This window comes from Dermacentor variabilis, chromosome 5, assembly GCF_050947875.1.
Source record: "Dermacentor variabilis isolate Ectoservices chromosome 5, ASM5094787v1, whole genome shotgun sequence".
NCBI lineage: Eukaryota > Metazoa > Arthropoda > Arachnida > Ixodida > Ixodidae > Dermacentor > Dermacentor variabilis.
The window spans coordinates 178,966,023-179,110,201 of NC_134572.1; the positions used below are offsets into that span (position 1 = coordinate 178,966,023).

Consider the following 144,179-nt stretch of genomic DNA (forward strand, 5'->3'; position numbering starts at 1 on the left):
TCTCGTTCAAATGTGTTTTTAATTCCTATTACTTGTTTTCTCTTGTTCCCGTTTTCGGTCGGCTAGACATTTCCACTAGTTCTGCGTGATTTGTCGGACGTTAGAACGAAGGTGGCAAGTCTATTAAGAGATACGTAGGTTCACTGAATGAATTTTTTTAACATGGAATGTCGCGTAGACTTTATATTTCATCGTCAGAGGGATGCAAATCTTCTCACCACACTCCGTCACTTGGTCACTGTCGTGGTAGTTCTCAATCCACGGATATTGCAATGGCCTTGTTATCAGTGAAGTATCATCCGACATATTCGATATCTCTTATGTAATTTTCGTTGAAGAATCCCAAGTCGATGGACGTTCCTCAAATTTTTGATGCCACTTGTTTTGGCGTGGAAAGGTCGAGACCTAGAATGGTTTCGATGTGCCTGAGAAATACTGCATTTCTCTAAGCGTTCAGGTTGGAATCGCCGACCATACCCATTGGGTGGTGGCGCACGTCGGGTAGCATGTTTCGGACGCGGAAGTTGCCTGCTGCTCTTTCTGACAAATTGTGTGCCAAGTAAGTGCAGGCGACAGGGAAACCCGTCGACATACTACACATCGTACGGCACAGATTTTGTCGATCTCGATTTGACCGTTTAGATCCTCGAGTGTTGCTATTACGGTGTACGTAGATGGCTACTCCTGCTGCAGTGTTGTCATGACGTTGTGCTCTGCATGCGTAGCCTCACCCAGCCAGCTCTTTGGGATCTGCTGGTTCTATCGTTTCAGTGAAGCACAGGATGTGTGCTCCCATTAGGTTGACGTCACGCGTACTGTCTTGCCGATGTTTTGGCAGAATTCGTCCGTTGACGCATGCCATTACCGTGGGTGCTTCACTTGCCAGTTCACTACACGCCTTGCTAATGGTCTGTAGAGGATGTTAGATCAACCTTTGGAACTCTTCGTTCAAAGCTCTGTCGCGATTTTCATTGCCATGGTAGTGGTTGAAGCCTCACACCAAAGGTTGTGCACTCTAGGGCCTTAAACAACTTTATCTTAATTACCCGGGCCTTAATTAACTTCGCCTAACTAACACCAAAGGTCTCAGATACGACTCCTATTAAAGGTCATGGGTTAGCGTGTCTTAATAACTATAACTTAATTAACTGTGCCCCAATCGACTCCACCCTACTTAACACCAAATGTAGCGGGTTTGACTCTCGACCTTCACGATGTGAATTGGAATGCAACTTGGAGAGGCCGGTTCGCCCATATCTTCATGTCATAGACATGGATTCGAGTGCCTTAACTAACTGCGCCTTAATTAACACCAAAGATCGTGGCTACGACTCCCACCAGAGGTCGTGCGTTCAACTCTAGACCTTCACAATGTCAAATGGAATCCAACTTGGTGATATCGCCGGTTAGCCCATACCTCCAAGTTGGTTCGACTCCCACCAAATGTCGTGGGTTCAACTCCTTATGAATTTTTGTGCCATGAATTTTGGTGGCATAACACCGGACGGCCTAATGGCGATGATCTGATTTTTTTCGTCACACGAGCCATCTAAGGCTTTCGCCTTAATGATAAAGAAGCAATATATATATTGCATTTGTCGGTGCACCTAGTATCATGCAGTGATGCTGAAGAAAGGAGAACCGAATTGAATATACAAGAAGTTGAACCGCTTTCAATTCCGAAATTTGTATCCAGCCGAAACTGCAAAGTGGCTTATGAGGCATGCCTTAGTGGAGGACGCCGGATTTTTATGGACAGCCTGGGGTTATTAGGTGCGCACCTAACTCCAGGTACAGGACCGTTCCTTTATGTTTGCGTCCGCTGAGACCGGGAATCGTACTCGCGACCTCGTGCAAAGTGTCAAGGCAGCGCGCCTTGCAATGTTCCAGCTGCCACCCGTAGACGCCGACCTGTCCGCTGGTGAGTCACGCGACACTTCGCGAGAGTGATAGTACGCTCAGAAGTTACGGACCGAGAATACCGCTTCAGCTTTACGATACACTAAGCGAGATGCACTGTAGACACTGAGGTAAAACACGGCTAAATCCAACACGCACTACGCATCGCCCTTGGAAACGAATCGCAAGCGCCGCAGGTGCGATCGTTTGCGTCTCGCTGCACCACTTCTGGCCCGCCTCGAAGGCTTCCACTCGAAAAAAAAAATTCCATTCACGGCTCACTTCTTAAAGAGGAAAGAAGGGGGAAGTAACCGGTGGCCGCCCCGAGACAAGCTAGGCTACGCGCTGTCATCGTTACGAGCCGCTGCGGTGTCCAGAAGCAGTATTCGGAGAGCAGAGAGATCAGGCGCGGCGCACCCCGAGTGACGCAGGTCATCCACACGGCGCTGCCGCCGAGTATAGCTAGTCGCCGCACGTGCGCGCAATTTGCATGCGACGTCGGCACCGGCCATCTCGGCGCCCGCGTTGTCCACGCTCCGGAACGCCGGCACGCGCCGAGGGCCACGCGCGTGGGCGGGCCGACGGTTGCCAGACCAAGTCTAGCGGGGGACTCGCGTGGCGCTTCGAGCGCGACGACAGGACCGAGGTTGTCCGGCGCCCTCGCGTAGCTACACAATCGGCACAACGCGCTGTCTGCGCGGAGGCTCGTTGCCATGCCGCGTGTGATGCACAGGTCGATGGCATCGAGACGACGCAAAGACACGCATGCGTACAGACCGAGACAAAACAGACTCCTTCTAAGTGTGCGACGGTCTATGCAAGCCGGGGGGCCTGTGAACATCGGAGAGGAGCGTTTAGTATTTTAAGCGAAACCCTATAATACACCCCTTGCAATCAACTGCCATGAATTGGATGGAGAGAGAGAGAGAAACAACTTTATTGAGCCGAGCTCAACATCTTCTTAGACGCCGTCGATGGAAGTGGTTCCCTGTTCACGGGACCCATATGCTTCCCTAGCCGCCTGGCCCCTGGAGATCAGGACGAGCTGGTCTTCCAGGGCGGTGGTGGTTAGCAAGGTCTCCCATCGCTCGGTAAGGGTGGATGAGGGATGGGGTAGGGTAGCGGGGCAGGTAAGAGGTGGGGGGATCGCCTTGATGAAATCGCATACTCCGATGACGTGTTGGAGCGTGCCTAACTGAGTTTTGCAGAAGTTACAATCCTCCTCGTACCTTTCCGGGTACATCTTGTTTTGAAGGTAAGGGTGCGGGAAGGATCCTGCTTGTATTTGCGTGTAGATCGCTTGCTGTTCTCTGCTAAGCGATTTGTGAGGATCGGGGTAACGGCGCCTCTCCGTCTTAGAATGGTTCGTAATGTCTCTGTAACTAAATATGGACTGTGGCTCACCTTCCTCAACCCGGTGTTGCATCTCTCCACAGCTAACGCGCAAGCATTCGCGTTACAATGTGGCAAGTATCCTGTGATATTATAGCGTGCCCCGAAGAAAAAAAAAAAAAAACTGGCCTAGCTTTGCACCGTTCTGCACTGATCCATTCACTTGCGCTTTTATTCTTAGACCTGACATTAGACGTGCCCTCGAATACACGTGTTATTTGGGACCCACATACTAAGAAAAACATTGATGCTCTAGAAATGATTCAACGTAAATCCATTCGGTTTATCATTTCTCGATACCGCATGACGGACTCCTCAACCTTTATGATGCAACAAAATAATATCCAGGAAGTTAAGCTACGTCGCAAATTTCTAAGATTAAAGTTTCTTTTTCACTTCAAGAACATCTCGCATTACATCTCTATCTCTATCACATCTCTATCTCGCATTAAACCCTGCTCTGTACATCCAACCTCTGATGTCACGACTGACTCGAAATCGTCATGCTGAATCGATGACACCATTTAGAACACGTACTAACACATTCAAGTTTTAATTTTTTCCATGAACGATTACAGAGTGGAACGCTTTGCCGCTATGTATGGTTCAGAACAGTGACTCATTCGACGCATTGACGTCATAATGTGAAGCGCTTTTCTTGTTCTTTTTTTCTTGCAAAGGACTGTTTTTCCTAAAGTTGCAGTGTTCATAATTGTTTTCACGGCCATAAGGTGGTCATTTATGTGTCATCTTTATGTGCATATTATTTTTTTCTCTCTCTTTTCAAGATCTATGATGATTTCTGTTTGATGTTTTTACCAGTGATTGTGTAAACCTTTTGATACCCCTCCTGCATGGGTCCTAGCTTGGGCCTGCAGTATTTTGTAAATTAAGTAAATAAATAAAGTAATACCAACTTAAAAGAAATTGCGTTTAAACTGAGCTCAAATCGCACAGCAAGGTAGCCATTTCCTTTCTCCAGATCATTTAATAAAGCACGTAATTTGCATTTTAATTACACAGTTCTTGAAAAAAAAGTAAAAAAAAACAGGCAGTGGCTTAGCTCGGCCACGCCAGGATATACGTAGCGAAAGCTAAGGCCTTGATTAATCTTGATTGCAAGTCGAGGTTAGTCCGGTTGTCTAGCTATGTTATGGCGTTTAGCCAGTCGTTCGGCGCGCTGTTCGTCTGTTTCCTCGGCGATTCGTTTCCTCTTCATCTCGTTCCGATGTCGATTCCAGGCCTCCTCCTGCTTATCAGAATTGTCGCCGTTCATACTGCCGCCTCATCTGTGGTTGCGGCGCACGCGAGCTCTCCTTTTCTATCCTCCGACATGTTATCAGGCATGCGAAGCAGCTGGCGAAGCGAGCGGAAGGCGAGCGCTACGACGAGGAACGCGGTGTGACGTCATGTGCCTCATCGGAGCACGGCCAAGGCGAAATCGAAGCTCGCGGCCAGTAAAGCTTTCCCTTTAATAAATCAACCGCCATATGCTCAATCAGCCATCCAAGAAGTGAACCTCATGCTGCAGTTGCAGGCATTGCTTTTGCAGCATGTCCACAAAGAAACCTCTAGACGAACGAATGACGCCAGACATATTATTGAACAATGAGGGACGAGACAGACAGACAGACAGACAGACAGACAGACAGACAGACAGACAGACAGACAGACAGACAGACAGACAGACAGACAGACAATGAACTTTATTCGATCCTGAGGAGCTTCAGCGGAGGCTCCTATCGGGGACCCGCGGAAGCCGCTGGCCGCGTCCAAGTCGGGGCCGCGATGTTCCGCCCTTTCTCGGGCCCTCTAGATTGCCTCTAGCTGTGTCTGGAGCGATGGGCTCCGGAGTGCCTCTTCCCAGTCGGCTTCGCTGGATAGAGGGCTGTTAGGTAACGCGGGGCATTGCCAGAGCATGTGCGCTAAGGAACAATAGATCTCATTACAGTCCGGACAGCTGGAAGCGACGTCTGTGTAGATACGGCTGAGAAAGCCCAGCGAGGGGAATGAGCCCGTCTGGAGCATTCTAAGTGAAACTGACTGAGACCTGTCTAACTTCGGGTGAGGAAGAGGATAGGCCCTTCTGCTAAACCGATAGTGAGATGTTATCTCGTGAAAAGTAAGGACCGGATCGTTCTGCTGGATTTCATCCTGTCCCCATAAGGCCTCCATGCCGCCGCGGGGCGTTAGATCTCGCGCATGGTCATGGGCAAGCTCGTTGAGGTTAGGTATGTTCTGATGAACGTCCGCACCCATATGGGCGGGAAACCAAGAGATGAAGGGAGTGCCAGGGTTTGTTCTCTTTTCCAGAATGGAGGCAGCCTCTTGGGCTAGGTTACCCGATTCGAAAGCTTTGATGGCTGCTCGTGAGTCGGTGAAAACGTTGGTGTGCGAGGGGTCGGTCATGGCCAGGGCTATGGCGACCTGTTCCGCGACTCCACTCGAAGCGAACCTAACCGAGGCCGAGGAGCGTAATTCCCCTTTGCCGTCAATGATTGCCAACGCGAACGGGCTAGAGTTGCCGTACTGAGGCGCGTCGACAAAGACAGTCGAATCTTGATTCTCGCTGGCCTTCTGTAAAATCGCCCGTGCTCGGGCTTTTCGCCTCTCTACATTGTATTGCGGGTGCATATTCCGAGGGAATGGGCTGAACACAGAAGTTGCCCGTGCCTCCCTGGATAAGGTGATTTTCCGTTCATTAAGTATTCTTGGAGCCATGCAGGCCTCGTCTAGGATGCGTCTCCCTGCCCTGGTTGACGAGAGCCTGACTACCTGAGCGGTGACCTGCGCTTCGATCACTTCATCAATGTCGTTGTGCATACCGAGTTTGCTTAACCTGTCCGAGCAAGCGGTTACTGGCAACTCCAGTACCTTTTTGATGCTCTTGCGCATGAGAATGTTAAGCTTATTCTTTTCGGTTTTGGTCCTGTTAAGGGCCGAGGCTACATAGTTTATGTGGCTCATTAGGAAAGCGTGATGGATCCTGAGGAGGTTGTCTTCACCTAGTCCCTTCTTTCGTCCGGATACTCTAGCAATAGTCTCAGCATGCTCTCGGTTTTCGCCGTGATGCGCGTGAGCGTTTTGGCGTTACATCCACGCGCGTCAATCAGTAATCCTAGGGTTCTGATAGATTCTACTTGAGGAATGGGCTGCCCGTTTCTTGCAAAGAGGGATATGGGAAGTTGGTTTAGGGGGGTGAGCCCCCTAACACCTTGCCTGGCCGGTCTGTAAAGTAACAATTCGGATTTGTTTGGGGATAGCTGGAGGCCTGTGTCTTCCAGGTAGGACTCCGTTGCGTCTAGGGCTGATTGTAGCGAGTGCTCTACCTCTGCGAGTGATCCTCCGGGGCACCAAATCGTGACATCGTCTGCGTATAGCGAGTGGCTTATTTTTCCAGAAGAGGGTTATAGCGCCGAAAAAACACAACACATATCAAGCGAGACGGGACAGGCGCAACTTCCTTCTGTTTATTCACCGCGTATGCGAATGAATATAAGGACAAAAAAAGATTGGTAGCAAGAACCACACATGCGCACGAGGTTTTTACAAAAAGCGGATAAGGATAGGTGAGGTACACAGGTATCTCACGCACGTGTATCTAAGAAAGCAGTTTCATTCTTATAAATGGAGATAGATGGGGCGCTAACACAATCGCTACAGTTTCTTTCAATATAGAAGGCCTCCAACAGTTCACGGGCTGTCTGGTCCTTACTTCTGTTTAAAACCTTTGCTTCTTTCAGCCTTGCCACACACTTAATCTTCCTTTCTTCTCCGCAGGCTTTACAATGATGCGGCAGATGAGAACCAGTGCCATTTATTAAATCCCGATTATGTTCCGCTAATCGGTCGTTAATACAACGGCCGGTTTGTCCGATGTACTTCTTTCCGCATGTGAGAGGCATCTGATATACAACTCCCACGGCACATTTAACAAGCGGAGCTGCATGTCTCTTTTTCCAGTCAGTTTTGTTTACCTTGTTGGGATCAGTTTTAACGCACAAGCCAGCCAGTTTCTTTGGGGCGGAAAAAATCACATGAACCTTATATTGGAAAGCTGCTTTCAGTGACGAAAATAGCGGAGTGAGTCTTTTTTTTAACCATAACTAAGCCAGTCTTCCTCGTTGACTGCCCGAATTTACAGCACTATTCCAGGCAGAGTTATTGGTTCTAGTTCTGAAAAGTTTCCAAATTTATTCCTTCGGCCGTAATCATAAACGACTATTTTTATTGCGCTTGTTCGGTTTTATAAGCGCCAATGTAGTACAGCATGCTCCGAGAAATAAATTCGTGTGTCCTCCAAGATTCATGACTCGTTCATTGGGCACTAGTGCACATGGAACTAACATTAAAGGAGTCAGCAGCCGGGCTAACGGTGGCATTTCTTAAAGGCTCGCCGGAGCAACAAAACGACTTCTGGAAGGTCCCCTCTTGCCAACTAGGAATGGTCATTAAGCTTCCTGTGATGCTACCTCTGGAAGCGTTAGCAGTAGCATATTGCAGTATTTGACGCAATATTTAAATTTGAAAGTGAAACAAAGAGACTACCATCTGCATTTTGTCAATTTCTTCCTCACGATGAAAGCAAATACTATATTAACTGCAATTTTTAATATACTATAGCTTTAAAAATAATAATAACGATTAGTATTCATTTATTATTTCATTCCTAACTTAGAAAAAAAAATTGATTTAGGTTTTCTTCCATTTTCACCTACTGCCGCCGGATTTATGGCTGATCTCCCGTACAGAATGTTGAGCCGCCGTGAGGCCGGAGCTTGGCCTGCGAAACGCATGCGGTACCGGCGCGTTCGAACGCTGAGAGACGCGTAATGTGGTAAACAAGCTCATCTTTTACAATTCATTCTGGACACGCTGCGCCGTGTGGTGGCGCGGCGAGAAGTCCGCGCTTGGCCTTCGAGACAAGAAGAGTGGCGAGCCGCGGTGCCTGCAAACGATGAGAATGGTTGCCTCACTTGCCGCACACCTAGCGTCCCGTTCCCAGTGGTTCATTGAAGAGGGGGCACATACCCAGCGAATTCATGGCACACCTCGCTAAAGTATTCGCGTGAAAGATGTTCATTGAAAAGCAGCGCACACTCAGTGCATTTGTGGCACAGCCTGCTGAAGCCGCGGGTTGCTGTCGGTGAGCAGCCTGCGTGACGTGGGTTCGCATCCGTGTGCCATTGGAGGGCGTTGAACAATCTTTTTGTCATTGTAATAATAATAATCTTTATTTCAGACAAGAAGGTCTCGGATACGAGGGCAAAAGGCAGATGTACTCTGCCTGACGGGACCCAAGCACCCGAATGCACCCACTCAGAGCATGTAGCAACAGAAAGAACATTATACGCTAGTCACATACACAACACAGTTTTATGCAAACAACCGAACAAGGTACAATCTTCAACAATCTTAAAGGAAAATTCGTACAAATAAGAAACCCTAGGATCATAAAAAATTCTGTATACACAACCTATTGAATATTAGGACAGGAAAGGAGCTTTAACGTTCTTTTTTAAAGAGTTCAGGGACACGCATTTCTGAATAATTTCTATGGCCTGTGTATGTCTGTTGAGAATACAGGGAGTTAAGTATGAAAGCATTTGGGTTCCGTAGTTGGTCCTCACAAGTTGTAGACCGGCACACATCCATTGGCACATACCCAGCGACCTAAGTTGCCGTCAAAGAGGTTCACTGAAGACCAGCACAGGCCTAGTGGCACATATGCACTGCTCCACGGCAGCGCTAAAAAGTTCCATTTATTGATTTATTTTACCCTCAAGCGCACGAAGCTTTGAATAGCAGCACCTAGGCAGCCCCGCACCAACAGTGACCGATGTCGGTGTGAAAGAGTTTCATTAAAGAGCGGCGCATATGTACACATTGCCACACAGTGGCACCTCTCCAGAGACCCAAGTTGGTCTTGTGGTCGGTTTCAAACCATGTTCCCTAATACAGCAGCCCTATACACAACCCATTCGACCATGCACTACCCAGTGACGGAGGTGGCCGCGTAAACGATTGGAGACATACATACATACATACATACATACATACATACATACATACATACATACATACATACATACATACATACATACATACATACATACATACATACATACATACATACATACATACATACATACATACATACATACATACATACATACATACATACATACATATAGAAAGACAGTTAACCCCCGGAAACTGCGTCAAGTATCTCGAGAATGCTAACGCTTTAAATTGTGGAGTTTTATGTGCAAAAAACAATAGTCATGAGGGAGCTAGCGGCGGTATACTGCACCAGGGAGGTCAATTCTCGTTCTGATGTGGGAGTATCCTTGTTAAAAGATTAGTGGGCGTTCCTAATGTGATTGCCCTCAGAGCCCCACTGGCTCTCAGATTTTTTTCCCGGCGTGCTCAGGTGCCGCTCCAACACTGAAAAAGCGTGGCGCACTGGACGAAGATTTAAATTTGCGACCTTAAAATTAGAAGCCCCGTGTTCTACCTCTGTTGCACGCCCCCACTCTCGACAACTCGAGCTCGAGAATAAAGAAGCTCTAGATCAACTTAAGGAGCGCGCAAAGAGTGATGGAACGGAAAAAGTGGCAGTTTCGCCCCAAAGGCGCAGCATCCATTGCGATAGCAGATGAATAAACAGGTAACGAAGTAAGGATAGCAGTTTCATCGGCCGTTAAATTTGCAAACATTCGCTTAAAATCTAAATAAGCAAGCATGGCGTCAGCGTGCATAGGCAAACATGAGCACATCACACTTGATCACCGCGGACACTCGCTGTCAAAACTCTGGCTTATGGACGCATGGCAACAGCAGCGAGCGAAGTGACCTACGTGCTGTGCATCGCCTAAACGCAAACTTAGTGGCGAGAACGAAGCACGCACAAATGTATCAGCCGCCGTCGCACGCAGCCACCGACGCAGATCGCTTTCAAGATAAGGCACGCGCGGCCGCGCATTGTGGGGTTGCTGCCAGAATACAAAGCCCCCCCTCCCTCCTCAACTCTCGTTGCCATGCGCGCTACGGAAGAAGGCGCGCTTCGTCCCCGCTACCTTTCCTCTCTGGAGCGCGCGAGATTGAGGCGCCATTGTCGGCTCCCCTCGCTCGCTTGCACTTGCCACTACAGGACGCGGCATGCGGCGACGGTGCTATCACTCTTGGACTTTATACGGAACATCACGGCGACGACGACAGCAAAAATTTCGAGGACACGTCTTCGCCTTAAAGAGTGGAACGCGATAGCATTCAAATACCGCTGACTGCTATTCCTGCCTCCCAGCAACTGCATCTTTTGTAACCGTACCGTTTACCGGGAAACGCTGGCGGCGAACGCTAAGCACGAAGGCAAGCTTTCTGGTAGAAACGCGGCTTCTTACGTCGGTCGATCTCCTGTTATTGTTTCGCACTTTTAATATTTCGGTCTGAGACGAGCTAACATAATGGACATGCGCAGTCGGTTCTTTTCCCCCATTATATTTGTTTGTGGGCGTCGTTCTCAACATTTCGAGGAATCACATTGTAAAGAATGAAAGACAAGGTATACGAGCAACTTTGGTGGTGGAAGAGGGCTCAGGTATGTGTGGTTTGCAATTTGGTTCGAAATTTTTCTGCCGAAGTGACGTGGGACGCTGACGTCGACAACGAATTTTCTGAAACACGGGGCCCTTAATGCTATCGCGTTAAAATGTGCCCGGAGTGTCCCTATGATTGTTATCGCTATAAAATGATAGACGTCACATTAAGAGAGGAAGAGAGCGACGTGGACCAGAGAGCAAACGGGGATAGTCGATATTCTAGTTGTCATTAGGAAAAAGAAGTGGACATGGGCAGGCCATGCAATTTGTAGGACAGATAACCGGTGGACTATTGGAGTTACAGAAGAGGTGGGGTAGAGAGTTAGGTGGGGCAATGAAATCAAGAAATTTGCAGTACCATCTTGGAATCAGCTAGCGCGAGACAGGGGCAATTGGAGATCGCTGGGAGTGGCCGTGGTCCTTCAGCCGACATAAAAATAAGCTAATGATTAGCCCTAGATGAAAGTAATGTGGCGTTCGCTACAATGGCGTGCCTTATAATAATATGGTAGTTTTGGCAAGCGAGATTTTTGGAGCCTATTTATTTTTGTAACATTGAATAATCGATCCCGTCGGCCCATAGAGCGGGGAAGCGGCTTTCGGGTTTATTAAGGACGACGGGTTTGTGCGACCATGTGTGACTATTAACGCAATTTCTGTAGAACCGCACGCGTCAGCGAACTTGCCGCAATTTCCTTCTTTCCTTCCCTCCTCTCTCTCCCTGTGATCTTTGTTTTCCCCTTTCCCATTCCACCGGCGTAGGGTAGCCAACCGGACGTTACTCTGGTTAACCTCGCTGCCTTCTATTTTTCTCTTTCCTCCTCCTTGAATAATCGATTGTATAATTGCCAGCAGCTGCTTTGTCTTAACACCACTTGTCCTGGACAACCAGAAGGTTTACACATTCGACACACAGTGGATCCTCTGCCCGGCACGTCCCATTTTCTGTTCCCTTTCGTTTTCACCTGCCTCGGCTGTTTCAGTCATGTCGTGCGTTAAACTTGCCTCTTCTTTCTTCCACCTTTTACCAGTGTACACCGGTCACGAGCCGACAAGGGCCGAGTCGCAGCTTCCTCGTTCATATATTTTTGTTCGTACGTGAGATGTCCTTGACGGTCTGACGCAAAACAACTATGCCAACCTAGCAGAAGCAAACGTGTGCGTGCGTGGCAGGTGAGCGCCCTATTTAAATGTACCAACAACGACGACAAAGGCAAAATGAACACGTTCTGAGGATAGAGCGCACCCGTGCACAGTTCTTTTCTTTTTTAGTCTTGGCAAAGGAAGCGACGAGGCAAGTGGGTGTTCCCGATGAATGAAACGAAACACGCTCAGTGGCACACCGAGCCCTGAATTCCCTATTGGCCATGGCATTCTGTTTTTGGCGAGGAGAGGAGCCTAGCTTCCGAACCAGGGTGGTGCGCATGCTACAGAGCTAGCTCTCGTTCAAACTAAATAACAGAAGTGTATTATAATGTGTACCACAAGGTTGACTGGCCTCACCCTTTTGCGAATATTTGCTACTGTATGTTATGATGTTATTCCGGGCAACCTGTCCACGTCACAAGTCACTGCCCTTTGTATTATCGTAATAATTTCCGATTCTGATTTCTAGCGCGCCGTTCTTGTGAGAAAGAAAACGAAAAACAAAACGTGAACCTGATTTTTTATCTTCCACCCATTTAATTTAATTTACACCCTCTGTTCCTCTTAAGCTACACACACACTATATATATATATATATATATATATATATATATATATATATATATATATATATATATATATATATATATATATATATATATATACCAGAAAAAAAGCAGTTCTGGGTCCGGGTAAATATTCGCAGTCAAGTAGACGCGCGTATGAAGCGGTTTATTGACGTTTCGGCCGGAGTTCAGAAGGCCGGACCCCGGCCGAAACGTCAATAAGCCGCTTCATACGCGCGTCTACTTCACTGTATATATATATATATATTCCACTATCCACTTTCAATTCCATTTAGTTATTATTTCTTTAATTCAATTAGCCAGTATAATTTCCCCTGTGTTGTCCTTGGTGACTTTGTTTGTTAGCTTCTTATGATAGGAACAAAAAATATATCGAGCCCCTCGGTTAACCCCCTTTCTTATCATTCATTACATAACGACGGTTTGGAATCAGGCCACACTGATGCCTTCAGGTTGCACATGTGAGTTTATTGACCTGTGGTCTTCGCGCAAAAAGATCACGTACTCGTGACAGCTGCAGCAGAAAGGATGTTCCCTATCCGCAGCCACGGTTTGTGAGTGGTGGTGCTGGCTAACACTACAAGAGTTAGTTCTAGTAGTAACACATATATACCCCAGAAAGTGAGTGGGAGGACGGCGCCGCGGTAGCTCGATTGGGAGAGCATCGCACGCGTAATGCCAAGACGTGGGATCGCTCCCGACCTGCGGCAGGTTGTTCTTTGTCCACTTTCAATTGCATTAATTTTTTAATTTCTTTATTTCAGTTATTCACTGCAAGTAATTTCCCCCATGTTGTGTCGCTGGTGTCTGTGTTGGCTTCTTATTATATGTATACACATTGACACGTGCAGTTGTTCACCTTTATTGGGTGGCTGCCTTTCGCCGTCTAACAAATGTCATCGCTCCGCTCAGGCCGCGCCTGTATGTATCGGAAGTTTCTGGAATTTTATCGATGGGTCTATCCGCTGTCTGTTGTCACCGAACTTTGTGTAATGTGATTGCATGTATGGTCGACGCGAATTGAGCAGTACTTTCTGGAACATACGCGGGCACCAGCGATTTCTCTGGAACCTTCGATGACTCATCTGTAGATGCCGACGCACTTCACCCGCTGATCAGATTTCGTGGATCGTCGACCGTGTTCGCCGCTATTGCGGTGCTTTTAGCGTAACTTGATTTTGTGGGCACAAGTTCGCCCAATAAAAGTTAGTTTCGTGAGGCAAGCCGGAGCCTCGAAGACCAACGTCGCCAAGGGCCAGCTAGCTACACTCTTACACTCTTAGGCAAAGTTACGCCCTTTGGATTGCCACTTCTGCCACACAACGACAATCGTCATCTGCCTTGATGCGTTTCCTTTCTTGAAAACGCCGCGCCCGCTACTTTCCTGTCGGGAATGCCATCCTGCTGATAACGCGCATGCCGTTCGTTACTGGAAAGTACCGGGCTCGCAGCGTTAAAGGAAGGAAACTCATCAAGGCAGATGACGATCATTGTTGTGGGGCAGATGGGGCACTCCAAAGGGAGTAACTTTGCCTAAGAGTGTGGACTCTACAAAATGTTTACACCCTTTGGGGTGTATATTTTCCACACAACCTTAATCGTCACCTGTCCTGCCCGCATTTCCTTTCTTGAAAACGCCGCGCCCGCTACTTTCCTGTCCGGAATACTCCGCCTTCTCATAACGCGTATGCCGTTTGTGACTCGAAAGCACCGGGCTCGCAGCGTTAAAGGAAATGCGGGCAAGACAGATGACGATTATCGGTGTGTGGCAAGTATATACACACAAAGGGGTGCAACTGTTTTTGGAGTGTAAGCAAAATTACACCGGTTGGGTCGTACCTTGTCACACAACTCTAAAAAATGTTTACACCTTTTGGAGTGTATATTTGCCACACAACGATAATCGTCATCTGTCTCGCCCGCATTTCTTTTCTTGAAAACGCTGCTCCCGCTACTTTCCTGTCGGGAATGCTCTGTCTGCTGATAACGCGAATGCCATTCGTGACTTCGAAGTACCGGGCTCGCAGCGTTAAAGGAAGGAAGAAAACAAAGGCGACTGGCCAATAGAAGTCGACGAGAGGGATCGCGAAAAGGCCGCCTTCATCATGCAAGACGGCCATTATGAGTTGAAGGTCATACCAGTCGGACTGTGCTCGGCGTCTGCAACGTGCCAGCGCCTAATGGACATGGTATTAGCATGACTGAAGTGGCAGATCTGTCTTGTTTACTTGGATGACGTCGTCGTCGTCGCGGTAAAATTCGACGATCACCTTAGGCGGCTTGCGACAGTGTTAGAGGCCATCAAGTCATCAGGGCTCACTCTGAAGGCGAAAAAGTGCCGCTTCGCTTACGATAAGCTTCTGTTCCTGGGCCGCGTCATCATCAACTCTGGAGTACGCCTTGATCCGCAGAAGACAGCTGCCATCGCAAAGTTCCAGGAGCCCATCGACAAAAACGCAGTGCGTAGATTCCCTGGCATGTTTGCCTACTACAGACGCTTTGCCAAGGACTTTTCACGCATCGCGGAGCCGCTAACACATCTAATTATGATGTCGAGTTCAAGTGTGAAATACTGCAGGCCGACGCATTTCAAGAACTCAAACGATGCGTGCAGTCGACACCGATACTTGTGCACTTCAAAGAGGACGCCAATACAGAAATCCACATTGACGCCAGTAGCCCAGGCCTCGGTGCCAACCTTGTCCGGAGGAAAGACAGACTTGAACGGGTTATAGATTGAGCTAGCCTGTCGCTATCAAAAGTGGAATGCAATTATTCTACGACCGAAAAGGAATGCCTCGCCATCATTTGGGCTACAGCAAAATTCCGGCCTTACCTATATCGCCGGCCGTTCAAAGTCGTCAGCGACTACCCCGCGTCGTGTAGGCTAGCGAAATTAAAGGACCCTTCAAGACGCCTGGTGCGGTGGAGCCTCAGATTGCAAGGATATGATATAACTGTAATCTGAAAATCCGGACGAAAACGCTCTGATGCCGACTGCCTGTCTCGTGCTCCCGTAGATCCGCCTCCCTAAGACCTAAGATGACCAAGACGAGGAGGCCTTTTTAGGTATACTAAGTGCAGACGACTTTGCCTAGCTTTAGCGAGCCGAACCAGAGGTCAGAAGCCTTGATGAGTACTTGCAAGGAAATACAGACTTTGTACCGAGGGTATTTAGGCGTGGATGTCTTCATTTTTTTTACGAAACGGCGTCCTAGTCAAGAACTTTTCGCCTGCCCGTGCAAACTACCCTTCGGTTGCGCTCACAGCCCTCCAGTCAGAAGTGCTGCACGCCCTCTACGATGATAAAACAGCCGGGCACTTCGGGTTTTCCGGTACGTTCGCAAGAATACAAGAGCAGTACTATTGGCCATGCCTGACCACCTACTTCGCCCGCTACGTAAGATATGCCGTGGCTGCCAGCGACGCAAGACGCCACCCACAAGGCCAGCGGGATTTCTACAGTCGATAAAGCCTCCTTGCCGACCATTTGAGGAGATCGAGATGACTTTGTTGGAAGTATTTCCGACGTCAACATCTGGAAACCAGTGGATAGTAGTGGCCACGGATTACCTTACCCGCTAAACCGAAACAAAAGCCCTGCCGAAAAATAGTGCAGTGGAAGTAGCCAAATTTTCCGTGGAGAACATTATGCTGCAATATGGAGCGCCAGAAATCCTCATTACTGATAGAGGAACAGCTTTTACAGCTTAGCTCACTCAAGCCATTCTGCAGTACAGCCAGAGAAGTCACCAGAGGACTACTGCATATCACCCGAAGACAAATGGCCTAACGGAACGACAGAACGAGACGTTCGTGGACATGGCTGCGACTTACGTCGACCTCGAACACTACACGCGGGATGCCGTGATCACGTGTCACATTTGCTTACGACACGGCCAGTGCGAAAAAACAAGACAAATCGCGCAGTTCAAACTAGTTAACGGAAGGATCCCGAGGACGACACTCGACACCATGCTTTCGCACGACACCGACGAAGAAAATGTCGACGCCGCCGCCTGTCTGCAGTGCGCCGAAGAAGATTAGGTTAGATTATGGGGCTTTACGTGCCAAAACCACTTTCTCATTATGAGGCACGCCGTAGTGGAGGACTCCGGAAATTTCGACCACCTGGGGTTCTTTAACGTGCACCTAAATCTAAGTACACGGGTGTTTTCGCATTTCGCCCCCATCGAAATGCGGCCGCCGTGGCCGGGATTCGATCCCGCGGCCTTGTGCTCAGCAGCCTAACACCATAGCCACTGAGCAACCACGGCGTGTGCGCCGAAGAAGCCCGACAGCTCGCCCGCCTGCGATTCAAGAACCAGCAATGGACCGACAGCGGCACTACTACCTTCGACGACGCTACGTGAGTAGCAGTGTGGCGACCACGTCTGTGTTTGGACCTTGTGGACTCAGTGAGAAACTATTGCGACGCTATTTCGGACTCTAGTAGATCATCTGACGCATTGGCTCACTGGGCTATGAGGTCGTGCCAGACGGCATTTCGCAATCGCAGCAGTGCCGCTCGCCACCTGAGATATTCTATGCTGAGCGCCTTAAGCCGTTCTACCAACCCTAACGAACTTTGCGACTTTGTTTCTTGGTTGCTTTGTTACTTTCTTTTTACCAGCTGTGCTTATGTTTTTCGCTCTCCTGTCATGTTAGCACCATCGGGACGATGCTTCATTTAAGAGGGGGGGGGGGATAGGTATAGACACGTGTACTTGTTCACCTTTACCGAGTGACCGCGTTTCACCGTCTAACAAAAGTTATCGTTCAGCGTAGGACACGCCTGTATGTATCGGAATTTTCTCGAATGTTATCGATGGGTCTATCCGCTGTCTGTTGTCACCGGACTTTGCGTCATATGATTGCGTCTATGCGCGACTCGAATTGTGCAGTACTTTCTGGAACACACGCGTGCACCAGCGGTTTCTCTGGAACCTACTATGACTCATGTATAGAAGCCGACTCGCTTGACCCGGTGATAAGATTTCGACGATCGCTGACCGTGTCTGCCGCTATCGCTGTGCTTTGAGTGTAACTTGCTCTTGTGTGCACGAGTTCCCCCTATAAAAGTTAGTTGATTCATTGACAGATTTGTCGCTGTATTACTCACTCACGCTCGGTATTACGTGACCACACACACACACACACACACACACACACACACACACACACACACACACACACACACACACACACACACACACGCACACGCACACGCACGCACGCACACACACACACACACACACACACACACACACACACACACACACACACACGCACACACACACACACACACATATATATATATTCTGTGGCCCCCACCCCATTCTGACAGGTCGACAGAATGGCGTTATTAATGTAAATGCACAAATATTTTTAAATGTGTCCTTTATATCACTTTCTGCGAACGCTGTATTACGCTACGCGTAAATTCGTTCGCCAAATGATCAGAAATGGTGCTGTGGAGAATGTGGATTTCTACGGCCTTCAGCTCTGTGGAACTTCCACTGTCCACTGGTTGGCCAGAATTATGGTAAGCAAGTTACACATAACCATTGTTCGAGCCATTTCGCATCTTATCATACCAAGAATAAGAAGTAGGGATGTCATCTGGCGTCTAGCATTTTAGAGTACCGTAGGGAAGACTAGGTTGGGGGTCCTGATCTGGGTATAACACTTTCTGGCATCGCCCTTCGGTTTATACGAACAGAGCATGCCTATCTAAGAGATTGCTAAAATATTTATTTATTTATTGACATACCGATGCAGGCCTCTAGAGGCCCTAGCTGGAGGAGAAATTCAACAAAAATATAAGAACACACCTCTGTGTATTCACATATACAACGGGGATATATGGAAAGAAATAGGTGCTTCAATAGTAAACACATTAGGCAGAAACTAAACATAGATATGTGATAAACACAAATATTGCTCCCTATATAAATACAGTAGTACACCTTTAACACTCGCCGACATTGTAACTAAACAGACAACAAGCAACCGCAGAGGCGCAGTGTAACTCAACAAGGTAAATAGTTTCATTGCTTTTTGTTAAGGCTAGTAGCAGGAAGAAAAAGAGTACTTAAATGTGGTAGCTATAGTTTCGTACAGGGGATCGCACGAACAGATGGAGGGAAATGCTATGTACTAAAGAGTGCGGTAAGGCAGACAAAGCATTTCTTGGGAAAAGTTAGGTTCTTTCATTTTTTTCCCTCCTTTCAAGAGCTTCGGTTAGCCGCTTTCACAAACGCCGAAGGAAAGAACGGAAATGGTCGATGTAATAATCAGCATCATAACACGCCCCATTTTTTCTACCTTTGAACGACGGTTACAAGCTGCCGGAAAGTACCTGGAGGAGCTCAAAGTGTGAAGCATTCCGGTGGATGCTCGATAAAAGAAGCAGAAGAGCAGTGAGTGCGGAAGGCATTGTCTCCGCACAAAGTAAAAAAAAAAAAAAAAGAAAGGCAGCGAAAGAAGGTTTTGGCGCAGCTAATTCCAACGGCGCCTTCAGAACTCCGCTGAGAACGCTTACTTCTAAGTACTTCCCCGAATGAGAAGCAAAGAAGAAACGCCCACACCACGAAAAGGAGCCCGAGGCGGGAATCAAACGAGAGATTCATTTACTGGTTTGGGAGCGTGCGCTGGCAGACAGCAGGCGGCATGGGGCGCTCCTATAAACGACTTTCGCCCTCCTCACGACGAGCCAGCCCGGGTCGCCGCATGGCCTTTCCTGTTGACCCTTAACCTACCGCACTTCGCGCGACCCGGTCATCTGTCCGGGCCTCCCGAGTCTATTCCAGCAGCAGTCCTTCTTATTCATGGTGGTCATGGCCGCGCGCAGCAGTGGCAGAGGCGACTCATTCGTTGGCGGAAGCCATTACGGGTCAAGAATCCGAAGGGTAGCGAAGTCTTCTGACCCAGATCCACCTTCGAGTCGTCGCTGCCACCTCCGCAGGAAAGCCCTTCTGTCATAGCAGTTAGCGGTTCCCGCCTCTCGACGGCAGTCTCTAGACGCTGGAGAGCCAAGTCCAGCCAGAAAAGCCTCGTCCTGAGCCTGACACTGCAGCGTTCCGGCTAACAAACGTCAGTCAACTGTTGTGCGCGTATGCACGCATACCCAAGTTTCTGGAGGAGAGTGTGTGCCGGCGTGTGGCGTGCCTTCGGTTCCGGCATTGCCGATGCGGGCCTTATAAGAGCGGTTACTAAATCGAGCGGCCGGATGGGAGCAGACGCGTCGGCGCACTTGACGACGGAAGCCGCGTGCGTCGCTCCCTGTCGCGGCCCACTTCCCGAAGACGTTTGCCCGTCTCAGCGCAGCGGTCGAGAGCGACCCGACTGGTGGAGCAGGAAGGGGTTTGCAAACTCGCCCGCGGACCTCCTCTCCCACTTCGTCCTCTCGGCGTTCGTATGAGTCTTGGTAGGCGTGTCTCTCATTCCTTCCCCTTTCTCACACTCGTTCGCAGCCTTCCTTTCTTATCGCCCGTTCTATTTTCCTTCATTGTGTACTTTTGTCGTATCGCTTGTCCTTCCACTATTTTGGCGATCGTCGCACGTGATTGGGATACGTCGCCGGGTACGCGCCCGCAGCCGCGCGCGATCTGGAACATCTACGGTCGACTCTCCGCAGCCTCCGAACGTGACGGCTATAACGGCTGCTTTAATTTCAGTTTCGATTTCTAAAATCGTGCCCTCTGTGAATTAGAGAGAAAAAGATAATGCAAATAAAGCTCGTATAAGTGCCGGAGCACGTTCGTGGTTCCAGAACAGCTTTATTGAGCGCACGCGGACAGAAAATCAAATGAGCTGATGACTACCTACCGGTCTTTCGCACGTCGCTGCTGTAGTGAGAGGAATTCCTGAACGCCGAAATGAGAGGGAATTTACGAGGAAAGCTAACACAGTTCTTACCTTGTCACTTTGCTGTGACGTACGGCACGTGCTTGGGAACGCGGCCAAGCAGAGTACGCGATGTAAAGAACGTTCTGGTAGAATCTGTGCTTTTAGAGTGAAGCAGGTAGTACAAGAAGAAGCGCTCGAAAACATAGTATGCGTGTTGATCTGATGTCCTGGGTGAACTGAATAATGCAACGTGCTTATATTTAGAGAGCATGGGGGCAATGTCAAGGGTCTTCTAGTGGAAAAAAGTGAACGTGTTGGTTATTTGGGGCTATGTCAAAATTTATAAATACATGTTTTCTGCGCGTTTAAAGGCTTATGTCATAGAGTTTCTAAAGAAATACCCTAGAGGGAAATGTGGCGCTAGTGTCTACGGGGGCTCTCATGAGCGTTGCCTCAACCTACATGGGAATGATGGGAAGTACAGGCTTCGGATTGACTTCGATCTTTAGACTAGTAACGTTTGCTTGCGGCGCAGTAAACGAAGCTAGACTTAAGTATTATCTCATAAAATCTAATTTTATTTTGCAATATGTTATATAATGTACAACACCTTACATAAACTTTGTATTACTTTGAGATGAAAGCACGGTTTACTATGGTTTATCACTAGGACTCAGCAGTGTATGCATTCTTGTGCGATTCTGTTCCCAATTTAACGCCAGAGAATAATAATTTATTTATTTTTGCAACAGCAATAACAACCGTCATGTACTTATATAAACATATTCATCAAGTATTTATGGAAATAAAAATGTATTGTGAGAAAGTGTTGCACCCTTGAGAGTAATGCTACAAGTGTCGTCTGCTACGACGCCTGCTCGCTGCAAACGCGAGACTTTTCTCGCAGACGACAGGCACTTGCGAACTCTCTCACTCTTTCTAAAGGCTGCGTCGGCTGTCACAATTGCTGAACGTCTTCAAGCACTTTTAAGCACATCTGCTGCAGTGCTAGGTAGGACGCTAGTGGCCTCCTACGAGTATGCTTCATCATATCTTATTATGACGTAGCGCTTCCGAAGCGCTACGACGTGGCTTTGCACTTACCCATTTTGTGACACTAGACTGCAGCCAGGAAGTAGCAACGTTTCCTACTACAAGTAAGTTTGTGTTCTCAATGTCCTGAAACACGCATCTCAATGAGCACATAAACGAACAATGCATAATGAAGCCCTCAATAAAAAATGATTGTCAAGCCACTATAAGTACAACTGCCTTGTATCAGTAGTGCCTTGTTTTTCATATCCTGAAGTTTCATAAAGTAGGTAACGCTACAGCGCCAACCTAACACACTTAACAAACTATGGTCCAAACGCTCAAAACATGTTTTTTCAACGTTTACGATGCCGTCGCTTTCTAGTCAAGGCTTCGACACCACACCGCGACACAAACATCGTCCCAGCCGCTGGCCCAGCGCGCTATCGCCACTTCGAGCAACATAACAAAGGTAGAGAGTTTTGCGTTGGACTGTCCCACTGCAGGTTATAGCAATTGCGCTTGGAGCGAAACCAAAATTGTCTAAAATATACTTGTAGGCTAGTTCGCCAATCAACAGAATCCCAATCCGAAGCCTGTACTTCGCATCATTCCCATGATGGTTGAACGATCGCAGCGCCAGATTTCCCTCTAGGTATACTAATATGAAACTCTATGGCTTATGTGAAAGGCGTTGCAAGTTTCTCCGATGTTTTGGCTGAACCAACAGTGGTAGCCGACTTTGGACATTTATTCCCGTTTAGAAGTGTTATGCCAAGCGCCAACATTGTTTTCCCAGTGTCATAAGGGAACCGAACGTGGCGGATTTTGCAATAAATTATTCATGAAAGTGCTTGAAAGCCATACACAGCCTTGCAAGGCGGGGGCACACACTTAACCGGCGACGGGGAGGGTGAGGGGCGGAGGGGAGGCTGGGCAGGGCCGCATACCAACACAAAAATTTCGGGGGGGGGGGGGGAGGTGCTCTGTGTGCCTACGCCCTGGCTACTCTACTGGTGCCACGACGTTGATATTTCAGGTATGTAGTGGACACATTTCTACCTCTTGAGCTAGATAACTCTGCGAGGATGACATGACTTCCACAGGAAATCAAATTGAACATTTGTTTAATTAACTAATTTTCAGGAAATAATATATAAAGTAATTCGATTGCGGCACATGTCATATACGAATTCCAACCAGGAACTTCGTGAACCATATCTTCTTGGAACTAATTCTGAAGATGACACCAGTTTCGACGTATGCGTTCCCGAAGCTTGGAATTGGCACGTGGCACGGCCGAAACGTTAAAACATTAAAAGATGCAATTTTCCTAAGTGTGCTCCTTCGTTTCTTCCAACAAAACGTTTCCTTGACTCATAGGTATACATATACATATGTATACATATATATATAGTCATGTCATAAGAAGCCAACAAACACTGTCACCAAGGACAACAATGGGAAATTTTGCTTAAGAAATGAAATGAGGAACCGTTAAATTAATGGAATGTAAAGTGGATGAAAAAACAACTTGCCGCAGGTGGGAACCGAACCCACAACCTTCGCATTTCGCGTGCGACGCTCTACCAATTGAGCTACCACGGCGCCGTTTTCCCACCCACTTTCTTGGGTATTTATGTTTCCTAGTAGAACTTTGCGAGTGTTAGCCAGCGCCACCACTCACAGACCTTGGCGGCGGACGTGGAACGCCCTTTTCGCCGCAGGCGTCACGGGAACGTGATCTTTTTGGGTGAAGGCAACCGGTCAATAAACCCACACATGCTACTTGAAGGCATCAATGCTGCCGAATTCGAGACCCTCGTTGCGTAATACACGAGTAGAAAGGGGGTTAACTGAGTGGCCCGGTTTTTATTAGTCATATCACAAGAAGCCATGGCGAAGCCATAAGAACCCATATCATTAGAAGCCACATACTTTGGCGGCGGATATGGACGAGCCTTTGTCAAAGTCTGATTTTGACAAAAACTAGTCCACCAGCCGAAACGTCAGTGGAATGTACTGTGCTAATTCAACGCACGTCCGTACTCTGTCTTTCCTTAATTTACTAGCGGGGTCAGCGTGATATATATATATATATATATATATGTATATATATATATATATATATATATATATATATATATATATATATATATATATATATATATATATATAGATATAGTTGTGGCTATATGTATAGTATAACCTAACAAAGAGAAGCAACTGTTAGCGACTCATAACTTCACTACCGGAGAGAGGGCATCATTGGATAATTACAGGCAAGATAAAACGCGCGAACTTAACTAGAAGCAATATAAGAAGTTAATAAGAGACAAGGTCTGCACTAGTGTCAGCGCCCCTGCAGATGCAACGACAACGACCCATTCGAGCTCCGAAGAAACGGGAAATATAGTCAATATTTATTGTAGCACATTATCGAGCGAAGAATACAGTGTCCTGTCACGGGGTTTAAACTTTTGTCCCGCAACTGGCAGATACAATGAATTTCAACTGATTAGTGATTTGCACAATTTTGAAAGAAACAGGAGGTTACGCGAGTACTTCCACGATCGGTGACCCTCTAACAAGACATCTTTATTTTCGACTAAGCACTGGACTCCTCCTTCTCAAAGAGATAAACGCCTCGATCTATACACCAGAGCTGTGCAGCGAGATGTACTTGAAGCATACAAAATGCAATTACCATTGCGTCGGAACCTTAGGCCCAAAGAAAGGGACGCAATTGAAACGTTGGCTAACCGCGACGACATCATCATTAAACCCGCTGATAAAGGTGGCGCAGTCGTCATTATGGACAAAGCCAGTTACATAACAGAGGCTCACAGGCAACTTAATGACCAGTCATTCTACAGGCACCTGAGTTACGACCCGACCGAACAGTTCAAAACCATGGTAAAGGAAACTTTAGACAATCTCGCGAAATAAAACAAGATAGAAAAATCTGTAGTTAAGTCATTAGTCCCCGTAAGCCCGGTAGTTGGTAGATTTTATCTCCTTCCTAAAATCCATAAAGAAAACAACCCAGGGTGACCAATAGTTTCAGGAATAGGTACCGTCACAGAGAATTTGTCCCGCTATGTAGATAACCTTATCAGTTCAATTCTTCCTAAATTTTCTTCTTATATCAAAGATACTAACCACTTCCTGTCTGATATCGCTGACTTGCGTGTTCCAAGCGATGCTCTTTTAGTCACACTAGACGTGGCGTCGCTGTACACGAACATTCCCCGTACAGATGGGATTCAATCTATACTCCATGCATATAACGATTCTGTAGATGACAAACCCATCGACGATTCTACCCTTGGCATAATTCTAACACTAATCCTTGAACTCAACAATCTTGAATTCGACGGCGAACATTACGTTCAAACCAGTGGTAACTCCATGGGCACAAAAATAGGTCCCAATTATGCTAACATTTTCATGGGCATACTAGAAAAGAATTTCCTCGATACTCGTGACCTTAAACCATTCTATTACAAACGCTTCATCGATGACATTTTCTTAATTTGGCACCATGGTGAAGCTGCATTACTTTCCTTCATTACCGACTTTAACAACGCCGCACCGTCAATTTCCTTTTCCCATTCCTATTCATCTCTAAGCATAAACTTTCTTGACGTCTCGGTATCTCTGTGCAATGGTAACTTAATAACGAGAAATCTTTACAGAAAGCCCACTGACCGACAGCGATATCTGCATTTCAAAAGCAGCCATGCCAAGCATTGCAAAACGAGCATTCCCTACAGCCAAGCTGTCCGGTTCGAAATAATTTGTTCGCGCAATAGTGAATTCACTCGCAACTGTAACCAGCTTCGTGACGCACTAACCGTACAGAAATACCCTTCACAAATAATTGACGATGCCCTTAAACGGGCCGACTGTCTCGACCGGAAGGAACTTATCTGCACGGACAAGCGATCGGCGCCGATTTCACGAACTAACCTTATCCTAACACATTCTGCATCTATTCCTAACGTGTCCCACATTCTCAGGAAGCATCATAACTTACTAACACAAAGCGACCGTCTTAAACACATTTTGACGGAATCGCCAAGAGTTGTCTATCGTCGCTCTAGGAATCTGCGTGACCTAGTAACCCCTTCCAAGAGTAAAGCGATTGCTCCTGCTGGTTGTCATCCCTGCAATAAGTCCCGTTGTAAAGTATGTACACACATGACCACATCAAAGACTGCTAGAAGCACAGCATACAATATTTTTGTTAAAATCAACGGCGACTTTACTTGCGACAGCACTAACGTCATCTATCTGCTTGAATGTTCAGTGTGTCATATGCAGTATATCGGTCAGACCGAAACATCTTTTCGTGTCAGATTCAATAACCACAAAGCACACGTTAACAGCTTGCCACACCTTCCATTACCTAAACATGTGCGACTGCCAGGTCATACGTTTGACAATATCAGTGTAACCATAATACAATAAGGTTTGAAATCGCACCATGATAGAGAAGTACGAGAATCCTTTCTCATCCATAAATTCAACACTGTGTCATCCGGTATCAACAAGAGCATAGGAAAAGTGTCGTGCCTTTCTGCCATATCTTGATGTGTATGTTCTTGTACAGTATTGACAAAGCATGCCAAATCAGTTTTGCCATGTCGCAATCGATATTATTTTGTACTTCATGTGCAATCATCGTGACACGTTAATGATATTTCATGCATATCACTTATCGTGCTTAAGTTATATTTGCTGCTGTACATTTTTTTTCTATTATTTGCAAGTGTACACGTGCACGTACTACTGATTATGCCCACGTGCGCATGCCCACAAAAGCGACTGCGCGCTCGTATCTGTGTTTATTCTGACGAAGGCCGTGTCATAATAATAATAATAATATTTGGGGTTTTACGTGCCAAAACCACTTTCTGATTATGAGGCACGCCGTAGTGGAGGACTCCGGAAATTTTGACCACCTGGGGTTCTTTAACGTGCACCTAAATCTAAGCACACGGGTGTTTTCGCATTTCGCCCCCATCGAAATGCGGCCGCCGTGGCCGGGGAGGCCGTGTCACGGCCGAAACGTTAAAAACATTAAAGATGCTGTTTTCGTAAGTGTGCACCTTCGTTTCTAAAACTATATATATACATATATATATATGTTCTCGTGCACTAAACACTCAGTTGTTAGCGATATGTCCCGTAGTTTTCTTTCGTCGTCCATGTGCTTCTGCTCTGCTGTGTAAATTATGTGGGCTAAAGTAATTACTTAAGAGGTTGATCAACGACTTTCAATTTAGGGAAGCCAACTATGCATTATGATTTCCTCTGTAGGTAATGCCTGCCTATTCGGGTAATGTGGCTCAAGAGGCAGAGTTGTGGTATACGCAGCAGACGATTTTCAACAATTTTGTTAACGTTAAAATAAAACAACCGGTAAAAAGATTCTAAAGAAGGAGATAGAAATATGGGATTAAGTGCAGCGCAGTAATTTTCTCTCCGCAGAGGACACCTCAACCGCGCTGCACAGGCGAAAAAGGAGAATTAAACGATGGGTGAGAAAGAAAGAAAAGCGCGGCCGCAGCAGCCGAAGCGGCAAGGGCGGGGCAGGTTTACAGGCGGCTTTGCCGCGTCCTCGGCAAAGGTCAAGAGCGCGCAGAAAAGGCGCTTGTGAAAACACCCGGTGTAGCTGCGTTTAGCAGGGCGAGTTAATCTCACTTTCTCCTTTAGTGTAGAATTAAAAAAATTCACAGTTCCGGCGGAAAGGCGTAGCACCGATTGCGATAGCGAATTTGTTAATATCTGTATGAAGTAAGGATAGTAGTTTTATAAGCCGTGTAAACTTGTATACATTCGCTTACTAACTACATTAACAACAATAGAATGTGTAAGCGTGACTCGACGAGGACGTAGAAAGAAACAAACATAAAGAGACAGCGCTGTCTTTGTACCTGCTTCTTTTTTCATCCTTGTTCTGTCGCGCTTACACATTCTATCATGGATTCAAACCAACTAGCCCGTCAACGTGTATTAACTAATTTAACCAGCACGGTGTCACGGGCGCATAGGTAAACATGAACACATCTCGCTCGATGAGCGCGGAAACTCGCTCTGAAAATTCTGGAGTGAGGAATCGCGGCAGCAGCAAGCGAATTGACCTACATGCATCTCTCGCTTCAGCGTGAACGAAACGTGGAAAGCAGATCGCATACGCTGCTAACGGCTCTAAGCGAACTCTGCAAACATCGTAGATCGCTTTGAAGATGAGGCCCGCCCGGGCGCGCACTTTAGCCGCGTCGCAGACTACTTTCAAGACACACGAGCGCCGGCAACACGTCCCTGCGGCGTCTGCCAAATGCGTCTACTACGGCGTCCGCGATTCGCGTGGTGTTACGTTTCGCCTACGACGCGCGGTTTAGCCGGCGCGATTGCAACAAAGCGGCAGACATTTTGGCCCGTTCGGCGTCGCCGCTACGCTCCCCGCCAGGCGTTTCCAGGCGTTTCCAGGCGTTTCCAGGCATGTTCCGATGCCACGTGTCTTCATGTGCGTGTGTGAGTGTATGTGCCATTGTGCCCGACCGGCGGCGATGCGACAGCAGGGGGTCACCTTCTCCTCCCAGTCATTGTGCCCGACCAGAGGCGCTACGAGAGCCGAAGTTACCTTCTCCTCCCAGTCTTTGTGCCCGACCGGCGGCGCTACGACAGTGTGCGTCACCTTAGCCCATTGTACAATCACGTGCTCGTCTATTGAGGGGTTCCTTCTTGCCCTCAACTGCGAGAGTATAAAAACAGCTGCCCCCGGACGCCAAAAGGAGGGCTCCGATTTCTTCTGTTGAGTAAAGTGCTCTCCCGTCTCTCTACTTCGGTCAACCTGACCGCCAACTCTTTGCGATGTTAAAATAAACAAGTTGTTTTGTTGTTACCAGTCGACTCATGCTTTGCCGGGACCTTCGGATGCTTCCAGTTGTACCCCAGGCCGCCAGGCCAACGCTACCCTTGGGGCTTGCGACCCAGGTGCAACCACGGGCGTCAGCGCCGAGTTCCCAACCGATCGCACCAGCGGTGCGACCACAACAACTCGCGCCATCGGTGCGATCCAAATAGTGGCCAACGCCGTAGTAGATGCAGTGTTTGTTTCCACTCTGTACGTAGCGGCGTGTGAGGAGGACATCGAGGCATGGTAGCAGCGCCGAAGAATGCCCCTCCTCCCTCGCCTCACTCCCCTGCGTCGCGTGCTACAGGAGAGGGCACGCATCCAGGCGGCGTATTTCCTACTGCTTGTAGGTATAGCGGGGAGTGGCACTTGCGGAGACGACGGACGTTTGCGCGCATGCGCGAGTAAGAGCGGGTGCGAGAGAGGAAATTTGCATAAGGAAATATGGGGAGTTTTGCTTCTTGAAAATACGACTCTGCCTAGGGACTACGGAGGAGTTTCTTGGCGCGCGGTGTATGCACTTGTCCCTAGGCGTGCCGGCAGAAGTCGCGGGGCGTGGTAGTGCTGAGCTTAGCATCGTAGGTTGGCGGCTCGACGCAATCATATTTATTCGATCATGTTTTTACTAATGAAAACAACGTGTCATTATTTCGCATTATTGGCGGCGCCTCCAGGACACCAAAGCGGCAATGGCGACATCAAAGCTAGAAGGCGCACTGGCCAGCGGAGTATAAGATTGTCTGTCCGCGACAGCGGACAGCCAATTTTTTATGCGAACATCCCCTGGCACACTTCAGCCTCTGCGGCCCCAACCCACGGGCCGCCCTGCTTCCAACTTTGATCCCCCCGCTACGGCTTGGGTGCCCCGGAGATCCTGCGCCGCCTGCTTTAATATAACCTCAGGTGCTCTCCTGAGGCCTCCGTTTGCCGGTTACATGTGCCCTCCTGGAGCAGTGCTTGCAAAAAATCCGATCTATCGTCGCCACGAAAAAAGCGAACCACGACTTATACAACACCAGTCAGAACATTGTCCCTTCAGACACTGCGATTACCAAGCGGCGTCCGCGCCCACTGCCTCACCGCGCGGGCAGCCAGTGGCGGAGCGTATAAACCAACTCGACCGCACTCCGCAATGCCGGCTTCTCTAGGGGACCAACGAATACAATGCGCTCTAAGAAACCTCCTCCGTAGTGCCTAGGCTGAGTCATATATTCAAGGAGCAAAAGCCCCCAGATTTTCTCTCTCGCGCCCGCTCTTACTCGCGCCTGCGCAGAAACGTCGAGCTCCGTCAAAAGTGCCACGCCCCGCTGTACATACTAGCAATTCTAAAAACGCCTCCGGGCGGCGTGCCTTGCTCGCGCACGCGAGATTGAACCACGTTCACCGGCTCACCCTCACAAGCTTTCACACATACGGAACCTCACGGCGACGCCGATGGCAGAAATGGGCCTGGAGTGTTCATATATTTGCTATCGTAATAAAAATCGGCAGACACACTTAAGACCACTTACGTGTGGGAATGCGGAAGCATTATAGTCGCTTTGGTGAAATCTTTTTTTTTCTGCCAGTTCCTTGTGGGGGCAAGCTTTCGCCTGCATTGCAACTGCGTCTCGGTGAGGCCGAATGAAAACGAGCCAAGCGTCCCAACGCACTAGCTTGCCCGCGAGGAGTTCTCAACTCAAAGGAGCGCTCAGCGGCATTCAATTGGACATTATTGCTTTTTTATTTTGTACACTCATGACGTGGGGCTACGTCCTACCCATTGGCTGCGCCGTCACGTGCCCAACGGCGCACGCACTAGCCAGACGACTGCGACGTGACGTACGCAATGGTGCACACACTAGACACACTTAGCCAATCAGAACCATACAGCCACCGTGGCGTTGGGGAAGCGTGCTCATCTCACACTCCGGAAGCCCGGGTTTGATTCCCACCAAGACAAATATTTACCTAATATTGCTTTCCGAGGCAGTAATTTATTTTGTTCAGCGGAACCTCCCCGAGAAATTTGACGTCAGTTCTAGTACTTTTTGATTTGATTTTACTCCTTGTCGCCGTCCATTTTTTGTGCCATCTTTCGGTCGCGCGGCCGACTACAATGCCGGATTTTCGCGTATAGGGCCATAGAATGCTTTCGCATTAAAAGTGTCGAGGAAAAATGACACGATATGTGAAGCGCAGAGTAAGTGGCGTCCGTCTGCTCCACTGCTGCCCATTGTCACTACAGCTTTGACTATATTTTGCTTCACAGATAGATTTAACCTGAATGTCAGCGATCCTTTCGGCACACATTTCATTTGCGAGAAGCACTGTCGTAGTTTTTACGTTCACTGAAAGGGATATTAAAGATGGTTGTGGAGTTAAGCTACACTAGAATGTTATCTCTAGATCGTCATGACTTCATTATATTTTCGCAGCGCCTTCTCGGTACTGACACATAATGTATCTATGACAAACGACAACATAGCGTTTTAACATAATTAAATACTCTATCTAGGCAGTTTTCAGAACATTTTCATTAGAAAAGTGGCTAAAAGGTGCGGAAACACTTTGACGTCCATGACGTACACTGTCACAATGGTTTCGGCATGAAATTAAACATAAGAAAACCTTGCGCTCTACTCCGCCACTGGAAACCGCTTTCCTGGCAAGTAAATACCGAGTAAGTCTTATAAAAAAAACTTTAATAGACTAAAATTGGTGCAAGATCTTGTGGTACATTCGAGTGGTCTCTAGCGTGCTTTGACTCGGATTGCAACGATGTGGAGCCCGCTGTTGATCGAAGCCTGAGCAATCGAAGGACGTAACAGTAAACCGATGATCGCTGCTTCTTTTGTAAACGAACAAGACGCGCAAGCTCCTTGGCACGACCGTGGTCGACGCGACGCCAACAACGGAAGTTGCAGAAACCACGCGACCGGAGCTCCGCCCGATCTTGCTCGGCTCGCGTTACCAAGTCGAATGCGAGAGCGTATTCGAGCGTTTTGAAAGGACAAGCCGCGTGTCTTCAGAGTGCTCCATTTCGATCAGCCGAATGCACCATTAGTGTACGCCCTTTGAATCTTGTATAACCCTACCCGCACAGAGTTTCGCAACTTATTGGCTTACCAACGCACAGCTCCACTGCCCCGCTTTCCGTATTCAGCATTGAGCTCATGACGCCTTATTAGATCAAAACTGCGAGCATATGACATGGCCGATCTGATTCCGTCATGCGAGTGATTTTCATCACATTTATATTGCTGATAAAAGCGTCAACTGTGTCCGGTGGCTGTCACCGTTTTGGTCAGTTTGTTTTGCCACAAGCTTGGTTTGGAGAGCTCAGTAGTCGGGAGGCTGGTTGTCATCTTCGAGTGGATCGGATTTTGTCGGCTTCTTTCCCTTGAGTTTAATGACCGTGCAGGCCGACAGTCCGAAACATAAAGACATCATCAGGAATATGAGAGCCACTCCTGCAGCAAAGCCCGTCGCCTTGAGGCAGACCAAGCTACCGTTGGAATCTGTAGTGGCAAGAACGGGAACGGGAAAGAAACAACACAGTTCTTTTGAATTACGGATGAACGGTTCTCTGTCACTCATCTTAAGCAAAATTATGTCCCATTCACACAAAAGTAATGCCGCGAATGAGGTACTATTGAAAATAATCACTTTTAAAGCATATCACTGACATTTCTGTATAAGCTTATATTAGGCTTATATACCGATGTACCTACACCTATATTATACCTACATTACTCGGAGAAAAGTAGGTATAAGAAGAGAGTTGCAACAAGCACGTCTAAGCATTTGTTCGCAACGTCATTGCGGAGTCACGAGTTACTTTTACAAGAACGCTTGCATCGCAAACACGGCACAATTAAACAAACAAGACAAGTGCTTTCCTTCTCTTATTCCAGTGTACCTCAGCTCTTGCTATGTTCACTTTCTTGTAGAGGTGGACGAATATAACATTTTTCGAATATGAATTGAATACGAATATTAAGTATCGAGTATCGAGTCGAATAGTGAATAGGCAAACGCATACGCATTTATAGCAGGTAGATCTATTTCGCTTTAATTAGGAAACATGCTTCTACTTATGAGGGAAAAAATATCAATTACCAGAAACAATTAGGACCAGTTTTCAACACAAGAATACTAATTCTCAGTAAAAAAAACTGCGTGAACAGTCTCCGAATACCCTTAGAGCCTGATCGAAAACGAGCTTTCCAAGAATAGATTGTGTCTAGCTTGCCACAAACAATGAATAAATCACCTTTGAAAAAGACCACAGGCTGTGGAAAAAGCAAATAAGGAAGTGGTGAAGGACATTTGTGCCTTAGACACATTTAAGACAGTTCGTTTTAAGATGAACATCACTGGTTGTAACGTAAAAGATAAAACTGCTACTTGAATAGACTGCACGAAACACGAAACTACCTATAAGAGCAACAAATCACAACTTTTCATGTAGGATTGCGCAGTGAAACCGGAAACAATTTTAGCATCACCCATTTCGCTTCTTCACTGCCTCGAAAAAAAAGGTGCTTGGTACACTTGTGATAATTTGCAACAACTTGTTTAGCAGACGCGGAACAGTAACCCAACTTTGACAGTCAGTTGCTGCAAAATATTTGGTTAGTTCCGACATTCGAATATACCTAATACCATTTCAGGACTCGAATAGTTAGCGTGCAATTTTCGATTTTATGCACGGCTTTGAATATTCTCCCACCCCTTCTTTCTTGTACAAAAGTACCAATTTGCCCGGCTAGCGATTCTGCTTTTGTCATGAGTAATTGTTGAGCCTTTAGTCAAGTGACGAGTATATCTTTCTGGGAGCAATTTTTTTTCATCCCAGAAATTTCAAATTACTGAAGTGGCTGGACGTCTTCCGAGTAGAATTGAGTGCTCGTGCATGAAGTTCTTTGGTGTCCACATTTGCCGACGCTACACAGCTTGCAGAAAACTGGAATTCTTAACCTCATACGCTGCCGCACGTACCTAATGACGCTGAACATGCAAATAAAATAAAGTTAGTTGCCTGACAAATCTTTATTTACTGTGGGAGCATTTGGTGTGAGAAGACCCCGGTCTTGGATTATTAATGTGCACGAAAGTAACCACAATATCGCGTCGCAGACGTGGATGAGGCAAGGACACGCCTCCTCTGACGATGCTCGTAACCTCGCGCGTCTGTGTGGTTGAGTTATGAATCGGCATTACGCTCCCTTCTCGTCTACCTTGTGCGACATACGTGACTGACACCGCATGAAATTGCCCCCGCAAGAATATAGGAGTTGTACAGGCTATTTTTACTCCCCTGTAACATGGTGCTTATTCGCGCATAATCACTGCTTTATCAGCTTCGAGCGTTTTGATCGCAAACCCAAATCGGACTCCACAGTGTCGATAATTTTGGGGCAGGGAGTGTGTGATACGCTATCAAAATGCGATATTATTTATCGCAGAGAAAGGAAGAATCAAGCGTGTATCTCGAAGGCTTCGGGAGAATATCGTTGGATAACTTTTTATATTCTCTCTGGTGGAACAAGTTCTGTCAAAATCGTGTTCGAACATAACATCCTTCGAGTTGCGTTGGTGAAGCGAGGTTGTCCAAGTCACTAACGGGCAAATTTGCCGCAGCATTCGTAGCCGACTCAGTGTGTGGTGACTGGATCAACAGTCTTTCTCGTGTCAAGTCAGCATTTTTTGGAGTCTGTAAGGAGACGGAAGGCGTAGACCGGAAGAGCGGCCGGCGTGACGACAAATGCAAAGCGCCACGCCCAACTCTGCACGAAAGGATTGACGATGGGTGCGGTATTCGGCACGAAAGAAGGGGGGGGGGTGGAGTTGAGCGGAACACAATGGGCTGAATAGCTCTAGCTACGAAGCAATTATTTCGCCGCCTTTTTCTCCCTGCCTCTAGACCCTCTCAGAACCACAGGCAGCGGAGCAACAAGAGGGGTGGGAGGGCGGTGGACACAAACCGGAGTAGGACAGGCTCTGCTGGGCGTCCGCGTCAGTGTGGAGAACTTCCAGGGCCTGGAACAAGTTGAGCGTCTCGAACGGCGTCGCCGAGTCGTTGCCTTCCAGCGTGGGCGCAGCTGATCGCTTCCGGCGCTGGCGCCATGAGCACTGCTGCGTCTGCCGCGAAACAAATGCGCGTGGGTCAGAACACGGTCGGAAAGCACGCGCCTTATTACAACGCTTGCCGCGCACTCGCGAGCACATTACGCTCGGTGGTCGGGCGTAAACGCGACAAACTCGGTGGCGACTGAGATGGGGGCGCGAGATAATTCGCAACGCGTGAGCGTACGCCGGACACGACAATTCACTGATTTCTGATAAACACATGGGTGTGTTTGTCCGAAAGAGATAAGAGGACGTTTTCTTCAGCTTCACGAGGCAACAGATTGACGAGCGAGAGACATACGATGAACGAAACAGAGAAAGCACTGTAGACGAAACGGACAATGCATGACCACGTCACAACCTGTTTTGATTTTTGTTTTCTGCTTTCGGCTAGAGCGCTGTGTTGCGCAGTTTACGTTCCATTCTACGAGATGATCGTACACTCCGTGTGGCGGAAGTCTTTAACTCCTTCTAGCATTATCCCAATAAGCGCTGACTTTAAAAAGCTACGTGCTGACGCATGTAAATACCAGCTCGTTTTCGGTCACAACACTTGGTCAGACGATCACTGACCGTATTGGTGACTGCATAACACACACTCTGAAGCAAAATTACACCCTTTTGCCACACAACGATAATCATCATCTGTCTCGTCCGCATTTCCTCTCTTTAACGCGGCGAACCCGGTACTTTCCAGTAACAAACGGCACGCGCGTTATCAGCATGGCATTGCATTCCCGACAGGAAAGTAGCGAGCGCGGCGTTTTCAAGAAAAGAAACGCTACACTCTTAAAACGGTTGCACCCTTTGGGGTGTATATTTGTCCCACAACGATAATCGTCATCTGCCTTGCTCGCGTTTGCTTTCCTGAAAACTCGGCGCTCGCTACTTTCCTGTCGAGAATGCTGCGTCACACGCGACGCCGTTCGTGACTGGGAAGTACCGGGCTCGCCGCGTTAGAGAAAGGAAACGCGGGCAAGACGGATGACGATTATCGTTGTGGGACAAGATAAACCCCAAAGGGTGTACATTTTTCTAAGAGTGTAGCAAGGAAGACGACGACTATTGTTGTGTGGCAGAGATACAGCCCAAAAGGTGTAACTTTGCCTACACTCTCAGAAACATTTACACCCTTTGGGGCTTATCTTGTCCCACAACGATAATCGCCATCTGTGTTGCCCGCGTTTCCTTTCTTTAAAGCTGCGAGCCCGGCACTACCCAGTCACGAACGCCATGCGCGTTATCAGTGTGACGCAGCATTCTCGACAGGAAAGTAGCGAGCGCCGAGTTTTCAAGAAAGGAAACGCAAGCAAGGCAGATGAATATTTTTGTGGGACAAATATACACTCCAAAGGGTGCAACCGTTTTAAGAGTGTAATAGTGCAGTGGTCTCATTTTGTGAGCATGACAAAAAAACATCCAGGAGTCACTACGCAAAGTTCCTCGCGCATACTTTGCTCACCTTCGTGCCGCCAACATCACGTGACACTTTTTTCTCTTCCCCGTGACAAATCAGTTCTGCGGAAGCCCTCAAGTGTGAAGAAAGGTGAAATTTTCATTCACCCGACAGAGCGAAGGAAAATTATTCGACAACTCGAAGTAAATGTGGCAAATCAGTTATGCGTGAACTCGCAAGGTGGAGGAAGGATAATGAGAGGAAAGAAAAATTATCGTCCACCTGACCGTAGCATGAGGCTACAAAGGAACTAAATACGGGCTTCTCAGAAATATTCGCAGTTGAAGAAAAATTCATCTTGGGGATCGAAGCCGAGACCACTGCTGGCGGTGGCTCTAGCCTCCGAGCTAACTAGGAAGCTAGCAGACGTAGGGCGAATATTTCAACAACTGAAAAAAAGCACGTGGACACGGAATATGGAAAGTTGGTTCTCTGGATATTCACAAAATTTTCAGAACCTAAGTGGGGTTTCCTTAGCAGCTTCGTGCTACAGTACGGTGGATGATAGTCCTCCCTCTCACATTTTCTCGCTTTGAAAAGCGTCATCAGACGCCATTTGGTAGTTCATGAACACAAATAGAAAAAAAGAACACCAATGAACAAAGTGCGTGTGCGCATACCGGGCACGAACTGTGGCACATGTGGACGTCGCACTCGATGTACAGCGCTCGGCTGCCTGTGAAGCGGAAGGCCTTGAGGAAGGCAAACAGCGCCACCTCTTGACCCCCTTCCGCACGAGTGGAATGCGAGCCTCGGAAGGCACTCAGGAGGCGCTCCTGCAGGGTGCACCTGCGCGGGCGAGCAGCCACGAAAGGAATCATGCATACTGGGCGTTTTGCGTAACTTGAACCAAGGATTAGAAAAAAAGTGGTTAACCGCAACTGAATGAAACTAACGACATATGCTTTGCCGTCATGTGGCGCTCCTTAGGGTGTCTTTTTATATGGCGCCTGACTGGTCAATTAACTAAGATCAAATATGATTTTTTTTCTAAAAAAATTCACCTTAGGGCCAAGTGCATTTCGTTACATTGCGGAGGGGGTTCAGAAACGACCGCTCCAATTTCTTGTGCCAACGTACATGCTGCGTGGCGATTTTTTCCGGCGTTTAAAGAAAGCCCATGAAATATGAAATGAAACCACGTGACTGCGCCCATGCGCTACCGCATTGCAGCGCTCTCCACCGCTCTTCGTGGGAAAGAACCGTGCCCGCGGACCGTGGCGAAGTGAGCGGCCGCGGCTCGAGGCATCGACTTCGCAGTGGCGGCGGCACACGGAAAGGGAGCGTAGCAAGCGATAGGCTCGACGCACGGTTGAGCGCGCTGCAATGCGATAGCGCATTCGTCGCTGCCGGGATCATAATGCATGACAGCTCTTTAGAATCGCACCGCGAGCTTGGAGCACGGACCAGTGATGGTATTGCATTGCGAGCAAAGACGGCGCTCTTAGTCCTTCTCGAAAACAATGGTCTCGAGGAGACGCTTTAGTCGCTTGTTACTGCGTGTGGTTCTGTATGTTGAACGCGTTTGTATTGTATATATGAACGCGTAATTTCAGGCACCCAATTTGTCATGTCTGGCGTAACACTCTATAGGCGTACGGTAGGGCGAAACTGTCTATATCTTCCAAACACGCGAAGAAATGATATATATATATATATATATATATATATATATATATATATATATATATATATATATATATATATATAGCTCTTAAATGGAGCAAATAAAGTATGCATGCATTTTGCGTTGCAATGATGTTGCAGTGCCGAAGTTTTACAGTGGAAAGCACATTTTAGAAAACAAGTTCGATAAACCTTTCTCTAGGTTTTTCGGTTTTAGAATAACATGCAGAACCCGATCCAATATGAAGTACTAGCAGAACCAAGGCGAAACAGCGCTGGATTGTCCAAATAAAGTCTGTTGTAGCAACGCACAGAAAAGCGAGCTAACCAGATAACGGCATTGACTGAAGTTGACATAGAGAACTGGGGTCCTGTAGCATAAGGCTATTCCAATATGTTTTTATTCCCATCTCCTGACACCCGCCGTGATTGCTCAGTAGCTATGGTGTCAGGCTGCTGAGCACGAGGTCGCGGGATCGAATCCCGGTCACGGCGGCCGCATTTCGATGGGGGCGAAATGCGAAAACACCCGCGTACTTAGATTTAGGTGCACGTTAAAGAACCCCCAGGTGGTCAAAATTTCCGTAGTCCTCCACTACGGCATGCCTTATAACCAGAAAGTGGTTTTGGCACGTAAAACCTCATAATTTTTCTTTATCCCCTGACGGCATAATTTACGTAACCACCGATACAAGCATCGGGCTGTGACCTGTAGCATTGTTTAAAACCCCCAATCAAATACTCTGCTCATTTATAGGAGGTTCCCTTTTGTTTCCACAGCTGACAGAATTGCCCGACAAGTTTTTCTTATCTAATTGGCTGGCAAGAAGTGAGGAGTACGCAGAAGCGGAGAGGGTTTCGATGGGGTGCTGAGCCAGCGCAGTGAAAGTAGATAACGGGATGTGGAGGGTTGTGCCAGCGTCCGTGATTGGTGCACTTTCCCTTGCTGAGCTTGCGGTACGCGGCTGGTGGAAAATTGCAGCGGCGTGCACGGGAAGGTTATAAATGCCGCTAAGACGGATCCTCAGCGAACAAGAGTTGGCAGAGCGATGTCGTATGCGTGCCAAAAGGGCTGGACCAACTTAATACCACCACGAAAAAAATTTAATATGCACAATGAAATTCGTTTCCCGCAGAGCTCCAAGTAGCTAGTGCCAGATAAATCGGCAGGCAGACGTCTTCTATCCCTTTCGGAAAGGGGTTGACTCAGACTATTGCGAAGAAAGCTCAATTTTCTTCGGCATATCAATGCATTCGTAATGCATCACATTCGCGTGATCAGCTTTCGCGGTTTTGTGACGTCACATGACAAGCACGAAATGGGCGATGCCCGAAAACATTTTAAGCAATCGCGGAGACCTGATTGAAAAAATGAAATTAGAAACAGTTAGGGATAACTTTACGTTATGTGCCCCGGCGGTGAATCTAAGAAATGTTGCGATTTTCAAGTCTGCCTTCAAAAGTCTCTTGCAATCACCTGCGTGTAACATCACAAGGAAGGTTGCACATTTTCCCTCCACCTACGGAAACGAGAACGCTACATAATGACCTCAAATTTCTTTAGGGTCATGTTTCACAACGCCCTCGCCAGAGTCCGCTGTAAGCTTACACCCCACACGTGCACTTCAGCGCTCACCCGTGGACATCGACAAGTTGCAGTTTCTGGTCGGCTCCGTTGTGGGCCACGCAATTGCTCACGAGGATGTCAACGTCACCTGCGAGTGTAGAGGAGAAACACAATGCACAGTGCGCGGTCATCGTTGTATTCTGACATGGTCACATCTTTAAAAGACGGCTTGAGGCCGCATTCATTGTAATGCAGTGACAATTGATTATCTACAGCTTGTTTTTGAACCTTGTTTGAGCGTTCGCGCATATGGTCATTGATGCACCGCACCGTTTGACCGATATAGAAACGCTTGCATGAAAGAGGATTATTATAAACTAGACAGTCACAACAATCAACAAAACCTGTGCTGCTTTTTAGAGGGAGAGAGTGAACTTTAATGAGCACCAGCAGTTCAGTCGGCTGGGCCTAGGCCTTCCACGATGGGACGTCGAGGTCTTGCCTCTTGGCCGCTTCGTAGGCCTGCTGGGTCGCCCAGAGTTGGTCGTCGAGATGGGAGCTGAGCAGGGCGGCGTGCTATCTCGACGAGAGGGTCACGGGATTAAGGTCTGGGTATTGATGTTTGCACTCCCATAGCATGTGGGGGAGTGTTGCTGATTCAGTTTTACAGACCTTGCACGTCTGGCTCGGGTAGATGTCGAGGTATATAGTGTGATAGCGTGGGAGGGAGGGGTATGTATTCGTCTGTAGCAGGCGAATGGTGGTTGCCCGTGCCCTGTTTAACTTGCGGTGAGGGGTGGGGAAGGTTCTTGTTGCGAGGTAAAATGACTTCACAAGGCCGTTGTATCTTGTAAGGCGGTCGCGTCCTGCGGGTGCACCTGCACCGTCTCCGGCACGGTTTACTAATCCTCGTGCTACGGAGTGTGTAACCTCGCTGAGGTTGGTGAGGTGCGGGTGGACAACTCCGGCGTGTGCTGGGATCCAGACGAGGGTGATTTGATTTTCAGGTGAATGCGGGGCTTATCGTAAGATACGGAGTGATTGCTGAAAAATACGACCTTTGATGTAGTTGTTGATTGCTGCACGAGAATCGCTCAGTATGGTGTGACAGGCTGGGTCAAGAGTGGCCAGGGCGATGGCCACTTCCTCGGCCATCTCGGCATTTTGGTAACGATGCTGGCAGCATGTCGGAGCAAGCCTCCTGCCGTGGTAACCACCGCAAAGCGCCGCCAATCTTGGTACTCAGCTGCGTCGACGAAGGTGACGCCCGCGGTGTTGGCGTAAGCTTTGATGAGGGAGGTAGCTCGTGCCTTCCTGCATTCTTTGTTGTAGTCTGGGTGCATGTTTTTCGGAATAGGATCGGCGTGTATCCATTGCTGAATGTCGCGTGGTATTGGGTGTTTGTCTCCATGTTGGCGGTGGTAGGTGATATTAAGCTTGTTTAGAATGCTGCGGCCCGTTTCCGTTAGGGTAAGCCGCTCTAGTTGGAATGGACTTTGGGCGTCGATTAACTCGTATAGCGTGTTGTGGATACCTAATTGTAGTAGAAGTTCCGTGCAGGCGTGGTTGGGTAGTCCTAAGGCCTGCTTATAGGCTCCTCTGATGATGATGTCCAGTTTAGTCTTTTCAGCTTTGTGCCAGTTGAGAAAGGGCGCAACGGAAGTAATGTGACAGACGATAAAAGATTGGACAAGGCGGATGAGGCTTTTTTCCTTCATACCCCCTCGCCGGTTGGTCACTCGTTTCAGCAGTCTGGATGTATTAGCGGTCTGTCGAAGGATCTTGGAGATAGCCGTAGAGTTAGCTCCGTTGGCTTCCATGGTCATACCAAGAACGCGGATGCTAGGGACCACGGGTATAGGTCTGCCATCCTTCAGGTTGAGCTCTATTTCCTCGTATTGGCGTTTATTCGTGGAGCCCCGCGGGGGGCGTCCACGGAGTGTGGGGCGGTATAGGAGGAGCTCCGACTTTTCAGGGGAACAGCGGAGTCTTGTGCCTTGAAGATAATTTTCTACGACGTCAATGGCGTCTTGTAGGGCAGTTTCGATTTGGCCGTCACTGCCCTTTGCAGCCCAGATTGTAATGTCGTCAGCGTATAAGGTGTGTTCAATGCCGTCGAATTTTTGTAGTTCTTGTGCTAATCCGAGCATAACCAAATTAAACAGTATTGGGGAAATGAAAGAGCCTTGCGGTGTGCCCGTGCTGCCGAGGGAGAGTTCCTCCGATCGAATGTCTCCGACCAACAGGAAGGCCTTCCGATTGGATAGAAAGTCTCTTACGCAGCTGTAAGTGCGTTCTACAAGGTTGAGCAAGGAGATGCGTTCGAGGATGGTGGAGTGCCTTATGTTATCGAAGGCGCGCTCGAGGTCGAGTCCCAAGATCGCCTTCGTGTGACGGGATTTGCCATGTAGGATTTGATGCTGAAGTTGGAGCATAGCGTCTTGGGTGGAAAGATGCTGTCTAAAGCCAATTATCGAGGGGGGGTAAGCACATGTGTCTTCGAGGTGAGTGTTTACACGGGTTAGGAGTGCGTGCTCCATGACCTCGCCTACACATGAAGTTAGCGATATGGACCGGAGATTGGCGAGGCTAGATGGCTTACCGGGTTTGGGGATTAGAATTACTTTGGCCGTTTTATATGTCGGGGAAATGGATCCCTGGCGCCAGCAGTTGTTGATGTATTCGGTGAGTTGTTGCACCGAGGGGTCATCTAGTTTTATTCGTAACGCCATCTGGGCCTGGCGCCGAACGGCTGTTCAGCTTAAGCAGGGCAGCGTGAATCTCTGCCAAGCTGAAATCTTCATCAAGGGCAGGATTGGAGGTCCCTGTGTATGGCCCGTGAGGTTGAGTGGGCCCAGATGGGATGTACTTTTGACATAAGCTATTCTTAACGTGGTTCTGGCCATGCGTCTTGCTTTCTGTGAATAAAAGCTTGGTGAGGCGATCTTGTTGATATGAGCGGGTGGTGCTATCAATCAAATGTTTGAGGATTTTCCACGAGCGGGGGTGGTGGAGTTGCCCGTCTAGAGAGTGACAGAGCTCTGTCCATTGCTGTTGACTTAGAACGCGGCAGTGTGCTTCAATTTCCTTGTTGAGAAGTGCGACTTTCCGTCTGAGTCTTCTATTGAGCCGTTGTCCCTTCCATCTAGAGAGGATGGATGATTTGGCCTCGATAAGGTGGGCGAGTCTACTGTCCATGCGCTCAGTCGGGGCATCTGTTGTGATAATGCGGGTGGCCAATTTGGTATCAGACAGTAATCGCATGACCATGACTCTATGTTGGTAATGGGAGTGTCGCCGTTGCTGTTACACGGCGTTTACGGAACGCATCCCAGTCCGTCCATGTAAAGTCCCTTGTTCTTCTCATAACGGCTGTTAGGTGTGGGAGAGTAATTTCGATGATAGAGTGATCACTCTCGAGGTCATGTTGGGTGTGGCGCCAATGGGCGTTTATGCGTTTTTGGGGAAAGTGAGGTCTGCTGTCGTGTCTCGTTCAGTAGAAGTGCCGAGGCGAGTGCGGAAGGCTGGGTCAGTAATGAGTGTAAGCCCGAGATCATGGGAGTCTTGCCATAAGTTACGACCTGCAGCAGAGCTGTGTCTGTAACCTCATCGTGTGTGCGGGAGATTGAAGTCACCTCCGATGATAAGGGGGCTGCTGCCTGCGATGTTAAGGGCCTTTTTGAAGAGGGCTAGAAATCGGCTATGGCGTTGAGATGGAGTATGGTAGATATTGAGGATAAATATTCCTTCGTTTCGTTTTCTGTGCGGGATGAGCTCAATGAAGAGGTGTTCGATGCTCTGATTGTTGAGATCGTGTTCGATTGCGGCAATTCTTTTTCGAACGACTGTGGAGACTCCGTGGGGAGCGTTGTTCGCAGTGAAAGGTTGATATCCTGGAAGGTTGACCGGAGTATCGTGCGTTTCCTGGAGTAAGATTACGTCGGGTTGACATGAAGTAGTACGCAGGTGTTGACGGAGAACGGGTTGTTTATGGAGGTAGCCTCGGCTGTTCCACTGCCACAATGTTGTGTCAGTGTTAGTGTGGGCCATGATGAAGGATAGGGGATGCCACAGGTGGCAGGTTGGCGGCGACGGTTCCTGTGGTGTCCATGGCTGCGACTTGAGCGGTGGAAGCGGTTTGTGTGAAAAAGGTTTGAATATTAGCTTTCACGGCGGTGACTCTGTGCATAAGGGCGATTAGAGAATTGTGTAAAGTTTCCACCATGCTTTTGAGTGTTACAAGCATATCCTTGACTTCGGAGAGTACTTGGCCCTGAGCTCCTTCTTGGAGGGCTCGCTTTCTTGGGGCTGGCCTTGAGAGCTCTTCGGGCTGGCTGTTGGTAGCGGGTTCTGTGGTGTTGGGTGTGGGTTGGGTTCTGGGTTGTTTGAGGCTGGGAACTTCCTGGGTAAGCTTTTGGATTAAATCACGCATAACTGCGTTTTCTTTCTTAAGGTGTTCGATATCTGTGTTGTGTGCGTTGGGTTTAGGCAGTGGGGGGGATCCTACGTGACCCTCTCGCGAGACGCCCGTCAGGGCCTCTGCGAAGCCCACCTTTTCAGAGGTATATCTGGCTCCTGGAGTCGACGTGGATCTTGATCTGGAACGACCTCGGTCCGACCTCGGTCTGGAGAGGGAGCGGGACCGGGCCCGGTGCTTGGTCTCCATGGACGGGAAATCTTCTGATAGAAGGGCTAAATGCTGTGCTACTCGGCGTTCTCCGAGGCGTCTTCGTATAACGTACGGTGTTTTGTACCTGGCAGTACAAGCTTTGTCCGCTCTGGGGTGGGGTCCACCACAGAACGTGCACTTGGGCGTACACTGATGATCTTGACGTGGGTTGCGAGCTCCGCAGCCCCGGCAGATTTGTTATTGGGGAAAGGGCAAACGTCCATGCGGTGCCGGAGATGGCCGCAGTGGTAACAGATATCGATCTGTTGCGGCACAGGGAGCATGGGATTAGTGTTGCGCCATACCGAACCATGTATGGTACGTCAGGTCCGTCGAAGGCAATGACGATGGACGTGGTGGAACCGATTCGCTTTGCGGCCAGGGCTAGAGGATTACGATCATTTATGATGTTAGCATAGACTTGCCTGGCGTTATCGGTGAGAGGAATGCCTCTGATGACTCCTTTGGTAGTATTATCTGGGGCGGCTTCGTACGCGCTGACCTCGTGGGTTACCCCGTTGACTTGGATGGACTTGATTCTTACGTACCGGTCCGCATTTTGTGGGCTGGGCGTGCTGATCACCATGATGTTTTGCTGGTTGTTCGAGCATATTGTGTCATTTTGACTGTCTTCTGAGCTAAGTTGCGTTGCTTGAAGAATAGCTGCAGTCACTGTAGGGCTGCCGACCTTGGAAATATTGAGTGCTCCTTTGGGTCTGACGATGATCCTGATCTCATTTGCTGGTAGTGGAAGCATGCGACCGGCCTTGAGAACCTGAGTTCTAACTTGCTGCTTGGGTCTATAGCGAGAGCGAGAGTCTTGCGTACTAGGTTGTTGTTCTTGGGATAGTTTTCGGCCTCGCTGCTCGTCTGGGCGACGGGCGGTACACCGACGGGAACGGGTGATACACCAGCCCATCTCGGTGGTTAACTCTTCTGGGGAAATATCTTTGCCACATACTTGGACTTCCATGCTTCGCAGATTTGGCCAGGGGCTCGGGCGTCGTAGCAGAGCTCGCACGGACACGCGCGGGAACGTGCCAGGTAGCCTGGTAGGCCGAGCACCTGGCGCACGCGCTTAGCCTTAGCGCGGCGACGGCGTGCTCGTAACACAAAAGTGGTCGCAGTCCCGGAAAAATAAATGTCCCACCTGATAACTTGGTATATACAGAGTCCTGGTGGTCTCACGGTTCGAATGGTGCAAAATTAGGGCTGGTATCCACAGAAAATCGCGGCGAAAACATTTCAAGAACATGGAGCCGATGTGAACACAAGCTATGGACGCTGCACTTCTTCTTCCCCTGCTGCTCTTTAGAACTTTTAACGCGATAGCGTTAAGGAGCTCGTGTCGCAGAAAAGCCGGTGTCGTCGGCGTCGGTGTCGGTGTCGGCGTCGGCGTCCGCGGCGTTGGCCGTGAGCGATAAATCACGGCCGGCACTTCATAAATAAAAAGCAACTTCCAAGATGGGCTGGGTGGGAATCGAACCAGGGTCTCCGGAGTGTGAGACGGAGGCGTTACCACTGAGCCACGAGTTCGATGCTTCAAAACGGTACAAAAGCGCCTCTAGTGAACGCGGTGTTGCCTTAGAAACGAGCTGTTTCTAACGCTCACGCATGCGTCGCTTGCTCAGGTGCACATTTAGTTGTCGCGCCGAACGCTGCGTTGCTCAACGCTCACCGCGTCCGATGCGGGGCGCGTAGTCGCTGCGCCGTAGCCCATTGTCTTACACTCCTTGGCGGGTCGACGGGAACGCTGTCGCGTTCCACTCTTGAAGGCGAAGCTTAAGCGTCCTCCAATTTTTTTCTTTGCTCTCGGTCACCCGACTGACTTGTTGGTACAGGCTACCTAAGTCATTTCGGGCAGTGAAGACAACCTAACGCCTGGCCGGCTGACTACGTTTTTGAGATTATGCGCAACCTGGTGCACGTACGGGATAACCGCAACCACTTGCCCTGAGGTATTCTCAGATTTAGCGGCTGCCCATTGCCTGCTTCTAAGGCCTGCTGCGAGGCTTTTAGCGATGCTAGTGAAACACGGTAGTTGGGAAACCTGCGAGCTCCAGCCTAGCTACTTGCGATTCGAAACTTGCATCTACTTTGTGGTCACAAGACCTGATGAGGGCCGCCTTTATGCAAGATCTTGCAATACTGCGCTTAACTATCTTTGAGTGCGGCGGAGCAAAAGGGGAGAAGGCTCTTATGAGAGCGAAGAGCATAACCCCAACATACATGGTTGTTTATGAACGAGAGCTCCAAGTCTCCATTTGTTCTGTTGGCACTTAAAGTCGTCCGGGGTCGGCAGAGACCAGACTCATTGTATACTGTTTGTTGCTGCTGTTGGCATGTCGGATTTGAGTCGTTCACTGTAGCTTTCTCACCTTCACGCTGAGCTTCTCCGTAAGCACCTGAGTACTTTCGGAGCAGAGGTGCACAAAATTAAAGGCTCTATAGACCTTAACTACAATTTTACGGTAATTATTTGTTACACCATTGCTCAGGTTAGGGCTTTGTCGTAAGGGCAAACCTGTGGAAGATCAGTGCTTGCTGTTGAAAAAAAGAATAGTGGTTTTCAGTTATTGTCCCCATGCGGATAAACTTGCACCCTAAGTGGTTTTGCAGTCTCCTGTTAAACCTGCCGTTCTCGAAACAAATAAATGGAAAATGAGAGAGACGGCCACTCTGATCTTTACCCTGGTTCAGCTCTCCGTTGTCGCTGTACTTCTCCTTTTCTACTTTGTACGCGGAATCCTTAGTCCTACTTACTTCTCTGGAAGTGCGGTTGGCTCATTTCGGCAGTGTGCACAGTGCAAGAAATATGGACATGAGCGCATGACACGTGCTAAGGTATTTAGATTGTCACTCTCGACTTCGTGTGAAGACGATTTCATAATATCTGCATGAATATGCACTGACACAGGATGCATGTTCACGCATTCGGCCACGAGCTATTCTTGCAGTACTATAATTCTTTAGCTGTACACTTATCCGTACACTTGCAGTGCTGTTATTATTTTTTAAAGCGTAACCGCATTAGTGGTGGCTCACCCTGGAAATCTGTCGGTCCAGCCATAATGATTAACAGGATGCGCTCCATCAAAAGAATAATTCGAACATCCATGAAACAAAGAAAGAAAAACTTTGGCGCTGGTAAGTTTCGATCCTACAACCCCACACTCCGAAGCCGAGTGTCTTACCAACTTGGCTAAACACACTTTCTTTTCTTGATTGTAGGCTTTGACATTATACGCAAACAATACACAAAAGTTAAAACATGTCAACAAGAATTTTGCTGGCACGAAATATTGAAATTTTTTTCAATGCTGCCAATTTATCTAGCCTGTCAATCCACGTTGGCTGTTCAGGCAGTGCCCGATGGACATCCCTTAACCGTACTACAGGTTCAATGAAGTGATCGCGTGTAGGTAGCGAATTGACATCAGCATTGTTAAACTGCCTTCTAGCTTTCAACAAACTGTGGAGGCCCAGGAGCATTATAACGTCATACGGAAAACCCTCTGTTTCTACCCGTAAGAATCTTATTCCATGTGGACCTAAAGGTAACTCTTTCTTTAACGTTCTTTGTAGCACATCCCAGAAAAAGATGGGATCCCAGAAATATAGAAACGCATGCTCTATGGTTTCAGGTTTCTTGCATACGAAGCAGATAATGGACCACGGAACAAAAATACCTTCGTTATGCATCCATGTTTTAACTGATGATGTATTAGTGTGTAGTTTAAGAAAAATGTTTTTACCGAAGGGTCTACTGGCATTCTTTTAATGGGTTAAACACACACGCTTGTGAAAGGCGAATGTATCTGAACCATATGAAAGTGTTGTACCGTGTTGAATACGTTGTCGCGCAACGCAGACAGATAAACAGTCAATGAGTTGATAAGGATGGTAAGGAGTGATGCGGGGTTACGTGGGTCTGATCGCTGTTGATAATGGTTTGGCGAGGATGGATGAGGCCTTAAAGAGCGGTAAGGTTTAATAATGGTTTATAGTAGTCGGATTAAGAGCGAAAACAGATTGCAAGGCCAATAAAGCATACATTTAATGTACCGTTTACTGCTTCTTCAATCGTGGTAGGCAACATAGGTCACGTCGTACGCGTGGAGATGAGCAAGAGGCATAATGCTTACGCATACTTAGACAATTCTAGCGGAGGTTCTGCCTAATTTTTTTCTGCCTGAATTTCTTTTTGCATAGTACGTCACAGGCGATGAGAGCGGGGCGCATACTCCGCCAAGCCATTTACTTTTGAGTTAATGTGTGCACTCCAAACATCTGTTGGTGTTAAATAAACGAATAACATTATACAGTCCTCCTTGTGTCTGTCGCTCTTCTCAGCACACACTGTGCCGAAAGAGTCAAAAAGGCCGACACTTCATTTGCCGCAGAGAATGTACCGCGTTACACTCACGCAACACGCTGGTCATGCTGATGACGAGAGTGAGTGGGTCGCCCACCGTGACTGGTCCCTGGGCCCGGGGTCCGGAGAGGCCGTAGCCCAGGCGCACTTCCATGCTGCACTGCGGTGGTGGCAGCGTGAACACCACCGCCGTCCCCGTGTTCACCCTGCGCGAGGGAAGGGGGGGCAGAAAGAATCTATTGGAGTACATCCGGTCACTGCGCGTGCTTGTCCGGTACATTTTCCTACATTGTATCTCGGTTATTTTGTAACACCTGTAAAGTTCGCAGAAAATTCCGAACTTTCTTTGGTACTGCCTGATTTTTCTTTTGATTTCGAGAAGGGCAGCTTAAGGCAGAGTAAAAAAAAATGATTGATTATGCTTATTCGTAAGCACCCTTTTAGTATTGTAATAACTCCTATGTAGAGCGCAGATAAACCCACAACAAATATTTAGACGCGATGCAGGTGCGTGTACGTGGTTGCTTTTCTTTTTCCTGGAATATAAAAAGACACTGTGGCCTTCGAGACTAAGGCCAGGCGAAGCACGTAGCCACTCCGGAGCCACTCCGCCAAGTTCCGGAGCCACTCCACGAGAGGCGAGGTCTGTAGAGAGGGCCTGCTACGAAGCTCCTTAAGCATGGCCAATGCTCCGAAGATGAGAAGAGTAGACAGTGCTTTTCTCCATCATCCGCACCGTATAAACTGCTCCGTGGAAGTCGCCAGGGGTCTCATGAGAAATATTATTCTAAATCCTCAATCGGAAAAATACTGTGAAGTACGCGATTTTGGTGACGCTGACGATTGTTTATTTCGAACAGAGAGCAAACTATGGTGGATATGCCCATAATCGAGTGAATCTTCATTTCCTTCATGTTAACACTGGAGTGCTGCTCTCATGTTCTTGAAACGTGCCATCAAGAAGTGAAAGGTAGCTGGTCTCTGAGGGCCTGTCGCCACTTCTTAGGGTCGACCAGGTAAAAGAGCCCACATGTATTGGAGGTAGCTTGCTAATGCTCTCTCATGTACTGGACGCTCCTAAGACCGGAAGCTTCCTTTCTTTATCTAACGTAAGGAAGACATCGTCCAAAATTAGTTTCGACACAGGTGGCGCAGGACTTTGACCTTCGCCGGTCGACCCCACTACACTGGTAATTGAAGGAAAAAACCAGTCAGAAAAGACAAAAGACAACAAGAGGGGTTCACACCACGACGACTGGACTATGAACTGAGCTTTATTAGAAACGGCCTAATCCCAGCAAGGCGAGCAGAGCATGCGCAACAACATCACCGCTATTTACAGAGCATGAAAAGACAAGATATCACATCTATCGCGACAGACTTCAAAAGGAATATTCTTTAGTAAGTGTACCGAGGTTGTACTAGTGCAGTCGTCACCTAATAAACTGATGTAGTACGCTTTCAGGATTCCTCGCTTTTCTTTGCTCTTGCCCCTACCACGAATCGTTACATTTCTGAACAATGGATAACAGCCACATTCATTGCAATGGCGCGGCAAGTTTGCGCCGTTATCGGACCCCAGGGAGGAGTGGTGCTCACGCAGATGATACCGTACCCAAAGCAGCCACGAAGCATTCATTCGAAGTAGTGATCAACAGGATACAGAGGCTTCTTCTATAACTAGCGATGAAGTTAAATGGGGCATTGCACAACATTTCCCGTGGAAACACCGTAGGAGACGATGGTATAACAATCGATTTATAAAAATATGGAGGATATACTATGCTTGAAAAACTTGCTTCCCTCTATACGCAATGGCTCAAGACTTCAACAGCACCAGAGTGCTGGAAGAATGGCAACATTATAGTTATTCATAAAAAGGGAGAATGAGAGAATTGAGCAATTACAGCCCGAATTGCTTACTTTCAGAATTGTAAAAAAATATTCACCAAGATAACTTCTGATATAATCAGGGCAACATTTAACTTTACTCTGCCAACAGAACAGGGTGGCTTTAGGAATGGATAATCTACGATGGATAACGTCCGTGTGATCAGTCAAGTAACTGAGAAATCTGCGGAGTACAGTCAGCCTCTCTAAATGGCTTTCAGAGATTATGAAACGCCATTTGATTCGGTAGAGCTACCAACAGTCATGGAGGCATTGTATAATCAAGGAGTACAAGAGGAATAGGTATTATGGCAAATATCTGCAAAGATTCCACAGCTACTGTGCTTCGCCGTAATAATAGCAGAAAATCACCTATCAAGGCAGGGTGCAGGAACGGATATGCAATATCTCGAATGCTATTCACTGCATGCTTAGAGGTATTGAAGCTTTCAGACTAGGAAGGCTTTAGAATGACGTTTGACGGTGAATATTTCAACAACCTTCGGTTTGCAGAGGACACTGTCCTGTTCAGCAACGCTAGGGATGAAATGCAAGAAATGATACAGGACTTTAACTGAGAAAGTGCATGGGTAAGACTGAAGACTATTACAGGTAAGTAGAAAACAAATGTATTGTTCATTAACTTGGCAAGGAAACAAGAATTTATGATCGCCAGTCAGCCTCTAGAGTTTGTGCGGGAGTATGCTTATCTAGGCCAAATACCCTGAGCACGAGAAGGAAATTTCGAGAATAAAAATGGATTGGAGTGCATACTGCTGGCATTACCAAATTATCACTGGCAGCCTACCACTGTTGTCGAAAAGAAATATGTACAATCATTGCATTCTATCCGTGCTAACCTATCGGGAGGAAACGTGGAGGTTAACAAAGGAGCTTGAGAATAAGTTACGGCCGCGCAAAAAGCAATTGAACGAAACATGTTAGGAGCGACGTTAAGAGAAAGTAAGAGAGCCGTGTACACCGGATCAGAGAGCTAAATGTTTAGTTGGCATTAAGATAAATAAATGGAGCTGGGCAGGCCATTTAGTGCGTAGGGTAGATGGCCAGCGGACCATTAGAGTTACAGAATGGGTGCCAAGGGAAGGGAAGCGCAGTAGAGGACGGCAGAAGACTAGGTGGGGTGATGACCTTACGAAATTCGCAGGTGCAAGTGGGAATCTGCTAGCCCAAGACACGGGTAATTGGGGATCGCGGGGAAAGGTCCTCGTTATCCGCCACGGTAGCTTAACGGCTATGGTGTTGCGCTTCTAAGCACGAGGTCGCGGCATCAAATCGCGGCCGCGGTAGCCACATTTGGACAGGGACGAAATGCAAAATCGCCCCTGTCCCGTGCATTGGGGGCACCGTTAAGGTTCCTGCTGCTGTCAAAATTAATCTGGAGTTCCATACTACGGCGTGCCTCATAATCAAATCGTGGATTTGGCACGTAAAACCCCCGAATTCAAAGGCATTCGTTGTGCTGTGGACATAAATATATTGACACGTGCACTTATCTTCATCTGATGACCGCTTTTTACCGGCTAACAAATGTCAAACGTTATCGCTCTGTACGAGACGCGCCTGCACGATTTCGAATTTACTGGGATGTTATAGGTGTTTCTATCTGTTGTGCATGGTCCCGCCGAACCGTGTGTTATGTGGTCGCATGGGCAACACGAAGTGTCTACTACTCTCTGGAAGGCATGTAGGCGCCATCGATTGCGCTGGAACTTTGGACGGCTGATATGCAAAAGCCGACACGCACATCAGATTCTGACAATCGCCGAAGGTGTTCGCTGCTATCGTTGTGATTTCAGTGCAAGCTGCTTTTACGGGCAAAGGTTTGCCCAATAGAACGTCCGTTAAGTTATTCACAGTTTTTGCTGGTGTGTTATTCCCCGTTTAGACTACGTGACAATATGCTGCTACTGCTTAAGATGACGATGATTGGTATGAAAATTAGAGAACTACCACACTTGCAGCTTCGCTGAGATTTAGTACTCATTTATAAAAAATAGGGCTAAAGTGAACTTTTATAGCAGTAGGCCCATCAGGGAAAGCCTTAACAGCCGGTCGCACTAGGCCGACAGGACGCCGATGCCAATAAGAAGCGGACAGGGGGCCAACGCCAATCATCAGCCGGCCAGACGGCAGACCGCGTCGCTTAGAGACGCTTTGTCATACTACAGGACGATGACGACGCCGACGCAGCCGCTAACGTCGAGAACTCCTCACGACGGCGTGAAAGAGCTGAATAGAGCTGCCGCTGCAAAACCTCCTTTCTCAGTGTCATTGTACCACGAAACGTTCACGATATAAGAGAGAAAAAAAAGAAACATACAATGAACAAACATATTTCAGCTCGCCCAGTTCTTTTTCCTGCCATAAAATTAGCTAAATACGTAGAGTGAGGTAGGCAGCTCAGGTTTAAAATGAAGTCACGTCTGCACGCCTCGAGCATTTCTCTTTAGAATTCGTTACGAAAAGGCTATAGCGCGAGCAATACGGAGCTTTCCTTTTCCCGCGCTGTTACCCACCAGGACAAAACTGTTTAAGAAGGAAGCGGGCGACCGTCGACGCGTCATGTAATGATTCCCGGAAGAAGACGACGACACGAGGAAGAGATCTTGGAGAGGAAAAAGGGGAAGAAGAAAGCGCAAACAGAAAGAGCGAGCTCGCTGTTGCGAAGTCAGTTTCCCGGAGTCGGAGCCGTGAAGGACGTAAAAGGAAAAAAAAAAGCGACGCAGACAGTGCCGTGGGAAATGTTCTCTGCACGAATTCTTAAGAAGCACGAATAGCGCACGCACCCAGTGTCTGCCTATTGCGCAAGAGCGTGTGCGTGGAGACAGTCGTTGAGTAAGAGTTCCGTTAACCTCTGCTCGGTGTGTCGGGGCGCTTCGCAGGACGGGGAAGCCCGCCCGAAACGAGGATTCCGGCAAAGTGAGCGAGTCCTTCTTGTATCATACACGCGATTTGTGTCGCCGAGGAGAGTGGTACTTCAATGGGGAACGGGGTGGTTTCCGGAGGCAAAGAGAACTTGCGTAATGATTCTTGCGAGAGGCACTCGCTAGCAGCACGTGGTGGGCGAAGCCGCCAGAAAGCGACGCACGCGCTCCAATTTGTGGCAAGTGAAGTAAACACGAGGGGAATGATTTAAAATCAACTAAGTTGGGGCACATGGCCTATACCGAAACACTAAAGTGGGTCATAACGGAAAGCGGAAGAGCAAGGAAGGGCGAAATAAATTTGCCCTTTCGCATCTCGGGTGTAAATTGAAGTTTTGCGAGTCAGGTTGCACATGCACGTCCCGTGAAAACGAAGGACAAACGCGATCTGCAAGTTGACGATCGGAGATAACGTGATCCGTGTGATAAAACAACAAAATTAAATTATGGGGTTCTTTACGTGCCAAAACCACGCTATGATTAGCGGGCACGCCGTTGTGGAGGACTCCGGAATAATTTGTACCGCCTGTGGTTCCTTAACGTGCGCCTTAATCTAAGTACACGGGTATTTTCGCATTTCGCTCCTATCGAAATGCGGCCACAGATGCCGTGATTCGATCCCGCGAACTCGTACTTAGCAGGTTCCTTGTGCGCTGTTGTCTGCCGTTCGCCGCGGCAAACATCCAATTTTCGCACGATAGGGTGTTGCACGTGTTCTCACCCGCGTTCCGCACAGGTTTTGTGCTGCAGGGGGGGGGGGGAGGCATTGTAAGAGCCCACCTAGTGGACTGTCCATTTCAACCGCCGCTGATTGGCTGGGGCCACTCCTCTCCTCCTCGCTCGCACAACTACATCCAATCAGCAGCGGCCGAAATAGACAGTCCACTAGGTGGACTCTTACAGAATACCCTCCCAGGCATTGGTAAGTATTGCGGACTTAGCTATTTACAGGCAACCAGGATTTAGGCACAGCGCAATAGCATGGACAACCCTTCAAAGGCGCGGTTAGACGCTCTATATATGTAGCGCGGCGACCCTACGCCAGAGCCGTAAACGAAGGAACGTACGGTAATTAAATGTCAGATGGAAATACGGAAAAGGAACGCACATCCCTATTGTAAAACACAGTGTCCAGTGCCATGCAGTATTATGGGCCCAGTATAGCGAGCAGGATGCTGGGGCGCTGAGCTGGCGCGGCGTACGGGAATGCGCTGGGCACTGGTGGCGGAGCCAGCTCTAGAGCGAGAAATACATAGTGCCTGGCTACCGTATATACGTTTTTAAATAAAGAGAGGAACAGAGAGCGTTTTAGACCGATAAAAGAAACTAGCAAGCAGCAATAAATAGGCCACCACCAGGACTCGCTCATCTGACCAACAGATCCGAAGCGCGGGACTTAACTAGTAGGTCACGCCAGCTCTTCTTTTTCGTTTATTGCATTGAAATTATGAGGTCTTTCATGCGAATATTAGTTCCCGTTAGATACATATGAAAAACAAATGCACACATGCTACGCAGTCCAGCACATAGAAAGTTGTGAATAATTACCCCATATCAAGACCCAGGTGCAGTTTCAATTTCGCACAGAGAGGGTCGAAATGCTATCGCCCCGACTAAAGCTTACGCCTGTACCAGTACGAAAATGTTGTCCGTATTCGATAGTATGCTTGGAAGTGCCACAACACTGATTTTCTTTTGCGATTGCATTTTAAATTTGAAAGAGGTCCTAAATGAACCGCCGACCTCGAACGCTGTATGGGCTGTTACTGCTGGTTTTGATAGCCGTTTCTTATTCTTCCCACAAGGTATATGCAACACTTTCTTAGCTCAACGATATATTTCAATCGACACGTCTGTGCAGCCACATGTCTCCGCTAGGGAAGCGTATGCGCTAGTGCGGCTGGCAGCCTTCTGTGAAAGCACGTATACGTGTGTTTAGAACGCAACACATAGCCGCTCATTTTGTGCTGACACTGTAGACACGAAAAAAATGGTTTATTTAAGAACACCGATGCGAAAGCTGAAATACAGAGCGACTTAACTTTCTATAGATTTGTTTATTCCTAAGCCCAGATGGGCCGATAGCCTGTAGACGCACTCGGCGGTTACGCTAGGCATAAGCTTCAGTGGAAAATAATGATCTCGACTCGGGTATCTAGAGAATGGTAAAACGTGTGTATTTGAGCATCAGAATGTTTTATTCATAATTTCTTCAGTACATTAAGAAAAGTGGAAGAGTACGAATCGCCTCAGATTTGTTATCGGCGCGATAATATCAATCTGCGGAAGGCTTCAGAGGGCCGGTTGGAACGCGCCTGAACGACTTCTGGGTTTCCTGTCGACTCTACAACGTGCCACAACGTGCTACAAGGGCGACAACTCGCAGTCATCGGTTGCGTACAAACTACCAAAAAGCGAGGCGTTATCTGGGTTTGCGTAATTTCATTCAAGAATATAGCTATGCGCCCAGTCATACGAGAAATGCAAAAGCGATTTCAGTGTCACATATGCATACATAAACGGGGCACCTCACGTACATTTATTCCAAGGTGTAGAGATTTATGAGCCCAATATTTAGGACAAGAAACTAGTATTTATCAATGAAATTGTATCAGGCAATCATTATCCCACAGCGCCTATTCTCTTTGCGTACGGGAACCAGTGTGGCGCAAACGCAACCAGCGAAGTTTCCAGCAAGAGCCAGCGAACTGCAGTAGGAACCAGAGCGTCTGGAGCACAAACCAGCGCGCCCCAGCGTCATGGCAGTGAAACCAGCGTCTCGTCTAGTGTGACCCAACTCTTATCCAGCGTTCTCACTAGTGTACCAGTGACTCCCAGCGAGTGCCAGCGTCCCCAGTGCGATATCCAGAGTAAAAAAACGCGCGGGTTAAAAAACACACTGGAAGACGCTGGTTTTTCGCCGTGGAGATGGGGCTTAACAGAGCGCTGCGTGGTGAAGCGCGAGAACAGAGCGAGCGGGCTTTGTCCTTCTCTGCGCCCTTGGTGAACTGCTGTGAAGATGGGTGGCACGCTGTGCATCACCCACGTATAACCACTTTCCATTTTTTCGCCTATAGTGAAACCTGCTTTGGTGAACTTTTCTGAGTTGTCTAAACTCTTCAGTCAATAAATGACATTAATAAATGTTTCATCTGCACGCTCTTGGTAAAGTGTCAGTGCGCTTTTTTTCATTTCAGAGCGAAGCTGTATATGGGGGGGGGGGGGGCTGGCTAGGATCCCGGGATTTTTTCGCGGCCGTCGGCAGAAAATTGTCATCATCAGTGGCTCATACCCCCGTAAGCACTAAGCACTCATGCCCCCGTAAGTAAGCAAAAAATGCAATGGCTCATAGCCCCGTAAGGCAGAGGCTACAAGCCCTCAGCAAAGTGAAGCGAACAGTGCTTATATTCTTTGGAATCGCGCATACAACATACAGAACAGCGTGTCAAAAACTGTCATCATCAATGGCTCATACCTTAGTAAGCAAGCAAACAAATGCAACCCCTTATACCTACGTAAGGCAGATCCTACAAGCACTCAGCAAAGTGAGGCGAACAGTGCATACATAATTTGTAATTACGCATACAACATACAGAACAGCATACGTTTTAATAAAGAACAAGCTCAAGACAAGCATCCGAACCATATAATCGATGTTAACGCGCTCGTGATAGCAGTGAGAAGCACTTTCCACTTCCCGTATGCGCTTCCCGGTAAAGATCGTTGCTGCACAGACTGCTGGGGTGACGCCAGCTTTCGACGTGGGGTGTAACGTCGCTAGCTATTCGTATATAAAATTAAGGACCAAGCTACTAAATTCAATGTTGCTGCAGCATTGCTATGGGCGGCGGCATGCTGTCAAAGTTACCGTTACTCTCATTTCTACCGTTACTCTAAATTAAAAGGGAAAAAATGGCTGTGGCTTAGCTAAGGTTAAGCCCAGGATGCGAAGCATACTAGCCTTTATTTTAGTTGTTGAACCACTGTTTAGCCTGGTGAACTGCTGTTGCTTGGCTATATTTGGTTCGGCTAGACGAAGAAACAAATCATGCGTTACTCTGCCTCGCCTTCAAGAGTGGAACGCGATAGCGTTCCCGTCGACCCGCCAAGGGGTGTAAGACAAGGCTACGGCGCAGCGACTACGCGCCCCGCATTGGACGCGGTGAGCAACGGAGCGTTCGGCGCGGCAACGAAATGTGCGCCTGAGCAAGCGACGCACGCCTGAGCCTTAAAGCTCAACCAGACGTACGCGTTCCAATGCGTCCGCACACGCCGCGCTGACTCGACGTCGCGTGGCGCCCGACGGAGGAAGAGGGCGCGCACCCAAACGATGCACGAGTTGCCGCGCGTAGCCGCGCGTCTCGTCGCGGCGGCGCAGTGTTGCTAGCTTGCCATGTTCAAGGCAGTCGAGCCTTCGCATAACGGCCTCGTTAAGCAATGTGTTACATATTAGACAGTTTTAGTTTAGCGTCAGCAACTACAGCGTACGCTATACGCTGTAATATAGCGTGCGCTAAGCAGCGCACGTTTTCTACAATTTTAGTTGACCGGCGATATCTTCGAATCTCAGAGGCCATATGCCGTTGTTGCGGCTATTTCGCGCCATTAGCGACAGGTGGCGTTGACATCTCGAACGTTTCTTTCGTTAGGCTTCGACTCGTTCGAAACGAGAAGCGATCTCGAAAACACCACGAGGTTATCCATAATACTCTGTCGTCGAAGCGGCCTGAGACTAAGCGAAAGCCGTTTACACAGTCATTTGCTACGAACGAAGTGCATTTTACAAAAGCAACGCCAAATTCAATTCGAAGCGGGCAGCCGGGACCGCCGCCATGTTTCCCGCAAGCTTGCCTGAACGTCGCGCGAAGAGTCGTTCCGGAAGTGACGTTGGCTTGCCGTGGTCATGTGAGGTGTGTCATGCTACTGACGCGAGCGGCAGCTTCCGGCGCGGGCGCAAAAATTCTAGCGGTTGTAGGTCTCCACGCCGCCGCGCGCCGACACGCGAAACAGCCTCCGCGCCTGACGCCGTACGCGCCCAGGCGTGGTGCGGCGCGTGCGGGCGCATTGGAACGCGTACGTCTGGTTGAGCCTTTAGAAACAGCTCGTTTCTAAGGCAACACCGCATTCACTAGAGGCGCTTTTGTACCGCTTTGAAGCATCGTACTCGTGGCTCAGTGGTAGCGTCTCCGTCTCACACTCCGGAGACCCTGGTTCGCTTCCCACCCAGCCCATCTTGCAAGAGTTGAGCAAAAGGCATTGGTTGAGCCAAAGCCACCCAGAAACAAGCGGCGGCTGCTTATATACCGCCGCGACGCCGCGAGCGACGGCGCGAGTTGGAGCCCCGTTTCTCCCCTGTCTTGACGTCATGGTGTCACGTGGTCAGCCTTGAAGGCGACGCCGCGAGCGACGGCGCGAGTTGGAGCCCCGTTTCTCCTCTGTCGTGACGTCACGGTGTCACGTGGTATTGAAGGCGACACCGCCGCGCCTGAGGAGCTGGGTTGAGCTCTAGTAATATGCTTCGCATAAAATTGCGTTTACCGGAATCGCAGCACGAAGCTACAAAGGAAACCCATACAAGTTTCTCAGAAAGAAAGCCTCGCAGTTGAAGAAAAATTTGTCCCGGTCCGGGGCCCGAATCCGGGACCAACGCCTTCCCTGGGTGGTCGCTCTACCGTCTGAGCTAACCAACATGCTACAGCCGACCGTAGAGCGAGGGCGAATTAATCGACAACTCGAGGCACTGGGGTTCTGAATATGGCAGATCAGTCCTGCAGAAGCCCGCTAGTTGGAGGAACTTTCATGTGCTTTTTTTGTACCTCCTGTAATAAAGGCATAAAGCATTGCATGCCCTTCCTCAGCACTTGTAGTGGTTGTTTTCAACAGCTTCGCTGGACGTCCATTTTCGCAAAGCCGGAATAGCAAGTTTTTTCTTTTTGTTTCCAGTGTGAATCAAAATACAAATTTCGTGATCATCTCGGCGTTTTATCAGACGTTTTCTTTGTGTTTTTCTTTGCTTGGGAAATATTTAGACCAATATGTGTGCTGCAACAACCTGTAAGAAGTTTTTGATTATTTTCGTGAAATTATTTTTTTAGCGAATAAATTCCTTAAAACTCCGAAGAATCTCTAAGTGTGTTGAATGTAAAGGGGCATTGGGTCTTCACATAAAACTCTAACAGAAATAGCAGCCTTCACGTAAGCTGAACAGGCGTTCGCATTCCGAAACAATTATTCATACGGGAGCAAGAATTTGCCCAGGCACGGTAATTTATATGAAAGTGATGAAGTGAAAAAAAACAAGGCGTAAAGGGAACATGTTGCAGTAAACGAACAGACACGGGAGAACGAGAGGGAGAACGTCTTCTGGGCCGGCCACGGTTGTAGATACGTATTTTATTTTATTCGCTGTTGTTTTGTCTATCGTCGAAAAAAGGAAGTCTAGCTTGTTACTGGCGTTGCCACAAGTCCCTTGCTTCTCATAAAGCAGCGAAAAGCACTGGCAGAACATCGCGGAACTTGGGTGAAAGCAGCAGCTATGCGTGTAGCTACGTTGTCGAGCGAGCGCTTCCGTTTTGCCCTCCCCTAGACAAGATGGCGGATGACGCTCTGCTGCAAGTAGGCAGACGGAGATGGCATTTTGCATATACCCCCACTGTGCTGCTATGGGCCGATTTACGCTCAAACCGCCCATGGCAGCACGCCGCACCGCAAGCGAGCGGTTCGCCAGTAATGGCTGACGTGACGTCACGAGAAGCGGTCGTGAACTTTCGCCTCCGTGCGGCGACCGCAGAAACATGGCACTGGTTCGAAGCGAAGCGGAGCGCGCGACTTAGACCGCTAGGCTGCAGCGGCAGTTTGTTTTTTGCGCGGTTTATTGTGATCATTGCAAGAGCTATTCAGCGCCTGCAAAGCTATTTGTCTAACGCAACAAGCAGCTGTACTCTTCCTGACCTCTTCAGTCCATGCGATCGCCAAAGCAAACAGACAGTTGTGTGTTGTGTTTACGCGAGGGTCGGAAGGAATGAAGCCCCCGATTTCGTGTGTTTTGCAGTTTTATTTGCATGTGCATTACAAACGCGAAGGCCATCGCATACACCTGAATTCTAAGCATGACACTACTTCGGTGCACGGCAAAATGAAAAGATTGCGATCGCCCTCCTCAGCATATCGTGTTCGTAGATGTTTTGTGTGCGCGCTTCATCGATACCAAGATTGCAAGTTTGTGCAGTACTGGTTTGTGTTTCAGAAGTGATGGCACTATGTGTAGCGATGAGCTTCGTTATCGCCTCATCACAGTCATTCGTAATGTGCTGTTTGTGTCTTGCTTCGTGTGAGCTGTTTTGCGGGCTGCGATGCGCATTGGTGACCGCGAACACGTACAGAACGTGCGAGCGCTAGGGTTCTTACTTTTACGAAGCGTAAGTGTACTGTGATGTGTACGTGCAATGCGTCGCAGTGGTGCTAGGTGTATAAGTGTTCATTTCATGCAATATGCATATGTTCTGAAGTAAACCGTGCATAAGCGTTGCGGGCGAGTTTTGGTTCTGGCCCTTTCTGCCTCGTTCACGTATCTTGTGTGTTTTTCAGAAGTTATTTCTGTGCTATGAAGGTGTTTGTAATCAATGAGGGCACACCTGATATGATGATAAGGAACAGCTTAAAAGTAACATGAGTACATGCGCGCTGTCGTGAAATGTGGGCGCGCTAATATGCACTGTTCTCATGAACGCAAATTTCGGGCACTCTTCATTTTTGTCATGCGGACATTGGTTTGAACAGCAGAAATCCTGAGGCGTATTTCTAGATTAAACAAAGTATACAGTGTTATACTGAATGATGTGAGCGCCTTGCATGTGCAAGAAATTCAGCTGCTTGTTTCTTATTAGCATCTGAGTACACACTGCTAGTGCCAAAACCAGTGGCCCGGCATGACAAGCATATAATGTGTGAAAATTAGATACTTCCTTTTGATTCTTGACAATTTGCATTTTTTAATAAAAAGCCATATGCTTGTAACGAAGCATGAATATGAAAACACAACTGGTATGGTCAATATATGATTCGAGGATTGTAGCAGCAGAACTTAAGGAACACGGACACAGAATGGACGACTAGACGAGGATGCAGCTGCACTGTCAACTGATTTCTTAATTGAAATTACCACTCTTATTTATTTTGTCACCATAGCTCTTATCTGTCTGAGGCTGTCTCAAAACGGTGACTTCCTTTCTTGTCAAGGCGACTGACGGTGTGCTTACACATTGCGCTCCTGTTTTACTTATCTGAAAATCCTCAAGGATCTCCCGAGTTAGCCTATTGTTCCTTTTCAGGACTTGCACTTCATGAAATTTGATGGTGCACGTGCTTACTTGGCTATCTTGTCCCTGCTTGTTCATTTCGCAACGTTTGCCGTGCAAGGCCAGATCGCCGCCAGAGGTCCCTGAAAGTGAAGATATGCGCTCTCTTGTTTGATCATTAAGGCATCTTCCTGTTTGCCCTATGTATTGTTTTCCACAGGACAGGAGGATGGCGTACACTACTCTTTTGGCACAATCCCAGTATCTGCTCTGGTGCGTGATCTGGCATTGTGGTTCCTTTTTTTCCTGGTTCACTCGTGCGCACATACTTTTTCCCTTGTTTGGTTCAGAGCAGACTACTCAGATACCGTGTCTTTTAACAATCTTGATGAGAATGTGGGTCAGTCCATGCACATATGTTATTTTTGCAGAACTGTGTTTGGCATCCACAACTTCAGGTCCGCTTTACTTTCTTGTTTTCTTTTAATCTTCTCTACGAGGCCTTCAGCTATGCTGCATAGCATTGACACGGCATGTTTGTCGCTGCATTTCTCAGCCTACTTAACTGCCGCTGAAAACTTTGTTCATTTTGATGCTGGCATGATTTCTTTAGTGCTGAACTAAACGCTGCACTCGCTATTGCCCTTCTTACAGTCTTGAAATGGCTTGACGTGAAGGGAAGAAATTGTTTCTGTACTCTGGGGTCGTACCCCCAGTGTAGATGTCCTGGTTGGAATTCAAGTGAAATGTCGAGGAACTGCAGGCGACTGTGGTTCGGACGCTCATAAGGGAAGTTCAGCCCTGGGCACGTTGATCGAAAGGACTCTGCTACGGTATCCTTAAGTTATCCTGCTACGGTATCCTTAAAGACAGGACAAGGCACTTGCAACTGTTTATTGAAGTCAAAGTTGGGCTGATTGTTTAGCCATGGGGAGAGGGGGGCAAAAAAAGAGGAACACTGATTATGTGAATGCACACGTGCGAGAACACTGAAGATACATATGAAGGGAATCTCGTTTAATCTAAATCTAAAACTTATCTATGAACATGCTTTCATTTGTGTAAATATTCAGAGATAGGGTGCTGACACAGGCGTCCCCTCTTTTCTTAATCTGGTTGGCCTTCAACAATTCTTGCGCCACAGAATCTTTACTTTTAAACATGATTCTTGTATCATGAAGCGTTGCTCCACATACTTGTTTCTTCTCATTCCCGCAGGCCTTGCAATGAAGCGGCAAGTTTGAACCTTATCCATTTTTCAATGAAAGCTTATGTTCCCGCAGGCATTCAATAATACATCGGCCAGTTTGGCCGATATACTCTTCCCCACACTTCAGTGGTATACGACACCTTTTTCACACTTAACAAAAGGGATCGCATGTTTAATAGAACACCCGACATTATTAGAGTCATCCGAACCAATCAGGCGGCACAAAGTAGCAAGTTTTCGGGGCGCAGAAAAAAACCACAGGAATTTTGTATGTCACAGTGATGTGTTTAAGATTACGCGCCACTTTATGAGATTATGGTATCACCACTGGTTTAGCTTTCTTTTCGAATGTTTGACCTTCACTTCTTTTTCTTTCTTTTTTCACCTTTTTCAATAACGCCTCCGAAACTGCACATTAAAGCCAGCCTTCCTCAACTTCAAAATCTGTTCGTCAAAGCTTGCTTGTGCCTTATGACAGTACGATTTTTTCAGGGCGGATTCGAGGCACATACTGGCAATCGCACGTTTAACAATCTTGGAGTGTGTAGACTCACACGGCAACAATTCCTTGCGGGCACGGGGTCGGTACATCCAGCAGGAACCTTCGTCGGTAAGGGTTATGTCAAGATCTAAAAACTGCAAGCTGTTATCCTTGGCTAGTTCAAAAGCAAAATCTAAGCCTTTACCTTGCTGTTTAAAAACAGATAAAATGCCCTGCACAGTATGCGAGTAATTCACAGGAGATCATTCCATCAGTAAAATTAAATATCGTCAACATACCTAAAAACATTGAGCACTTTGCCTCCATCAAACACCTTGGATAGCGCTCTGTCGATGCCCGCAAGGAAAATGTTGCAAAGTACGGGAGCCACGCACGAGCCAATACAAATTTCTTTCTTTTGCACAAAGAACTGGCCTTGAAAACAAACAGCTGTAGAGCACAAATAAAACTCAACGAAACATACGAACCCTTTTGTTAAGTGTGAAGAAGGGGTCGTATACCACTAAAGTGTAGGGAAGAGTATATCGGCCAAACTGGCCGATGTATTAATGAATGCCTGCGGGAACATAGGCTTTCATTAAAAAATGTGTAAGGTTCAAACTGGCCGCTTCATTGCAAGGCCTGCGGGAATGAGAAGAAACAAGTATGTGAAGCAAGGCTTCATGATAAAACAATCATGTTTAAAAGCAAAGATTCTGTGGCGCATGAATTGTTGGAGGCCAACCAGATTAAGAAAAGAGGGGACGCCTGCATCAGCACCCCGTCTCTGAATATTTACACAAATGAAAGCATGTTCACAGATAAGTTATAGATTTAGATTAAACGCGATTTCCTTCATATATATCTTCAGTGTTCTCGCACGTGCGCATTCACACAATCAGTGTTCCTCTTTTTTCGCCCCCCTTTTCCCGTGGCTATATAATAAGCCACCTTTGACTTCAATAAACAGTTGCAAGTAGCGCCTTGTCCTGTCTTTGTTCCTTCCTAGTGTGCCATGACTATTGGCGCTTCATCTATTGAAAGCGATGTACCAACTAGACAGCATCAGCTGGGCTATAAGGGCGACAAAAATGATTTGTGCAATTCACCAAACATACAAACAGGATGTAATATGACTACATGCCATGTGCTAGTTAGTATTTCAAGTGATTAAGAGAATGATATAAGGGCTGTTGGGTTAATCAGGCTTATTTGTCGTGTTAAAACACAGGCTGTGAAGTTTACTTCAACATGTCTAAGTTGTCAACATGTCTAAGTATTTACGAAATTCGGGAGGTGGCAGTGAGATTCCCTCGGGAAGCAATAGGTCAGTTGTCCTAATGGTATGGCTTGACTATATAATTTCATCGTGCTTGTTTAGAAATATGACGGTGGGTTAGAACCTATGAAATGCCACAAAAGCAAGGCTCAACATCCATCCTTTCTTCTCAGAGGCTTAAAGAATGATAAACAGTTATGCTTCAGAGAATATTTTGGTAAATATATGCCATGTTCGTCATGCCATTGGAAAGAGGTGATTGAGCACAGCCATGCTATTGTAGCATGCATGAAGGAATACAGGAGAGTCTGGGGGCTAATATATATTTATAGAGTGAACAAGTAGCGGTGACTCGCAAGATTATTTTACTCCACAGTGGACGCTGCAATAAGGTTTGTGCAACTGTAAGCAATACGAGAATAAGTTAAAGATTACTTGTAATCTATGGATTTGTATGACACATGAGAATGTGCACCCACTTTGCCACTATGCATTTTTTTCTATTTTGCGCTCAGCACAGAGTGCAAGTCGCTATGGATTCTTAACTACAAATTTCTGCATTCCGTTTCACAGTGCTTATGGGGCTTTGTGCATTCATTTGACTACTTATGAAGTGATTGGATAATAGAATATGCCCACATGCCAGATTTAGACAGAACATATGAATTCATCAGAAAGCTCCACCCAAGAAACTGTCTGTTGGCTATGAAAATAGGAAATGACAATTAACATTCCCTTACTTTCTTGTGCTTGCATGCACACGGTGGTAATGAACTGATGTCTACAATGCAGACATTCTGTGCTTTCATTAGAGGTAGGTGCAAGTTGCACTGACACAATGAACATGCATTCATTTCCTACAAGCTACTGCATGTTGGAGTTGGTGTTACAGCAGGCATGGCAAATGTTCTCCCCTACTTGTGTCTTGTGCACCATATGAGCCAGCTTTTCATTGTCGTATACCTGTTTAAGCTGTTACGGATTAAGAAAGGGAAATATAAAACGACTTACTACGTCAACCATTTCACATACAAGATCACTGCACTCATTGCAAAGCTTATTAGAGAGTTTTAGACAAGGGGAATGCAATAGTTGAGGCCCCAAGTACTACGGGGCCTCAATGTTTGCGCCCCTTAATCTAGATCTCTATAGTTGCTTGATAACCTTGGTTTGCTTTGAGATAAAGTACAGTTACTGTGCACCTGTTTGTTAGCCTATGCACTTCTCTTTTTAATGTGGCTGTGCATTAGCTAGCTAGGTTGTCACTACAGGAATGGGACATTTGGGCCATACTCAACGCAGTCAAATAACATTACTTTGCTATAGCTTACTGTCTGTGCAAGCTTCTTTGTTATCTAGGGGAAAAGAATAAAAAGAGAATGCATGCATAGATGATGTTGACAGCAGCAAACAGTCTCAAGGCAATCATCCTTGATTGTCACCATTGCTGAGAGAGCAAGCATGCCTGTATTCCCTTTGACCACAGGCTGTACATTGTTTAAATGCTGTTAGAGGTATGGAGAAATAGTGAAGGGGTAGCAGATTGGCCACCCAGGCCTTTTTGCATGGGTATTGCTGCCTTGTGCGCCCCCGTAGACCTCTGTCATCTCTAAAGGCATGAATGACATAACACTACTTCTATTTACAGGAACATTTTTAGCACTAACAAGAAACGGAAACATGTGAATTCATGCCTATATGGGGTGTATTTTTAGCAATATGAATTAATATTTATTTTCATGCAAACATTCTTCTCTTGAAAACATATTTGACAAGCATCTCTGCCTGAAGAAGTAACTATATGTACATATCACCTTTAGGTCTGTCATAATTGTAATCAATTGCTTAAGATTTACTGGTGGGCTCTTTGGTTAGTCATGACTTAATATGGCAGTTCACTTTGAAACAATGACATAACATAGAATGGACAAATACTAGCTCTGTGTGTGTCGCACAGCGCTCCTGTACGTTCATTCGGTGTTACATCATTGTTCTGAAGTACCGATTCCATATTACATCATGTAATCAATTGTACGCTCACTATTGACAGCTGCTAAAAAGACCTCAGCAGCAAAATGCACCTGAATAAACACGCCATTGTTGATGATTCACATGCGTGCTCGGTGATAAAGTGACTTGTCAATCAACACAGCTGTATTCCGTGATAACAGAACCATTTGTATAGGAGTATGTTAATTGATAAGGCTGCGGCGCTTCAGCGTGCTACGCTGTTGCTGCGACAGATCCCTTGCTCATCGGCTTAGATACACCCGTGTGTTCGTGTATGCGCGTTCATGCAAGCTGTTACGTACAGGGTCTGGCTTCATTCGTGAAAGGAATGAGGCCAGACCAGGCCTCATTCCAGGCCAGGCCAGAAAACAGACGGAGTTTATTTTCTACAAGAGACGCAGACCAGAGGCGCATGTGTTCGAGGAGGCAAACTCTCGGTCCCTGTCCAGTGGCCGACACGCTGGGGGTGATGGAGAATTCTTGGAACTCGACTCGGGGTGGGGTCGCTTCCTGTTTCGTCCGCACTGGTGCTTTGTCCAGCCAAAGGGCGGTGGTGCGCCGCTTGTACACAACACCTTCCTCCCTTAGATGGAGTCGCCGTAGTGATCCGGAGGGCGTCGTTCCCGCTGCGAGTATGACCATGCAGTCGTGTTTGGCACGGTCTCAGGGGCAGTGCCAATCTCTGGTTTGGCCACAGATGATTGCGAAGGCTCCAGCGTTCCTGAGAGAGTGGCCTCTGACGACGTGGAGTTATCTGCTTTTATCCCAAACATAAATGGGAGCGGGACACTGCTCGGGGGGACTGTACAGCCCTTATCATGTATCGCCGAATCTTCTGTGGGGTGTCTCAAAGCACCAGGCTTGACGTGGTCACGTTGTCATCGCACTAACCTGTTAGGGCTTTTAATGAGCCACGATCTGTGGCCTAGCTTTTTCAAAACCATTCTCTCCGTCCAGATCAGATTCCCTCCGAAGTTTCGAAAGAAAACTGCTTGTCCGACAGCGAGTACTCTTAACTTTGTGTTCCTGTTGCAGTTGGTATGGATTTTGTTAGCTTTCGCTTGGGGCTCAATGCACGTGAGAGCTGTATCCAGCTCAAGACCAAACACAAGTGCAGCTGGCATTTTGCCCATTGATGTGCAGATAGATGGTGGTGTGTTGCTTTAGAAAAAACTGGGCCAGCCTACACGCGAATGTTCCGTCCTTGTTTTTGGCTAATGCTCGTTTTGTTTCGAAAACCATCCTTTCTGCTTGGCCATTCGTTGTAGGATGATATGGTGCACTTGTTACGTGGGTCACCCCATTCTTCTTTAGGAAGCTCTCAACTTATACTGAAACGAAGGATGGTCCGTTATCAGTCACAAGCTTTTTGGGAAGCCTGAAAGCTGCGAAAAGGTTCCAGAGTTCCTCAATCAATGTGGCAGACTGTATTGCGCATGGAGCACACTTCCAACCATTTGCTGTATGCGTCCACAATAATTAGCCAGCATTCTGCCTTCTACGGGACCAACGAAGTCTGCGTGAACTGTGTCCCAAGGCGTTCTTGTGCGTTCCCATTTGGGCACTGGTGTCCTTTGGTGTTGACAACAAGTTGCACAGTTTCTAGCGAGCCGTTCGATATCTGCGTCAATGCCTGGCCACCAAAAGTGCCTTCGTGCGCATGCCTTCATGGCCACAATTATGTGGTAGTTTGCAGGTGCGAGTTTAAGAAGGTAATTTTTCTCCTTTGTTGGAGTTACCACCCGGGAGCCTCTAAAAAGTTCAGCCTCCAGTTTCCTGAATGATGAAAACTGTTCTTTTGGCAGTTTATGAACTTCACAGTTTGAGACAGCCTCCAGCACTTGCGACAGAACTGACTCCTCTCGAGTCATTCGTGCTAGTTGACGCGGTGAAAGCTCGAAGCTGGGCATGGTACCCAACATGAGCACGTCTCCCGGGGGATAGGGCTCATAAACTTGTGCCGGTAGTGGAAGTCAGCTTAGAATGTCCACATTTTGGTGCAGTAGGCCAGGCCAGTACATTAACTTGTAATCATACGTTGCTAGTTTAAGGCTCCACCGCGTCATCCTTGATGAAAAGACTCGGGGTACTTGCTCTGTTTCATTCACGATTCCAATCAATGCCTGGCGATCTGTTATTATGGTCACATGCCGGCCAGCTATGCACTTATGAAAAACACTGATGCCGTAGATTACAGCTACACTTTCTTTGTTGAGCTAGAAGTAGCTCTTTTCGGCACTTCCCAGTGTTCATGAACCGAATGCAATGGACGCCTCTCGGCAAATAGCATCTTCCCGAGCGAGGACGGCATCAACGCCGTACGGCGATGCGTCCACGCACAAAAGAAGGGCTTCGTCTCGTCGTAGTGAGCGAGCACTGTAGATGCACGGATCATCTCCTTAAGTGCCTCGAAATTGGCTTGATGCTTGATCTTCCACTTCCAGGACGTGTTTTTCTTTAGGAGCCTATACAATTCCATCACAACCATCGCTCCGTTCTTCAAAAAGCAGTCGTCAAATGAAATAAACCCCAGAAAGCCCTTAGGGATGTCTTGTCAGATGGTTTGGGTGCTTGAAGTATAGCCTCAACCATTGTCTCGGTGTTACGAACACTATTTCTTTCAATTCGATGTCCCAGAAACTCAACTGACATAATTCCGAATCTGCATTTTTCTTCCTTGGGGCGTCAGCCTTTCTCAGTTAGCCTCGAATAGAACCTGATTCAGACACTGTGCGTGCTCATTTGCACTATTCCCGTTGACAATGATGTCATCAAGGTGAACTCCCTCACGCACTTGGCACAGCGGAGGCAGCACGGACAATTGACGTAATCGCTGCACCTGCTATCTTTGCAGCTGCCTTGGAATCTTCCCTGGCGAGGCGACTGTATCGTCAAAGCGGCGGCGGCTGCTGTTGCTGCAGGAAAGGAACGTCGGTGACAGCGCAAGCGAGTTACCGGCATCACATCCGCCAGGGGAAGCAAGCTTAAAAGCCGGTGGCGCTCCAGGACTACGGTCACTTGGCACAGCGGAGGCAGCACGGACAATCGACGTAATCGCTGCACCTGCTATCTTTGCAGGTTGGCATGTTTCGTACAGTATTTCTTTCAACGCAAAATATTTCTGTTACGCTGCCTTGACTGCTGCCAAGTTCCTAGCATTTTTTTTCTTTTCTCTTAACCATTTACCTGTGTTGTACCATGACTGATGCTGCTCGGTTCCAGGAAAAGCTAAGAAAGGAAATGAATGACTTTAAGGCGAGGTTGGAGCGTGAATTACGCAAAGAAATCCGCGAACTTAAGTCAAGTTTCGAATTCTTCAACTTGGAACTTGAGAAAGTAAAGAAGGAACGTGACGAGCTTGTGCAAGAAAACAGATCTCTCAAAAAAACAAAAAACAAATGAAAAGCTTGTTTTGGACTACGAGGCCCTTGAAGGGCGGGCGTTTCAGCTTGAGCAACGCATGGCTGCCTCCGAGCAGTACTCCAGAAAATGTAACCTCGAGGTGAAGGGTTTGCCTTTCACTCAGGGTGAAAGCATTCCTGACACCCTGAGTCAGATTGGTAGACTTGTTGGTGAGCCCATTTCGGAGTCAGATATTGACGTCTGCCACCGTGTTCAAGTGAAAAACTCGAATGTTGCCCCTAACATTGTTGTCCAGTTTAAATGTCGATCCAAGCGTGACACTGTGCTCGAGAAGGCAAGAAAGCTGAAACTTTCGACGCGTGACTTTGGCCATAAGTCTAGCGAACCTGTGTTCATCAACGAGCACCTTTGCCCTATGAAACAGTAGCTCGGAATGGCAATCGCGCAAAAAAAGGCGAAAAACTGGCGCTTTGCTTGGAGACGTGGTGGCAAGGTCTATGCTCGAAAAGAGGAAAAATCTCCTGTCTTGCACATCCGTAGCGCGCATGACGTAGAAAAGATTGTGTAAACTGCTCCGGTTTTCGCGAGCCTGAGCAGTCTATCTTGAATGATGAACGAGACACCGCGAGATGTCAGCAACACAATTCAAATCAACTCCGATGTATGCTTTTATTGCCTACATCTTAACATTCGTTCAGCTAGACACAAAGAAGATGAGTTATCAGTATTTCTAGACGAGTTTAGTTTCCAGTTCGACGCTATCATGTTGACTGAAACATGGTATACATGTGGCGAAGAAATTTACAAGCCGGAGGGATATCAGAGCTTTGCAAATCGATCTCGTAGGATGGGGGGTGGGCTTGCTATCTTGGTTAAAAATAAGTTCGACTGTGAAGTTCTTTCGGAATTTTCATTTATATGCAACGAAGCTGAATGTTTAACTTTGTTATCACAAAATTATATTTATTCCGTAGCGTACCGACCAGCTAATGCTGACATAAGTACCTTTATTGAATTTCTAGACCGCCTCTTCAGATACGTAAGCGACAACAAGTTCAATTTAATTCTTGGGGGCGATTTTAACATTGATCTCCTGAAACGATCTCCTGCGCAGGAAGCTATTTTACTAACTGTAGAATCGAGTGTTAATTGCATACTGACTCAGACGGCTACACACGTTACGATGCAGACAGCCACACTTATTGATGTATTTATCTCTAACCTAAATACTAGTAGCTTACTTTCAGGTGTATTACACAGTTCTATCAGCGACCATTATCCCATTTATGTGCTCCTGAAATGTGCCGCAAATAAACAACACAACCTATCAGCGCAGAATACTGTGCAAAATATTACTCCGGACACCCTCGCGTCCTTTTTTTCTATTCTTTCAAATCAAAACTGGGATGACGTCTTTTCTTCTGAGACTGTAGATGCGGCGTATGAGGCATTCATCACCTGTTTTAAACGCGTATACCATGATCATTTCCCTGACAAAACTGTAAAAAAGTCCACTAGAAGTCGTAAGCCATGGATAAATCGAGATTGCCTTAGAATGATTAAAAAGAAAGACCAGTTATACAAGAAATTTATGAGGACCAAGTCCCTTGCTGATCTAGTCAAGTTTAAACAATACCGCAATAAAGTAACGTCTTTTCTCAGAAACGAGAAAGAAACTTTCTGTACAATGAGTTTGAGAGGGAGTTCTGTGATGGTATCGCACAAGTTTGGAAAAAAAATAATAAATTATTAAACGGAGCACAGTCTACGTCAGAAGTTACAGAGCTTTGGTTCGGAGGTGAACGTATTGAGGGTGTGGCACTCGCAGAGAAATTTAATACGTTTTTCAAAGATATTATAAATACCGGTCTGAGTTCAGATTTCGCTTGCAACACTATACAACGGAATAGCAATAGTATATTTTTGGAACCTACGGATGACACTGAAGTGTGCAGTATTTTTACTTCCTTTAAGAACAACAGGTCTTGTGATATAGATGGCATTCAAATCTCACCTGTAAAATTTGCCCTCACTCTAATAGCACCAGTATTATCTTATATCTATAACCTTGCCTTATCAAGCGCGTCCTTTCCAAAGCAGATGCAGAAATCTAAGGTAATAGTATTATATAAAAGCGTTGATAAAAATAGCATGCCAAGTTACCGACCGATTTCCATTTTACCGCTTTTTTCGAAAGGGTTGGAGAAAATTATTGAAAAACGGTTAATGAAATTTTGCAATAGGTTTAAATTGTTATCAACAGCACAACATGGCTTTTTGCGAGGTAAATCTACCGAATCAGCTTTATTGTCTCAAAAATCTTAACGCTTTTGAAAATAAAGAATTGTGCATCGGCATCTTCATAGATTTCTCAAAGGCTTTCGATCGCCTTAATCATAATACCTTACTTAAAAAATTAGACCTTTATGGCATACGTGGCACTCCACTTGAACTATTGAAATCGTACCTACGTCATCGTGTACAATGCGTTAAAATAGGGCTACATATATCTCCATTTAAAATTATTACTGCCCGTGTCCCACAGGGTAGTATTTTAGGACCTCTACTTTTCATTTTATATATAAATGACCTTGTTTTGACTGTTAGCCAGCCGAAATTTGTAATTTATGCTGACGATGCAAGTTTATTTTTCACAGGTAGTTCCGCACAATCTCTGGTTTCTGTTACTAACAATGCTCTTGATAAACTTAAGGAATGGTCTGAAGCAAACTCTTTACTCATAAACACACACAAAAAAACTAAAGCGGTTCATTTCAGTACAAGACAGTTTCCCACTCAACGCGATATACATATACACATAGGCAATTCACGTGTCTAGATTGTAGACACTGTCAAGATTTTAGGAGCAATATTTAGCAAGACCACGAGCTGGGACACTGAAGTTTACTTCATTATGAGTAAACTGGCAAAGTGCTCCGGAATTCTCGCAAAATTTCGGCATTTTCTGCCCGAACACATAAAATTAATTATTTACAATGCGCTGCTTGTATCCCACCTAAATTATTGTTTCTTGGTTTGCGGTACTACAACTAAAACAAATATTAATAAAATATACATGCTTCAAAAGAAAGCTGTACGCTACATTGCAAACGTAGACTACCTTGCTCACACTCAGGAACTGTTTGCTCGTTACCAAATTTTTCCGATTAATACCGTGTACGAATATTACTTAGCATTAAAATATAAGCGTTGTATCCAAAATAACCAGCTTAGTTTTCTTGAATTATCCTGCCTCAGTCAAAATCTTTCAGAATACTCCTTTCGCAAGAAAGAAATTTGGCACATTCCCTTCTCCCGTGCAATGTACGGGCAACAGATGCTCCGGCATAGCCTGCCCACTGTTCTAAATAAATTATTGTCAAGGGGTATAATTCCTGAAACATGTTCACTAGTTGACATGAGAAGTGCATTAATTCACTAATATCTTATTTTTGAAAGCCGTGTTCATGTATTTTTTTTCTCGTATCTTGCTGCGATGTATCCTGTATAATATTATCTTGCTGCGATGCATTTCTGTGTTTTCTTTTTACTATTATGCTGTGTTTTTTCTGTTCTTATGCTTTGTTCACAAACTAATGCATATACGAGATATTTTTGCCCTTGTTAAATAGCCAGAGCGTTACTATGACTTTTACACTTTGCGTTTTCGCTGTATGCCTTGTACAGGGGGGCTCGGGCGTCCCTCAAGTGACTGTGTTCACTTTTTGCGCGGGCCTACCCGCATGGTTGATTTTTTGGCGATGTAAATAAACTTCAACTTCAACTTCAACTTCAACACTCCACCCCTGGAATTCCAGGTATCTTTGTCTCCCTCACGCACTGGAAGATAGCTGGTGCAGCGGAAATTCAGAACGGGAGGCATTCCACCCTGAATAGTCGTTTTGTGGTGTTCACTGTGAGCAGTGCTGCAGTGACCTGTATAGCTTCCAATGTCTTCCTTGAAGACATCTGGGTGTCATCCCAGAACCTCTGTAATTTCTAGTGCTGGCTCCCCAACGTAGTTGATCTGCTTCCCCTGAATGTGATGTGCCAAAAACCAATCTCTTCCTAGGAGGTTGCACCTGGTGCCCTTCATAAACAACAATGGAAGCAGATAGTCCTTTCAATTCTACCTCACACGAACTTGTGCGGAGCCGAGGACGTGTAATTCTTTATCTGACCGTGTGCGCAAATCGAGCGGCTTGCATGAAAGTCACGCAGTGTTTTTCTTCCACATTCTGTAGTCCGTGTCCTCGCTTATCAGGGAGCATGCCGCACCTGTGTGCACCTCAAACTGGACTGGCTTTCCCTCCACTCTCAAGTCCACGCGGAACTTGGGGCAGTGTGTACGTACACTCACTGTGTGCAGCTTGCAGCAGGATTTGCTGACAGGTGGTGGGTTGGCACTGTGTGCGCGTAGCTGCTAGTTGTCGGAGCGTGGTTCCGGGTTTTCCTTTTTCTTCGAGATTCAGGCACGCTCGATGTGACCTTCCTTGGAGCAGAAATGGCACTCGGCTGTGTTGAATTGGCTAGTTTCAGGGTCATGCAAGCCGTCGCATCGATAGCAATGTCGTGCTGACGTACGCTTGCCTTCTGGCTTGATTTGCGACGTCCTGTTAATTTCCGAGTTTGCCACTCCCTTGATATCTCGCTGATGCCTTGACGCACTTTCAGCTGACAGGGCTAAGTCCACAGCGCGTTGAAATATCAGGCTTTTTCTGCGAACAGTCTCTGTGGAAGATGTTCGTCCCAGACGACGCGGACAAACCTCTCCCGGAGTATCACATCTTGGGGCGGCATAGTTGGGTTCGCTGCTGAAGCGGTCGTTTGGGTGTCAGGTGACGTCGTTGGTATTGTAGCCGAAGGCAGCGCTCCGAAGTTGCAGTCGGCTGTCAACGTTGCGAGGGCCGCCGCGTAGCTGCTGATCGACTCGTTTGGCCGTTGGTCGGGTCTTTGAAACACGTACCGGCTGTAAAGCTCGGATGTCCTTGTGTGGAAGTGCCGCCCGAGAATTGTCACTAAATCATTGAAGTTGACTTCTCTCGGGATCTTCGGCGCTATCAGCGCGCGCGCACAGTGTTCGAAAGTGTCAGCTCCAAAAAGCGTGAGAAGTGCCCGCTTCTTCGCTTCGTCGCTGACGTCACTCGCCACGAAGTAAAATCGAGGCGTTGGATCCACGATTTCCATGATTTGCCCGAGAAAGGCTCGACAGCGCCGTGCATTCGTCTTGTAGCCACGGCCTTCGAAAACTTATCCGCTTCGCAACTCCTGCCTCATCGCCAGTGTTACGTACGGGGTGTGGCCCCATCCGTGAAAGGAGTGCGCATCGGTTGGTGGCAGAAAGCAGACTACGTTTATTTTCTACAAAAGACGCAGGTGAGAGCTGCATGTGTTCGAGGGGTCAAACTCTCGGTCCCTGTCCGGTATCCCAGACGCTGAGGGCGACGACGAAGGATTCTCAGGACTCGACTCGGGATGGGGTCGCTTCCCGTTTCTTCCGCGCTGGTGCTTTGTCCAGCCGAGCAGCGGTGGTGCGTCGCTTGTATACAACACAAGCTTTCGCTAGCACAGCTACAAAAAGTGCGCCATCGCGCCATACACAACCGAGAACATAGTGACGCATGTTGTCGCAACATTATGCTGTAGCAATAAACAAATAAAAAAGCGGCCCAGGTAAGACGACTGCACAGTGTTCCAAAGGTGGATCACCACGTCAACGACACACATGCAGCACAGAATGTGACAGTGCAAGAGTCGCGTTTTAATCATGACGCGGAAGCTTCAACCTACATCGACAAAAATATTCCAGTGTCGTCTGCTGTTGGCGATAGTTGCCGACTTCGAACAGTGTTGCTCTGCGCACTGCCGAATGTTTGCTGGCTTTCAACAGACGTCGCGTCCCCAAACCGAAGTGCGGATGCCGGCGCATGCGAACCGCTCGAGCTAACTCATAAAAAATAATTAATAAGAGAGCAAACGTAATAACAAAATCCTGGCACGGCGCGAAATTTCGCTGGTCGCCAGCATACGAGACTTGTCAATTCGCTGATACATGTTGCCAGTAGCTGGTTACCTATTTGGACAACCAGAGGGCGCATGCGAACCGCACCGCATCATGCGGTTGCAGCGTAAATGAAATTTTGTGACCGATCGCGGCGACCGCCCGTTTTTCACGAACAGCCTGCATGCGGTGCGGCGTGCGGCGATGGGCGATTTGAGCGTAAATCGGCCCTATAGGGTAGAATCAACGAAGACGGACGTACTGTAGGCGCTGCGCTCTCTCCCGCCCTTCTGGTTATGCGTGCAGAGAACGCACTTACTCGACGTTGAGCAGCGGGAAGGAGACCGTCTTCCAGTAGTCGAAGGCGTACTCGCAGGTTACGCGGAACCTCTCGTCGGCCGAGTCCTCGATCTGGCGGTCGTACTGCACCGTCAGGGAGTTCCACAGCTGGTGGCCACGAACCTGCACGCGAAGGACAGCCGAGAGCACGGTGAACACATGATTCGGTCGATGCGTTCTGTTGGTTGCATTTATAAAACAGGCAGAGTCAACGCCAGTTCATTCAACGTAAAGCGAAGCATTCTTGGTTTGAATGGCTCATGAACAATGTGTGTTTTTGAGGTATAAATATCAGTACTAATGAGCGGCATGGTATACGAAGAAATTATTTTATCTATAGTAAATTATGAACAAACTGGATGTTATATACGCGTATTTGTGTGCAGTACGTTGTACATCTATTATTTAAATTTTCAATGGTGATCCATAATGTCGTGGGGCACTGGTGGTGTTTGTTATGCGTCAGTTTCTTCTTGTGGAACTGCGGATCGAAACATGCGAAGCGTTTCAACGCGCTGGCTATAGGTGTTCTATGGGTGGCTATAGGTGGCTATAGGTGGCTATGGGTGGCTATAGGTGGCTATAGAATAGGTGTTCTATGCCGCTGTCGGCGCATGCGTCCATGGTGTAATGGTTCTTGCATCAGGCTTGGGTGCTAGAGGTTCTGAGTTCGAACACTGCCATCGGACAATTTTAATAATGCTTAAATATTTATAACGCGTACTTTGTTCGAAACGACTACTTTGCAAAGTCATCAAGCCATATAAATCCAAAAGGACGAAGTTTAAGTGAATTCATGTACAAGCCATCCTTCCCACGCTTGATGGATCACCTTGCTTGCAGCTCCCTTAGACGCCTGTGCCACAATTCCTTCTAGTATTTATTATATGAAATTGTGTGCTTGCAATAGTACACTACTTCTTCGCCGAACCATTCCTAGATGGCGCTACCGTCCCGTCAAACGCTTTCGGCGTTAGAGGTCAGATATGTAAGAAAATGTGCCTCGAACTCGACCAGAAAGCTTCGCTTTAAAAATCCCTCGGAAGCAACCAAACTTCTGATTTTTCGGGGAAGGTTGATGATCAATTGCATGGCGCAGAGGAGGACAGGGGGAACGCGATTGCAATGTTCCATTTCCCCAGGTGCGTATTCTCTGTAAGTCGACTTCGTAGTCTATGCCTTGCGGATTGAGCGAGTAATGAATTGATGGATCGGCTGATGAGATTTTGCATTTCGAAGAAACGCGAAGGCGATAACAGGTACCATAGTGCAGGACAGCAGGTTAATTCAGACCACCTAGAGATCCCACCACTGAAGAGTGAAGGCACAATAACATTTTTTTTTGTGTCGGAATGCTGCCGCCGTGCCCGGTGACTGAACACCCGACATCTTGCCGAAGAGCAGAACCCCGCAGTTGCCGAGTCACCACTCCGGTTGAGTAGGTTCCTCGCGTAGAGTTCAATCCCGCTTGCGGAAGAAGGTATTCATTATCCGCATATTATTCTGTTTCGCAATCTCTACTAATAACTCTCCCCTGCTATTCCTGGTGCCTATGCCATATTCCCCCACTGCTTTGTCTCCAGCCTGCTTCTTGCCTACCTTGGCAATGAAGTCACCCATCAGTATAGTGTCTTTTGTTTTGACTTTACCGATCGCCGATTCCACGTCTTCATAGAACCTTTCGACTTCCTGGTCATCATGACTGGATGACCAGGGTGTGGTCAGTTGCTTCGCAGCTGCTGGGGACTGAGGGCCGGGGTTTGATTGTTATATTCATATAGGAGGTTGTGGCCAAGTACTGCACCAGGGTGCCGAATCCAGCTCTGGTGAGGGAGTGCGTTACCGGTTCTGGTCACCGGGATCAGGCCACACTCCAGGCCTGTTTATGCAATTTTAGGACCAGACGGATTTTTTAAAAATTCGGCAGAAAATTGCGCGGCACCAGGATTCGAACCACGGACCTCTTGCACGCAAGGCGGGTGTTCTACGTCTACGCCACCGCTGCACTGCATATAGCGGCTCCACTGCCACCGTAGTCCTCCATAAAGAAAGCAACAAAATCCCAATAAAGAAAGGTGTCAGGCAGGGAGATACGATCTCTCCAATGCTATGCACTGTGTGTTTACAGGAGGTATTCAGAGACCTGGATTGGGAAGAATTGGGGATAAGTGTTAATGGAGAATACCTTAGTAACTTGCGATTCGCTGATGATATTGTCTTGCTTAGTAACTCAGGGGATCAACTGCAATGCATGCTCACTGACCTGGAGAGGCAAAGCCGAAGGGTGGGTCTAAAAATTAATCTACAGAAAACTAAAGTAATGTTTAACAGTCTCCGAAGAGAACAGCAGTTTACGATAGGTAGTGAGGCATTGGAAGTGGTAAGGGAATACATCTACTTAGGACAGGTAGTGACTGCGGATCCGGATCATGAGACGGAAATAACCAGAAGAATAAGAATGGGCTGGGGTGCGTTTGGCAGGCATTCTCAGATCATGAACAGCAGGTTGCTATTTTCACTCAAGAGAAAAGTTTATAACAACTGTGTCTTGCCAGTACTCACGTACAGGGCGGAAGCCTGGAGGCTTACGAAAAGGGTTCTACTTAAATTGAGGACGACGCACCGTGCTATGGAAAGAAGAATGATAGGTGTAACGTTAAGGTATAAGAAAAGAGCAGATTGGGTAAGGGAACAAACGCGAGTTAATGATATCTTAGTTGAAATCAAGAAAAAGAAATGGGGGGGGGCATGGGCAGGACACGTAATGAGGAGGGAAGATAACTGATGGTCATTAAGAGTTACGGAATGGATTCTTAGGGAAGGGAAGCGTAGCAGAGGGCGGCAGAGAGTTAGGTGGGCGGATGAGATTAAGCAGTTTGCAGGGACAACATGGCCACAATTAGTACATGACCGGGGTAGTTGGAGAAGTATGGGAGACGCCTTTGCCCTGCAGTGGGCTTAACCAGGCTGATGATGATAAGCATTATGCAGTGGTTATAGTTCTCGAAGGTTGGAATTTCCGAATGGGCCGCGGTATTCTAGTGCTCAAATTAGCTCTGCATGTGCTGGCTTTAATTGCGGCGAACGAGAGCTGCTGGGGCATTTCGCTAAGCCAGTTGCTTCCCAGTGTGAGCAGTTGTACTAGAAAGCCGAACGTCAAACCTTGAAGTGCGATAAATTGTGTGATTGCTTGGCAGATTAGGCAACCGTTATTAACGGCAGTAAATAATGTGTAGCAAATAATGACTGACCTGCTATTAGTTAATATCTATGAGAAACCCGGGCTCATTTGTAAACAGGCGCTTTAAACGAAGGACAAGTAAAAGGAGGAAGACAAGACACATGCTCTGTTCTCTGTCTCCCTTGTTCTTGTCCTTCGTTTTGGGCGCCTGTTTAAAAATGAATCCGTACCAACGTGCCTAGCTTGCCACCAACATAAGGTTGGACTGTAGCCGTGGATATATAGCAGTGTATTGAGACACGCGCATGGTTTGTCTTATTCCGCTTATATTTTTCACAGTCTAACCACTGTAACAAGGTTATCGCTCTGTGCAAGAGGCACCAAAAGGCATAAAAGCTTTCACGAATGTTGTGGCCCATTCTTTGGTGAAAGAGCAGGGACCTTGTTTGGGCGTCCGCAACAGCTCCGCGTGCGCAGGAAACCCGCGAAGGCGACAGTGCGCAGGAGCACGCGTGGTTTCTTGCGTGCGCCCGTAGCTCTTCTAGCGCTGCGTAGCATCGGCTGCGGACTCTCCGGGCTTTGCGGGCCGTTCTCGCGTGTTCTCGCGTGCCCACAGAGCGCCTTCTTCGATGTGGGTCTTGCCGAAGGTATGACACCGGCTTCTGGTTTGACTTCGTGACGGCTAATATTGGCTACGCAGTTTCACGACCTGGCATATGGCGGCGCTAAGTAGCACACTACCGGCTCCTGCTAGCACACACTACCGGCTACCGACATCAGTTCGATGTTCTACACCAATTCCTGAACCGCCCTTTTCTTTACCAGTCATTTTTTTTAACATACGCAGTTTTCTTCCTAAACGTAATATCATATCGAACCTACTGTCATCACCTGAAAGCAATGTTCTCGTACTCACCGAAACGTGGTTTTTGATGACGTTTCTGACGCAGGAATCCCCACCGACTTTCCTAATTTTGCTGTGTTCCGCAAAGATAGGCAGGGGTCTAGAGAGGGAGGTGTTCTTAGTGCTGTGAATAAGCAGCTATCCTGCTCCGTGATAGACGTACCATCTGAATTAGAAATACTATGGCTAAAATTCAATGTTAATCCAGAGCTCCTACTTCTCGGTGTATGTTATCGCCTGAACAGTCCTGCTGGTTTTCCTCTCAAAGTTAATAATATCCTGGTCAACTTAGCGAAAAAGTACTCGAATGCATGTATCTTGCTCTTGGGAGATTTCAACTATCCAAACACTGACTGGTCTTCTGCGCAACTATGTTCAAACCAAGCAGCTGCTAAGGACTTCCTTGACGTTTGCCTTAACTTTAAGTTAACGCAATTAGTAACTAAACCAACAGGCGTAACACAGGCTTCTGAGAACATTTTAGATCGTATACTAACAACTCATCCAGAAAATCTGTCAACGGTTAACTACCTCTGCGAAATTAGTGATAATAAAGTAATCCATGCCACCTTCATCTTTATACCCAGCTTACGCCATCCATACAAAAGGTCATCTGCCTCTATGCCAAAGGCAACTACGCTGCAATAAATAAAGAACTACGCGACTTTAATGAAAATTTATAATAATGTTTTCTTTTGGGCTCTTTGGAAAACAACTGGTCTCTCTTTCACAATGAACTTCACGTCTTAGCAGAGAAGTACATTCTAACTATAACTGTACGCGCTAACCAACATCATCCATGGTTTAACAAAACACTTAAAACTCTCGAGAAGAAAAAGAAACGTCTTTTTCGATCCGCAAGAATGAAATCAAGCCCCGGCGCCTGAGAAAGATACTACGAGTCTGAGCGTCTATACTTGGACGCTATCCGCCGACAAACACTGGTTTTATCATAACGACCTTGACCGCATCATAACTGATAACCAGAAAAATTTGTTGTACATCATTAATGCCCACACACCCCGTACTATCAGTATCTCAAACGAAATGGGTGATCTTTTATGAGACGCTGACTGCGCTAACATTTTTAACCCAACATTTTCTTCAGTTTTCACCATGGAGTCCGACACGCCCATTCAAAGCATTTCTGCTCCTGCCATGTCAGAAATGCTTGCCATCATTTTTTCATTAAACGGTATCTGAAGCATAATAGAATATCTCAAGATGGGGGGGGGGGGGGGGGTCATCGTCTGCTGGCCCTGACAAAAGTACTTCAAATCTCCTAAAGAGACTAAAATCATTTCTGCTTCTTTTTAATCTTGCTGTTTTCTCAATCATTAACCACAGGTAACCTACCGATCAAATGGAAAGTGAATAAGGTCGTTGCGGTCTATAAATCAGGTAATAGGAACTCACCATTATACTACTCCCGAATTCCATAACACGCGTCCCTTGCGAAATTATGCAACATGTCATTTTCTCACAAATAATGAACTTTCTCGACTCAAACGATTTTTTTTAATTTGTCACAGCATGGTTTATGCAAGGGATTTTCTTGTGAAACCCAGTTGGTAATCTTTCTTAATGATCTGCATTCAAACCTCGATACTAATACACAGACTAATGCAATTTTCCTCGATTTCGCAAAAGCCTTTGACAAAGTAGCTCATCAATGCATGCTTCTAAACCTTTCACAGTTGAATATTCACCCTAACGTTCTAAAATAGATAAAAAGATTTCCAACTAGTCGCTCGCAGTTTCTGCAACTCAATAATAGTGTTCCTAACCGGCTTCCTGTAACATAGGTGTTCCACAAGGCTCTGTGCTAGGACCCCTCTTGTTCTCAATATATATTAATGATCTACCACTTAATGTCGCATCCGCGTATATGCTGACGATTGTGTTGTCTACCGTACCATAACTAACATCAGTCACCAAGTGTTGCTTCAGAGTGACCTAGACATTATTCAAAATTCATGGTAAGGGTTGTAACAGCGCACCCAAGACAAGGACAACAGAAGGAATAAAACGACGACACGGCGCTCTGTCGTCATTTTATTCCTTCTGTTGTCCTTGTCTTGGGTGCGCTGTTACAACCCTAATGAATCGCAGCCAACTGGCCCAACTTGTCGTTCTGATGCAATATTCAAAATTGGTGTGATGACTGGCTGATGCTACTAAGTGCTTCTAAATGCAAAGAAATGTCAGTAACCCGCTGTCGAAATTCTCTCTTATCCTCCTATGTAATAGAAAACAAGCCTATTGAACCAGTTTAATCTTTCCAATACTTAGGCATCGCTATTTGTCACGACCTTGACTGGTGTTCGCATGTGAATAGCGTTATAACATCTGCTAACAAAAAGCTCGGTTTTTTTAAAACGCCACTTACGAAAAGCTTCTCCCCACGTAAAACGACTACCATACAAATCGTACATCAGACCTAAACTTGAATACGCCTCTGCTATCTGGTGCCTGCATAAAATTTACCTTATTAACGCCCTTGAAGCCGTACGGAATCGTGCTGCTAGGTTCATTCACTCAGAATATTCTTACGACATCAGCGCATCATCCTTAAACGCAGACTGCAGTTTACCAACTCTTTCGCATGGCCGTGGCATGGCCAGCTTATAATTACTTCAAAAATTTTTTTACAGACCGCTCGCCATCGCACCATTCATTTCATTCCTGGCACGAACATCACCTCGTACGGGTCATTCATTAAGTGTAGCTCACTCCAAAACGCGCGCTTTCACTTTTTCGTCCTCGTTTTTCCCTCCTGTAGTTGTAGACTTGAACGGACTCCTATACAACATCGCTGCCATCACCAGTTCATCGGCATTCACGGAAGAAGTCTCATCGATTCTCTCACCTTAACTAATATTGTTTTACCTATTCTTTGTAATCCCACCCGTTATGTAATACCCCCGTGTGGGGTCTTTAAGGAAATAAAGAAAGAAAGTAAGAGAGAAAGAAAGAAAGAGAGAAAGAAAGGAGAAAACAAAAGAGCGCGAAACATAAAAAAAAACGAAATAGATACGCGCTCGTGCGCCGCTACTCAAGCGCTCCCAAGCGAATAGCCACGGATACACGACTTTACCAGCGGGCTGCAGCTCGACACATGGCTTCACGCAATGTGACGGTCGCGGCATCATGAGAACGCGCCGCTGACGCATTGATAAGCGCAGCGGAGCCATAGAGGGGGGGGGGGGGATTTAGAAGCCGGGAAACCATGGCGGCGCACTTGGGGCTGTAATTTTCTACACTCATCTTGTTCTGTAGATAGGCGTGCCTGGGAAGTATGTTCTTTTGTTCCCTTTGGCAACAGAAACAAACCGTTCGTAGGTTATATCCATCTAATGCATTTTGGCGGATCAGTACGGCCACCGTATGCTGTTGTCAATGAGGTAAATCATTCTTGCTTGATTTGTCAGTGCGTGGATAATAACTGGAAATCTTAATGGTACCACACCCGTGACCTGCTCTTCAAGAAGAATGATCAGAAGGCTAAAATGATCCTGGTTCTGGGGGCGGCTCCAGGCGACAAGACGGAGACGGCCAAGCTATTGAGGTGGCATTGTGGAGGACGCCCTAGTCCATCAACAATACTTAGAACGTACGAAGTCCTTTGTCAAACGGGCAACTTCACAAGAAAGCGACACAGGACTGCGACGGTAGTTCAAGAAGCGGAAACGGATGTTTTCGCATCCTTTGCTGCTAACGATAATGTGCACGACGCCAGTGTGGAGGCCACAACCTGAGGATTTAAAAGAAAGATCATATGCACCCGTACCATGTATATTTTCCTCAAAAACTTGAAGACTGAGATTATGAAAACAGACTTGACTATACCAATTGGACTTTCACGAAATGTGAAGATCCGGATTTTCTCACTCGTGTGATTTGGACGGATGATGCTAATTTCTCCAGAAACACACAAGCTAACCTTCACAACGCGCGCTACTGGAGTGATAGGAGTCGCCACTGGCTGGCACAAACACGACACCAATACCAGTGATCGTTCAGTGTGTGGTGCGGTATTTGTGATGGCAACATCATCGAGCCATCTTTTTTGGCAACACATTAACGACGCAACGCTACGTCAACGACATCCTCGAGGGCCCTGTGAAGGAAGTCTGTTGCAACGTTCCACTTGCGCACATTCGGAACAACTGGTTTCAACACGATATTGCTCCTGCGCATAGTAGTAGTCACTCTCGAGCATGGCTCGCCAAACTTTTTCCTGGACAGTGGATTGGCCGGCACGGACCTGTACCCTGGCCTGCAACTTCACCTGACGTAACACCGCTGAGCTTACTATATTGGGGCTACGTGAACGATCGCATGCCTAGCAGCCAAACTATCACACTGGACGCCCTAAAGACAAAATAAGCACAGTCTGCCGCGAGATTTCAACGTCGTTGGTCAAAGCTGCAACATCAAAAGTGGTGGAAAGAAGCAAGTACTGTATTGCTTCAGGCGGTGACCTGTTTGAGCACGTGCTATAAGTGGCATGGGAAAATAACTGATCAAAATTTGTGTAAAACGTGACTGTTTAACGCACCTTCATGATGCCACTCTATGCTTACATAAGAAAAGCTTGCTACAAAGATAGAAATAGACAAAATACTGCTTTGTTTTGCCTCTATTCCGGAGTTCAAGAGACAGAAAGGGTAAATAGCTAAACCAGTTGTACTTTTGGATGTTTCTTTCTGAGCGGCTGAGACGTCCTACGTGCTTTTGATTTATGTTTTATTGAAATAAACGCGTACTGCTCCTGACAAGTTGGGAAGGTTGTAGAATAAAGTCAACGATAGCCGGCAAACGCCTGGACTGTATATTACGCGACATACCGCTAAGCCCCTAGATTCCAATACTAATGTTGTTTATTCCACTGGATGACGGACGCTGCTTTGACTTCTTTTCGGAAGGATGGGGTAAGGGTAGCTATCTTTCTAGTTGAGAGGTTCAAGCACTCGGCTTAAGACGTCGAGCACTTTAAGTGCGCTTCGAGCAGACGGCGTCCCCATGTCCAATAAATCGCTCGGATGGCCTCCATGAGGGAACGTAGCACCGAGATCACTTGACGATCGGTTTTAGGTGAATCATCCATGGCTGGAGAAGGCTCCGGTGGGGCCGCGACCTTCTGAGGTTCCTTACCACGGGAGCGGCTCGGTAGCGTAGGCCATTCCTGGGACCACATCAAAAGAATATCCAGGATTCTACGTTCGGAGCTGGGCCGTCAGATCCGGCTTTTCAACGATCTTCTCAGATGCATGTGCTACACCAACTTCCCTGCGTGCGTTGCTACAAGTAAACTAAGAGACTACCGGAACGTGGTGAGTACTGCCATAGAAACCACATGGAACAGTTTGCTGTCTTGTCTACTGAAGAGTGTGAACGCGGCCACCACAAAGAAGAGGCGGACAGAGAGACTGATGTTTATAGTTGAAACCAATATTCCAAACGATATAGTCAACCTTCTCAACAAGGGGCCGAAATACGGACTTGAGCCCCAGGTTCCAGCACAATCGCTTCTTGCATTGCATCGGCAAGTCGCAAGAAAAGCGCCCCAGGAACAGCGCGAGCGTTGCCTGCTAGATGGTGTAGACAGCCTACAGAGAGCTGCCCCCAAGGCTGGAACTGGTCGACAGGGGCGAATGTTGCAACGTGTGGTGTCTTTTTTCAAAGACAATCAACTCTGTCTAATGCAGTCCGATCAGGAAGGCGCTTTTGTAGCTCTTCCTAGGCAAGCCTTTAACGAAAAAGCATTAGAGGCAATCAAAAAGGATTTTAAGCCTGTAAAAGTCAGCTTATCAAAAATTAGGAAAGCCATCACTTCGTTCGGTGAAGAAATTGGCTGTCAAAGGTTAGCTAAACAGATCAGAAAGAGTAAAAAAGATTCTCTTAGAGCTTTCTTCATTGCCAAGACCCAAAGGTTGATGTGCCGTTTCGAACGATTATTAGTGAACGGGACACGTGGTAATATCAAGCCAGTAGTTTTTTTGCTAAAATCTCTGCAGCTTCTTCAACTCAATGACCCTTTCTTGACTAGAAACTCGGATGAGGTTTTTGAATATTTCCGTGGCCGGCAAAAAATAGGCTATGTGTTCTCCGTTGATGTAAATGACATTTTTTACTCGGTTCCACATCCTGAGCTTCTAAAAGCCGTTAAACAGTGCATTGATGAAAGTGGTGAAGCGAATCTTGTGTCTAAAATGTAGATGTCGGCTTCGAATTTTGTTTTCCTTTTGGAAGCTTATCTCAACCGCACCTTTGTAACTTTTGAACATGCCATATTTTTGCAGAAAGAGGGCAACTGCATTGGTTCACGTGTAGCACCAATTTTATGTGACATCTCTTTATCCTACTTTGACCACGCACTACAATGTGTTTTTACTTCATCTCATCCTAACGTTCTTAAAGTTTTTAGATACGTTGACGATTTTTTAGTTGTTATTGACAATTGATGCCCCTTGCCATGCCATGAAATGGTTGATCAGCTTTTAGATGTTCTTAGAGCAAACGCAAAAGGACTTACTTTGACTAACGAGCTTCCGAAGGACAGTTCGTCGCAGATTTTAGACCTTAACCTAACACTTAAGAGCGTTCAGGTTTGCTGTGCGTACCTCCCTCGAGGTAAAAAAGAATTGCTACAATATGACTCAGCGCTCTCTAAGACTGTGAAGCGTGGAATCGCCTTACTTTGCCAGGAATCGGCTCTGCGCAAGTCATGTGTGCATGTGATGCAGGTGAGTTTTTGCCATCAACTTGAGAGACTTCTAAAAGCAGGCTGCCCTCAGTCTGTCTTAAATGCCGTGGTCGGGTCCCTCCTACAGAAGCTGAAAACTACCACTGCGAGTGAGAAAACGCACTCGAAGGAAAGGGAGCGAGTAAAACCAGAAGTAGTACCTTATGTGCACCGTGTGAGCCATAACATCAAGAAGGTAGCTACCAGATATGGCATTCCGGTTGTCTTTTCGGCTCCCAACAAGTTAGCTCAATTGTGCCCCCGGATCACACGCGAGGGGCCGCTGGGCTGCCAGAAGCAGCACGCCAAACATTTCAGGGACTGTGTTGAAGGGTTGGTCTACGAGATACCCCTAGATTGCGGCAAGTAATACGTCGGAAAAACGGGACGTTGTATTAAAGACAGACTGAGGGAGCACGCTAATAGTATCGGTAAGTGTGACAAGACGCATCTTCCTGCGCACAGTAAAGCCTGTCGTTGTACGCCATGCTTTGAACAAGTATTTATTCTTGGCAGAAGTAGGGATCAAACTGCAAGGCAGTTGTTGGAAGCGTTTTATATTAAAAAGAAAGAGTCTTATTGTGTCAGCGATACATCTATCGTATTATATTCCGCAGAAATGTGCTTTATCCAAAGTGTGTTATCATGAGCATGTTGTTCTGTCACACCTTGGCTCCCTGTGCATGAGCGGAAGTTGTCTTTTCTTCTATGCGTCTGCTCAGGCTGTCATTAAACAGTTCGTAGTTTGGCGCTTCCCTGTCTTCCTTTCTTCTGTCCCTTTTCAAGAAATGTATTTTGCGCCCCAAAGTATACCTAGGAAATCTAAGCACTAACTTGCCCAACAAGTCCTTTTGGAACATCATATAAGATGCATTCTGATAATGTGATAAGACACTGTAGAAGGTCATTAATGTATAGTAGAAAGAAGAGCAGGCCTAGAGTTTATGTATGCCGAACGCCGATGTTAATTATTTCTTTAGTGGAAAATATGCCGGAGATCGATATTAATTGCTCACGATCAGATAAGTAATTACGGAAAAGGTTAAGAGAATTGCCACGAATACCATAAGATGGCAGTTTAGAAAAAAGAATGTCATGATTAAGTGTGTCAAAAGCTTTAGTAAAATCTCAGAAAACCAAACCAACGAAGCTACCCTTGTCAATTTCTAGTTTACATTTTTCGGTAAAGTAAACGAGGGCTAGGTTAGTCGAATATCCTTGTCTAAATCTAAACTGGTTCGGATGAAATAGGTTAAATTTTGTTAGGTAGTTAGACAGGCGAAGATGGATTAGCTTTTCTAATTACTTTGATAAAAAAGGGGGAGAATGGATATCGGCCTATAATTAGAAATTAAACATTTGTCACCTTTTTTGAAATACCGGAATAACCCTACTCATATTTAACTCTCGGGGAAATACACGAGTTTCGAAAATTATATTGCGTATGTAAGTGAGCAAAACCTCAATTTCATCAGCAATCATTTTCATATGGTTAGCAGAAATAGTATCGATACCTGCGCTAGAGGATTTTATACTAGTAATTTTTCTTGTTACTTCCTCTGGCGTAGCAGGAAGAAGAAAAAATGAGTGAACACAATGGTCAAGTTCGTCATGCGTAGTGGATGGAAGAGGTATTAGAGAGGAGTAGTCACTAAATGCGTTAGCCATATCTAATGGGTTACATATTACTGATCCTTCATAATGAATGTAAGCTATAGGCGGAATAACGGTTTTATTCAGAAATGCATTGATCAAACTGCCATTCTTTCCTTATGTCTGAGCCAGCAAAATTAATTTCGTTTCGATAATAGCGCTTCTGGCGTCTTTCATTAGAGCATTCAGCGTGTGACCATACTGCTTGTAACGATCAAGTAGATGTACCTTAAATGGTTGTGCTATTGTTTTTTACATAAGTTATCTGTCTTACGCAGGCTATTAAGTAATCCCCCTGTCAACCATGGATTTCTAGGGGAAGAATAACGTACATGGCACTGTACACTTGTTGTCGATGAAGACACGCAATTGGATATGATGGAGAAGAAAGCGGTGTATGCTGATTCATCATTATTCATTGAAGTGACACAAGACCACTCAAATTTAGGTATACCATTTCTTCAATTTTGTCGCGATCAAACTTATTCTTAACAAAGTTCACGCTATTAATGCGAAGACTGTTCTCAGAACAAAGGGCAACTGGGAAATGACCTGTAATATTCCTTTGAAGAATGAATTAGGAGGGAGTATGAAGAAGGTTCGAAAGCGCATGGTCAATAAGTGTTCCCAAACCATTATTAGCGCAGCGGTTGGGAAGGGAGATTAGAGATTCAAGACTCTGACCTTGGAAACAGCTGACATACTGACATAGATAAGAGGAGGAAGCACGAAGTAAATTAATGTTAATGTCACCCAAAATGGCAACGGACTTTTTTCCTTTGAATTAATGGCAAGGGTAATGTGAAGTGCTTCACAAAATGCAGGAAATGGTGAATGTGTTGACGATAAATGGTACCAAAAACAATCTGTTTATCAATGCCTATTACAGAGCGGTAAACCTCAATCCACACCGACTCGCAATCACAGTAATTTAAGTGAAGATCAAGCCTACGCTTGTAACTGATGTCGGACCGAATAAACATGGCTGAGCCACCATGTTGTGATGAAATGCGATTGCAATATTTTGAATTTTATGATGGAAAACCACAAAATTTCTTATCTAAATTACTGAGCGATGTGTCATAAACACACAAAATTGAGAAGGAATGAAGACAAGAAGATAGTAGTATCTGATAATCGTGAAAATGCTTTCGAAGACTACGGAAATTGAAATGAATCGCCGAATGATAGTTTTTGCGAAAAGTAGGATGGGATATCATTAACGCAAATGTACGACATCAGGTCAGATCAGAATACGATGAACCGAAAAACAAGAAAGAAAAAAAAACCTATTCGCTTTAAGCGAAAATCGCCAGGTCCGAATCATTCCTCATGCGGAAAACTTTGCTATCAGTACATTTCTTCGTCTTTATGACGCAGTCATCAGTCCACAAAAAAGGCCACTTTCTTTCTTCTTGAGTTGCAAGGCCTTAGTGAATAATTGCTTATTGTGTGGAGTGAGGTGGTCATTCACGAAAAGAGGTTTGCTTTCGTGCGTTGCTGAATCCAATGTCATTAGTGTTAAGGCGTGCCTTTCGGGCTTTGCCTATGAACTCGGTTTACAAGGCTCGAGAGTGAAATCGGACAAGCAAGTGCTTTGTGTCAGATGCAGAGGGAACACGATGAATGACATCGATATCATTAGCAGAAATGGGACATTCTATTTTAGATGCAATAGTTTGAAGAATATTCATGCAGTCTCCACCCTGAGTAGACGGACCGCCTTTGATTTCCAGGTTTTTTCATGATACTGTTCGACATCACCAATTAGTCTTTCCAAGGATTCGTTATACGCAATCAGGGATTTGTCCATCGCATTAGTTTTTCCTTTTCAGATCTGAGGGATTAAACAGTCTTGTTCAGAAAATCAAAACTGCTTCTTAGTCCTTCTATCTCGTCCTTTAGACCTTTAATGAATAAAGAAGGCTGGGAATCTAACTCTACGGTCGAATTCGTTTATGCAGCCCCTCTACGTCTTCTAGGTGACTATTTGACCACAGAAAAGATAGCTTCTAAATGTCAACCCTATCTTCAAAGCCTCCAGGACTGCTACCGCGACCTCCAGCCTGTCCAGTCAAGGTCAGCCAAGCAGCACATATTCGATCACCCAGACCTCGGAACCGCCACACATGTTTTTCTTAGGCGAGACGGTGTCCGGACGCCCATTACGCCGGCATATAACGGGCCCTTTCCGGTTCTGCGCTGTTCTACCAATACTTTTGTCATTGCGCATCACGGACGTGCCTCTAAGACCGGCTATTACGCCGGCCTACGTGGAGACACCAATCACTGATGTGCATCTTCAGAGCATGAATTTCCCAGAGCGTTACTTTCCCTTACAACCTGAAGAACGTCCGCATCGCCTACATTTCAGACTAGTGGTCTAGCCGGGGGGCCCTGTAGCACCCGCCTCTGCTACAATGCCAGGTGGCGCCCACAGCCAGAACGACGAAGGAAATAAATGTAGTGGGGGTTGGCTTCGGTAATCAACTCTTCAGCTTACGTGTCGGTCGTTCTTTCTTTCCCGCTCCAACGCTGTACCTTAATTAAGTGTACCTTAATTACCATCAAAGGTCGTGGGTCCGACTTTCATCAAAGGTCGTGGTTTCAAGTGCCTTTATTAACTATACCCTAATTAACAGGGTCATAATGAACTTCGCCTTAATCAACACAAAAGGTTGTGGGTATGAGTGTTTTAATTAACGATATCTTAATTATTTGTACATTAACTAACTTCGCCTTAATTACTACCAAAGATTGTGGGTTCGACGTCCATCAATTTTGGTGCCATTGAATTTTGGTGCCTTAACACCGGACAGTAAATTCTTGGACCCATCCATCATTTTGGACCCAGCCATTTAAGGCTTCCACAGGAATAATTTTGCAGATTCCACCAACTGTGGACATCAATGTTATGCGAAGCATATTGTAGATAACTGGCGATCCAGCACTGTTTTGGGTTCCGCGTGACGCGAGAAGGGCGACGATGGCGTTGAGGACAAAAAATCGCGTGACGGTGACACCACGTATTCTACTCCCATTGTTGAGCGCGAGTTTACAGCATGTGGATTGTAGGGCTCTGTTTGCTACTGGAAGGCGTAAGGCGAGTGAATCACAGATTGTGATGACATCTGCCGTGCAACTGTACAATTAAATTGTACATGCAAAAAACATCCTACGTACTTATGTCTATGTCATATGGTGTAGGTTAAAAGGACAATGGCACTTTTAATGCAGCAATGAAAGGTTCTAACATATTTGACCTGGGCCCGTCATTAAGGTGGTACAATGTCGCAAAACTCAGCGTTAGCTGTAAAAGGAAATAACTAGGGAATGTGGGCCGATACCGAAGACGGTGCAGTCTCCAAGGGGTAGGGAATGAACGTGTTCCACGTCAGCTCTCTGAATTTTTCTCATGGCGCCGATTATTCAATTCGGATCTTCATGAAAGTGCATCTATCGGATGTATGAACCTACGTGGACCACCGGGATACCCAATTCCGAGGTAGGCGTCCATTTATCCGGTAATTAGAGCCGATTTTGTGACCCACGAAGAGCGCCCACCGGCCTCGGCTTCGGCCGAGGGAAGCGGTAGGCCTACTCTCAGGCCGCATCGAGCCGCAGCCAATTACCGACCAATCGCTAATTTGGCAAGCGGACAGTGACCCAATATGTCGACCGCTATGAGAATTGAGGTCGATGGCGAAGAAATTTCGCCGGATCAGCTCACGAGAGCCGAGGGGTGGAAAACCGCCGGCGAGAAGTTGAAGCAAAGGAGCCACGCAAGCCAAGATGGCGCCGAAGCCGCAGTTGACGTCAGCAACAGACGTGGCGATGACATCTATGGCACCACCGACAAGAGCCTTAGTCACAGGATAAAGCGAGTAAACAAGGGCAAGCTGCTCAAGGGCGCGAGGATGCCGGACCTCCCGCGCGAAGAAGTGAAGATCATAATGCGGCCACGCGGCGGGCTTCAAGTGAGCAATGTGGCCTGGGTCGAAATCAGCCGAGCCATTACTGGGGCGGCCCAAGTCGATGCAATTGCAGCAAGAGAAGATATTATTTGTCCAAACCATCAACAGAACATAATCGTCGTGAGTACTTCGAAGAGGGAGCACGCCGACAAGTACGCCATGGTGAAAAGCATCGACATTCGAGGAACGGCCCACGAGGTGAGCACTTACGAATCGGCGCCCCACGGAACAGTTAAAGGAGTGATACGAGGAATCCCGCTAGAGGACACCGCCCAAGAAATTCAAGACCTAGTGGTGCACAAGCACAACCTGACGGCGTTGCAGGCGAAACGAATTGGCAAGACCAGATCCGTGGTGATCGCCTTCGAGGGACCCAAGGTTCCCAATTACGTGCGTTACGGGAACCTGCTCGTTGAATGTTCACTGCGCCGCAAGCGGATCGACGTCTGCTACCAGTGCGGCCGCGTCGGACACCGAATGGACGTGTGCCCCAATCTCCAAAATCGCATCTGCCGGGGGTGCGGCATCGCCAACCCGGACAAAGAGCACGCGTGCGTGCCCAAGTGCGGCCTGTGCGGCGGCAAGCATCTCACCGCCGACCCGGCCTGTAAGGCAAAATTCAAGACGCCGTACGTGGTGCGGCGCCGGCGCTGGGAGCGGCGCCGGGCAATCGACGACAGTAGGAAAGAAGATAGAGGTCCTGCAGGCCGTGCCCAACGCAGCACCTCTTCGCGGAGCCGTTCGAGAACTCCGGCCCGCAAGGGCAGCCACCAAAGCCGCCAACGATCGAGATCCCGTTCCCGGGATGGCCCAAACAGGGCCGACCAGGCGCCATCGGCTGGCTCCAAGGATGGCCGCCGCTGGGAGACGATGGGAAAAGGAGGCAGTCGTAGCTCGAGCGGAAGACGCCGGGGATCCCGTTTGAGGTCCCGGACCAGGTCAAGAACCCGGGTCGAGTCCAACCAATGAGGGATACTCGCCGAGAAATAGGTGGGCTGGACCAAAAGGTCTTCCGTCGCTCTAGGGAACGACAGAGAGTTCCCACCCCTCAACCCTACCCCACCTCCCCCCTCTAGCCAAAACGCCGCAACACGCCAAGAGTGCGGCGAATGTACAGAACTTAAAAGACTAATCGAAAGGCAAAACTCCCAGATTCAGGAACAGAATGTGCAGATAAGAGCACTCATGAGTAAAATAGATGCGCTAGCTAGCGGCAGCTCAGCGACTAAAATAACCAAAACAAGCACGGCGCGCGAGGACGCCAACGAGAAACGCAAGGTGCCACGGAGGGAACCCCTCTCGCCCCGCCAAGAGCGGAGAGGAGAGGCGCAGCCCATGCAACAAGCATTGAATGTTCAAGAAGCGATGGACGCTGAAACCACAGCTGACTGCAAGACGGCAGCGGCACCGCAGACGTCGCATCAACAACAGCAACCGCCGCAAGAGGGCAAACTGGCAGCGATACTCGCAGCCATCAATCAAATTAACGAGAACCTCGACAATATGAATGCCAGGTTAGAGGTCTTCGAGGGTCAAATAAAGATCCTGTCAGTCAAGCACGAACGACTGGCGGCGAAGACCGCGACGATAACCGTGAAGAACAAGTTCGCAGCGCTAAGAAAAGAACGCGCAAATAAAGTCAAGGAATCGATAGCGTACAGGCGCGGTCGCATCAAAACGTCAAAGGAAGATGGCGCAGACGCCGAACAGTAAAAGGCAAATCCGCGGGGGGGGGGGAAACGACGATCATTTACCAATGGAATTGCAGGGGCATCCGCACCAAGGAAGCCGAGTTACAACTTCACATGGATGGGCTCGACCAGAAACCGGATATGATCGCGTTACAAGAGACACACGGCAGACCCAGACTCCCGGGTTACGTGACCTACACGGATCCGACGGAAGGCGGGACGGCGTTACTGGTACGCACCAACACAGCAGCCACCCAGCATCTCACGGTGCAAAAGGGCTGCGAACACACGCTGATCGAGGTTCACACAAGGACTATTGGCAGTGCCGGAAACCTGTTTGTGATGAGCGCATACTGCAGGCCGTCACAAAGGCTGTACGACTTTGAAACAACAGTGAGCCAGGCGAAGAGGTTGGAGGGGAACAGGCCGCTCCTGGTCCTAGGCGACTTCAACGCCCCTAACAGTACATGGGGTTACAAATACCAATCTAAACGAGGCAAGGCTCTAGTAAAGGCAATGGAGGACCAAGAAATGGCGCTCCTTAATGAACCGGGCGTCGTCACCCGAAAGAGAAACAGCGTCAACAGGGACACCACCCCGGACCTGTCGTGCATGGCGGGCTCCCTAGAAGTGGCCTGGCGGAACGAAGACATAAACCTGGGCTCCGACCACAGCATCATAAGTGTAACGATCAAGGGACCAAGGTACCGGGTAGCCCTCAGCAAAGCCCGGATCACCGACTGGGACCGAATGCGCAAGCACACGGACGAAGAAAACGAGACCTCCCGAGAAAACGTGGAGGATGGCAGACATCAAACGTACGCAGAATGGGCGCGAGAACAAAAGATCGCGCTCGACAGATTTACTCAAGTTGTGACAACGATGCAGACGCCCTTCGTCGACGCCAAACTAGCCCACATGTGGGAGGCGCGGCACTCGCTCACGCGAAGATGGAAGCGTCAACGACGAAACAAGAAGCTCGTCAAACGCATCGCGCTCCTCAACAAACAGATCGCTGAATACGCAACCAAGCTGTGCCGAGAGAACTGGATGAGTACGTGCGACGGGCTGCAGGGAAAGCTGTCGGCGCGCAAGACCTGGTGCCTGCTCAGACACCTGATCGACCCGTTGAGCAGCAAGACCGCAACCAACCGCAACCTCACCAAAGTTCTGAACGCGTACGATGGCAACGGCCAAAGGCTAATTGAAGACCTCAAGACGGAGAGAGGGCGATTTCCGATGCCGGAGGAGTACGGGGGACCGGAAAATCCGGCATTGGATGAACCGTTCACCATCACGGAATTATTAACAGCCATAGACGAGAGTAATAAGACGAGCGCACCCGGAACGGACGCCATTACATACAAGCTGCTCAATAACATGAATGATGCGGCGGCACGCGGGATCCTGGGTCACATCAACAGAATCTGGGAAAGCTCGAAGTTGCCCGCAGAATGGAAAGAGGCCGAGGTACGGTTCATACCTAAACCCGGCAAAACTCTGACCATCGAGAACATGCGCCCCATCTCGCTCACGTCCTGTGTGGGCAAGGTCATGGAACGCATGGTTCTCAGAAGACTTCAAGCACACCTGGACGAGACAAGTCAGATGCCGGCGACCACGTATAGATTCCGCCAGCACCTGAGCACCCAAGACGTCCTGATCCAATTACACGAACTAGTGATTAAAAGAGCAACAAGGCACGCGCCCCGGGGTATACTGGCTTTGGACCTCAAAGGGGCCTTCGACAACGTGTCCCACGGCAGCGTGCTCGAGAACCTGCGCAAGACGGGGTGTGGCCGCAAGACCTACGGCTATATTAAATATTTCCTAACCAATAGAACAGAAACTATCCGTATAGGAAGTGAATGGTCAGAGCCTGTGGAGCTCGGAGACAGGGGTACCCCACAGGGGTCTGTCCTATCGCCTCTGCTTTTCAACCTAGCACTCCTGCCCCTGCCCGAACTACTCAATCAGATCGAGGGCGTGGACCACGCGTTCTATGCCGACGATATAACGGTGTGGACGAACCGCGCGGGGTCCGATGCCTGGGCGGAGGAAGCCCTGCAGAGAGCGGCAACGACCGTCCACGAGTATGCCAGGACCTGCGGCCTGAGCTGTGCTCCACAGAAATCGGAGCTGCTCATGGTACAGCCCGGAAGACCAAAGAAAGAGCCGCCGCCGAACATAATCATCACCATCGACGGCACAGAGATCAAACCAACGCAGCAGATCCGGGTACTGGGCCTGCTGTTGCGCAGCGACGGCAAGGCGCACGCAGCCGTCAACAAAATCAAGACCACATCCGAGCAAGTCCTGAGCATGATCCGGAGAGTCACCAACCGGAACAGAGGAATCAAAGAAGAAGACGCACTGCGCCTGATGCGGGCATTCGTCGTGTTACGCGTAACGTACTCCGCCCCGTACCTCCAACTTGCGAAGGTGCACCGCGAGACGCTGAACACGACGATAAGGAAAGCAGTCAAACTCGCTATGGGCATCCCAGTCTACTCGTCAACGCAGAAGCTGCTGGAAATGGGTGCCCATAAGACGGTGGAAGAGCTGGTGGAAGCACACCTATCCCAGCAGAGAGTAAGGCTGAGCCGGACAGAGCACGGTCGGGCCGTCCTACGCAAGATAGGATGGCAAATTGAACAGCTACCGACAACGGAACCGCTCCCCACAACGTGGAGAGACATTATTAAAACCAAGCCCCTCCCCCGGAACATGCAGCCGGGGAGGAACATCGAGAGACGCTCTGCGCGGGCCAAGGCATTGGCTCGACAGCTGGAAGAGGACCCCGAGGTCCTCTACGCGGACGCCTCGCTTCCCAAGCACGGAACCACAGCAACGGCGGTCGTCACCACCATTGATAAACTGGTCACAGGCGCGTCGATACGGACGACGAATATAGCCGAAGCAGAAGAAGTGGCCGTGGCCCTCGCACTCGCACAACCGGGAGTGAGGACCATGGTCACAGACTCCCAGACGGCCTACGCAAGCTACCGCAAGGGGAACATCTCTTCCGCGGCACTAGCGATCCTCACCAAATGCAAATCACCGGGACGGGCCGTTGAGCTCGAGTGGGTCCCGCTCACTCGCAAGTGGAAGGCAACGCACTCGCCGACCACTATGCCCGAGAACTTTCAATCCGGGCCGAGGACGAGCCATAGCTACCGCACCCCGTGACACGCTACAAAGAAATCAAGCAAATGTACAGAAGCGGCAGATGTAGGCTTCTCCGTCCGCATCCGCAACTCAACCGAATGCAGCAAACGATCGTGCGACGCACGCAAGCGGGGTCGCTAGCGCATCCCGTGCTCTTGCACAAGATGTTCCCAACAGAGCATGACACTTCATGCCCTTTTTGCAGACGGTCAAAAGGCACTCTAGCACACATCCTTGCAGAGTGCACTAAGCTCAAGAACCCCCCACCATCCCTACCCCCCACCCTCCCCAGCCCCAACCCCCCCGAGCGATGGGAGACCTTGTTGTCCAGCCCCGACCTACCGACCCAGCTCGCGCTGGCGGCTAGGGGCCAGGAACTGCTGGACGCATATGGGACCTGAGAAGAAGGTTCCACCCCATCTGGTGCCAGCGCGCACCAACCGTCACTAAGGGCTCAGCACAAAAGTTGATTCTCTCTCTCTCTCCAAGGGGTAGCTGCCACTAGGGAAGAATGCGAAGAATTGGCACGCGACGCACTGGCCAGACATACTAAAGAGCTTGCGTTATTGGCACGATTGGGGGCATGATGGTTAGAGCATGTCAGTCGTTCAGTCCAACAGGTGGTCACACATTTATATTTTTTAAGGAGGCGCGAAACGAGGTGAGAGCGGAACCTGACTACCAATACCAAGCACAATGTGGCAGGAATGCGTCAAACAATGCTCCGCATTAAAATTAATAAGTCTCCGATGTTTAAGTTCCATTACCAGGTCCTTACGTGCTAAACTATATGTACACAGACTGAACGATACACTTCCATCGCACTGTAGTGTCACAAGGATCCACAGACCCATCCCGTACACTTGGGGTAATAGAAATCGTAATCAAGCGATACGCCGGTGTTTATTTCTATCTTGTTTACTCGCGTCTCTAATATAAGCTATGATCGGTAACAACCTAAGAATAACAAGGTTATATGTACGCTGTCCAACTCAAACACATTTTTCATAAGTGCACCAGCCAATTAGGTGACTTCTATGACGTCAAGCGGTATTGCGTGTTTATACGACTGTTTGCTCCGTACAGATCTTTCCTTCAGTCACGAAACCTGAACGTTCTGGAAAATTTTATGGGTCATCCTGATATCATCACTGAGCGAAAGGAAGTATTTTAGCTTGAAGGAAGCAGCTTTCGTTTTTCGATAAGCCTAGCTTTTACATTAGCAGAGCAATGCCATTAAACTGTGAACGAATACTTGGCTCTCTTTCACAATTAAGCATGGGTGACTGCTTAATTTTCACCTTGACACCTACTTCGTTCACCGCTGCTGTACCAGGTACTTGGAATTTTTGCAAAAATATCTATTAAAAACCGTCATTACTGCGGAAAGTAACGAAGCGGCTTCTATAAGAATTTTTATTGCTTGTCAAAATAATCTCTATGTTTAACGCAACCGGCAGAATATTTTTTTTCGAGTGCACCTTTTATTCCTATGACAAAATGTCAGAAAAGCAAGACAGGCTTAAATGTAATGCAATAATAGATTCAATCCCTGGGTTTTCTTGAGTATGGCTGGCATACCATTGCCGGTGGTAGCAACGGGGTATCCGCCTATCCTTAATTAGCCAAGACACCTGGGCCAGTTAGTGCTTATTACAGACTTGAGACATCATTAACTAGCGCGAAAAAGACATCGGACGACATTCGGTCCTGTGTGCTTCTCGCTGTCGTGCGATGTCTTTTTCGCGCTACTTAATGATGTCCTAAGTCTATAATAACTGCCTAGCTTTAATTTGTTCCCATGTTTCTTTGTTTCACTCGCTTTAGCGAAGATGTACCAACAAGCACACGTCGCTACCCCTGTCCGTCAAACAGCTTTTATCTAAACCTCTCTAAATAGAACCAGTGAGAAGGACTCACCTTCTCTCCGGCTGACGAAGGCGCCGCCGACTGGACTAGCAGGTCGCTGCGGCCCAGTGTGCCGCAGCGGTTGGCACGCACGTCGAGCGTGTAGGTGGCGCCCCCTGAGCCGTTCACGTACACGCAGTCCGGGTCATGCGAGTAGTCCGTGCTGTATACCAGGCCCAGGAAAGAGCCATTGAAGCGCAGCTCAATGCGCATCAGCCCCTCGTGGCACTCGGCCGATATCACTGCGAGAAAAAAAAGTAAGGATCACGGTGGATTTGACCCTTCTTCTTTCGAGCAGCTTTTGCGTAGATGTGAGGCCCTCCTCGTGTAGAAAGACTAGCTGTGGGCCTAGCGAGCGAGCTCATTGTTCTTGAGCTAATGACTAGAAGTGTTCGTCTAAGCTGTCCACAGCCTGGCGAGCACCTATAATCCTATCTCGAATAACTCTGGTTCCTGGGCAGAGCCACCACACGTGGTGAATCTCTGCTGCAGATGCCGGGGCAGCAGAGTTTGGATACTTCAGGGGATCTTCGGCTGTCGGACCAGGTGACGCAACGTGTAGGGCCACCTCTGCTTGTAGTGTCTAAAAAGTGTCCTTTAGAAGGGCTTCAGCGGTGGCGTCGGTATGGCTTGAATATATGGGTTATGGCGCTGCAAGAGTGGTACACATAGGAACACTCAGGCCCGCGTCCATCTCGTTTTTTTGTGTTAATGTGCCTGCGTGTTCCGCGTTTGCAGTGCCATACACCACACAGGCGAAGGGTGACTCCCCAATCTGAAAACTATTACGGGGAAGTGAGTAGACAGACGGGGTGGGAGGGAGGGCGGAGGGGCGAGAGGGGAGGCTTTAAGGCACGTGTTTACAGAACACGGAGTAGTACCAACGAAAAATTTATTTTTGGGCTAAAACGTAAAGGGAGGAGGGGATCGTGAACCGAGATTATTAGATTGTATATCTGCTGTGGTATCATGGTGCGAATTTCTGTCCGCGTTATCGTCGTACTCCTGATCATGTCCCTGTACCTAGGCACATTCACGATCAATAGGGGAGGCTTGTGAATAATATGTTTATCTTTGTAAATTTGTGGCGTCTTGCAAACTCTATTGAGCTGATGCACAGTGCCGAGGGTGTCATCGTAGAGGTTGACCACACACATGTTCTTCAGCGTATCGGTGGCTTTGCGTCGCTCCCGGCTTGCATCTTAAGTAGTAAAGCGTCTGGATTTTCTGTTCCGTAGCTTCGAGTGTACCTTGTATTTGAGGAAGCGTTGGAGCGATAAAGGAGACTCAAACTTCTTGGGAGGCAGCAACTACGTCTGTGCACACGACGCAGTATTCAAGAGGGACAGCCGTCTCCGATACTCTGGCATGTTTGTCACGTCGCCGAAGCTTTCCGTCACCCGTCTTAGATCCTGCTGCAGCGTGCTCATGATTCATCTAGGCTCGATGCATACAGCCGTCCAACACCCCGCCAACCCCTTCACGCATTTGGAGTCCTTAATGAGACAGAGTTTTCTCGCCTGTTTATCCTGAAAAATGGCATGCCGGTGACGTTGGCCAATGCTCCTTACGCCTCCAGCGTTACATTTTTAAGGGGAAACCTGTGAAGAAACGCGGTTTCATGAACAACGCCGGTTCCGTGAATTGGAAGGGACGGGGTGTTCGAAGGCGGTGTGAATCAGGCCTTATGTTTAACACTTCCCAGTGACAAGAGACAGGGCACGAGCTAAGTCTCAACTCTGATCCTCCTGTGCCAGAAAGATGTTTAGTAAGAGCACTAGGTGCTGTCCAATAAAGGGAGGCCATGAAGTTACCGGCCGCTTCAGGCGCACGCTGACCCGTATCAAGGAACGGATAGAGCTGATAGCTATGCGCGGTTTGGAGTTTGCTATTATCCCACACACACCTTTTACAGTATGGATTCCATAGAACGACGTTGGCATTTTCGTGCATTTCAGCGGCGGGTGTAGCTTTACTGAGGACGAATGCCGATACCGCAATGCACGAGAAGCACGGAAGTAGTCACCGCAGCATTGCAACGGCAAAACACCGAAAACTCGAATGCAATGCCAAAATTTATGCGCACTTCTAATTTCGATGCGCAGTTTAAGAAGCTGCGAATCACTAAATAAAAACAAAGGCTTGCATTTGCTGAAGAGAGAGAAGGAGAGAGAGAGAAAGCAAGGACAGGAAAGGCATGGAGGTCAACCGGAAGAGCAGCCGGTTTGCCACCCTACACTGCGGGGGGGGGGGGGGGGGAGGAAGGGGAACAAAGTAATGTTGCATAAAATGTACGACATGGTATACAATTATGTTTACTAAAATACGGGACCACGCATCGCAGACAGTTCAGCATGCTACAATTTAGCACACTACCTGAAAGTGCATAACATAACCCATCGTGATAGCCCAGGGGCTATTGCGTCGCTCCACTGAGCTGTTAAAGCACCAACCGTATTGTCTTCAACAAACTAGAATTGTCCTTTCTAAACAGTCAGCCATCGTGAGTGCCCGCAAGTGTCCATGATTTACAGGCTGGCGCTGGCTTCCCTTGAGCATGCGCAGATAAGTGTTGTGCCGCCCTTCATTTTCCCGACACTGCGACCTTTAAGTTGATAGTCGGCATTTGTGTTGTCCTGTTCGTCACTTCTTGTGTCCGTGCTTGCACACATGCCTTTCTGTAACACGAATGCCAACCAACTTGCTCACACTTTTAGTCGTTTTAGGTTTTGATGACTCTGCGGAAGCGATTGCTTGGGGTGCACGGTCTCGACGCCATCTGTCTTTGGTCCAAGTGGCTGGAATATTTAATACCATCTTTCAGCACCCTTAGACATTTCGCTTGTATGTCTATCAAGTCCTGCTACCAATAATTCGCCGCATTTCGGGATGCCTTCGACCGAAGTGGTCGAGTACACAAGCTTATTGTTTGGTTGAATCGTGACAAAGGGCATGATGATGGTGACAAAAGCTTCATTGAAGAATATCCTACGCTGATGTGGTTAAACCAACTCCGATAAGTTGTCGTGTGAATGCTGTGTGCTTGTTGATTTTTATTTCTTTGTTTTGTATATTTAAAAATTTTTCTTACACCCTTTATGCGTCAAAAAAAAATGCGAGTAACAGTCACCACAGGACCACCGTGCCCTATGACATCGTTATTCGGTTTATTTTCCTCTGTTTCAAAGCAAATAAAGTGGCGTGAGCAGAAATCTTATTTGCGGAGAAGTTGCGCGTGAGTGTTAAACACGCAACCACAATAGCAGACCTCGGCTACCGACAGAATGACAAGATCGAGTAGCTGGCCCCGGTTCCTTACACGTTTCTTTAGACCTCCCCCCGGTAGAACAAAGTCAAGTTGCTCGAGGTATCTTTATTCTTGCTACGTGAGTGGCTTATGCTGTCCATCTGATAGCATTTTTTATGCAATGGAAAACTAAAGTGTTAATAAAGGACCTGGGTTCTAAGTTTTCAAGCTGCGTAATTGCTTATTTTGACGCCGCCATTTTCAAAAGCGGTGTGTCACCGGTTTTTGCCTTTTCCATAGCACGCTTCCGGCCTAGAGCATTCTAAAAAGCTCTATGTATAGGCATTTTCGTTTAGATTGCATCTACTACACGTACCTTTGACGCGAACGGGCACCTCTCCTGAATCCTTGATGAAGGGTGCGTAACCGGGCTCGTCGATGTGGCCATGACCATGATCGTAGAGCGGTTTTCTTCGCGGGGATCCCGTAGGTCGCTTCTTTACCCTCTTGATGGCCGGAAGCCGTTCCACTAAGCCTGGTAGTGTAAAAAAAAAGTAATGCATAAACAACTCAGATAGACAGGGTATCCATTTCATTCCTTGAAATTGAGTAGTCCGGTACGGAATTCGAAGTAAAGATACAAAAAGATACGGATATAAAGATGCAGAACTCTTGTCATCTTGCTTGACCTTTGGGCCCACATCATGCTGACATCATGTGCGCACATCAGGCTCGGACGTGTGTAGGAAAAATAATATCCCATAATCAAGAAGGCAGTCGGGCTGGCTGTAAGGATAAGGTACTTCATAGCTGGCGTGGGATGCTTGGGCTGTTTTTTAAAAGGAGGTCCTGACAAAAGAGCGCCCTTAGAAACTGGCTAGTGTTAGATAGTCCCTTCTTGCTTCTCTAAACATATAGTGTTGCTAAGCAACAGCGAAACATTAAATCAGTTATGCGAAACGCAAAAAAACCTTTTCAGAGGCTTTCATGTTTGCGGGTCTAGTCGTGATCAACCTAACTGCGGTTTTAGCAACGACACAGGAAAGCAGGTATTAATGGCGAAAGGTTGACAGGGTTTCGACCCGAATAAGGTCCAGGGGGTGCTCGTGTGGCGCCGTAAAGGGCCTATAACTTACGCACAATATCGGTACATTGCTTGTAGATACCAGCTAAGAAACATCCGAAGGGAATATCCATACTTATAAATCCAAAACTGTATTGCGATATCGCCATTCAGATAAGAAAATAGAAGTTCCGTTCCGTCGAAGTGTCCTCCAGTCAAGGCATGGAAACGCGTTTCGTTCTGCGAATGTTGAGAGGGATATGTTATGGAAGACAATTGTAATGGTTCATTTGGGCAATGCAGATAACTCATTTATAAAGTACTTATATAAATGTGTTTGGCAGCTTCAAGAATAGACGCTCCGATTGCATGCGCTGGCATGGGTAGGTAAAGCCATATTATGTGACGATTCTATCTATGCGGTCCCATTTGTGGCTTATCATTTGTCGTCACGCCAAGTGGCGCATTTCGTGGATGGCGACAGTACAGCATCGTATGATGCAACGATTAGTAAGAAATGAAAAACGAAACAAACCAACAAACAACGAAAAGAATCGTTACAAAGTCCATCCCTGAATTTCTTTACCTCGTTTCAGATCTCCGAACACGTATTATGTTTGGTTGCGTAGAAACTGAGTCACACAATAGAACTTGTGGATATGTGCAAGATGTTCGGCTGGTAAAGCTTAGTTGATAAGAAAATGCGCGCGCGATGCGCAAGATGAGAGTTCGGTGCGCCCCTGCGGCAAGTTGTCTTTTTGGTCACTTAACCTTATTTTCCTTAAACCTTACTATTCCCACACTTCAATTCAACAGCAATGAACTTATACTTTCTCTCACTTCGTTGTCTGTTTCATTGTATGTGGCGACTAGCGAAAATTTCCGCAGATCCCATCTCGCGATGAATTTCCCCAGGAACTCTGTTAGCCCTGAAGCAATGTACCGACACACCATTATGCCGAGGCGGGCATGACCTTTATGTGCACTCTTTATGTATGAGGCGGGCATGCAACAGGGTTCTCTCTCGTGCTTCCGACGCAACACGCTGCGTCATATAGTGGTGCCGCCGCGAAGTGGACGTGTCGCGCACGTGTGAATGCACGTTCAAACAAGAGTGTCTGGGAATATGAGACGCGGTTTCAATTTGACCCAGCACCGTATAGTTTTTTATATATATTTTTTTTCCAATGAAGAGTGCCACATACCCAGTGACACATACTCACTGACCCAAATTAGCGTCGACGTGGTTAATTGAAAAGCAGCACATACGATGATGATAATGATGCCTTATTTAATGGCACAAGCCCACTGGGGGGGGGGGGAGGGAGAGGATATGCTATGAACCGGGTGACAATACCTAGCGAGCCAAGTTGACGGCAAATAGGTTCATCACACCCAATAATCCAAGTTAGCGTGAAGATTGTTCATGGAAGGGCGCTACATACGCAGTTACATATACGCAGTTACGTATGTCCACCGCTGCATAATTAGTTCATTCTGCCCAAAGTGCGCGCTAATTATGGCAAAGAGATAGTTCCTTTTGCAGCCGTATCATGGAATACATTACAATTTGCCATAAAACTGCAGAAAGCCCGTTCATTTTGTGATGAAGCGAAAATGTTTTGTTATGTGGTATGTATGTGAAACTATGTACTCTATAACCTAATTTTGGTTTTAGCCTTGACAATCTTATTTACTCCAACATGTCACTTAATTTTTAAAAATCTTTAAAATTCTTTTTCCTCCTCTTCTATGTTAGTTTTATTTAGTTTCACAATATTGCTTACTGTCGATATATTAGTGTCCATTAATATCTTCAGTTACTTATATCTGTATTTCATTAGTTATCATTTCTATTTTTGTACCGATTAAGCTACTATTTCATGCCAATGGAACTTTTATGTTAACCATGAACAGGAGGTCCCAATTCAGTTTTGACTATGGAACCTCCTTATGTATACCTTTATCTGTAAAGTATAGTAATGCAATAATAAAGATTGATTGATTGATTGATTGATCAAAATTGGTCAGGTGGTTGGTATTGGACAGTGCTCCCACAGCACAGAAACCAGCACAGAAACCTATTACACCAAGAGCTATCCACTGATCCAAGTTGGAGGGAAGACTGTTGCTAGACAGCGAGTTCCCTTGGAGTGCCTGAAGTTCCATAGTAAGCTTGTCGCTTTAAAATTAGGAGAAAACTCATCTACGTTTCTACGAACTATGAACATCAACGAGCTATCCAAGTTTGAGAATACATGTAGAGCGCGTTGACGGACGCGTCATTGGTGACGTTCTTGCTAAGTGCACTGAGGAACGGAGGCAGAGTGTCCATCGCAGTTTTCTTCTGTGCCGTTGCTCGTGCGTCTGTTTGTTTCACATTTTTGGAGTGAAATAAGCAGCACTCGTCGCATGCGTCTGGTGGCCGAAGCTTCAAGGCCTGCCGAAACACCACTGCTGCGTGATGGGGTGCTGAAATAGGTACAAGAACTCGCCGCCGGCACCGTTCTACATCACTATCCGCGAGGCCTAATGTGCGGGAGCGACGACAGCCATGCATCGCCGCTTTCTTTTTAACATGCTTTCTTTTGGTCGTCTCGGTATTTGTTGCACTTATTACGTTTACACGGATAAGCGATTTGGTTGTGCTCGGCGTACCATGTTTTTCTTCGGTTTGTGCATCATTGCAGCATGCGGCCAACGGCATTTTGCTTAGGTTCCGAAAGCCGCTTGCCGCTTCTACCGTTTGTTGCTTTTGTATCGCGTTGCTCTAGCTGGGGTTCACGACTGCGCGACGGCACGAGTGCATCATGTTGTGTGTGAAAGTTGCTGAGGCTTGCAAACACTGATTCTTTTGGTTTTATGCGGCCGGGTAAATCGTCGCACTAGCTCTCACGCAGTTAATGTTTTTGGCTCTATTTTATAAGGGGCTTTAGTTACGTTGAATTGTTGCTGGTTGCTTCACACAGAATTGTCGTTGTCTTTCTTCAAGCGCGAGGCTTTCGCCTTCCTTCGTTAACGGGATTCTGTTTTATTGGAATCATCATCATCAGCCTATTTTGTGTCCACTGAAGGACGTAGACCTCTCCCTGCGAACCCCAATCAACCGTGTCCTGCGCCAACCGATTACAAGTAGCTCCCGCGGATTACTTGATTTCAACACCTCACCTCGTCTTCTGCCGTCCTCGACAGCGTTTCCCTTCTCTTGGCACCCGTTCTGTAACCCTAACGGAGCGCCGGTTATCTAACGTACGGATTGCATGATCTGCCCAGCTCCATTTCTGTCTCTTAATTTCCATTAGAATATCGGCTACCCCCTTTGCTCTCTGATCCCCGCCGCTCACTTCCTGTCTCTTAACGTTAGGCCTCACATTTTTCGTTCCATCGCTCTTTGCGCTGACCTTAACTTGTCCGCGAGCTTCTTTGTCAGTCTCCAAGTTTCTGCCCCATATGCTAGAACCGGTAAAGTGCACTGATTGTATACCTTTCTTTTTAGTGATAATGGTAAGCTTCCAGTCAGGATCTGACAATGTTTGCCGTATGCGCTCCCCCAGACCATTCTTATTTTTCTGTAAATTTACTTCTCATGATGAGTCCCCTGTGAAGAATTGACCTAGATAAGCATACTCATTCACAGACTCTAGAGGCTGACCGGTGATCCTGAACTATTGTTCCCTTGCCTCGCTATTGATAATTATCTTTGTCTTCTGTATATTAATCTTAAACCCCACTCTTAAACTCTCTCGGTTAAGGTCTTCAATCATTTGTTGTAACTCGTCCGCAGTGTTGCTGAACAGGGCCATGCCATCTGCAAACCGAAGGCTGCTGAGATATTCGCCGTTGATCCTCACTCTTAAGCCTTCCCAGTTTAACAGCTTGAATACTTCTTTCAAGCCTGCAGTGAATAGAATGAGAGAGATGTGTCTCCTTGTCTGACCCCTTTCTTTATAGCTATCGTTCTACTTTTCTTGTGTAGAATTAAGGTAGCTGTGGAATCTCTGTAGATATTTTGCAAGATATGTACGTAAGCCTCCTGCACTTCTTGATTACGTAATGCTTGCATGACTGCTGGAATTGCTACTGAATCAAATGCTTGTTCGCAATCTATGAAAGCTATGCAGACAGGCTGATTGTACCCTGCAGATTTTTCGATTACCTGACTGATGACATGGACGTGATCCATTGTAGAATATCCCTTCCTGATGCCAGCCTATTCTCTTCATTGTCTGAATTCCAGTGTTGCCCTTGTTCTATCGGATATTATCTTGGTGAATATTTTATACAATTCTCGAAGTAAGCTAATGGACCCATAATTGTTTATTTCTTTAACGTCTCCATTTTTGTGGATTAGTAGAATGTTGACATTCTTCTATTTCTCTGGGACCCTTGAAGTTCTGAGACAGTTCGTATAAAGCGCCACCAGCTTCTCAAGCGTGATGTCTCCTTCATCTTTGATTAAATCGATTGGTATCACATCTTGTCCTGCCGATTTTCTCCGTTTGATATCTTGCAAGGCCCTTCTAACTTCATCGCTAGTTATAGAAGGAGCCTCTGCAACGTATTCATTACTAGGTACATGGTAAGAAAGAATGGACCGCAGCCGGCATTTACCTAGTGACACGAACCCCCGTAAACAGCCAACATTGTTGGACTGCACTGGCTTGAGGATCAGCCTATATTTTTGGTGCGATAGCTAAGTAGCTAAATAACCACAAGGAAAAGCGGTCTGAGTGTGGCAAGAATGCTGTTCTCATTAAAGAAATCGGTGTATATTGGTCCTCTTATTCTTCTCGCCCAAGTATTAAGCGTTATTTTGTGTAGCGCTGAAACTCAGTACTGATGGACCATAAGTAAGAACTCCCGCAGCAAAAGTCAAAATGAAGCGCAGTTTTACCTTCACCGGTTGGACCTCTCGAAACCGCATCGTCGCGCTGCAAAAAGTCAACGATTACACTTTTGTTGCTTTTTTCTTGGCTCCCCCTGCTGGTCTTGAACAACGATGTGGCTTCTGCGGTGAGCTCGCCTTCCAAGGACGAGTTCGTTGACGATGTCGTCTCCTCTAGCGAGATTGAAGAAAAATTTGCGAATGTCGAATTGGACGTTAACAAAAGTGACACTGTGTTGTTTGACAAGGTAGAATTCATGGACCCCACGGTGGTGTCTTGAGAAGATACCTGCAAAAAATAATGATGAAATGGTTGCTGCATGCCTCTGTAGGGAAAACAAGTAAATTTTATTGCCTTTTTCGCTATAGTATAAACTTGTTACTGCAATATTTTCGTAATGCTCAATCGTCTGACAGGCCTATATGGGCGTGAAAAGTCCACCTCCAATAAAAAGAAAATTACGCTATACTTTCTGAAGCGTTTTGGTGTTTTCCGAGTAAAAGAAACGTGAAATAGCAGATAACAATCTCGCAGCTCAAGCAGGATTCCTTGTTTAGGAAGGAACACCACATTTCTGAACGCAACAAGGCTTACGGAACATTTTAACATCTTGGCCTGGTCGGTCTGTGGAAACTTCTGATAATGATCAAAGGCAGTAAGCATGTTAACAACAAAATTTTCATCTGAGAGAATGAACTCACACCATAATCGGATATAGCTTTCATTTGTTATTGCAGGGTGACGTAGTTAAAACTGGTTCAAGTGTTCCTATCGTAATTTTGAAGACCGGAAGAAATACTTCTTAGCATACGCAGAGCAACACAATATCATCTAAAAGCTTTCGGTAAAAAGGGGTTGTTTTCATCTAGACAATGTTCGTCCGAACTAGGCTTGCCCTCTTCGTCGAAAAATTCAACAACAACAATAACAAATATTGCTGGCTCTCCTGTAATCGAGAGTATATGTGAGCATGAAATGGTATCCGGAAAAGCAGATTGGTTGGAGATGATACTAGCAACAATATTAAAATGGGTGTCATGGATGTTCTCAACGGCCCACCCCACCACACCGTATCTCGCCATACTACGCATTGGTCCATATGGACGCTGCCCAGCTAGAAGAAGAAAAGCGGCTGAAGGAGGCGCCACAAAACCCGCGTCGTGGAACAGACGGACCGCTGGCATTTAGAAGCACACAAAAAAGCGCCAAAGGGCGACAATGAAGTGTGTGGTGCCCTGTATCTGCCTTTTGAGCGCCGCTATAGTGGAAATGACAAATAAAACTCGTAAAACTTCAGCGTACTAGAAGTTAGCCTGAGTGATATTGTGAACAAACATTAGAAAGAACTCAGAAGCAATATTTTTGTAACTTGTTTGGGCAGTACGTAGCGTATGTAATGGGACGTTGTAATGTATTGCAGCCTTGGATTGGGGGTCAGAGACCACATTTTCTTAAGTGTTGATTGCTTGTCCGGATGATCTCGCTTCTCGCAACTTGCCCAGATGTTCTCGTTTGAGTTCCCGGATAACGGCTCTAGCTTTTGGCTCAAGGTCACTTGAAGGTCGCCGACAACGGGAGCTAAAAGCATTTAATGAAAAGAAAAAAAAACTTCACTGCAGGCCGGGAAACGTCTCAACTTTTCTTTGCGACGAGTGTCCTATACGAAAACACAAACAAAATGAATATGAGTAATGAAGTGCCGGAGGCATTTCGTGTACAAATGCAGTGTTGAAATTTATTGCAATGCTTTACATAACGTTTTAGCTCATTTTAAATTAAAGAGAAAAGAAACGGGCAATGCAAACAGCTTTCTGAGCTTCCTGCGTGTAGCCAAGGAATATGTGGTTGCAGGAGAGCGAACAGTGTGCGCCTATTTGGCTCATGTGGTCCGCAGTGGTCGTGCTGCGTGACTCGATCAGCGCCATCAGCGGCCGACCAGCGAGAAGACATATCGGATAGAAGCAGGAGCTGCGCTAGGACTGATAAGATAAAGTTTAGAAGAAAAAGAAATTGAAAGGGTGCAGTGCTTTGTCGCACAGCATCGAAAAACACAGCTGTTTCACGGCGGTGAACAGTTATAAATAATTTGCAACAAGTTCTCTGGCGACAAGTAAGCTGTTCGCTGTGCATGATCTAACGACAGAGTGTTTGTAATGCGTGTGTCAATTTATGGTGGATTGGACAATTGGCAAGGGGCGTACTGGCCCGGGAAAAAAAAAAACTGGCCAAGTGGCAACCCTATTCCCAACGAGAATAGTTCTCCAAAGTCACTGTGGCTGTACTTTGATACTATAAGATGCTATGTATGACCAGCGGAATGCCTGGTAAATATTATTTTCATGGTTTTATCATTGATGGTACGCCGCTTGTTACTTACCTTGCGATGGGCGCATTCTACTGCAAGGATAAACATCAGCACAATCTTCGGAGATTTCAACGCACGCGTCCAGGAATAACTGGTGCTCTTGGTCATCTCTGCATGCTGGGCATCAGTCATTTCTTGTGGGAATACGAGCACCTGCGGAGGTGGTGTTGGTTACCTTCGTGAAAGTGTGATTTCAACTGAAAGATTTAGATATTTATGCATTAGTCTCGCGCAAATCATATGCTTCGGAACTCACTTATACCGCGATACACTAGTGCGCAGAACGCCCAACTTTTTCGTTACGCATCTACGAATGGCCTCTAAAGACAAAGTAAAAAAAAAACTTTGTCGGAACTTAGCAGCGCTCACCCTACGTATACTTATCCAGAATATGATGATATTGCGACGACTCGACAACTGCGCGCGCATGCATCACGGGTGACATAGTACACTCAGTTATCAAGGTGACGTTTCTGTACCTCGTATCTCTCACAAACGTACGATTTTGTGCCCATTGCGACGCACTCGTTTGCGCTCAACACAGGTCGAGTATTCTGCTAGATACATTCAAAGGGGGTGAAGTTCGCTTATAACACTCTGAAGACATGCGTGACCGATGGTGGAATCGAACATCTGTCTTCTTCGCACAGCAGCACAATGATCTGACCATTATGCCATGATGGCATGCATGCTTTTCTGGTGCCGAACTCGCTCTTTCAAACATGTGGCGCATGAGTCACGTGCCAGTTTTTCGCGGTCTTTTGTCGTAAAGGCCAGCGCTTTCACACGCTGTGTCAGACTACACTGCCTTTCCGATTGGCCCACGCTTTGCGGCCAGGAAATTTTTTTTCAAAATAACCTTTCATTAAACCTTTCTAATGGCATTTCCCGTTTCATGTATGTACCTGCGAAGGGTGTGAAGGGCGCGGATAATTCTCTGACAATAATTAAATATTACACTGGTCGGTAAATGAGATGAATATATAATCAGGTATTTCGCATGATAATATTCAACCTAAATTTCTGCCCACTGGCGGAGGAAGGCCTCTCCCAGCATCTCGAATTGCCCCTGTGTTGGGCTAGCAGATTCCAAGTTTGCACGTGCAAATTTCCGAAGTTCACCAAACCACGCAATTCACTGCCGTGCTCGACTGCGATTCCCTTCTCTTGGTGCTCATTCTGTGACTAAAAATGCAGCAGAACTGATCTCACGATGAATGTTGATGTTACTAAAATTAGCAGTGAAGCAACGTGTTGACACACAGCACACAACGTGTTGACACGCATGGCGCGTGTGTGCATATATACGATTGTCTAAACATTTATGACACGGGTTGAACACCGCGCACTAGAGAAATATAAATGCCTTTTTTGTTATTGAATATCATTGTACAATCGGTGTGGCACACGCCCAGTGACCCAAGTTGTCATCGAAGGGATTCACCGCATAGTGGCCCGTACCCAGTCACACATACCCAGTGACCGAGGTTGGCATGAACCAGGTTCACTCAAAAGCGGCTATACCCAATGTCACATACCGAGCGGCACATGCCCAATGATCCAAGTTGGTGCTAAAGCGGTTCATTGAAAAGCGGCAGGCACCCAGTAAGGAGCACATGCCCAGTGACCCATACTCAGTGACACATGCGCAGTGACACATTCACAGCGACCCAACTTGGCATCAAACAAGTCCACTGAAGAGGGGTACATACGCAGTGACACATACCTAGTGAGCCAAGTTGGAATGAACCCGGTTTATTGAAAAGCAGCAATGTCCAGTGTCACATAACCAGTGGCACATACCCAATGACCCAAGTTTGCGGTAAAGAGCTTTATTGAATAGCGGTGCATACCCAGCTGAACATACCCTGTGAGCCAAATCGACGTAGCTAGTTTCACATACCCTGTGAAGCTGATACCCAAGGAACGATTTGGAGCGGCACATACCACTACATAATTTATTTATTTATTTACTTACAATACCTTACAGGGCCCAGAGGCTATTGAGTAAGGGGGACGAACAAGGGTAATATAAGAAATGCAAAATATGCTGGTCGAAAAAAAAGGGAAAGGGAAAACATTGTACAAGGCTAGTACTAAAAAGCAGCAACAAACATGAGCAAAGTATACAAAATAATTGAAGTGTACAAATACAGCAGAAATGTCTGACACATGACGCAAGAAAAAAAATAAGGGATGTGTTTACAAAAACACAGTAGCCAAAAAGTGCGATATTTTATACAGGAGAAGTTTTAACGTCACGATGTCACTTGAAATTATTCGCGCAGCTGATCATGGAATGATTGATGGTTGCATATGGATGCAATATTATCGGGAAGATCATTCAAAATAACGATGGCACGTGGAAGGGCTGATGAATTGAAGGCTTGTGTTCTTCCGTATATGCGTTTGATGCTGTACTGATTATGTAAACGGCTCGAAATGCGTGACGGCGCTTCTAGAGGTAACGCAGATTGCCTGGTGCAGTGGCGATATTTATGAAATAAGCATGAAAGAGCGATTGAACGACGAATATGCAAAGGCTGAAGACAGATATCAAGTTTTATCTTTGTTACGCTCGAAAGGGGACTGTAGTTACGTGTAATGAAGCGAGCGGCTCTATTTTGTATGAATTCTAGCAAGTTTATTAAGTAGTTTTGATATGGGGACCATATGGATGCTGCATATTTTAGCTGTGGCCGCACAAGTGTTAGATAGGCCAGTTTTCGAACATTGTCAGGAGAATTCCGCAGGTTCCGGCGCAGATACCCCAGTGTCCTTGAAGGTTTCGCACAAATGGTGTTGACATGCGTGGCCCAAGTACTCATACGCATGAACAAAAAAAAAGAGAAAAAAAAGTATATTTAGAGGCGCCAAGAGTACTAGCACGTGCATTGGGTTATCTAAACCTTAACGAAAACAATCACGAACGTAAACTTGCGCGAGAAAAGGCAGAACATAAAAAAAAAAAACATCCGATTGAATTGCCTTCAAGTTCGTCCTCACTTTCTACCCTTCTTCTTTCGCAATTATGCATTCACGCTTCTTTTCCACGCGTAGTATATATATATATATATATATATATATATATATATATATATATGGCTTGAGGAAATCATGCTGGCCCCGGTAGTAAAATGAAGAAAGAAGAGTACAACGTACGTTGAATAACCACAGTATATTGCACTGACGTTTTGGGTGGTGGACCAGCCTTTGTCAAAGTCAAAGTTTATAAATGTATCGCCAAGCCGGGTAGAGTTGGTCGCTATGGCCTTGATCAGTTGAGAGGCTATCGAGATTCCCCTAGCCAGCCGCACGTCGTCTTCCCCCTCTGCGTCCGTGTTAGATGCCCCACATCCTGTTGAGGCGCAAACCCACTATGCACGTAAGAGTGACATTTCCCTCCGCACAGACGAAGCCCGCCGGGCAACTAAAACAGGCTGTCGAAAAATAAAGGGCTTTAAACCGCCGACGTGCGAAAGTTCCCTCTTTGCTGACCGTCGGCCATTTGATGTGAGGCGTGCTACGCGGCAGTTTAATTCACTTATACGATCAGTACTAACATGGGGTCCAACATGATGGGCCATCAGTTTTTCCCGTAATCCACGTTTTGTTGTTGGTTTCCACAGCCACACAAAGTCACCAGGGTCGTATATCGCGTTGGCGTCGGCGGTCCTAACGTGCCTGCGAGCGGTCTTGCGAAACAAGAGTGCGCAGAGAAGCTAGTCATCGGGCCTCTTAAACAAGACAGACAGTCTGGGATATAGGAATATTATCGTGGCTTGAAAACGGAAAGATAGTGTTCAGTGTATAACGAGGCGGACGAGCGTAAAGAAGCAAGAATGGACGGTTATCCGTAGTTATTTATTTATTTATTTATTTAAATATACCTTACAAGCCCCTAGAGGCATTGTGTGAGGGGGAGAGTACACTAAAAATTATAAAAATTACACAATAATTAGAATACATATATGAATACATATACAAAAAATACAGTGTAAGAAATGCGCTAACATGCAGTAATGCGGTGTTAAAAAATGGACTAAAGGCAAACCGAATGCTTTTGAACGCGAGAAGTCAGTGAACAAGAAATTTTCACAAAGTAAAATATAACCAATCTAATTACAGAGCGAGCGGGACAATATTTCGCTATAATAAAACAGTATTTAAGGGGTAGTAGAACAAAAATAACGGGAAATCCAAGAAAGAATAACACATTAGGTTATGTAAAGGTTGAAAAATGCGTTGCTAGAAGATGCCGGAATTTTTCCTCATAAGTGATGGCGCTAGGAAGATTGTTCCAAAGGCGAATGGCTCTTGGAAGAGCGGAGTAGTTAAATGAATCAGTTTTTCCGTCGATGGGCATGAAATTGAACTGATTGTACAGTCGGTGTGGCCTGCAATGAGGAGTTTCAAGAGACAGGACTGATGGTACTGTATTATGGACATATTTATGAAATAATGATAGCAGGGCTATATCACGGCGATCATGTAAGGGCTGTATTGAGAGGTCGAGTTTAATTTGTGTTATGCTTTTGTTATAGTCATAAGAACGTGAAATAAAACGCGCAGCCATATTCTGGATTGATTCGGGTTTTTCGATCAAGTATTTCTGATGAAGAGACCAGATGGATGCGGCGTATTTAAGCTGAGGTCAAACAAGCGTTATATAAGCTAGTTTACGAATGTCTTTAGTAGAATTATGCAACTTGCGTCTTATGTGCCCTAATGAGCTTGAAGCATTGGCGCATATATATGCAATGTGCGTCGACCACGAAGGCGTCGAAGTTAGGTTAACACCAAGACATTTATTTTGAGTATCATGCAAAGTAGTGATGTTATTTATGTGATAATCAAACGTAGATTTAGCATGCTTGCGGCTAAAAGAGATAATTTTACATTTAGAAACGTTAAGCTTCATTAGCCAAGTCTTACACCAAAGAGAAATAAGTTCGGATCTTTTTGGAGGATTGCATGATCATCGGCACATTTGATGGGACATAAAGAATGCAGTCGTCTGAAAAAATGCGCACGTGTGAGAAAATGTTATTGGGTAAGTCATTATTATATATTACAAATAGCAATGGCCCATGACCGCTGCCTTGTGGTACACCTGAAGTAACGTGAGAGAGAGGACAGGAAAAATTATTAATTGCTATGAATTGCTGACGATTAGAAAGGAAATTGCGGATCCATGTTAATGTAAGAGAATCTAATTTAAGAGCACATAATTTCAAAATGAAACTGCAATGTGCTACGAGGTCAAGCGATTTTGAGAAGTCTAGAAAAGCACAATCATTTTGGAGATCCTCTTCCATGTTAGCATGCAAATCAGTTGTTAACTCTACTAATTGCGTTTCACAAGAGAAGTCACTCCGAAATCCGTGTTGGTTACAAAAAAATTGTTGGCTACCAGGTGAGTGACTCTAGACATTTGATGCAGTTACATGTTCTAGTATTCTACAGCATATAGATGTTAATGATATTCGACGGTAGTTTTCCGGAGTTTGTTTATTATCTGACATAAATATGGGTGTGACCTTTGCTATCTTCCAATCTGAAGGCAGCAGTCCAGTTTCTAAAGATTGGCTGAAGATGTGAGACACAATTTTACTAGATGATATGATGGTGTTTTCTAGATTTTTAGAAGTGCTGTCGTCAACGCCATAGGATGTGGCTAGGTTGAGGTTATTTATCAGGCATGCGACACCTTCAACTGTTATATCAATTTGTGACATGTATTGGTAGTTCAGCACCGATGCATCTGGCAGATCAGCCTGATCTTGGCTCTCGCTATGGTTATGCAATGAACTATCGCTTTTTTTGTCGACTTTCTGAAAGATTACTTGTCGCGGACAGTAGAAGAAAACTGCTTACTACTTAAAAACGCACTCACTAATCTGATAGATAAATACATCCCGGTCATTTCCATAAAATCCGATAACACTGCTCCTTGGTTTTCACAGAACCTTCGTCGCCTAAATAATAAAAAAAATTATTATTCAGGCAAGCTGACAGAAACAAATCATCTCAATCCTGGCGTCGGTACAACGCATGTGACAAAGAATACCATAGTTTACTCAAAGCCACGCGCAGTCAATTCTGTCAACGGGACCTGTTATTGATGTTAACAACTAACCCTCGGCGCTTTCGGCGTGGCATTAATTCCAAGCATAATCCTGACATCGTCCTTACCGATCATGACGGCACAGCGATAACTGAGACTGATTGTTCCCAACTACTGAATGAAACATTTTCATCGGTATTCACGCGTGAATGTTTGGAACCGTTAGCCACCATGACTCGCACTGATTTGTTTATGCTGGATATAATAATTACCGATTCTGGAATTTATTATCTCCTTACTAATCTTAAGAGTTCATCTTCTGCTGACAAAACTGGCTTAAATAAAACAATTGTAAAAAATATAGCCACAGGAATCTTCCTAATACTGTCCGCCCTATTTTCACAATCACTATCAACAGGCGTTATCCCTCACGATTGGAAGGTGGCTAAGGTTTTGCCATTCTTCAAGTCTGGGGATCATTCTTCACCGCTTAACTATCGACCAATTTCTTTAACAAGTAACATTTGTAAATTAGTCGAACATATTATACACTCCGAGGACATTAACTACCTTGAAGAACATAACCTTATATTTAAGCAACACCACGGCTTTCGTAGAGGCTATTCATGTGACACTCAGCTCGCTGGCATTATTCACGACATACATTCATCAATAGACACCGCAATTCAAGTAGACGCCGTATTCCTAGGTTACTCAAAAGCATTCGATCGTGTCCCTCAATGTCGACTTATTCACAAGCTTACACAGCTGAACATCGATTATACTGTTGTCACATGGATAAAAGACTTTCTTTCTAACAGGATGCAATTTACTTCGGTTAACAGTCACAATTAATATCTAGTCCCCGTAACAACTGGTGTGCCACAGGGAAGTGTGCTTGGGCCCCTACTTTTTCTAACTTATATTAACGATCTACCATATGGCATCCAATCCGACATCAGACTATTTGCTGATGACTGCCATATATATGGTAATTTTTACTCTAGAGCTGTGATCATGCCATTCTTCGATCTGACCTAAGCGCAATAAACGTATGGTGTTCAACCTGGCTAATGCCTCTAAATCTTGCTAAAACTAAATTCATGTCTTTTACTAATCAGGCAGCCCGAACTTCAACATCTTACATCTTAAACGACAACCTCGTTGAACAAGTTTCCGGCTACAAATATCTTGGCATACACCTAAACCCTAACTTGACGTGGAATAACCACATTAGCCATGTCCTCGCATCTGCAAGCCGATCGCTTGGTTTCCTTAAACATAACCTCAAACACGCTTCCGTACATTTAGGCAAATTGGCATACACAACACTAATACTTCCTAAAATAGAGTACGTGTCAGCCATGTGGGATCCGCATCGGACATACCTAATAACTGACTTAGAAGCCCCACAGAAACGTGCTGTACGTTTCATCTTTATAGATTATTCACGAGAAACCAGTGTAACAACATTAAAAAATCTCGCCGAGCTTGAATCATTGTCCCTTCGTCGTAACATATCTCGTTTAACACTATTCCATAAGCTTTACTATCACGTATCTCTTCATAACGAGTTCATGTGTGAGCCCCCAGCTATTTTTCCGCGTCGGGATCATTCTTGCAAAGTCGAATGCATCAGGTGTCGTTCCCTCGCATTTGGTCAGTCATTTATACCTCGCACCACGATAGAGTGGAATAATCTGCCATCGCACATTGTCACGGAAACAAATGCCTCGAAATTTACAGACGATCTACGCAGTACCATGCATACCTAATATATAACGTTTCACTCTCTAATTTGTAAACTGATTTTCTTTTCATGCGCCGATAACCAAAGCCTCCACGACGTTGTCAAGTTCGCGCAAATCATTTAAAGTTGCTGTACTGGTAACTATTTTTATTTTTCCTTTTTTTGGATTTTTCTGTTTATTCGTTGATGCACTGTAATTAATATTGTCCCAGTTCTGCTTTTTATTGTACTTAAATTTACGCACTGTTCTTTGCCTCAACATGTAACCTTTACCCTATGTAATACCCTCCCTAGAGGGCCTTTAGGGTTATTGTGAAATAACATAAAATAAATAAATCTTCTGTGGTGAATATAGAAAAAAACAAGTATTTAAAGTAGAATCACACTGATTATTTGGAATGGGAGTGTTATTGTTGGTGTAAGAAAATGTTAGTGTGGTCCTGATGAGGGCTTATAATGTGCCAGAACGTTCTGGGATTAGATTTGAAAAGAGGTGGTAGGTCATGAGTGGAGTATTTATCTTTAGCTGAAGATGGCAGAACAGTAAATTTTCAACCTTTCCTTGTGCGTGTCCCAAGCTGCTTGCGTGCGCAAGCGCTTAGCACTTCCGTGATGGCGCTTCTTCCTGTTTCTCAGTAAGCTTAGCGATCTGGTGAAACATGGTTTAGATTTATCATTGGTTATCTTAATGAGAGGGACGTACTGGTTAACCAAGGCAGAAATCTTATTCCTGAAGAGTATCCAATTCTCCTCCAACGATCGACTGTGAAATAAAGGTAACAGCATGTGGGAATACAATATATCCAATTCCGAAATAATAACGTTGTAATTGCCTTTGTTATAATCACGTATTTTTTAGTAGCGAAACCTGTAAAAGATGAGGGCACGTTGAGAGTTTCTTACAGTAAGGAATGATCGCTAAAACCATTGATCGACACAATGTGACGAACTGTCTCAGGTGCGGTTGTGAGGATAAAATCTAAGATATTATTACCCCGCGTAGGCTGTGTAACAACCTGAAACAGGTTAAATTCTAAGGCTAAGTTGATGGATTCAGTCGAAGTATTACAGGATGAAGATAAATTAACCCAGTCGATCAGAGGAAAATTGAAGTCGCCTAGCAGATAGATGGCATCAAACGGGTGAAGCTTCGTCACTGATTCTATGTAGCTGCGCAAGTCATAAACAAATGAATTAGTAGAATTTGAAGGTCGGTAACATACACCTATAAGTACTCGCGAGGATGAGAACATGCATGGAGCCCAGATAATTTCGAGGTTAGAGTATGAGTTAATTACACAAGATGGAAGTGTTTTTCTTATTCCTAGAAGGACGCCGCCGCCTCTTTTATTTTTTCGGTCATATTTGTGAATGTTGTAGTCGGGAACACATTCAAATATTTCATTATCCGAGATATCCGGATACAACCGAATTTCAGGTAATGCTAGGGGGAAACTTCGAAGCAGGGAAGCCGTGACGGTGCACTTGGGATTGTAATTTTGCGCACTCATCTTTTTCTGTAGATAGGCGTGCCCGTAACGTATTTTCCGTTTATTCGCTTTAGCAATAGAAACAAACCTTGCGCAGGCTATGGGCTCTGTCCATCTAATGTGTTTTCGCGGATCTGTACATCCAGCATATGTTGTTGTCGATAACGTAAATCATTTTTGCTTGATGTGTCAGTGCGCCGATAATAACGGGAGATCTCGACAGTACCACGCCAGTGACCTGTTCTTCAAGGAGACATTCATGCCCTTCACGAGTGATCAGAAGGCTAAAATGATCCTGGCTCTCGGGGCGGCGCACGGCGACAAGAGGAAGGAAGCCAAGCTATTCCGAATGGGGCATTGTGGACGATGCCCTGGTCTATCAACAATACTTAAAATATATGAAGTTCTTTGCGAGATGGGCAGCTTCACAAGAAAGCGACATAGGACTGCGACGGCGTTTCATAAAGCAAAAATGGGTGCTTTGGCATTCTTTGCTGCTAATCCTCATGGTAGTGTGCGCGACGCCAGTGCGGAGGTCGGAACCTCAAGGTCATCAGTGTGGAGGAACAAAAAAGGGCATATGCACCCGTACCATGTATATCTTCATCAAAACTTGGAAACCGAGATTTTGAAAACAGACTTGGCTTTGCCAATTGTTCCACGCGAAGCGTTTCGTAACGTACGATTTAGCGTTTATTGCATGTGTATTCATTATGGCTTGATCATGACAGGTTAGGCTTGAAGATGAGGCCAAGGTACCTATGTTGAGATACCAGTTCAAGGGAAGAGCCCATAAAACGAATAGTTAAACAAAGAAACAGAAGGGCGGTTACTAAAAGATTAAGTGACTGTTTTTACAAAGTTTATATATATTTTCGATTTCTCGCACCACCTGCAAAATTGCGTAAAAGAATTGTTAAGTGAAGAGTGGTCCAAAATCTTGTTAATTACGTTATACAGCACACAGTCGTCAGCATACAGGCGGATTTACGCGGACAGATAATTTGGTAACTCATTTATATACACTAAGAACGAAAGTGGTCCCAGCACTGACCTCTAGAGAACTCCGGACGTCAGATTTAATACAGACGAGTTTGAGAAATTAAACGAGACATACTGGGGAACAGTCATGCAAAAAGCTAGCGATCCAGTCAACTAAGGAATAGTTATTAAGTATAGCACGAAGCTTGTGCACAAGTTATGAGTGTGTAACAGCATCGAATGCCATGGAAAAATCTACGAAAATGGCATCTATTTGATTTGCAGTGTCGAGAGCGTGTGAAATGTCATGTGATAATTCTACGAGCTGAGTTATAGTACTAAAACGGCGACGAAAATCATACTGGGCATCACTCAAAATGGTATTATTTCCGAGAGACTCCATAGTGTGCTTAAAGATTATATATTCAAGAAGTTTACATGATTGAGACGTTAGTGAAATCGGATGATAGTTCAATGGTGGCTGCTTCTTTCGGTATTTATACAAGAGAAGAATGTTTGCCAATTTCGAAATTAAAGGAACTGTCGAAGTAGATAAAGACTTTTGAAAAATTAGAGCCATGCATCGACTACTCCAAGCACAATATCTAACAAGAAGAGCGTTGGTAATGCCGTCAGGGCCAAAAGATTTCTTTAAATTTCTAAGTGCAAAATTAGATTCAGAACACCTTCCAGAGACAAGGTAATATCGTGAATTGAGTAATATGAGTCATGAATGAAGGTAGGTAAGTCGAAATTGTCAGTTGTGAATTCCGACTGAAAGTATTTGTTGAACGCGGGGGCCATAGTTAATGGATTATGGGAAGGGACATTATTTGTAACAACTGTATTTGTGGAGGCTGAGCTGGATATGATTGAAGCTCAAAATTTTCTAGGGTTACTTTTCATTAGACCTTGTAATTGAACCTTGAAGTAGAAGTCCCTTGATGAATTAATCTTGAGGCAAAGTTCCGCCTTGGTTACGTTAAGTTCGGCTATTTTAACGCCACCGTTTCATTTTAAACACGTTAACGTAGTAACGCAAAGCGACAGGTGAAATATCTCACGCGAAATCCAGGGAAGATTAACCATTTTTCTTTTTTGTTTTCAGAGGGACGAAGCGTTGAGTGCAGCTTGCCGCAATCTTTTCAAAAGAAGCCACGAATAGGTTCATATCATTGGATTGCCTGAGACGTTCGAAAACATCAAAAAAATCACATAAAAGATCAATAATAGATGCATGGTCATTGTGTGAAAAATCACGGAAAGTAGAATAAACGAAAGGATTGTTACTAACCGGAACGGAAAGGGATAAGAGAATGGCCTTGTGATCTGAAATACCAACTGTAACTTCATATTTGAAACCACTACTTAAAAGGCGGGGACTAGCAAAAACTAAATCTAAATCTTCAGCGCCTCTCTCGTTCGATTCAACAATGTGCTTTAAACCAAAATATGGTGAAAAATCGAACATTGCTTTGCTTATTTCCACGCCATAGCCGGTGAGTGATAAAGTTGGCCATGAAATACCGGGGGCGTTAAAATCAACAATACAGATAAATCTTGAAGAGAAGATACACTCGTGTATGAAGGTAGTTAAAGCGAGCAGCTGAGCTTTGTTCGATGATGGCAGGCGGTAGATAACACCAAATACTATAGAAATGCTTCCGAAATAGACCTTACACCAAACTGACTCGTTAGCAGGTGGGCTGGGGACTATTGAAAATTTAAGGTCAGGCCACAAAAATAATGCAACGCCACCTCCTCTTCCATGACGTCTATCAGTTCTAACAACTGTAAAACCTGGAGGTGTTATTTCGCAGTCGTATATGTTATCATGCAACCATGTTTCTCTTACACCAGCAATGTCTGGCGAATGGGCGGATATCAGTGAAAGGAAATTTGTAAACTTGTTAATTAAACTTCTTGCATCAACATTTAAGACGCACGGGGGTTCTTGTGTTGGTTACTGAGGCGTCAGGGTGTAAAAGTGGAGACGCTGGAAAGAACTTTTGTTGGGCGAGAAAGAGCCTTAGTCAGGGTGTTAGTATCATCGTCCCAATTGTGCCTAACTTAATAAAAAAAATGCGTGGTCTAAGGTTTAGCGAACGATGGAGCCACAATCCCGAAAGGGCTTACATGCTTCCCATATCTTTTTTCAATGGTCGTATGCGCATTGAAAAATCCTCAGAAATACTGAAGTCAGAACCTTTAAGTATGTGACAGTTATTAAGGACATTTATCTTTTCGTGATAGTCGAGCAGTTTCATGATAATGGTGCGTGGGTGATCGGTATGCCTTTGATCAATCATGTGGCACCTTTGAAAACTCAGGCAATCGATTTGAAATTTTTATTTGAACCACGCGAAAATTTTATACAACAAAGATCATAGGTTTCATCAGGTTTCTTTTTTCGTCCTTTTTTTCGCACTGTTTTTTTTAAATATTGGTTGAATTTCTTTTGTACCTTTGTTTTATGATACGCGAAGGTTAAAGCTATCCCTAGTGCCTCATGATCACGCACAACATTCTTTCGTCCCCAGATGCTGAGTCTTATCTCCCCACCCCGGTTAGGTCGCGAAGCCTCTCGAGCCATCCTACATGACGAAGCCTTACACGATGCAGCAATAAATGAACGCAGCCGTTGCTTTGAGGCGCGTGAGTAGCGGGGTGCGAGTGCGCACCTATTTCATATTCCGCGTATTTCACGGGCTTTAGTTCTTTTTCTTCGAAAAGAAAAAAAAAACAGGCACACTTCAGCACGAAGCAAATGCTGCATTCTGAGGTTATTTAAAGTGCCTCACAACTTTGTAATTGACATGTTAGCGATTCAAGGAATAATTAAAGAGCTCGTTCATTAAAAGCAATTAATTAATATTTCGAGATGAGAAAGATACTGGCTGTAAGTACACACGACTGCTGCTACTATCCAGTTGGTACGATTTATCTAGAGTTCTTGGGTTTTTAAAGAACCCTTAGTCCAAGTTAACTGGGACACCCCGTATATATATGGCTGGCGTTCGCAGAGCTAGTCAAGCCCCCCCCCCCCCCCGGTTGAATGAAAACTTTCCCCCTATGACAATGATGCAAAAACCACAACGCCATCACAACCACGAGCACATAGGCACATAGTGGTCCAAGCTTTTAGGCAACTTTGGCCATTGCGTTGGCATAAGATTATAGATAGATAGATAGATAGATAGATAGATAGATAGATAGATAGATAGATAGATAGATAGATAGATAGATAGATAGATAGATTAAAATGTTTTGAAATAAGCAAGGAATGCTAATCGAATGAAACAGGCTCCCCCATTATGCACCGACAGTTGCTTTCGGCAGGGTGTTCATGTCTTTGTGAAGTCGTGGTATACCCACGCCGGTCTAGACGAGAAAATGCGTTGATGGAGCAAGTTGTTTCCCATTTCCGTGAATATGGCTTGTGAATTCCTGTAGCATTCAAGGAAGGCGGATTTGTTACTCTTGCCAACTCTAAGTTTAAAGAGAAAGCACAACAATCAATTTGCAAGAACTTATATATTTATAGTTTATAATTTATATTTTATAAATATGTTTAATAATGAACAGCTACCAACTAGCCCAACTGGTGTTTTTAAATTTAAGAGAAGTCAATGCAAAGGAAACGAGGGTTAAGAAGGACTTTGGGCACTTATGTGACGAATTTGGCTTTACTCAATCGCCAAGCAGTATAAACAAATCTTCCATAAACGCGCTGCAAGTACTTTAAGCTAACTTCAAAAATAGAACGTTCCCTTCTATTCTATTCTGAGCGAGATTTCGTGGCAGCACTGCGCTAGTCCGTTTGGGTTAAAACATTTAAAGCAGCAGATTGTTGCAGAGCTATTTATTATAAACAAGATTGTATAAGTTAGTTCAGTTTTTACACAAAAAACTGGATTTTGGGATATTCCAAAGCTCAGTCGAGGCAATATCGAAACTGAGCCCTTTACACTTTTAGGTCAGACAGCCACACGCCGTGAGATTCTGTTACGAAGTTTGAATGATGGCATGTCGCTTCAAATCTGTTCACGGCACACATTGGCGCATGCCTGCCAGGCAAAGCCGCCGCTACTAGGCGACATGTTTCGTTACAAACGTTGACACGCTTTTCGTCACGGGCCGCTTCCGTCTGATATAATTATCAGCGCTCCAAGCTTGCGGGGCTGGCTTTTCTGCGAGCCGATGTTGCCTGATCTAACGTTTAAATTTGATAATGAATATCCGGAATTAGATGCGCGTTTCAACACTAACACAATCAGTGTGCACTAAGGAGCGACTGCCTCCACATTTGCCATTTAATCAACTACTGCCAAGACGCTAATCAAGAAGGTAAGCATTGAATTTGTGATAATTCATTTTTGTGAAGCGCACTTTATCTGCAGCAAAATGTACTCGTATATGTATGCGAGGCCTAGGAACTACTCTACAATAGCGCCAGGCTCGTTGCACTTACAGCTTTCTTAAAACAAAAAGTCTATGTGGTTGAAAAGAAAAAGAAAAGGCAACTCTGCACCTGTGTATATTTTTCATGACGACGTTGTGTAATAAACAGCTGAGAGCAACGCTTGCGCCGCGTTCTCCCCCCCCCCCCCATTTTTGTTTCATGTCTTGTCTTTTTTATTGCGCTCACTAACCAGGCCATGTGAAGTACTAAGTGTGCGAGCCTTTGCAGTAAATTACGTATTGAAGTGCTTTGGAGCGTGACATGTATGTTTTACGAACGGCACTGAAATGAGCCCGCTGCACAAAGAGCCAGCATCCAATTTAGTGAAATTGGGGGGGGGGGGGGGGGAGGGGTGATGTTATGGGCAATGATCATCCGAAGATAATGTGCCTTGTGAAAATTTCTTCAAAGCTATTGAAAGCGATGGGCGGTTATTCACTGTTTTCCAGGATAATTGCGCATGGCACCAAGTTCACATTCAGCGTAATTTGGTGTGATGCGTGAAAAAAAGTGTAGCGTTTCAGATAAAATTACAAACAATGCAAATAATTAGCACATTCTAATTTTCAGCCTATTTTCAAGCGTTCCACGAGGTAGGATTGGATTACTCGATGACCTCGTGTAACTGAACGAGAAAATGTGTTTGTATTTGCTGAAAACAAGGGGAAATTATGCGTAAGCGAAATTCAGGATGTGTGGGTCAATTGTGACGTATTCCATAAGTTACGTATGCAAGCACTCCGAATGTTTTACGAATGGCGCAGAATGTAGCCCGCCATCCCAGTAGAACTGTAACTGCCATAAAGCCGAAATATTCAGGAAACAAGAGGGTGTGAGGGAGGCACTGTAGCTAATGCGCATGCGAAGTGAAGTGTTTGTGCATAAATTACAGCCTTTTTAAAATATCCCTATTGAAGCGCTCGAATGCGCTAGAGAAGTTTTATCAGGTGTATTGCTTATTGTGCCGAAAGGGCGCACTTTACTTCAAAACATGCTTGCATTTGGAGAAAATTGGGAACATGTTATGTTCAATGTGTGGAGAAATGTTAACGTTCTTAATTTTTAATGAGGTTTTAAATAAGAAGTAAATCATTATTATCTCCCTATTTTGATGCGTTATGCAAGACGCCTGTGGGACCACGATGATTAAACGAGTCGCCTTGTTTATATTCAGTGTACATGGGGGAGGATCGTGGGTGATTTATAGGCAAAGTTCATCATGCGTCGTTCAATTGCACTAGACACTCTTGCCCCCCATCCTTCAAAAACTGAGTCGTCGAGATGAAATTCCGGGGATGAAGTCCGATATGCATGCGAAGTTAAAAGCGCGTCGGAGAAGTCAACCTTTCGCTGAAAATTTATCCAGCAAAAGAAAGAAAAGTTGGACGAGTTGGTGTAGTAATATGATGAAACAGATCCAAATGCGAATGCAAAAAGAATACACAAATAGTAATTGACTATTCGAAGGCGTTATAGTCAGCAAGGAACCGTGGTAATGCGTGAGTCATTCTCGGGCAACGTTTTAAAATGTGTGGTTTAAGTGCAAGCAACTACAACTACAAGCAACTGGAACTTGTAATGTGACTGTTCGAAATAAACAGTTTCGTTTATTTCAGGTTTATTCGTTTTTTCGTTTATTTCAGTTCCCAGGTGGTCAAACTGCTCCGCCTGCAGTTTGACCACCTGGGATATTTTAACCTGCACCGAAATTTGATCCAGACGAACGTTTGCTTGTTGTTTTACCCTTCCGATGCAAGATAAGCTGCGCCACTTTTTTCTTGTTTTACCGAGGAGCGTGCAACTCCGGCTCTTAATTCCCATACAGCCCCCTACCAATATGCTTGAGGAGAAGAGCTTACGATCACAGGGTTCGACTAGTAACAGCCTTTATGGAGCCTACTCTTGGAAGGAAACGAACAAAGATATCCTTACAGAGCGAAGGGTTAGACTGAGAAAAACGTGCGAAGAGCTGGTCTTACACCATGATACCCAACAAAGGTTGCTTATGATCCTGCCTCCATTATCGAGGCAACACGCCGTCATTAAACAGCACAGGAAAATGTACGTTAATTCAACACATCTTGAGAAGCGTGCATTTTTTGACGCTCATCAGTGAATGTGAACAAATGAAATTGAGAACGCTTTGACCAATGAATTGTCCTTCGGATAACTGTAACTGCACATAAAGACTGCGATGAGGAATCGTATGGCGAAATGTATACGAAATTGTGTCAAGTAGCCTGTTTTACATTAAAACGCGTATCGGTGCTGTCGCAACATTTATCTATTGAGGAACAACATCTGGTCATAGAAATTTTGCTGGAGAGAATGCGAAAGCCATCATACCTCCGAGTGCCAACGTTTAACATCAACTTTCAAGCGATCGCTATAGGATAAACACCGCTGAAAATCGAAAAAAAGTTTGTGGACGAAGGCTCTGCGTTTGGAAATAGTGCATCCGCCACACTTGAAGAACAGAAGCATCTGAGCAAGGAAGGAGTGCGTGCAAGTTTTGGATTTTAATCCCTGTCTTACGCGAGACGTGCACAGGATGCGAATCTGTCAAGGGTCTCTCACCTGTCCAGCGTAGCGGCGATCCGCGGCGCGGTGTGGTCATAGGGGATGCCTGCCCCGATCGCTGCTTGCTTAGTCCGCACCCGCGGGGAAAGTGGTTCTCGGGGCTACCGTGACGGCGTCCAGCTGACAGTGCCCAATTAGCGGCCGCAAGAGCGCTGACCCTAATGAACGACGTAACCCCCGGACGCACTCCCCTCCCGTACGAACGCGTCACCCCTCCCACCTTACGCCACAGGGTCCGTGGCCAGCCAGCCGTGGAGGGATTCCTCGGCGCTCCCCCCCCCCCCCCCTCCCGCCGCGATACCGTGCGTGCACGTGTTTGTGACGGACGAGCCCATTCGAGAGACCGCACGGGGTTGCGTCACTCCCCATTGAGACGGCTACCACCCTGGCCGTGATGTAACGGCGCCGTTCGCACGAGCACGCGAACGTCTTACCTCCAGATGGCTGCCAGGAAGACGCAGGGCGACGCTGGGTCACCTAAGCGGCGAAGTTTGGCAAAAAATTACAGAGCGCTGGCTACCGCACACTTAGCTCGTGTCACCCGCCACGTCATTCGCAAGGTCGTTTTTATTTTTTATTTCCAGCCAGAACGCCAAAAGAAAGCGCTATCTAACAGAATATTACGCCTGAACTCTATGCTGAAACGCTTGTCTTGAAACATTTGATCCATCCCGTCCGCGGCGGCCGCATTTCGATGGAGGCGAAATGCGAAAACGCCCGTGTACTTAGATTCAGGTGCATCTTAAGGAACCCCAGGTGGTCCAAATTTCCGGAGTCCCCCACTACGACGTGTCTCGCAATCAGAAAGTGGTTTTGGCACGTCACCCCCCCTCCCCCCCCCCCCAAAAAAAAAGTAGAACACTTGATCGCATCGACCAGCGTCTCCCACTATCGCGGAACAACAAATAGTGATAGCAAACCAAACCCAAACAGAACGAGCGCTCAACATCAACTAAATTTCATTGATGGAATACACTTGGTTGAATAAAAACACAAAGCGTAGTAATGTGGTTATTACACGCTATGAAGACAGCTGAATTTAGGCAAAAAAATATAAGTGAGTATAAAAGAAGCACACGTTGTGCATTTTAGTACGTACTCGTGAAAACAATGCGAAACCACAGAGGACGAAGAGAGCACTAGACGGACTAAGCGCTGAGTAACCACGCTGCTCAGTCAGCGCTGCGCCCGCGTAGTCCTCTTTTCGTGCTCTGCTGTTTAGCACTGTGTTAACAAATACCTGTGTGCCTGGCAGTATGATTGCTTGGTGAACCATAGCGCTACGTGTCAAGGCACAGTTCCGTCTTGATGTCCTTTATTTTCAAGGCGTGCGATAGCGAAGCTGTAGTGTTTCTTGTTTCATTTCATATATTTACTCTCATGCTCAGAAACGTCACAGAGAAGAATGGCTAACATCCTATAATTGCTATAAGTAAGCGGATATGGCAGTCTTAAAATTGTCATCATTTAAGAGGCGCTGTTGTCGTGAAGGTGGTTCCGGTTTATATTTGTGGTTGGTACAAAGGAATCAAAATACATATTTGTTGGACGACTAGGCAAGTCAATATTGAACGAGTAGTTGTTGCGTGACGAAATATAAGAAGGTTCTGCGAAAATCGAGTTACGTAGAACGGGGTTGAAGAAATACATTTTATAAAAAAAGCCTTCTGTGAATATATGCGTGGACGTGAAAGATCAGGGAAACTAAGAAAACAACTTCATTTGCCACAATTGCCTTGCGTCAATCGTTAAACGATATGAAACGCACCGAAGCTTTTCGAATGGTTTCTATGTAGAGAGGTAAGCAATGATTGGGAAGGTTCCAGATGGAGGATGCATATTCGATTTTCGAATAAACTAGTTTCCTATCAACAAGAGCTTTAATTTAGCAGGAGGAAGGGGGAAGCGGCTTCTCATATAACTAAAGGAAGGATAAGCATTACTGATTACCTGTTCAATATATTTTCCTTAAAGGTTCTCGTTGGTGTAAACGCCAGTGTGTATGTAAGTGCTAAAGTCAGTGTTGTAGGAGGACGGCACTTAGATGCTTTGTGCTCGGCGTGTGGGGCCGAAGAGCGCGAGTGCACGCGGGGTTGGTACGCGTGCCGCGAGAGAGCGGCTGCAGCGACGGGGCGAACGTGAAGAAATACAAGAAGGGTCTGCGAAAATCGAGTTACGTAGAACGGGGTTGAGTAAATGCATCTTTATAGAAATGTCATTTTGGGAGAACTTCAGAACGGCTTCAGAACGGCTTCAGAATAGGTAGGCGTTTGGATGATAACTTATTTGTTCTTGCTCAGTGTATTGGAATATCAGGAGTAGAAACAGACCGTTATATGTAGCCTTTTTAGACATTACAGGAGTGTATGACAACGTAGACCGCAACATTTTGTGGGATATTCTAGGAGGGGAATGCTTAGACGACGATCGACTACAGCTTTTGAGAGAGGTTACCTAGAAAACAGCGTTTGCGTTGAATGGGAAGAGTTGAGGAGCGAGGAGAAAGTTCATATCAACAAGAGACTGAGGCAAGGGTGCCCTTTATCGCCACTGCTGTTTATTATGTAAACAGTGAGGATGGAGAGGGCGCTAGAAGGAAGTAATATCTGGTTTAATCTCTCATACAAACAGGCGGGTACAGGGGTAGAGCAGCAGCTCCCAGGTTTGTTTTATGCGAACGACATTGTGTTGCTAGCTAACAACAGAGTGATATGCAACATCTGGCTAAAATCTGTGGACAGGAAAGTGATAAGTTAGGTCTGAAATTTAGCAATAAAAAATCAGGTGTTGTGGTATTCAATGAAAACAGCAGACAGTGACAGTGATGTAGACAGTGACACAACACAGGGCGAGGGAATACCTTTGCGTAAAAGTATATAAATACATTGGTCTATGGATAAACGAAAGGGATATATATATATATATATATATATATATATATATATATATATGTATATACATATGGAAAAACAGGAATAAACAATCACAGTAAAGAGGAAGAAAAATGCAGCCATAGGGATACAATAGGTACCAGGTGCTCAGGGGTATGTCAAAAGGTGTAATGGTTCCAGGAAATGCGATTGTTTGCTTGCAATCAAGGGTACAATCAGGACACGACGGCAACCAAAGGTCAGTGAGACGCCTCGCATTGGGCGCTCACGGGAAGACTACAAATGAGAGAGAGAGATAGCAAAGAGAGGAAAGGCAGGGAGGTCAACCAGACGACCGTCCGGTTTGCTACCCTACACTGGGGGAAGGGAAAGGGGGAACAAAAAGAGGAAAGCGGGATAGAGGGAACACTGTCTGTGCACGTAGCAAAGTGCTTGGAAATCAGTCAAGTCAAAGCAAGTGCGCCGTCGATACGTTCATAGCTGGTGATGCACGTTGAAGGTACCAGTGAAGACCAAGGATCCGGTGGGCGTCAGCAGTACGTTGCAGTGCGTGGCAGTATATTTTTAAGCCAAACCTCAGCCGTTCTGACTTCAGTGCGAATATAATGATGAAAAAGCTCACAGTAAAATTGATTATGAAGAACGACTGAGGAATATAGAAGAAAGTAAATGGGCTGGCTGGTAAGGTGTTGAGGTATTTGTACAGAAAGAAACATTGACTCACAGTGGAGGAAAAGAACTAGGAAGCTTACCAGCAAGTAGTGGCCTGTAGCAACACAGAAACAGAGAACGTCAAGCGGAAAGTCAGGGAGGCTGAAATAATTTGATGGGTGGTGGCAATGGAAAAGAAACCTGCCATGAGTAAATACTGACGAGGAAAAAACGAAATCAGAAAAGAAACAATTGATGATAACTCAAAAGGAAGCTGATTACTTTTCGAAGCGAGATCAGGATGCCTTAGAACACGCACCTGTAAAGTGGGATATAAGAATCAAGAAGAAGCTTGGCTTGCTGCGGTAAAGCTAAGGAAACGATGGAGCATGTTTTATTAGAATGGGAAGATATCTGCCCAGCAGTCGACTTAGGCACCAATGGACTCCGTGAAGCCCTTGAATTCAGCGAAAGCAGGGGGAAAGTAAACATGTCTGCAATAGAAATTAGTAAGAGGTGACTGGAAGATTGGTGGAAGAAAAGTATGAAAACGACAAAAAAAACGGAGACGTACAACAACAAAGTTCACAATAGGGAGTCAAAAAATTTGGGTATGAGAATTCATAGTGGGCTAATCTCTTTTTCTTTTTTTTAACCTAGCTAGGACATTAGGCAGTATAAGTATAATCGCAAGAGATTGGTGGCACAGCCCATTGCTCCATTCCAAAGGGGACGCTCATAACATCCATCTATCCATGCATCCGGACGAGAGCATGGAACGACGCAGCACGGCGAGCTTTAGACTGGCGCGGATTGAACGCGGAACCATGTCTCGACGTCCCGGTTGTGTGCTATCAACCGGGCCTCGCCCCGGCTTCTGCCGTCGTCGTGGCCTCCGCTGAGCTGGACGTCGTCCCGGGTCTCACCACCACTGCTGTGCTGTCAAGCTCGGCTCACGTCCCAGAGCTAACGCTCCAGAACCTGGACTATGTCCTGGCGCCGCGTGCTGTGAACGTGAGCCTGGCCGCTGCTGTCCAGCTTGAACACCAGGTTCCACACCGGAGCTGTGCTCCTGAGCCCGGGCCAGGTCCTGGCTATTGGTGCCTCTTAAACCGACAACGCTACGGCGTTCATCCCTGTCGGAAGCCAAGCCCGTCGAGCCATCGCGACGACGGCTTATGTCCGAAGCCGAACTGTCAGTGTCTCAGTGCGACTGTCGCTGGGAAGAACCCTATTTTTATTCTTGAGTATCTTCCGTGTTAATCCCATGTGCCATGTTGTTAGCATAAAAATCTCTTTGTGTCTCCGGGTGCTTCTCTCGTGCGTCTGGCTGACCTGTGCTACATTTTAGCACCACAGTAAGAACGGGGAAAGTTAATAAAGGGATAGTTACAGGGTACAAGATGAGTCATACGGTGGATAATTCTCATGCCCTTACATTTGTTAACATTACCAGCTTTTACGTCATATAGAAACAATGTCAAAGTGAGAGTAAAGAGCGATATGTTCTGTAAAAAGTTAGTATTTCACGGTAAATCAGACATTCATTGTCAAATAGTTTCATACAGGGGGATATATTACCGGGCAAGCCGTTATAGTATGTGAGAAAATGTAGCGCATATAAAACATAAATTCTTGAGTTTTACCTGCGAAAACTACGATATTAATACGAGGCACGCGATATTGAGAACTTCGGATTCATCTTGGCCACATGGGGTACTTTAACGTGTACCTAAGTAGCAGTATACACAGGCGTTCTTGCATTTCGGCCTCGTTGAAGTGCAATCACTGCTGTCCTTATTAAGCCGAGTGTTTTCTGTGAGTTAAATTATTTCCTTTCTTTTTTATATTTAGGGAAGCATACGTGTTCTCTGAATAAAATTTAGTTAAAGTTGGCCACTCGCCGTCTTTGGATTATCTGACCAATCTGTCCTTGTTTTGCAAAACCCGAAGCAGCGCCAGTTCACTAGAAATTATTTTCTTTTGAAATCCAGGGTCCGACGGAATTCTCCCTGATCGGAAAGAGGCACAATAAAAAAGAAAACGCCGACAGACAGACAGACAGACGGACAGACGGACAGACGGACAGACGGACAGACAGACAGACAGACAGACAGACAGACGGACAGACAGACGGACAGACAGACGGACAGACAGACGGACAGACAGACGGACGGACAGACGGACAGACGGACAGACGGACAGACGGACAGACAGACGGACAGACGGACAGACGGACAGACGGACAGACGGACAGACAGACGGACAGACAGACGGACAGACAGACGGACAGACGGACAGACGGACAGACAGACGGACAGACAGACGGACAGACGGACAGACAGACGGACAGACAGACGGACAGACAGACGGACAGACAGACGGACAGACAGACGGACAGACAGACAGACAGACAGACAGACAGACAGACAGACAGACGGACAGACAGACAGACAGACAGACAGACAGACAGACAGACAGACAGACGGAGGGACAGACAGACAGACGGAGGGACAGACAGACAGACGGAGGGACAGACAGACAGACGGAGGGACAGACAGACGGACAGACAGACGGACGGAGAAGTTTATTTAGGTCCTGAAGCGCGCTACCGCTTAAGGCGGTAGAGGAGGGGGCCGCTCACACGTCGGGACGGGTACGCCGAGCCTCACCGCTGCGTCGTGGGCCGTCTGCACGACCCTGAGTTGATGTAGAAGGTCAGAACTCCTGACCATGGAGCTCCATTCCTCTTCGGTCGTGCATTGAGGACCCTGTTATGAGGCGCACTGCCAGAGCATGGGATCTAACGTACAAGCGGCGCCGCAATCTGGGCATGTTGGATCAAGGCCTTCGATGAAATAATGGCTGTGGGAATAAAGACTAGGTATGAGCTAGTATGAAGCATGCGGAGGGTAGATGCCTCTGCTCTAGAGAGCTTCTCATGAGTAAGGGGGAAGACCCTACTGCTCAACTGATAACGTTTTATGATCCCATTAAAACGGAGCAGAACGTCCCTGAAGACCACTAGATTGGAGTCCGAAGATCCTTCAGGCTGCCCAGCGTGGTGAGTTCGTCCGCTTGGACGTTGGTGATATCGTTCAGGTTGGCCATGTAGGCCAGATATGATCCGAGGTGACCTGAAAACCAGGTGACTGTGTAAGAAGAAATATCCCATATGACTTAAATTGGGGGTTACTTCAGCTGATGCCGATCCGGACGCGAAGGCCCTGACCGCTGCTGGTGAGTCTGCGTAGATCTGTTGCTCAGAATCGTCAAGGAGAGCGAAGGCGATAGCTACTTGCTTCACCTTAGCGGGAGTGGCGTTCTTGATAGAAGCGCAAGGGAGAACAGAACCTGTGTGATCAATTGTAATGGCCGAGAAGTTTGCCGATCGACCGTACTGCGCCGCGCCTGCGAAGCATGCAGGCTCCGGGTTTGCACGAATGTCGAGCTGGGCTTTACTCCTGCACCTCCTCTGCCTCCCCGCATTGTGCTACAGGTGCACGTTGCAGGGAAGAGAAGAGAGCGTAATGTAAGTAATGTAAGCTCTTTGCTCCTTAGTGAGATTATGTTTGCGTTCCTCTCCTAGAGCTGGACTACACCCTTGGACCGCCAGAGGCTCCTGTCTGGGGCGTAGGAGGAGAGCCTTGTCATCTGAGCCGTATGCTGTGCCTCGATATCTTTTCGAACGTGTTCTGAATGCCCAGATGCATGAGCCGGTCCATGCTAGTGCGCGAAGGGACCCCTAGCGCTATTCTGATGCTCTTGCGGATCAGCAGATTGAGCTTAGTGGTTTCACGACTGGGCCAGCAGTGCGCGGCAGCGACGTATGTAATGTGGCTCATTAAAAAAGCGTGGAAGAACCTTAGTAAATTGTCCTCCCTGAGACCCTCGAGTGTTGGAACCTCTAGTGATAAGCAGAACCATGCTTTCGGTTTTAGCTGTGATCTTGTTGATGGTCTGCCCATTAGTGCCATTAGCCTCTATCAGCATGCCGAGAACTCTGATGACCTCTACTCTAGGAATGAGATGGCCAGAGCTGGTGCGAAGCTTTATATTGACATGCGAGAGGGGAGAACCAGACCTTAGGTTTGACACCCCTTCTATTTGGTCTTTACAGCAAACGTTCCGACTTGCTTGGAGAGTCAGAGTCTGGTTCCACTAAGGAAAGCCTCGGCGTAATCCACAGCCTGTTGGAGCACCTCCTCTACTCTACCTTCGCGGCCGCCCGTACACCAGATGGTGGTGTCGTCGGCGTAAAGGGTATGATTTACGCCCTCGACTTGCGAGAGCCTCTTGGAAAGCCCACAGAGAGCAATGTTGAATAAAAGTGGTGAAACCACCGAACCTTGTGGGGTGCCTTTGGAGCCAAGTACAAGGGGTTCTGATTCGAGATCTTCTACCTTAATCGTGGCCCTTCTGTTTTTGAGGAAGGAGCTGATGAATGCATGGAATTTACGCCACAAGCCAGAACTAGAGAGGGATTTGGGAATATGCATGTGCGAGAGATTGTCAAAGGTTTTCTCCAGTTCAAGTCGCAGGATTACCCTGACATCTCTCGTCTGAACGTCAATAATCTGATGTTTGATCAATTTCATGGTGTCCTGGGTTGAAAGTGCCGGCCGAAAGCCAATCATGTTTTACAGAAAGAGACTGTGTTTTTCAATGTGTTTAGAAATTCGGGTTTTAAAAACGTGTGCGGCCATCGCTGGTTACAATTTATAAATTGCCATAAGTGTCGTGATTTAGCTAAAGTTTAGCTAGTGAAAAATTCTGCATGTCGGTTTAATGAGCAGATATTGTCCGGGTCTTCGAGCAATGAAGTCCAACGATTAGAAGTTGTGCTATCCGCCGCACAGGACCTTTAAATATTCCTGAAAGTTTAAAGCTATCCCTTGATGACAGCGTTCTGATTAGCCCTAGATACTGAAAAACGAATAATAATGAAGTGAAAGCCAGAGAAATAAACTGCTGCATCTGTTGCATAACAAGCTTTTAAGAATGCTCTGCGTCCTGACGACTTGAGAAACAACGATGGGAATCGCATACAACCGTAAGCGTGAACAAGCCAATATCACATTCTGAGCACTTTGAATATTGTTGGGTCAAGGCCCGTTTACTAACGACCTAACAATCAAACACGCAGTTGCCGATAGCAACGTTTATTTTAACCTGCTAGGACAAGGAGGAGGAGGAGATTTTAATGAAGTGAAAGGAGGAGAGGTCGGCCTGGAGAGCATGTCTCTAGCCTGCTAGTCCTCACTGGGAAAAGGGGAAGTAGGAATATAGGTGACAGGTGATTATGTTATGGTACCATGAGCTATATATACACGTGCTATATATACAGCTATATATACGCGGATGCGCACTGTGGACAGAATGCACGCAAAAATAATCTTGTCCACACAAGAAGCTATCGCGTAAAGACATTTCGCATAGTCCGCACGTCTCAAAGGTTCTAGAGTCGATCGTCTAAGCCAGTTTCGCATAGAAAGTACAAGAGTAACTTTATGGCACGTTGGGCATAGTCGATTCTTTTCCACGCGCCTAGAATCATTTCTTCCGAAAGGGGGCGGGAGTACAGGCAGTCAACACTAGACAAGTGTTCTTCGTTCGGCCGCATATTGAGGGCACACGCAAAGTACGCGAGCTATTGTCCCGGGAGTGTGACCGACGCTACAGTCAAGGTCCCGTGCTCGTCCAATCTTGTGAAGGTATCGGTTAGTGTCCGCCACACCCAGCCGTATTCGATGGATGAGTGTTTCTTGGCCTCCACAACCGAAGTGGAAGCCGGAATCGTAAACCAGTGACAAGTCTATAGAGGCGCTCTTGCTGATGTTCGGTGTTGTCCCATAGTCGCTCCATAGAGGTTTTGATGGAGTAATGGAGCAAGGCGTTGATGTCATACCGGGAAAAATGAATTTTTAGAATGTTTCCGTCAGTGTGCGGCTTTTTTGCTTCCGCGTCAGCCTGTTCATTTCGAGCTATTCCACAATGGCTACGAATACACTGCAGAACTATGGTATGCCTGGATCTAGGCGCCTCAGCAAGCAGAGACATGATATCATAAACCAGAGGACTACATGCGGTTCTGTGATTAATATAATTGCTGATGAGTTGCAGCACTGGTTTCGAGTCACAGAACCCTGTCCACTTCTCGAGGCTTTGTCGCAGTATGCAGCTGATTGCTTCTCGAACTCTGGTCACCTCAGATGCTCTAGACGACGTTCTGTGTGCTATCTTGAACCGTTGTGCGATGCCCATTCCAGGTACCGTGTAAGCCGCCGCGGAAGAGGTCTGCCTCACAGAACCATCTGCAAGAACTTGTTCGGTATATCCATACACGTGAGCAATGTAGGCTAACGCGAAATACTTGAACCCAGCAAGCGGCATTTTCGATGTCTTCGTTATTCCGGGGATCGAGAGTGTCACCGTTGGCTTTGCCATCGTCCAGTGTGGAAATTCTGGTATGTCGTGTGGTTCGAAATCCGACGGCAATAAGTCTTGCTGTGACAACACGGCTTCCGAGCAGGGGCGACAGGCCGTATGCTTGTGATGTCCGTCAGTTGATGATTCCTGTGTCTAGTCAGTAGCCTTAGATGAACTCGCAATGGCTCATGTTGAAGATGAAATGGAGCTGGGTAAGCGCGTGGCCTGCAATAGTGCCCCAAGTAGACGCGCATCGTGGTATAGGAAAATTCTCAGTGCGCGAGCTTGAGCACTTTCATGCGTGTGTAGAGCTGTTGTACTAACCCAAGAAAGTACAGGCGCAACTGTAGCGGAGGTAGCCAACAAAAAGTGCCTGGTAGAGCTGCAGAAGAGATGATTTCGATTGCCCCCACGATTTTCCGGACATATGTCGAATGATTTGAGTAAAGCTGTCCAGCTTTTTCTTAATGCAGAGGTGTGCTTCGACCAAGATAAGTCATGGTTGATGATGACTCCGAGAAACTTGTAGATAGTTATCGAACGTATAATCTTCCCATCAACCATAACAGGGTAGCAGGCCATTCACCTCCGTGTAAATGCCAAGGTTACACTTTTTGTCGGTGAGAGCTGCAGTCCTCGACTGTTAAGACACGTCGACGTTATTGGCACTACTTGCTGCAGCTTCGTTTGCACATGCAAGCGCATTAATCTCATGGTCCATATACAGATGTCATCTGCGTACGCAGAGCCCAAGACTGTGCCTGCGAGTTCTTTGATAAGCTTAACGAGAACGACATTCAATAAAGTTGGGCTCAGCACATGTCCTTGAGGCACCCCACGATAGACGGGATGCTTCCTTGCTTCACTGTCTAGAGTTGTCGTGAATATCGTTCTCTCTTGCAGATACCTGGCTATCTACTGATGCATAGGACCACCGGTGCCACGTCCTTCAAGAGCATTTAAAATTGCATCATGTAGAACATTGTCAAAAGGCCTATTGATATGCAGAAAGATATCAGTTGTACATAAGTGGATAGGTGATCACTATACATACGTTTCAGCATCTGTTCACCAGGCAGCTGAAGACGGAAGGCCAGGTGAAGCTATAGTTAAATCGAGACAGCTGCTGTATGCTGTGCTATAGGAGAAACAGCGGTAATTGTATACAGCCTCGGCTACCATCGCTGCTTAGAGGTTGCTGTGTGTAAGATGCCTAGAACGAGTGACGCTCTTCGGGCGATGGCGCAAGAGCGCTAATGAAAATTAATAAGAGATTTTAGTTGACATGCTAACTTAGCACAGACCCGTTGCACGTGGCCCTAGCGATAGCCACTCGAAACAAACTATCAATCGGCGTCTCGGACAAAAGCGCGGTTCACGCGGTGACCATGCGTGTCAGTCGGTGCACGAAGCGCCTTGACACTCGCTCAGAGCAAGCGCCACCGCGCGATTGCCAAAGCGACAGCCTTCGATTTCTGCTGCGCCAGCGACGGGCGTCGTGGCGGTGGCGGAGCGGCTGCACAAAAGCGCGCCGGAAGAAGGCCTCGCCTTGACACCAGCCGCCGAGCGTCTCTTTTCGAGGCCCGATGTATACAGCGAGCGCTCGGCATACGCGGCGATTGTCTGGGCCAACTGGGTTGCCCGCCGACGAGACCTGCGACTCCAATGCCGACGGTCGCAAATTAATGAGCGTCGCCTTAAGGCCTTGGGCCCTCGGGACAGCCTGCGTCCGCAGGACTTACGCGTTCGTGGGCGCGCCTATGGAGGCAATGATGTTGGGGCAATGATGGAACCTTGTAAGACACTTTGTATGCAATATTATCACAGGTTGCCTTCGATACTTTTTCAAGTATCACTCGCATGGGAAAACGCAAAATGTTAATCCCGTATTGTAGTAGCATGCGGAACAGTATGCAAATAGTTTCATGATATTTTTCCGGTAAGCTTTTCAGAACGTTGGCACTAAAGCGTCCGTCGTGTCCATCGTGTCCGCTTCGAATAACACGGGATGACACCAAATTTCACTCCGTAGCCATGAGCGTGGCCCAGCACACAGTATTTATGGTTTGGTTTGGTATGGTTTGGTTCCCTACGCCTATCGCTCAACTTCTTATGGGATATTCGTCATGAATCGGGCGGCAGTAGGCAAAAAAGGACAGAATACTTTAATCGAATTTTGTAATTTAGGAATGATATTAAATGAATACTCCTCGCTAATATCTACTTTCAGGCTATATTATTTAAACATTTTGAAGATGTTTGTGTTCACATTGACTCTTTATGTAGATTTTACGTGCCTGCATGTCCTTCCTTCCTTCGTCTTCCTCGTTCGGCAAAGAAAAGTGACTTTTTATGGTAACATACTTATTAGGAGACGCTTACGAAGTGAAAATATGTGTAAGTGGTGTTTTAAACAACTAACCATGTTGTTTAGGTAAACACATAGCTTTTTATGTTCATAACATACAACTTAGTAATGAGAACTCAAATGAAAAGCATGTACGTCACTGATATGCCTGCAGGTTTCAGGAGGATGAGGCGTAACTTAGGCTGGTTTCTTGCACTTGTGTGTTCTGAACCTGCGTCCCAGTGCTTTCGCAGGACAACTAGAACGTTCGTATAACGATCATTATCAGCCTATTTTATTTTCACTTCGCAACGACGACTTAAACTACAATTTCCCCTCGTACAATTCTAGCTTCGCACTACTCCACGTGGGTCAGCGTATTTCCTTATCTCATGAAGCCTCCTTTAATGCCTTGCCGTTGACCTGTATAACCGAGGGGACGCTTAGGGGGTCCTGGCACTCCTCGAAATTATCAACGCGGCAATATGCTGGTGAGCAACAGTTTACATATACCATGTGTCAGATCAGTCAGATAGGGTCGGCGTTAATCCAGGCTCGTATGGAGGAGGCGACCTGGTGTTCATGGCCGTGTTGATGGTGGTGGGTGATACCGAGCGAGGTGAGGATGTGGCGTCCTGTCGCTTTGAGAGTGAGTCTCTCCAGCTGAGATCGGCGTTGGGCCTCGATGAGCTCGTCCCGTGTGTTGTGGACGCCTAGTTGAAGGAGGAGGTCAGCGTTGGTGCAACCGGGGAGACCGGGGGCTTGTTTATAGGAGGATATTTGGAGGATGTTTGTAGGAGGATATTGAGTTTGGTTTGTTCAGCCTTGTACCAGTTTAGATACGCAGCAACATAGGTGATGTGGTAAAATTACCAATGACTGGATTAATAGGAGGAGATTCTAACCTTTCATATCCCCACGGCGGTTGGAGACCCACTTAAAAAGTCTCATGGTGTTGGATGTATTGATCTTGTCGCTTAAAATTTTATTGTGGGTGATAGCTTACTGCACCACTGTTGGCACGGACATGCACGGATTTTAATTCATGCTTTGCTTCATTTCTGTGAATCCTCACTATAGGAGAACAAACGCATTAAAAATACCAGCGGCGGATGCGTGATCTATATTTTCTCACTTCAACATTCTTTTAAATTTCCACTGTGAAGACCATGCACACATACAGAATATTTAAATATATACGCAGGACAAAGCTTATTATATTTTTAAAGAGAAGGAGGTACCCAATAATTAATTATTTCTAAAGGTATGCATAGGTTATGCTTAGAGAATGAATATGCTGCCGTACGTTCACCTCGCTTCAAAATATATTGCGTGCTTTTTTGGACCCTGAAAAAAAAAGAACCTGTAGACATTAGTGCCCCTTCGGCAGTCTTTTATGAATGGCGTGTGAAATGCACGTGAATGATATGTGTCTCAGTATCGCTTCTTTCCAGTAAGCAAAGCTAACGACTCATTAAAAAACACTTTCAACAATTTACAACATTTATCAGGGATGGAAACATCGTCACTTGCATGCAGAGGTCATAAATCTATATAGGGTGTCCCAATTAACTACCATGCACGAAGAATCAAAAAAGAAAGTAATGCGTTATCGAAGAAAACCTAGTGCATATTATTTCCAGTACAGTGGAGTAGCTCCCAGTATTTTTTTTGTTGCTGAGATTGAATTGGGTAATTTTAATTAGTTATTAACTCGAGACGAACTATCATAATTATCAAAGTGTCAATGAGGCATTTGTAGGCACAGCCAAGGGACATCTAACTGGCGTATTTTCAGCGAGGTACTAATTGCGTGATAATCTTTTTCCGACTGATAAATAAACCCTGCGAAGTATGGCGACTACCACGTGAATGCGCTCGCACCCTCATCGTAAAGCAGCGCCCTCGAACTGGCTCCTTCCGAGTTAGCCAGAAGAAACTTAAGAAAATCAATCAAATCAAAATCAAAAGAAAAAAAATCATCGCTTAAGCACTCCATACAGACGGTTATTCCCTTACAACTTCCAGTGCCTCACTACCTATCGTAAACTGCTGTTCTCTTCCGAGACTGTTAAACATTACTTTAGTTTTCTGCACATTAATTTTTAGACCCACCCTTCGGCTTCGCCTCTCGAGGTCAGTGAGCATGCATTGCACTTGGTCCCCTGAGTTACTAAGCAAGGCAATATCATCAGCAAATCGCAAGTTACTAAGGTATTCTCCATTAACTCTTATCCCCAATTCTTCCCAATACAGGTCTCTGAATACCTAATGTAAACCCGCTGTGAATAGCATTGGAGAGATCGTATCTCCCTGCCTGACGCCTTTCTTTATGAAAATTTTGTTGCTTTCTTTATGGAGGACTACGGCTGCTGTGGAGCCGCTATAGATATCCTTCAGTATTTTTACATACGGCTCGTCTACACCCTGATTCCGCAATGGCTCCACGACTGCGGAGGTTTCGACTGAATCAAACGCTTTCTCGTAATCAATGAAAGCTATATATAAGGGTTGGTTATATTCCGCACATTCCTCTAACACCTGATTGATAGTGTGAATATGGTCTATTGTTGAGTAGCCTTTACGGAATCCTGCCTGCTCCTTTGGTTGACGGAAGTCTAAGGTGTTCCTGATTCTATTTGCAATTACCTTAGTAAATACTTTGTAGGCAACGTACAGTAAGCTGATCGGTCTATAATTTTTAAGTCTTTGGTGTCCCCTTTCTTATGGATTAGGAATATGTTAGCGTTTTTCCAAGATTCCGTACGCTCGAAGTCATGAGGCATTGCGTATACAGGGTGGCCAGTTTTCCCAGAACAATCTGCTGTTACCTGATCCTCCGCAACAGCCTTCCTCCTTTGCATAGCTCCGAAGGCTTTCTTTACTTCTTCCGGCGTTACTTGTGGGATTTCGAATTCCTCTAGACTATTCTCTCTTCCATTATCGTTGTGGGTGCCACTGGTTCTGTATAAATCTCTATAGAACTCCTCAGCCACTTGAACTATCTCATCCATGTTAGTAATGATATTGCCGGCTTTGTCTCTTAACGCATACATCTGATTCTTGCCTATTCCTAGTTTCTTCTTCGCTGCTTTTAGGCTTCCTCCGTTCCTGCGAGCATGTTCAATTCTATTCATATTATACTTCCTTATGTGAGCTGTCTTACGCTTGTTGATGAACTTGGAAAGTTCTGCCAGTGCTGTTCTAGCTGTAGGGTTAGAGGCTTTCATACATTGGTGTTTCGTGATCAGATCTTTCGTCTCCTGCGATAGCTTACTGGTATCCTGTCTAACGAAGGTGCCACCGACTTCTATTGCAGACTCCTTAATGATGCCCATAAGATTATTGTTCATTGCTTCAACACTAAGGTCCTCTTCCTGTGTTAAAGCCGAATACCTGTTCTGTAGCTTGACCTGGAATTCCTCTATTTTCCCTCTTACCGCTAACTCATTGATCGGCTTCTTTTTACCAGTTTCTTTCGTTGCCTCCTCAAGTCTAGGCTAATTCGAGTTCTTACATCCTATGGTCACTGCAGCGCACCTTGCCAAGCACGTCCACATCTTGTATGATGCCAGGGTTAGCGCAGAGTATAAAGTCTATTTCATTTCTAGTCTCGTCATTCGGGCTCCTCGACGTCAACTTTCGGCTATCTCGCTTGCGGAAGAAGGTATTCATTATCCGCATCTTA

General features: G+C 46.6%; 1 protein-coding gene across 2 annotated transcripts; it reads right to left on the reverse strand.

Annotated features, from left to right (window-relative positions):
- Window positions 1–31,100: 31,100 nt before the first annotated feature.
- On the reverse strand, window positions 31,101–110,992 carry LOC142583371 (uncharacterized). 2 transcript variants are annotated; one of them, XM_075693804.1, is made up of 10 exons: window positions 110,856–110,992; window positions 108,487–108,766; window positions 102,906–103,064; window positions 99,295–99,524; window positions 76,036–76,178; window positions 48,292–48,446; window positions 39,266–39,344; window positions 36,624–36,792; window positions 34,403–34,553; window positions 31,101–31,933 (listed from the first exon to the last, which is right to left on the reverse strand). In XM_075693804.1, exons 1-10 carry the CDS (start codon window positions 110,973–110,975, stop codon window positions 31,755–31,757), a joined length of 1,665 nt encoding a protein of 554 aa, XP_075549919.1. In that variant the 5' UTR covers window positions 110,976–110,992; the 3' UTR covers window positions 31,101–31,754. The 2 variants fall into 2 exon arrangements, with proteins under 2 accessions (XP_075549919.1, XP_075549918.1); XM_075693803.1 differs by having other exon boundaries at window positions 34,403–34,559.
- Window positions 110,993–144,179: the final 33,187 nt, after the last annotated feature.

Bases quoted from the DNA above. Each gene is read 5' to 3' on its own strand.
- LOC142583371 (XM_075693803.1), bottom strand. From the start codon at position 110,975: ATGACTGATGCCCAGCATGCAGAGATGACCAAGAGCACCAGTTATTCC. The intron at 99,525-102,905 runs GTACGTGTAGTA...TTTTTCTCGCAG, and splicing joins GGTGCCCGTTCGCGTCAAAG to TGATATCGGCCGAGTGCCAC. The intron at 48,447-76,035 runs GTAAGTGCGTTC...TCCCTCGCGCAG, and splicing joins TTCCCGCTGCTCAACGTCGA to GGTGAACACGGGGACGGCGG.